This window comes from Leiobunum rupestre, chromosome 6 (assembly GCF_980474605.1).
Source record: "Leiobunum rupestre chromosome 6, qqLeiRupe1.1.hap1, whole genome shotgun sequence".
In the NCBI taxonomy this organism is placed as follows: domain Eukaryota; kingdom Metazoa; phylum Arthropoda; class Arachnida; order Opiliones; family Sclerosomatidae; genus Leiobunum; species Leiobunum rupestre.
The window spans coordinates 23604504-23729620 of record NC_143389.1 but is presented as its reverse complement, the minus strand read 5'-3'; the positions used below and the strand labels follow the sequence as shown (position 1 = coordinate 23729620).

The 125117-nt window shown below is 35.7% G+C and overlaps 5 protein-coding genes across 5 annotated transcripts; 1 reads left to right on the top strand and 4 right to left on the bottom strand.

The window, feature by feature from the left end:
- Positions 1-5249: 5249 nt before the first annotated feature.
- Positions 5250-18819, top strand: LOC149940441 (gastric triacylglycerol lipase-like). The gene is made up of 10 exons (XM_090179259.1): positions 5250-5268; positions 5314-5402; positions 6541-6778; positions 13593-13707; positions 14267-14417; positions 14540-14638; positions 14712-14870; positions 15460-15531; positions 15610-15678; positions 18476-18819. The coding sequence occupies exons 1-10, from the start codon at positions 5250-5252 to the stop codon at positions 18713-18715; spliced, it is 1251 nt and encodes a 416-aa protein (XP_090035385.1). The 3' UTR covers positions 18716-18819.
- An 11810-nt stretch (positions 18820-30629) lies between these two features.
- LOC149940440 (endochitinase-like) lies at positions 30630-37534 on the bottom strand. Its single transcript, XM_090179258.1, has 4 exons — positions 37510-37534; positions 35607-35792; positions 34645-34773; positions 30630-30761 (listed from the first exon to the last, which is right to left on the bottom strand). The coding sequence occupies exons 2-4, from the start codon at positions 35781-35783 to the stop codon at positions 30630-30632; spliced, it is 438 nt and encodes a 145-aa protein (XP_090035384.1). The 5' UTR covers positions 35784-35792; positions 37510-37534.
- A 19820-nt stretch (positions 37535-57354) lies between these two features.
- Positions 57355-63237, bottom strand: LOC149940439 (acidic mammalian chitinase-like). The gene is made up of 7 exons (XM_090179678.1): positions 63164-63237; positions 60813-61063; positions 60060-60163; positions 59788-59905; positions 59156-59341; positions 58255-58389; positions 57355-57605 (listed from the first exon to the last, which is right to left on the bottom strand). Exons 2-7 carry the CDS (start codon positions 61017-61019, stop codon positions 57471-57473), a joined length of 885 nt encoding a protein of 294 aa, XP_090035804.1. The 5' UTR covers positions 61020-61063; positions 63164-63237; the 3' UTR covers positions 57355-57470.
- A 5158-nt stretch (positions 63238-68395) lies between these two features.
- Positions 68396-87310, bottom strand: LOC149940438 (acidic mammalian chitinase-like). Its single transcript, XM_090179257.1, has 7 exons — positions 87228-87310; positions 85210-85380; positions 83846-84077; positions 80148-80256; positions 69658-69771; positions 68784-68918; positions 68396-68608 (listed from the first exon to the last, which is right to left on the bottom strand). The coding sequence occupies exons 1-7, from the start codon at positions 87301-87303 to the stop codon at positions 68477-68479; spliced, it is 969 nt and encodes a 322-aa protein (XP_090035383.1). The 5' UTR covers positions 87304-87310; the 3' UTR covers positions 68396-68476.
- A 12875-nt stretch (positions 87311-100185) lies between these two features.
- On the bottom strand, positions 100186-106341 carry LOC149940437 (dynein regulatory complex subunit 11-like). Its single transcript, XM_090179256.1, has 7 exons — positions 106337-106341; positions 105943-106133; positions 104140-104423; positions 103094-103271; positions 102227-102348; positions 100713-100829; positions 100186-100287 (listed from the first exon to the last, which is right to left on the bottom strand). Exons 1-7 carry the CDS (start codon positions 106339-106341, stop codon positions 100186-100188), a joined length of 999 nt encoding a protein of 332 aa, XP_090035382.1.
- Between the last annotated feature and the right edge of the window lie 18776 nt (positions 106342-125117).

Genomic DNA, 125117 nt, shown 5'->3' with positions numbered 1-125117 from the left:
CTTAGCTATCACGACGTCGGTCACGCGCCGCCGCTCAAAAATTGTACTGAAGGGCAACGTTTTGAAAGTTTCAAATTGAAACTTGACTAACTTTCAGTGCCAAGGCTTAGCGTTAAATTTTGTTTCTAAATTTTAATACACATCTTTTTGATTTAACGAAAATAGGTAAGAATATGAATAACAAATTCCTTTATTGAAGATTATCAATTGATTTTGTAGTAGTAGAGGTATTTTTCTAAGAATCACTAGTCGTTTTCTTCGCCGGTTAAATCCCGGAAACGTTTTGGGGATCGAGTCAACGACAAATGTCTGTCTCCTGATTGGCTCAAGTGATTACGTAAACGCAGAAAGGAACCGCCCATCTTAGCCCCAGATGATAGAAAGGGTAATGAATCCACGAAGAGCAATGTCTTCGCCATCCTCATGCAGCCCATGGTCACAGATTACCCAACAATCCCGAGAGAGGAAAACCAGATGAAAGAGACCGATTCTGTCGTCTAACCAGATGTTTCAGACCAAAATCCGAAGTACCTACGCCTTCGCTAGCTTGTAAGAAGTCAAAATAAAGAGAAGAAAAGAGTATAGGAAGATACCCGAGGAAAGGTTAAAACAGGTGCCCCTTGAGGTTGAGAGTTCATTCCGCTTCGTATATTTATACCGTTAGGGTTATTGTATTTTTTGTTCGTTTTTACCCTCGCCAATATCATTTGAGTCAGTGTTTTGTTTATTTAAAAGTTTAAGTGTCACCAAATTAATTGTAGTATTTTTTATTGTATAGTTTTATATTTAGTGTTCAAAGTATAAATTGTTTTATTGCCCCCGCTTTTCGAGCTGATCATCTGGAATACCTGAAGTTACAAATACAGGGACTGATCCTATGGAAAATCGTAAGAGATAATTTTATTAACAAATTTTAGGTCAAAGAGTGTTTCTTTATTGTTTAAATCCCCCGTTTATTTTGAATATAGAGAAATGACAGTGCTACGTCACTCATGCTTTTTCTTATTCATAAAAAATTGGCGCCCAAAGCTACGGAGTGCTACTACTCTATAGAAAATAATTGTATAGTCCTGGTGGCCTAACCATCGCGAGAGTAAAATAGAAATATACCCCTTGAAAGAAAAGAAAAGATAATAATTTCTCCCGCAAGGGCTAGGAATATTTTCTATACCGTACTCGTTATTCCAACCGATACGATACGCGTTAATGAATTGTCCCGTTAAAGGTTGCAGCCACTCCGGATTTTCGACGAGCTAGGGCAAAAAGCCGTTCAGCTCCAAGTATAAACATAATCAGAAAACTAATACTAAAATTTAGTAACAATAATAATATTAAATTGAATTGTAAATAAATAAATTTAAATTGAGCCTCGGCAGTGACTGCAGTACAAGTGCAACCTTCTTGGAAGTGCCACAGGTAACTCAATCACTGGTACATTTGTACTGAAAAAATGGCTGGCCAGGGGTGTTCACAATCTTGAACAGACCATGCAGACTAAATAAATCTAAGTAGAAGCAGCGATTAAAGATCTCATATCTTTTTCCGAAGGAGCTATCTTAAAAGGCAATGATCTTAGCCTAACCGGCTCTTATATAATTCATTTGTGGATTCCATACCGAACTAACATATTTCAGAATAGGTCTGACATAACTATATTGCAAAGGCGAGTAATGAGTAGGCTGGAACTCGATAATAATGAGTTCAAAGTGATGAAAGAAAACCGTAACACCTGAATATACATTAATTATTTGCATGTGTGATTTTTCGATACGATGACGCCAATATTATTGCCGATTAGGTACTACCCGGAAATCATGTATGTATATACTTGGGCTGTATAAGGGAGACTAGGATGGTCTTGATGATTTTCATAGAAATGAGTATGGTTTATAGAAGATAAACTCCCTCGCGACTTGCTAAGCTAAATTCGGTGGCTAGTCGATATTAAAACTTACCTTCTGTGAAACTGTGCTCTTTTTTAAAGGGCAACGCAAGGCGTGATGCAGGGGGGATGAATCTACTATACTTATAGATAAAAAAAGCATTTGCGCATGCGCCTCTGCTGGGGGAACGGAAACGTTGGGAAGGGACTGACTTGTAAGTAGAAGACAACGCCTGGATTTGAGGTAGAGGGTGTATGAAAGGGGGATTAGCGCATGCGCAGATAGTGTTTTTATCTATAAGATACGATTCCCACCTGCATCATGACTTTAACCATCTAAAATTGACCCGTACGTTTGGTGAAGAACATGGCAAATTCTCCGAGATCTTCAGTGTGAGAACTAAAAATGATTCACAAATTCATTTTCTGGTAAGCTTTTTTGCCGAACGAATGTTCCTAATTTTTTTTCCGTGTCGTGGCTTCTTAATAGCATCGGAAGCCAACCAATCAATTTGGAAAAACCGGCTACATCTTACGTTCGACGTAGTTTAAAGAGTTCCATCAGCCTCGTAAGGGGATGACAGTGGGGGGTGAAATAGCACTATTTTTTCATGCGGTCATTTCGCGGGAATTCGGATTTCGATATCGGTCGCAAAGGACGGAGTTTTTATCACCCTGGCCTAGTTTGCTTTTATTGAAATTTAATTAGAATGAATATGGAAAGTTGTTATTGTTCAACGAATTGTCTTAGTGATTGATTTTCTTTTCGTTTATCATGTATTTTATTATTACCATTAATTTCATTGCTTGACATTGTTAAAACCGAAAATTTTAAAGCATACTGGCGAACTCGCGGAATAATACTACGCGGTCATCGTACATCGTTTAGCGCGACGTGCGCCCTCTAGTGGCGGAATTGAAATCAAAATCCGGTCTGGCTAGAGGGGAAGCAAGTTTATCCCGTTACGAGGCTGATGGAACCCTTTAAACCGTGACCGTTTCTCGACCAGCTTTAGCAGTACATGAAGCCATTGGATCCGTAGACATTCCAAGTGTATACGTATATAGATTCCTGGTAGTATTAAGTAGTAACGAGTGGAATCTTGTTCGCAGAAAACATACATATTTAAATATCAACCGAACACATAATGTAGAGATCAGGGACCCAGTGAGAACAAGAATGTGTTTATTAACACTTAGGGAGAATGACTCACGGAGATTTGATTCTTAAAGGGAATAGAACCTCCAACGCATTCTTTATGGAAGACCCCATCAATTTCCTTTATTCCCTTCACAATCAGCGTTTATCAGCGCCGCAGGCGTGATAAGCCGTGGGAGGCAGCGGGCAATATTGGAACCCTCGGAGGGCGACAGAAATACCAGAGGTTATATTCCCTTTAAAGTCGGTCCTAATCCCCTCATGCTCTAACAGTAAGCTCGATCTTCGCTCCCAAAAAAGTAAAATCAACTGACGTCTTTTGACGCGATTGAATCACACGCCACTTTAGTTTTTCCTTCCCCCACTCATGCCAGGGGAATATTCGACCATGATGTTCACGCATCGTCTAAACATAGTCGTTCGCCCGACAGTGTAAATAAATACATTCTAGCAAGAACGCATAGAGGTACTAAGAACTATGAAAGACTTAAATTTTGGCGCCATGAAGTTATAGTTTGCCGATGGCTTAAGCCCAACTTGGGCCTTGGTGTAATGGATTTTTACACAGAGAGAGAAACGTTGACTGCTTAGACTGCTTCTGAAAGTATAAGATCATGGCAGCAGGGGACAATGCTATCATTCATAGTTCTTACTACCTCTTGATTCTAGCTAAACCAAATAAAAGCGCATTCAAATATTCAGCCCGGTTGCAATTTTTAAGACGTTTGGACCAATCTTTGACTAAAGTTACACGGACTTTTACACATTGTGGATTTGTGAACCGTGTCTAATGTTGTATGTGCTATAGGTAGCTTTCAACATCTGTATATATGTGGTTGTTATCACAACACCCTACCCTTATCACGCCTTTGAATCCTGGCCATTATATATAATTCGAATTTCTCAAGATCCCTTAATAATATCATAAGTGGATCATTCTCTCTAAGTATACAAATTCCGAGTCTCGGTCGGGTATCTTAGTCTCGGTTTCGTGACGTCAGAGATTGTATAGAGAGCAAACTCCAGAGATAAATTTTTTGAAAATATTTCGGCGGAGGCGCCACCGAGTGGTCAAGACGGCAACTAAAGGAACGTTTATTGAACAAAACTCTACACTTGGATCTGAAACTGACCTTGAACAAATATGGTACAGGTTTTTTGGGGGGAGAAATTCGAAGAGCCAACCACCAAAATTTCTCTCTCTCGGGCACTCGAGACGCGTTTCAGACGAGAGACGTACCATAAGAGATGTATCAAACGTTAGATTCGGCAGTATAAATTCAGAGTGAAGTTGAAGTGATACACAGTATAGGGTGGTTGTAAAGGGCTGCCAGACCGACCCCGACAAAGACTCTAGTCATAGGTAGCATAGCGTTTTGTCTACTTAGAGAGAATGATCCACTTATGATAATATTTATATATATTAGAAAGAAGTATCTATCGCTCTGTATTGATAATGTATCAATGTTATTAGTATGTATCTAATGCAACTCTTTCAATCTAGGTTTCATTATAAAACATTTAATTCGAGAAAATGTGTTTTCGTAGTTCAATATTTATATTTTACATCGAAAATTTTTCAAAGGTCGCTTTATTGTAATTTCACACACATTGCAATCGTCTTCGAGCCGGCAGAGATAGATGTTTCACTTTTTACATCATAGATGGATAATTAAACGGAGTACGACCTTAGCCGGGAAGGTCAAGGGTTTTTAAATACTCGTATATAGCGGATCTGCCAAGAAGAAACATCCAATTTTCAATTCTGCTGAACAGAATTTCCCACTACGATTCATACTGTCAAATATACTCGTGAGTTAGTTAGGACGGGAGCTTGACCTTTGCAGATAAGGTTACATCCCTTTTGAATACTTGCATTTCTCTTAAAAGATATATTATAAACATCTAGTTTTTTAGGCTTCCCTAAATTTATTGGTCTTATTTTCTTCTTCGAGTTTGAATTTTCCATTACGCCCGTAATAATATAATATACTATTATACTATATATAACATTTGTGTACGGTAATGGTAGTTAATCAAATACACTTGTTTCCTAGTTTCATTGTTTCGAAAAGTACGCCATATGTTTTTCCTAATCCATACAGTTTTGGAAGAGTTATCGGAATTTTTTAAACTTCCTGAAAGTCAAGCAATCGTGTTCAATAATAGCAGGGTTTCTAACCCAATATTAGCGTAGTTCCGTTTAAAATGGATAAATGCTTACATGGTTCTTTCTGTTTCCTCTTTTTTATTTTTTTAACGCATCTCTTAGTATTTGTTTCTTCACAAACTACAGCTGCTTCGGATATTAAGAAGACCTTACAGTACAGTGGAGATGATATTGATATCGGAGCCACAGCGGTATGTTCATAGAAAGATCTGATTCGTGCAGGGGGGATATACAATATGTTGTTCAAAATTAAGAGAAATACGAATTCTTAAGGCGGAAGTAAGTGGTTTTGTGTTTCTGGGAAAATATAAGAGATGGCGCTGAAACACGTCTCTTGCTGGTGTTGTCAGAAAAATATTTTTATTTCAATTTCACGTGATTTAGTTAAACTTATTGTACCGTTAACGTTGAAAGCAGCGCGCGCGCATTTAAAAAACGTACTCTCGCTGAAATATTAGCTCTTGGAATAAAACGATACTTCAGCTCGTTGCATTTGAATTTTACTATTTTTTAAGAAAGTCGGTCACCAAGAACGTAGCGACTTCTCGCGTCAGTTAGGCTAACTACACAAAAATGCGGTTTTAATTGAATATAAAATTAGTTCCTTTGGCTAGCGGTGCCATTTTCGTAAACAAGATTTATGTCAAACCTATGGAGAACAGTTTTAATATTAAAAATCGGTCCACTAGATAAGATTTTTTCAAGACCGCCAGTTTGCAAATACTATAGTTTGTAAAATATTTAAAATTAAATATTTAAAAGAAATTCGAATATAAATCTTATCATTGACTAGTTAAGTTTTCTAACAAAATTATGCAAAAAACCGAGGTTTAATATATAATTATTGTAGAATTAGGGAGTGTCGTAAGAACGTCTTATTTCTAGAGTTATTGCTGACTTCCCCCTTAAAGATGGTTTACAAATGGGCGAGATACGTTTCCGATATTTAGCATTTTAACCGACGAAAAAATTACTTGTAATTCAAAGAAAAATAACTGTATAAATTAGGCAGATAATCACTAATAAATGCAGAGACTGATAATATTTAAAATTATTTCTGTTCATTCGTAAAGATTAGCATTAAATATTTACGAAAATAAAGTTTGCGGTAAGTCTTAACTTAAAAAAATCAAGATTCTAAACCTTGCTCGAGAATTTGCTTGATTTGTAGCGTGCAAAAAACGTTCTAAGAACAAAGCAGTTTCATTGTATTACTTTTATATTACAAAAAGGAAAAAGGACAAAAAAGTGAAAATATTAATACCAAATGAAAACATCTCGTTAGTCAAAAAATTAACTAATTATTTTAAAAAAATATTCGATTTGTAGGAAACGTTCTTAGTAGTTCCTGATTTATTTCAGCCACAAATGATTCAAAACAAACCAGGGTATGAATGTGAAGAACACGAAATTGTGACTCCGGACGGCTACATTCTGGGCGTTCACAGAATTGTCAAAACGAAATCAAGGACACGGAGGGGCATGTCGAAACCCGTGGTGTTCATGATGCACGGTCTTCTGGCTTCCAGCAACGATTATGTCGTCAATTTCCCAAACCAAAGCTTAGGTGAGACAATCTAATAGATTTTCCGTAATGTTTACAATATTAGTTAAGAACTTATTTAGGTTAACAAAGAATATAAAGCCGAAACTATAGCCTCTGTTTTCATTATTCGAGGAAGATATTTTCCCGCTTGGTTTATTTCCCCCTTTCCGGAAGAAAGTGGGAAAAATTCCAAGTGGAAAGATTTTGTTGGTATGGTAGTAATGTAGCGCCGCGGTTCCCAAAAGGTGTTCGGCGGTACCCTGGGGTTCCGTGGAAGGGTCACAGGGGTTCCGAGAATTCGCAGCGCGGCCATCTTTGTTTGTATCAAGAGTCTTTTAATATAAGTAAAAAAAATAGTTCGGGCTCCTCCAGAATTAGGTGGATAATTTAGTGTTCCATAGCAAAAAAAAAAGGAACCGCTGATGTAGCGAATGCTACGTGTAATAATATTCAAAAGAATATTTTGAATCAAGGATCCTTTATGTTAGAAGGATAGGTAGCCCTCCGGCCAGCCCGTGTTTTCAAAACGCCGGCAGCGCCGTCGATATTAAGAGAGCCTCTAAACGTGGGACGTCTTGTTTTTACTCCCTCAAGGACAAATTTTGGCGGTGCTTCCTCCATGTTTTGTCCTTGACGGAATCTAAAGACGGATTCTCTATCGCACATGACCCACCGACGGCGCTGCCATTTTTCGTCCCTCGCCTCATATCCTTCTAACATACAGGATCCTTGTTTGAATTGTGCTGCTAAAACGTACTTTAAATATGGCGACAACTTCATGTTTCTAAATTTCATACGTCGTCCGTGTACACCAAAAACAATTTTTACAGTCATACTTCATTTTTTTGAACTACAAAGAAACTTTTAGTGATAAGTGAATACCTTAGGGTTACTATTGGCTTTGATAATGTATCTTAAGTGGAAGTAACGACTCAAAGTATCGCGTTGTTTTTGAAACAAAAATAGGACGTAGAATTGCGACCCAAAGTGATTCCCAGGCCCTCCAAACTAATATCAATGCGCTTGCCCACTGGGTGTCCTCAAATAGTATGAAGGCATTATATATGTTGAGGTGGTTATTTTCCCACTTTAGCCCTAAGTATTTCAAAATTTTGTATAGTACTTATTTCAGCCCCCATCTAGACTACTGCACTAGCATTTGGTCGTCCCACCTTGTAAAGGACATTGAGAACCTGGAGAGAGTTCAGAGGCGAGCCACGAAGCTTGTTGCAGGCATACGCACTTTACTGTACTCCGACCATCTAAAACGGTTGGGCCTCCTGTCTCTGAAACATTCTTCGATCTCAAATGGACTGGTAGAAAAGCTCCTACTACCTTTTAAAAAAAGGTGCAATGGTTTGACTTGAAGAGTTTTTTTTTTACGCAAAGAGTAGTGAACCATTGGAACGACCTCCCAGCAGCTGTCAAAGCAAAATCCTCAGTCTCTTCCTTTAAGATATGTCTGAATAGCTTTCGTGGATGGCCATGAACTCCCTCTTCTGTGCATAAATTCTTGTACATACTTTTGTATTATGTAAATAATTTAAGTGCCTTCCCTTGTATTGTTGCTTGTATTTTGAGTTTTGTATCTTTTATCTTCTATTTTGTATTTTTCCGTATATGCAAATTGACCTAATTTTGTCATTCCTATATACTTTTAATTCTTATATTTTACATTGTTCATTAATTTCTGTGTCCTTGCATTTTACCCTTGTCACGTTTTAATGTCTTATCTCGGGACTCAATAAGTGTATATAACGCTTCCTTCTCCCGATAAATAAAATTATTATTATTATATACTTTATTACTAAAAATCCTATAGAGAAGTTACTGAAATTTGGGTGTCCTATTTTTTGTTCTACAAACGATAATGTAGGAAAACACTAACAAGGAGACGACCCGAGGTGTAACCCACCGATTTTGCTTAAACTCGGTGAATTAGTAGACCTTAACGTAACTTCAAAATTCCCAAAGGGAAAAGTTACGCTGGGCTTTTATTTTGCCATGGCAACCTATAGGTTTTTGAGAACACCAAATCCAAATTTTTCTATGTGATTAACACGGGGAAATCACATATTTCAAGGGTCCCCCCTTATGAAAAAAGAAAGAAATTTAAAAAAATTAAAATTTAAAAAAATATTTAAATTTGGAAAAATTTTGTATTTTGGGTAAAAGAGACTATTTTTGGGTGAATTGGTACGCCGTTGGGTAAAAGCGAGCGAGGTAGGATATATTGAGGTAAGTTCAAATATTTGTGAGTAATTGCTAATTAAAAAATTGGGTAAACCCGAAAAACACAATAAAGTTTGGTATATTTATGTTAAATACGAGAAATATTCGGCAATATAAGTAATAACGTGTAAATTTTAATTAATTTGAGTTAATTCGTCTGTATTGGACAAAGTCGATTAAATTGGTCAAATACTGATAATTTAATGTAATGTTAAATCCGAGTTAAATTCGGTAAGAGATAGTAAAGTTCGGTAAGTTACGACTAATTTAAGTAAATTTGTCTAAATTGGACAAAGACGATTAAATTGGGTTAATACTATTAAATTAAAAAAATATTACTTTAGGTAAATGCGAGTTAAATACGATAAGATGAAAACCTAAGAATATATAAATTAGGAACATTTTAGTATTTTTGGGTGAATTATTCTGTCGTTGGGTAAATGCGAGCGAGCTAGGGTAAATGCTCATAAATTGAGGTAAGTTGAAGTATTTGTGAATAAATGAACAAAATAAAAGTTAATTCAGATATATTTGATTAAATTGGACCAATTTCAATAAATTGGGTGAAACCGAAAAATTCAGTAAAATTTGGTAAATTTTAGTGAAATACGAGAAATATTCGACAATATAAGTAATAAATGGTAAATTTTAATAAATTCGATTTAAATCGTCTAAATTGGACAAAGTCGATTAATTTGGGTAAATACTGATAATTTAGGGTAAATACTGATAATTTAAGGTAAATGTTAATATATTACGGAAAATTCCGGTTAAAATTGGTAAGATAAAGTAAAGTTCGGTAATTTACGACTAATTTTAGTAAATTTGTCTAAATTGGTCAAAGACGATTAAATTGGGTAAAGTCGATTAAATTGGGTAAGTACTAATAAATTAAAAGAAATAATGTAACGAAACGGTTAATCATATATATTCTGATTTGTTAAGAATTTTTTTAAGTTATGTTCTATTTTATTATTGCTCATAAAATATTGATTGATAAATAATTCGACGTACGAAAATGCATCGCAAAATAAGTGGCGAGAAAAAAATAATGAATAATGAATGAGAGGTGTAAAAATCTTGGGAAGAATAATTTATTGATAGAGAGCCCGGACTAGCGACTCGCGAACGTAGAACGCTAACCGATGGGCCATGACTTCTTTTTCTAATAGACTATACTACGTTTTGTCCACTTTTGACCGCTGAGACTGGACAAACCATAGGAGCTAGGGAAAAATGGCAATGGACAATTTTGCTCCTTTGATCAAACTTAACAACATATTTTAATTGGAAAAAAATCTGTCGAAAGCCAAATCCCATAGAAGATGTGCGATGTCCTTTACCCTTTATTACTTATATTGCTAAATTTTACTCGTATTTACCTCAAATTAACCAAAATTTATTGTATTTTTTGGCTTTACCCAATTTATTTAAATTGGTTCAATTTAGTCGAATTTATCTGCATAAACTTATATTTTGTTAATTTATTCACAACTACTTCTACTTACTCGCTCGCATTTACGCAGAAGAATTCACCCAATAATAGTATCTCTAACCCAAAAATACTAAAATGTTCCCAATTTATATATTTTTAGGTTTTCATCTTATTAAATTATTTTTTAATTTATTAGTTTTTACCCAATTTAATCGACTTTGTCCAATTTAGATGATTTTACTTAAATTAGTCGTAACTTACCGAATTTAACTCAGATTTTCCGTAATATATTAACATTACCTTAAATTATCAGTATTTACCCAATTTAATCGACTTTGTCCAATACAGACGAATTAACTCAAATTAATTAAAATTTACACGTTATTACTTATATTGCCGAATATATCTCGTATTTAACATAAATATACCAAAATTTATTGTGTTTTTCGGGTTTACACAATTTTTTTTAAATTGGTCCAATTTAGTAGAATTTATCTAAATAAATTTTTATTTTGTTAGTTTATTTAGCAATTCTTCACAAATATTTGAACTTACCTCAATTTACCCTACCTCGCTCGCTTTTATCCAATGACGTACCAATTCACGCAAAAATAGTCTCTCTTACCCCAAAATACAACAATTTTTCCAATTTACATATTTTTTTAAATTTTAATTTTTTGAAATTTCTTTGTGTTTTCAAATATGTGATTTTCCCGTGTTAAATCACATAGAGAAATTTGGATTTGGTGTTGTCAAAAACCTTTTCGGTTGCCATGGCAAAACGAAAACCCAGCGTAACTTTTCCCTTTGGGATTTTTGAAGTTACGTTAAGGTCTACTAATTCACCGAGTTTAAGCAAATTCGGTGGGTTACACCTCGGGTCGTCTCCTTGTAAGATGGTTAGATTAATCGGTAAATTGGAACAATAGCCCCGCCACTCCCTTTGTTCCCCTTTCCCAACCCCCTTAAAGTACTTTTTAAGGAGATTCCAATGGTGCAAAAATTATTCCTCGCAAAGCATTATTTAAAAAGTTAATTAAAAATTGTCCAAAGACTATACATTGGCGCCGGACCGGCACCACCCCAGCCCCGTTCTTATAATCATCATGGGTGCATACATAAACCTCATTCACTATATCTCATTAAGTATTAATTCCCGAAAAATAATGTTACGCGTTAAAAAACAAAAGAAAATACTAGCGAAATGTGCTGACTAGTAAGTAAGACCTCCTGCACAGCTACTTCTCGGCAATAATTATTAAACTGAGACACAGATTTTTCTGAAACACCGTGTGTTGCGGCAATTTGGCGCCGCAGACCGAAGTTGCGTACGTAAAAGTACACCATTAATTAAAACAATTTCCCGCAAATCGAGGTGGTGGTTTGAAAAAAATTAATTTTTCTGAATTGAAACTTCGGTTTGACAGTTCGGACTTCTTTTGTTTCGGCACTTTTGGTCTTTTATTGCAACGCCAAACGCACTTGTCGGTGGTTCTCGTCTGTTTTGTAAGAACCATTAAGTCGTCGCACTTGGGACACGTTACATTTTTCGCAATTAATTTGAGGCTTTGCAGCCACTCGATTAATTTTAACGGATCCTTGGTTAGATCGTGGATTTCATACTGATAAAAGACTTTATTCAGTGGCGTAGCCAGGATTTTGTTTCGGGGGGGGGGGGGGGCACGCCATTGAAAAAAAAGTAAAAAAATAAAAATATTTGTACGTACGACCATACGTTACGGGGGGTGTGCCCCCTGTGCCCCCCCCCGGTTACGCCACTGACTTTATTATTATATGTATATTGCGTTAAATAACGCTTATAATCACTCTCCTCGTCGCCAGAATTAACAGAATTAGAATCTTCCGAACTTGCGAAACTACGTGAAGACCCGGTATCGGTCATGGTTAGTGGGAAATGAATACGGTTTGTGAAATGTTTCTTTCCTATCTGTATAGTAGCCGAGGAGCAGGTCACTTCCATTTTGGGTGCGTCTTAATCATAGTAAAATGATTAAATCAGGGTAATGAAGATTAAAAAATCTAATCACGATTTAAACGAGATTTAATCATTCTAATCACGATCTAATCTTTTTAATCATTCTAATCACGATCTAATCTTTTTAATCAGGATTTAATCATTTAAACGAGATTTAATCATTCTAATCATGATCTAATCTTTTTAATTACATTTAATCATTTTAATTACATTTAATCATTTTAATTAGATTTAATCATTTTAATCACGATTTAATCAATATAATCGGTCGAATCAAGAATTTATCATTAAAATCAAAACTAACGTACGATTTAATCATTCTAATCACGATATAATTTTTTTAATTAGGATTTAATCATTTTAAACAGATTTAATCATTTTAATCAGATTTAATCATTTAATCATGATTAAATCAATTTTAAACATTTTAATCATGATTAAACGTGATTTAATCTTTCTAGGGGTGCGTCGTTGATCAAGGAAGTGACCTGCCCCTCGATAGTAGCCCACCGTCATTTTAATCCTTTAACAAAAGCTTTGTTTCGGGCACCGTCATCTTAATCCTTAGACCCCACGTCTACTACAGCAGCATATTTCGCGAATATTGTGGTCCTACTGGCGCCATTACCACTCCCTACAAATAAAGAAAGGCTGATTTCCGAAAGGGCAAAAACGGCGCGACGGCGAGCTCTCTTCGCCGTGGAGCGAATTCTACGCCCCGAAACGTTCGGTTCGTACATCTTTAAAATAAGTACATCTTTAAAATAAGTACATCTTTAAAATTAGTACATCTTTAAAATTAGTACATCTTTAAAATAAGTACATCTTTAAAATTAGTACATCTTTAAAATAAATTATTTGCGGCTAATAATTTTTGCACTATTAGGTTCCCCTTGATTAGTACGTTGGTAAGGTGGAACTAAATAGTGGGAAAAAGCCAAAAAGGTGGCGGGGCTATTGTTCAAAATAGCCGATTAATCTATTATGGTTTTAAAAGATTGAAAGTTGAAAAACTATAGGCTGCATTGTTATATTCTTAACTATATAAACTAATATTTAATAATAGATAGTGTTTAATTTTCATCATGTCCTGTGTATGGGAAACTTACAATTAACTTATGATTTCATTTGAGAAAGTGGTTGTGTTAAATGTTTTTTTTTACTCTGTGAAGGTTTTGTTCTGTTAGAAGAAGGTTATGACGTCTGGCTTGGGAACGCTCGTGGAAACCGCTACTCTCAAAAACATGTTTCTCTCGAAACCGATGATCCCGAGTTTTGGAAGTTTAAGTGAGTTTTAATAACAATAATAAGAATAATAATAATAATCAGTTAGGTTAATACCCAAGGTACCAACTTAAGCCCAAGTCATGCCACGCGAGCCAACAGCTACCTACACTTACTGTTATCGTTAACCTCAGCAAGTTTTATTTATGGAAACCGATGAACTAGGGGCAACTCTTTTTTCCCCTCGGCTATTTCGCAACTGCCCCTTCCCAAATGATACTGAGATGGGTAATAAATGTCCACAGTAGATAAAAAAAGGATTTTAAAGAAACGACTGTGCGTTTTCTTACTGAAGGTTTCGAACAATTTAATATTATGTACTAACATTTTGCATAATTAGTAATTAATTCATGTTGAAGTACAAAAGAGCTTGGGATACAAGAATGAGAGCTAAAACGTTCCTGCACATTTACGGCAGGCTTTGGGCACTTTTCTAATTAATATAAGAAAACAGGTTACGGTTTAGGTATTTTCGCAGCCAAGATTAGTTTGGTTTTTGATTTAACCTCTTGATTCAACTTAAATGTGTTTACATTATGTGAATCGTTTTCCCCCATTGAAGCTGGGATGAGATTTCCGCAATCGACCTGCCATCTATGATAAATTACGTTCTCAATTACACAAATCAGCGCACTCTCTCGTACGTTGGGCATTCCATGGGAACATGCGTCGTTTTCGCCTTGCTCTCGCACAGCAAAGAATTTAATGAAAAGGTAAGCAACCCCAGTAGGTCAATTCCATAAGCGATTTTTATTAAATTCTCAAAAAAAATTCCAGTTTATTTATAAAACTTAATTTATAATTATCTTATCTCAAAATGTTGTGTGTGTTGCAGATTAATATTGTTGTGGCGATGGCTCCCGTTGCGAGAGTCTCTAACATAAAAGATCGCGAAGTTAAAAAGCTAATTCATAAAATGGGGCCTTTAATGAAGGTAATGACATACTCTGGACTCTCTTCAACGCTTCCAAAAATACGACAAAGATTTGATTGATTTATTCGTTTAGTTTTACACCAAAACGATGTACGGAACAGAAGGCAAATTTATGACCAACACCACAAATATGCCCGACTTCATCAACAGGGGATTGTGCGCTTATTCAATCAGCAGGTTCATTTGCAATTACCAGTTTGAGGGGTTTTTCACCAGTCTTCACATCAACGAAGTACTATTGTTAATACCCAATTGTTAATGGACAATTTAGTAACTGGACCCGTGTTTAGATTTAGTTCTAGGGGGTCGTTTTAGAGCAGCGCTGCTTGTGAAGGCCAAATGTTTTCGGTCCTACCCCGTAACTCATACGGGTTTCTTCCTCTACAGAATACCTTCTCCATTAATGCTTAAAATAGTTCTAACACTTAATAGTTAACTAAAATAAAAGAATTAATGTAATTTTACTACTTTCCCATGAGATCTCTAGTAATAAAGATGAAAAAATATGATTGGCCGGATGGGCTATCGTGGAAAACGAGGAGCTACTGGGCTTTAAACCAGAATTTTCAAACGCCTGCGTGACCCTTTAACGACCAAATATCATCAAAACTATTAGAAGCAATAGAGACATGTTTGATTAGACATAAAAATAGCTTTTTGGTGATTCACTGGAACTACACTAGAAAAGAATCTTACCAGATGCCACTACCAAAATCTAGAAAACTCGTATTTTATAGATTTATTTATTTCTACTAGACGTAGCCTTTATTATATAACCCTTCCATTTTAAAGCTCAGCTAATTTTTTTGGAAAATTTTCAGACACGAATTCCCGTGTACAATACCATTTATCCTGCCGGAACTTCACTGTACACCATTTTTCATTTTTCCCAGGTGAAACCTTTTCTAATGCGTAATATCTACAAAATATTCAGTCTATCTTATTTGTTGTCGTATGCGTTTTATTTTAAGGAAATTAGCGCGCGTGAATTTCAGAAATACGATTATGGTGAAGAAGAAAATCAAAAGAGATATGGCCAGGTGAGATTTAAGCCAGAATGGTACTTTGACCTAAAAGCTGGCTACCTAGATTATCACCCGCACCTTTGATTTCACATTTACACCCCTAATAACCAAGCCATGTATTACCCGAACTATGAGAATGAATTAACATTAACTTAGAATATGGAGGCAGCACCCTCTTCGCCATGTGACTTACAGCAGAAAACCACGTCCCTTATATTTTCCCGGATAAAGGGGGGAATACTAAATTTAACGTTCTTGCCTAAGATTGTGACCTCTAGTGGCGGGTTTTGGAAGTTTCGAGCGGAAATGAATTTCTCAGCGACGGTATTCGTTTCCCATAGCGTTACTGCCTTTTCGTGGTACTTTGATAACGGACTTAGGGTAATTCAATATGTAATTATTTCTATAATCAAGAACGCATAGAAGTAACGAATAAATATGTACGATAACATTGTCCCCTGCTGCCATCATCTTATGCTTCTCACAATGGAAACGCCCTAGAAATATGTTCTTAGCGCCATCTAGAAAATGAAAAAGTTGGATATTTTATTCGATCTGATTGAAAATTCAAATGGGATAAGGTAATTTCTTAATTTAAATTTGCTGACTGGAATACTATAATTTATAATTATAAAATGGAAATACTAACGATAAATAATAATAATTAATTATAATTTAGAAAATCTGAATTATATGAAAATGTATACACTAGACAGCGCCAGTCAATACTCCTCTTTGGCCAGAAAATGGGGCGGAAAAGGGGATGGAACGTGAGCATGCGCCAAACACATTATTGTTTCTTTTAGACGTCAAATTTGAAATCGCGCCAGCTATTTTGTATGGGAAAAATTCAGGGGTAACTTCGAAACACAAATTATGAAATTAAATATGGTTTGGTGCAGCATTGTTTGTTGTAAAAGTATTTATGGAGCTCAAGGAATTATCTTTAATTGCTTTCCAAAGAAGAGAACTCGCCTTTGGGCAAGAATAAAACACAGAAAAAATTGGAGCCCAACGCCGAGTTTGCGGGTTTGTAGCAGACATTTTCAGTCGAAGATCTATTTGATCCGAGATTCGCGTCTTTTTGTTTGCTCGAAGACCTATCGGTACGAGTTATTAGTAAGTTTTTTAATTTCTTCAAATTTGTTTATGATTTAGCTATATTATCCCTTTTAATTATGGACTAATTTACTTTTTCGCGTATTTTATCATCCTTCGCACAGTCCATAGGTGGTTTCTTCTAACCTAGAAAATGTTTAAAGACTTAAGTTACTAAAACTTAGCAGTATTTTTTTTAATCAACTTACCTTGGAAAAACTTATGAACACCACTACCTAGCAAAAGTTCAGGCTTGTTCTTTTTTGATTCCTTTGATATTGTAGTTGGAGCTTTTCTTTTACAAGAGCATTCCTCCAATAACCATTGCACATATCAAAGTCTTAAAAAAATTGTAGAGCTTCCTCAAATTTTAAAAAAATAGTTTAATGTGCTTTCCAACTTCTATAGAAAAAGAAGGCCGAACAACATCCACGTTTTCGTCAAGGCCTAGATTTTCATCATGATCAAAGTCCGGCAAACCGTACCTGTTACCACTTACATGTAATATTGTCTCGTTTTCGCTGTTTTTTCTTTAATTCAGCAATATAATCACTTTCTTTCCATATAAATTTAATTCCTAAACTTGTGTATAACACTTTCAAGGTTTTATTATAAGTTTCACTAAACATTCGTTATCCATGACCATAGTTAACATACGAAGAGAGATGGCGTCGTCTGCTTCTAAGAAACATTGGGCCGTAAGCACATGCGCGAAGTAGCCTCATGCAGGGCCGCCTTAAGGCCTGGGCTAAATGGGCTACAGCCCAGGGCCCCCAGCCAGTTTTGGGGCCCCGGCTAGGGATAAGGATTTAGTTGGTAAATATTATTTATGCTCATTTAATATTATGTATCTTTTAGTTACGTCTAAAGTAATTTGACTAATCGCGACATCGCGTATCATACGGTACCTACAATTTCTAAAACCTAACAGCGAGTCACTGTCAGTGAAAATCTTATTTTCAGTAGTCTTATCTTATACTTTTGAAACGTTTTGGTTTGATTATTGTGTAGTTGAATTTAAACAACGGACGTACAAAGGCTGACGGTTGGGGATCGCAAAGGTCTTAAAAAATAATTTCGCCCAGGGCCCCAAAAGGTCTTAAGACGGGCCTGGCCTCATGTTCTTTTTATCTTACTTTAGAGATGTTAAATAAATGAAATTGTGAAAAAAAATGTTACAAGGCATCCCAAAGCTCCCTCCACTACCTTGTTATTTTAAAAACTTTTTCCATTTCTATACGGATAAAACCGTTCAAACGTTATGACCAGTCTTTAAAGGGAATATAACCTCTTTTATTTCTGTCGCCCTCCGAGGGTTCCAATATTGTCCGCTGCCTCCCATGGCTTTTCACACTTGCGGCGCTGATAATCGCTGATTGTGATGGGAATAAACGAAATTGTTGGGGTCTTCCATAAAGAACGCGTTGGAGGTTCTATTCCCTTTAAAATCGAAACTCTCAAAAGACAGGTTACGGCACCCCTCGATACCGTGAACGGGAGAAGTTGTGGCTGAGTGTAGATTGTATGGAATAAAACTACGTCTACACTCAGCTAACAGCTCCTCTACGCGTTTTTAAAGGGTGGCTTAACCCGTATAATATCTCAATTGTTTTTCGTCTACATTTTCACATGTCGAAGGGAGTTTTAAGAAAGCTGCTATCTGCTTTTATTTAAGAGATTTCTAATTTTATTTTAACACTATTATTCAATCTAGAATACACCACCGATTTACAATGTGTCTCGGATAATGTCGCCTATTTCACTCTTTTGGAGCGACGACGACCCGCTCTCTGACCGCACTGACGTCGCTTGGTTGGCGGAACAACTGCCAAATCTCGTTGAGAATTTCCGCATTAGCGCTCCACAATGGACGCATTCTGACGTCCTGTACGCCATCGACGCCCGTGACATTGTCTTTCCGAAAATCATCGAGCTACTCAATAAATATAAATAAATATCACTAATGCACTATTTGGAACGTTATTTATTTTCTAAATGTGTTGTACCTCATACTTTATTAATATTTCACTAATTACGCGGTGGCGGTAGTTTAACTATCTCAATACGGAAAAATGGTCTACGCAAAATGTGGTTCGACTCCTCAAAAAATACCCCAAAAAGCTCTAAATTTGCATTTTGAATTTCTAAACGGTTTATGAAAAATTAAAACAGCGTGTGTGGCGATAAATGACCCCCAAGATCGATGTTTAATCAATAATGTATTTATTTGTACTTTGGCAAAAGGACTCGGAGAATGGGTATGTTGAGATGGCACCTCCTTACAAAAATAATCAGTTGCAATTTGACTACTATTGGAATGTTTTTTGGCTGATGGTCCGAATTTCAGCTGGCATTTGGCTACACGGACAAAAAAATAAATTTGACTGCATTAATTTTTCACACTGCAAAGTGGATGAAGTTGTTTGTATTATCTACTGATGATATCTACAATTGAGCAACAATCACAAGTTATTAATTGTAACTATATATAAAGTCTATAAAACGACTGTAATGTAACTGAAAATAACAGTTATTTTATCGCTTTTGATAAAAGATTCAACTTGACTGCTTTTAGTCTACAATTGTAGCCTTAATATGAGCTGAAATGTGGTGTCAAATTTTATGCAATAGCAGTCCTAGTATTTTATTATTTGGCTGCTATTTTGTAAATATAACGACTGGAATAAAGCTACAATTTCAGATTTGCGACTGCAACTATATAGTGGCAATATGATTGCGATATTATTATACAATTGTAGTATGGTCAAAAAGTGCTGCAATAGCAATCCCGTTATTTTAACTATTTACAAGTTTATGAACGACTGCAAGGAACTATAATTGCAGATTTTTGACTACAGCTAAATATTGTTTTTGTAATTTGTCTGGAAAATGGATACATTTTAAGTCACTTCACCCAAAACTGCAAAATTAACTAATTATTTTTCGTTACTTTATATATTGAACCCTTTTAAACTATCTGAGACAATTGAGTTAATTTTAATTAAATATTCAGTTTGGTTGTGTGTGCTTGGAACCAAACAACAACATCCTTTTCGGCAAATTAAGTTAAGTAATTATAATTAAATAATTTTGGCAATGCGAGTACAAAATACTGTAATGCGGATGCAATAGAAGATTCTATAACATAAGGGAGGTCACGTGTTTTTGTTAGTTTTATTGTACTGTTAAAGATAAGAGCACGTGAAAAATTGAGCGAGTCAATTTATATCCAAGAATGAACAGCGCGTGCCAACAAAAATACCACTTTTATAATTTATGTTTTGACTATATTATATCATATATAAAACTACCTATCCACACTTTGCGGACTCATCTAAAGGGGATCAAACGAACTGTGGTTGCTTTCTATAATAGAAATATAATAGGTAATTCTAATATCGACCAATACATGTACAAAAGAGTTATTTTTTGGGCACCAACTTTGCTCCTTTGTTGAGTAAGTATTGAATAATCTTAAAGGTAAAAATTCTTGACCGTGGTTAAATATAATAATTAAAATGAGTATTACTGACATGACTGATACTTTATGGTATACGTTTCAGTTGTGGCCCTAAATCTCATTTTAATTATTAAGAATTGAGTAGCTTCAGTCACCGAGTTTACTGCAATCCTTTCCTTCCCGGATTCATATAATCTCCAATAATTGATGCTTCGATATGGATCTTAGACACAGTCTCTATTAAATTTTCCATTAGTTGAGTTTCTAACATTAAATGCGCCGAAAAAATGGTTTATCATTTCAATAAAGCTAATTGTTTCCGAGGCTTGTTCACCAACGACTCTTTCCGTTGGAGAAGAAAACGGTTTGCTCTGAACTTGAACGGGATAATTTAGTTTCATTCTTGAAAATGATGTTAGGTAGATGTCATAATACCTAATTTTTGGTGCTCGCAGTCTTTTTTAAATGTTTTTTATATATGTGACCATAGTAAATGTTCATTTGTTTTTCCAAAAGTTAAGTATTTCTGGAACTTCAATGAGATTCAAGGCCATTTCTGAAAGTTTTAATGAGGTGTGGTACATCTGAGATGAAGTATGTATATTGCCCTTTCGAATATAACTTTTAGGTCTTGTAAACCAACTTTTGAAGAGTTTTCATTTTCATTAGAGCATCGCTAAAGGATGTACCTCAAGCGTTTGGTTACGCTTTTTTTTTCGTACTTCCCCCCTGACATCCATCTGGTGACTTTTATTTGCTGGTCCGAACGGAAGTGGATTTGAAGCGACATCTACTAAGAAAAGTTTGTCGGTGACACTCCGGGTCAACGACGTTATTTGAATTCTTCCATTGGATTATATTTAGAATTTATAGCAAAAGATTTGTCAAGAACATGTGGAATTAAATAAAATAAGTAATTATATTTTTCTCTAGTATAATGCTTGATTATTAACTTGATATACACTAGTCTAAGGTTAATGAATGTTGGCCATATAATGACAGGGTATCATACTCGAAACCCGAACGATTATCAGTTTAGCTCGCCAATGATTGTAAGCTTAAGTTTTTTGGGGACTCACAATTTTCATTCCTATAGTATATTATAAGTTTATTAATTTCATTTGATCTAAATAGTGGCTTAAAGTTGTTTTCCTCAAGTACTTGGACGAATGGGAGGAGTATGTCAATAGTCAACCAAATAGACCGCAGGATAAAAAAATGTTACTCAACCAAGAAACTCTTTTCGGGTTACGTAAAACAATTAGGAAAATCATATCTATAACACTAGATTCTACACACGCTTTTAAAACATTAAATAATAATTATTTTCACAGCAAAGTGTATAATTGAATTGGCGCCCTATTTTTCCTGAAAATGAGGCATAGTTTGAGTTGACTGACCATTTGAACCAGTACCCATTGGAGCAGTTATGGACAAGCGTGCAAAGCAAGATCAAAACACACCTTTAATAACTTTTCACAAAACACCAAGTCTGAAACGATTGAGACATGGAAATATTCAATTAAAAAGCAAAGGATGTAAAGCTGCAAACACTAGCTAAGTGTACTTAGATAATGAGTTAATTTCATTCATTTCAATTCAAAACAAGTTGATTACTAATTTAATAGTTGTTTAAAGCATGACTGATACTTCATGGTATTTTTGATTTTATTAAAAACAGTTAAAATTTACATGTTTCCGAAGCTTTCGGGTTCGAGACCCCTCATCAAGCGGTATTTTGAAAACTGAATAATTTTACAGATTGAATTACAAATTGTGGAATTTTCGATACAGAGATTAACATTTCTCATACAAATAAGTTTTTTATGATTTAATTTTTAGGTCTCCCCAATTTTTAATACAAATTTTACCCTTGTCTAAATTTAATTATCCCATATTTTTAATTGCTACTGCCTCTTTAAAATCTCTTTTAAAATAATGTTGTTCTTTAAAAACAATATCACCGTTGTCAAAATCCATATTATGCCCTTTTGTCGCCCATATATGGTTTGCAATTCCGTTATATTTGTCACCCATTTTTATACATTTTTTTATGTTCATCCTTTCTTATTTTAAACTTTCTTTAAGTTTGGCCTATGTAAGATTTTTTTACATTCGCAAGTTAATTTATATATAATACCGGTTTCGTTATTTTTATCTATTTTAGGTTTATTCTTTATAAGGATTGACTGTATTGTTTCTGATTTTTTACTTTTTAAATTTATATTTATACTTTTTAATTGTCTATTTGTTTTTTCTGTTATTCCTTTTACATATGGGAGGATTAGCATGTTTTCATAATTTTTAGGTATTTTAGGTTGTTTTATTATGTGTGAATTAAAGATATCTTCGATTAGATTTTTGGGTATGCACATTTTTCTAATTGTTTTGAATATATTTCTTTATCCTTTATGGGGTTATCTGATATTGTTTCAATTTTGTGTTTTAGACTTTTTAGAATGATTAATTTTATGATATTTGGGTGGGATGACTTGTAATTTAAATAATTTTTAGGATGATAAAATACATGAAAAGGTAGATTTGTCCATAATTAAAAGGGATAATACAGCTAAATCCTAAACAAATTTGAAGAAATTAAAAAACTTACTAATAACTCGGACCAAATAGATCTTCGAGCAAAAAACGCGAAACTCGGATCAAATAGATCTTCGAGTAAAAAAAATAGCCAGAAATTCCAACGGTAGACCGGTTTCAGTACCGTGCGGGAAATCTGGCTGGCGACTGTTAAATCGAAAGGAGAAACTAAGCCTAAACATTAAAAATTTCAAAACGCGTTGCATATAGCAACGGAAAGCCGAACAGGGGGGAGTGTGGTGGAGAATAGTATATACGATAAGTTAAGCTAGAAGAGACCACCTATGGACTGTGAGAAGGATGATAAAATACGCGAAAAGGTAGATTTGTCCATAATTAAAAGGGATAATACAGCTAAATCCTAAACAAATTTGAAGAAATTAAAAAACTTAGGCTTAGTTTCTCCTTTCGATTTAACAGTCGCCAGCCAGATTTCCCGCACGGTACTGAAACCGGTCTACCGTTGGAATTTCTGGCTATTTTTATTACTCGAAGATCTATTTGATCCGAGTTTCGCGTTTTTTGCTCGAAGATCTATTTGGTCCGAGTTATTAGTAAGTTTTTTAATTTCTTCAAATTTGTTTAGGATTTAGCTGTATTATCCCTTTTAATTATTGACAAATCTACCTTTTCGCGTATTTTATCATCCTTCTCACAGTCCATAGGTGGTTTCTTCTAGCTTAAATAATTTTTAGAGTGTGTAGGTTTTTGATATATCGAAAGTTGGAAATCATTTTTTTCTCTTTTAATTTTTATGTCTAAGAAAGAAAGGGTTTGGTTTATGTCATCCATAAATCTATACCAAAATTGCTTGTTTTACATCCAAGCTGCATAAATCCAGCTTGGATGTAAAAAGTTTATATACGAAAGTACCAGTGGATAAAGCTCTTATTATATTGAAGAAAGAACTAGAAGAAGACATGTCATTAAAAGCCAGAACCACATTAAACAACGATACTATTTTAAAACTTAGTGAAATATGCCTAAAGAATACATTTTTTAATTTTAATGGACAATTTTACAAACAAAAGGAAGGCTTAGCAATGGGAAACCCACTTTCAGGCTTTATTGCCAATCTATATATGGAAAAGGTCGAAATCCAAATTATAAACCACCCAGATATCATAAATAACAACCAATTTTGGTATAGATTTATGGATGACATATTATGTTTAAAAAAGAAATCTCTATTGATTGAATAATTAACTGAAATAGCAAATTCTGTTGATGAAAACATACAATACACAAATGAATCAGAAATAAACCAAACCCTTTCTTTCTTAGACATAAAAATTAAAAGAGAAAAAAATGATTTCCAACTTTCGATATATCAAAAACCTACACACTCTAAAAATTATTTAAATTACAAGTCATCCCACCCAAATATCATAAAATTAAGCATTCTAAAAAGTCTAAAACACAAAATTGAAACAATATCAGATAACCCCATAAAAGATAAAGAAATATATTCAAAACAATTAGAAAAATGTGCATACCCAAAAATCTAATCGAAGATATCTTTAATTCACACATAATAAAACAACCTAAAATACCTAAAAATTATGAAAACATGCTAATCCTCCCATATGTAAAAGGAATAACATAAAAAAAAACAAATAGACAATTAAAAAATATAAATATAAATTTAAAAAGTAAAAAATCAGAAACAATACATTCAATCCTTATAAAGAATAAACCTAAAATAGATAAAAATAACGAAACCGGTATTATATATAAATGAACTTGCGAATGTAAAAAATCTTACATCTATGTAAGATTTTTTACATTCGCAAGTAGGCCAAACTAAAAGAAAGTTTAAAATAAGAAAGGATGAACATAAAAAATGTATAAAAATGGGTGACAAATATAACGGAATTGCAAACCATATATGGGCAACAAAAGGGCATAATATGGATTTTGATAACGGTGATATTGTTTTTAAAGAACAACATTATTTTAAAAGAGATTTTAAAGAGGCAGTAGCAATTAAAAATATGGGATAATTAAATTTAGACAAGGGTAAAATTTGTATTAAAAATTTGGGGAGACCTAAAAATTAAATCATAAAAAACTTATTTGTATGAGAAATGTTAATCTCTGTATCGAAAATTCCACAATTTGTAATTCAATCTGTAAAATTATTCAGTTTTCAAAATACCGCTTGACGAGGGGTCTCGAACCCGAAAGCTTCGGAAACATGTAAATTTTAACTGTTTTTAATAAAATCAAAAATACCATGAAGTATCAGTCATGCTTTAAACAACTATTAAATTAATATTTTAAACCATGGTAAATAAAAATTTTAACTTATACGATTAAGTTGATTACTATTTAAAAGATTTGTTTAAAACATTACTTCTTAAGAAAAGTCTATAATTTTCCCTTCACTTTATTGCAATTAAATCTTTGTAAAACAACACATACTTCTTTGAAAGAGTCCATAATTTTCCTTTAACTTTATTGAGATTAAACCTTTGTAACACAGCACAGACTTCTTTGATAGTGTCCTTAATTTACCCGTATGACTTATGCTAAATAGGAACTTTTGCTGACTAGTTGTTCTTTCACCTCCTTAACTATCTTTTGTCGACTTTTTCTTTGGATCTTGCTTTCGTATCAAGCTGTTTTTTCCTCTCTTTACCTTCATTTAAATTTATTTTCTTGTTGGTGTGTCGGTTTCAGTTCTTGTGTAGGGAATTTCAACCCCTCTGTTTTGACATTCTGTCTCTCTTCAACTCACCTAGTACTTTTCCCAAATTTGTTTCCATAAGGGTTTTGCCTAGTTTTTCATTTCTTCCGAACTTTTATGACTGAAAAGGGCGTTCATTGTGGAGCCTACAACGTGATAAAAGACCACATCTTCTTCAGTAATGCTGTCATTAAAATCATCTTCGTTAATCGCAGCTGTGTATTCTTTGCGAAGTGTTCTTGCAATATTTAAAAGTGGCGGTAACAATAAATGGAACCTTTGATTTTGTCTTCAAATTAAAAATAAGTAAAGTACACATTATTATACAATTTCAAGCTTTTATGGCTTTTGCATTGTCCATTGTTGTCAATAGTTGTTTAAATTGTTCATAAATCTCCTCGTGACTTGTTTAGTAAATAAATCTTTAAATTCTTCTTTGAAAAATTATAAAATACTAGCAGCTTTAAGAAGATTTTGAGTCCAAGAAAATATCATCTTATATCCCGCGTTTTCTGATTTCAAAGAAAGGTGAGCTTTTTTCCAAATTATTTTAAATTTTGCATAGTAATGTTTTTCTGAAACTTACGAATATGAATTAAGAAAAATCTAATCAAAACACTGACACAAATTTCTTACCATCAACAATTTCATCAGCTTCTTTCACACTTTGAACTTTTACATGGATGTCAACATGTCTATAATTAATAATGTACTTAGTTTAAACATGGTTCATAAAGGTAATTAAAACTTTAAAAATTTTATTAAGGGAAATACTTTTAAATTGATCGATTGTAAAGCCGTTTTCTTTAATTGTTTTCTTTTTGCATTGAGATTACGCTTTGCGGGAAGATCGGGTTGGAACTCTGATAAACTTGAGCAAGATGATGCGTTTGCTTCCGTCTTCTATTAGTAGTATAATAAGAATTAACTTTACACACCGCATAATTTAGGTATGAAATTGAAAATAGCCTCAATATCATTCCAAGGTTTAACTTTGTTTTCAATTTTATAAAATAAAACACGAAAAAGTAGTATTATCTTACCTGAAGATCATAAAACCAATACATTTTATTTATTTAAAATTTTCTGGCGTTGATATGCCCAATAATTCAAACGTATGATTCATAAACATTGCCAATTTTTCTTCTTCCCTAAACAAAACGTGAAATAAACCTAAACCCACGTGAATCTATTTGTTGGGTCCAAAAAACATATCTACTTCCGTGAATGCTTTTATTTTTGGTGTTAGGTGGCGTTCGTAACACAATGCTAACATTGTTTTCGCGTGGAGGTACATCCTTTAGCGAAGCTAGTTAGTTAATCCATGATTTTTGTTAACTTTCGGTTAATTCAAGCCTTTTCACAAACAGCAGTCAATATTTTAAAGCATCCTAGGTAAAACATTTGTATTCCTCCCCAGAAAATACTGTAAAGCTATTCAGTTTTCATTTTATCAAATGGAAAATACGCATATGGATACTTATATTTTCCGGTCAAGCTTCTTATCATTATTTGCAGGACATGCGTCATCTCCCACTACTTCTATCAATTTGTTTATAGTATTGTGACTTTCGTCAATCTCTCCATTACTAACTCTGTAAGTAAATCCTATTTAATGCTTATTTCATCTAGCAAAATTGAAAAATATTTTTGATATTCACTTGATAGCGTTTCTCATTTCTGGTATGTCTCTTTTTAAAGCCGCTATCGGCTGTAAGAGCTTAACGATTATTGTTCCAACTTCTTCGGATTGGGAGTGTAACTGTCTGTCGTAATGTTGGTGGCAGATATACTTTTAACATAAAGACATAAATGAATAATAGAGGATGCCATTTTTTTGGGTTTTTGCTCTTGAACACCTCACTCTATTAATATTAACCCCTATTTTTGGTCTTACACTCTTAAAACAAAAGGTTTATTTTCAAACGTTTAAGGGTTTTTCTTGTCTCATATTTAACACCTTCACAGGTTTAAAAAGGAAGTTATTCTACACCTTAAATAGCATTTTTCCTTTAAGGGTGTTTATTTACACTGTCTGGGGTACTTTTGTCCTTCGTTTTTGCTTCCTTTACTACACCGTTTCTGCTATAAAACTACTCCCCTCAGGGTTCTTAGCTACTCCCTTTAAGGTATACAAGACTACTTCTTTTAGGGTACTAAACGACTCCCTTAAGGGTTCTACAATACTCCCTTTAAAGTGTTAAACTACTGCCTTAAGAGAACAACAACCTACTGGGTGTTAAATCACTCGGTCTATGGTGTAATATAACACTGATTATACATCTTTTCAGGTTTTAAATTTGGGACAAGAAAAAACCTTTAAGGGTGTATATATTAATATATTTTAGACCCTTAATATACCATTAAAAACATTTTTTGTTTAAGAGTGTATACAGGGTTTTTTTTCCAAAAACTAGGTTCTCTAGAATGTTGAAAATTTTAGTGTACTTTATCTATACCGAGGGATACTCGTTACCGAAATTTAATCAAAATTGTAAAACGTTTTCACGTTTTTTGAAAATTTAATTTTTCACCGCTAGGTGTTACATGAAAATTGTCAATCATAAACTTATAGAGCGTCATCAAAGACGTAGAAATATTGTTGGCGCGAAAACAAAAAGGAACTTTTCACCGAAAAAACATGATTTGAAAAAGTGACCAGTTGAGCCAGCTAATATTAATTTTCTCAATTACCAAAGGTAAAGTAGGATACCTTTATGTAAGTCACCAGTTAGCAAACCTTTCTTCAATTCAATAAACACCACAGTAAAATCGAGGATACAATGGCAAAAGAAGGTATTAAGCTTACATGATTTAAATTACGTATGTTGGAAAAATATTAGAATTTTCACGAAAACGCCAATTTTTATTTAACTAAATACAAACAAAATTTAAAAGTGTAGTTCGAATACTCCACCATCAACTGCGATGCAGGCTTGGGCGCGAACAATCATGTGGTCGAAAGCACGTTGAACTATTTCCGGGGTTACTTCAAGCGTTAATAATTCGTTGATGTAATTCTTCGAGCGTTTCAACGGGAGTGGCGTATACTCTGTCTTTAATGAAGCCCCAAAGAAAAAAGTCCAATGGCGTCTGATCTGGTTAACCTTGCTGGCTAGTGTACAGAACCGTTTCTCCCTATATCCATCGTTGTGGAAATTCATTGTCCAGGAAAAGTTTTACGTCTCGTGGCTAGTGGATGAGCAGTGTGCGCAGTATGTTTATTCCTGTCGGACGCTTTCGGGATTGGCTGGCGAAAAGCTATCTTTCTACCAGCGCGCGTAAGAACCTGACATGAAGTTATTTTTTTTGTCGCGCCCAAAATTCTGCACGTGTCAAAGTTAGTGTTGCATTTTCGCGCATACTAATGAAAACCAAGCATTAAAGGGAGTATTACCTCCAAGGCATTCTTTAACGAGGATCCCCCCAAAAACCTGCCTGCCCCTGTTCGCAGCGCCAAATCGTTCTAAAGCTTGGTAAACCCTACAAAATGGGAGGGGTAATACTTCCATTTTGCGAAATCAACCTAGTATTCGGAATCGAGGGTTTACACATACTTTGAATCAGCTTTGCCGCAATACGTCACTTGGCGAAAATGGCCGCTTCGCTTTTTTGAAGCCATGAAATTCCCCTAACCAAGATTTGAACACGTCGTCTCAGATAACGTTCATTTCACGAATTTGTATTGTAATGATGGTTGGACAATTGAGTGTTGCAAATTTGGATACACGTTTAGGAAATGAAGTTCTTATTTAACAATATTCATTTAACACCTAGCAGTGAAAAATTAAATTTCCAAAAAACGTGAAATTTCGGTAACGAGTGTCCCCGGTACGGATAACGTACACTAAAATTTTCTACATTCTATAAAACATTTGAACAAAATCACTTCTCCGAGCAAAAAAATTAACACCATGTATATAAGAGCTATCAACACTACCATTTGCTATTTAGTGAAATCTATACAGGTGTTTTTTGTTCGGACAAGTGGTTTTTACAAAGACTATACTTTCGAGTCAGAAATTTGAAATTTGTATGATTAAGTAAATACACAGGGGGACATGATTGGTGATATTTCATCGTTTTCTGAAAATATTTTCACACTTGAAGAAAACAAATTTCACCACTAGATCCATTTTGTCAATTGAGAATTTGTAGAGCATCACCTGAAACCAAGGAATACCTTTGTTTCTATGAAAAAAAAATTTATCTGAAAAACGCCCAATGAAATGGGCTCTCTCGTCAATATAAGAATATCACGTTTTGTAATTCGTGTCAATACAATAGGATATGGTCACTACAACGTTCTCAATAGACGGTACAATAGTTAAGTTCAGCACAGGCTCGTTAGAACGTTTTGTATTTAAAGTAGATATTTGACGGGCAAATAGTTTAGATAAATTATTAATTTTGAAAGTTCTAACAACTGTTTCTTATGCCCAACCCGGAGCCTTTAATTTTTTAATCCAGCTCGATCCTTCTGGAAAATCAATAATGTTAATTATGGCACTGGTTTTGGATGCCTTGTAAATTGAGGCTTTTCGGTTGAAGGAATTCGTCGTGTACAACGCCGATCGGCATTCATATAGGGTCTGTTAGGTATGAAAGTGGGGCTATTGAGGCTATTGGGTGCAGTTTTTTATTATACAGTATATGAAAGTGCGCAAAGAGTTTATTTATGGGTTCTTGATATAACTATGAGGAGTGTGAAAATGAATGGCGAGGAGCAGGATGAAGACTCGGAACAACTCCTTCTGCGTTGAGTTGGAAAGCTCTCTCACCACTGGTTTAACCCCAAGTTCTTCCATTTCCCCTTTCCATAATATCTTGTTTAGGTTAACGGTAAAAGTTAGTGTAGATAGCTGATGGCTCGCGTATCAAGATGGGCTTTTCACTATCACCAGCCTGCTACGCATTGTAACACGGCCACCGGATTTAATGGCATTAAAAGTAGCTCGATTACTTGGACGTAAGGTGGTGCCTTGAATATTAAAATAAAACCATTTATCAACATTTCCATTTATTTATTTATATCTTTGGATGAAACCCTTAAAGGGACTTGTGCATTAAACCGTAATAATATATATGAAATTAGAGGTTAATTTATTTTAAAAAAATGCCGCGTTAGTGGCCGGCAAAAGCATTCTTAATGGCTTTCGTGATTGAATATTTTGGCCCGCAAAGTCCTCGGAAATCCTCCACTGACGCTCCATAAATAAAGATTCCACCATATCCTCTGTTCTTAGCAAACTTTGCCTGCATAATACCAATATAAAAGTAATTTTAATCTTTTAAAAACTATAATTTAATGGTAAGTGAAATTTTAATTTCTAATAGCATTTTGGAGCTAATAGTTAAAACTTAAAAACGGAAACTCCGTTGCTTCTCCCTTACGAAAATGGTGGATCAAAATTGGATTCAAATTTCTTCAAAAATTGGACAGATCAAACGGGGATCTAATTACAGACTTCTCTGGATTAAAGAATTGGATACGTTCTTGATCCAATGAGATTCGGATCCGTTCAGGATCCAATGACAATTGGACCCAGTCGCCATCCAATGAGATTTGGATCCGCTCTTGATCCAATGAGATTTTGATCCAGTTGGCATTCAAAGATATTTGGATCCGGTCTGGATCCAATTAGTTTTGGAACATATTTTGATCCAAAGAGACTTTTATCCGATCGGGATCCAATGAGATTTGGATCCAGTTGGCATCCAAAGAGATTTGGATCCGGTCTGGATCCAATTAGTTTTGTACCAGCTTTAGATCCAATGAGACTTGGATCCGAAGAGATTTGGATACTGACTGGGACCAGCATTATAAGTGGTAATCAATACTTTGAAAAATAGGTAATTTTAATTTCATTAACAGCAGCTACTACACTTTTCACTTAGCTGTGAGAAAAACTCACAGTAAAGCATATTTGACAATTTGTCATAGCCAAAAGGACGAGAACAACGGCAAGCTGCGCGGAAATTTTTTGTACATATATAACAAATCATGCCAAGAAACGATAAGGTACTATAATGAAAAGCTAATTTTAAGGCCAAAACCCTAGGAAACCTACGATATCTGCCAAACGTCGTCTACCTTGACCTAAAATAAAGAAACTGAACAAAAAAATGCAAGTGCTCAAAACGCGGTAAACGAAAATAATTGAGGTCAATATAACATAAAAATTAACAAAAACAATGAATTATATCCCCACCCAAATCCCTTGTTATTACCCCTGGTTCCGCTTAGAGGGTAGATTATATAAAACAAACAAATGTTATTGGCCAGAACCAAGTGACGTCACTGCAACTTTGAGAAGGCTAACTATTAGAGAACCGACTAGAGTGAAGAAGGCAGGGAACAGACTTAAAATAAGACGACGCGTAAACCAAAACCACCCAAACGAGGCTACCTTTTATAGCATTTTTTACTAACCTTGGGCGTTACTGACTAATCCTCCAGTTTCAAATCGGCGTGTGGTCCCTTGCAAAAATTGTATTAGTTACATTCTGATTTCTATGCTGTAGAGTTTTATCAAAAAGTTGCCAGTTGTTCGATAAATTTAACCATTGAAATAAAAATATATTTACTGAGATCGATATTTTTCTGGTGGTCTCGCCAGACATAAAAAGTAGTCATCTAATCTCCTATCGCCTTCTATAATTATGTTTATACCATTGAGTTAGGAATATATACTCTAGATTCTTGAACACTCAATTGATATCCGCTATGGTGTCACGGTTGGGACCACTTTCTAAAAACACTTACGGCGGCTGTCATTTATCATTATACGGTGCCGTCATCTATTTTAGAAATAATATATTTAAGCCATCGGCTTAAGTTATTCTCAGTGTTTCTAACCGCTGGCGGTAGATGACGACACCGTACAAGATTCCATACACGATTCCAAGAAAGTATCCCGGCTAAATATCAATTGGATCCAAATTTGATACAATTTTATTTGAACAAATTAATTTGGATGAAACTTGGATCCAATTCTTAGTTAAAGATGTTTTTGGAGCTAAATTTGATACAATTTTATTTGATCAAACCTATTTAGATCAAACTTGGATCCAATTCTTAGTTAAAAGATTTTTTGGATCCAAATATAAAGCAGTTTTATTTGATAAAATTAATATGGATCAAACTTAGATTCAATTTTTAATTAAAAGATTTTTGGGATCTAAATTTGATACAATTTTATTTGATCAAATTAATTTGGATCCAAATTTGGATCCATTTTTGGATCCAAATCTTAGTCAAGATTTTTTGGATCTAAATTTGGTACAATTTTATTTGATCAAATTAATTCGGATCCAAATTTGGATCCATTTTTGGATCCAAATCTTAGTCAAGATTTTTTGGATCTAAATTTGATACAATTTTATTTGATCAAATTAATTTGGATCCAAATTTGGATCCAATGCTGTTGGATCAAACCAATTTTGATCAAACTTGGATCCAGTTCTTAGTTAAAAGATTTTTTTGGATCGAAATTTGATAAAGATTATTTGATCAAGAAATAGTTGATCCTTATTTGATCCCTTCAGGATATAGCTTGATACAAATTGGATCCAATGTCCAAATTCGGATCAAGTCATTTTCGTAAGGGCTACCTTAAGGGGGAAGTCAGCAATAACTCTAGAAATAAGACGTTCTTACGAAACTCCCTAATTCTACAATAATTAAGATATTAAACCTCGGTTTTTTGCATAATTTTGTTAGAAAACTTAACTAGTCAATGATTGAAGATTTATATTCGAATTTCTTTTTAATATTTAATTTTAAATATTTTACAAACATTAGTATTTGGAAACTGGCGGCCTTGAAAAAATTTTAACTAGTGGACCGATTTTTAATATTAAAACTGGTCTCCATAGGTTTGACATAAATCTTGTTTACGATTGAAAATGGCACCGCTAGCCAAAGGAACTAATTTTATATTCAATTAAAAGCGTATTTTTGTGTAGTTAGCCTAACTGACGCGAGAAGTCGCTACGTTCTTGGTGAGCGACTTTCTAAAAAAATAGTAAAATTCAAATGCAACGAGCTGAAGTATCGTTTTATTCCACGAGCTAATATTTCAGCGCCAGTACGTTTTTTAAATGCGCGTGCGCTGCTTTCAACGTTAACGGTACAATAAGTTTAACTAAATCACGTGAAATTGAAATAAATATATTTTTCTAAAAACACCAGCAAGAGACGTGTTTCAGCGCCATCTCTTATATTTTCCCAGAAACACACAACCACTTAATTCCGCCTTAAACTAATATTTTACAGCTATGGTTCACCGGCACTAAAACTTAAAAACTCTCATTTCCATCCTCTACCGATGAAAAAATGCCTAGCTTTATCTGTTCATGCGCGAAGGTATCACATAAGCGATCCTGTTAGTTAGAGTATTTCGGCGTCTGTTTTTGGAAGTATAAATTGTAATATCGGACGAATGGCGAAGCTGAGGTAATTTTCACACATGGATGCTATTTTCGATACCTTTGTGGGAAATAGAAAAATTATCATTCCTAATTGTTAAAAAACATTTTCAATTGCCAATTTGCCATTGCAAAACGAAAGCCCATTATAACTTTTCCATTTAGTGAGTTTCAAGTTACGTGAACGTCTACCAAATATTAAAACCAAATACGACAAGTTATTTTTTATTCGAAACTATTTGATATTTTATGAAATAAGTGGCTCTTTTTTATTCAAAAATATTCGATCGAACTCTTCGATGTCCTAATCATCCGTTTTGTTAATTCACGTGGCTAATAAGAATGATTTAATATTGGATTCTATCCCAAACACCTCTACCAGTGGCGTAGCTAAGACCCGCGAGGCCCCCCCGCAAAACAATATTCGGAATTTTATCCGGTATCTAGTATATACTTTGATATGAAATTAGGGGGCCCCTAAAGCTCCGGGGCCCCCCCCCGCACTGCTACTTTTTAAGAAATTAGCTAATTTAACCGATTATTAATTCCAGTGTTACAGAGCGCCATCAGATGATAAAGTTATTATTTGCTTTTCTGAGATACATTAAATTATTCTGATAAATTTAATTATTTTAACAGCAAATAATTTGAGCATGCGACTGGATGATTGTTCTACCTAAATTGAAAACAAATAAATGAAGTTACTGACTTTTTCATAAGCACTTCTGGGATTTTCGTAGGATGCCCATTGGCGATCCGAAAGACCGAAAGCATAAGGAACCATTCCGTCGTCATCCCACTTCTCTTTCCAATCTCCATTCATTAGTTTGCTACAAATCTAAAACACATTTGGACATTTATGAGTTCCATAGAGACCTCATTTTATCCAACGTAATTCTTTAGAGCCATTTATATTAATACTGTCACTAGAATAAGAAATCCATTTCAAAATAATTTTTAGAAATTTCTTCTAGCCGCCCGCAGCCGAAACTTGCTACTAATATAGCTTGAAACAAAAAAAAGGTCGCTTTAGAATCCTGAAATATCTATTTAATCGTCATTAAAAATTAATATAAAATTATTATCCCGTATTTATAGAATGGAAAATTTACCAAGTATCGTTGTTTATTTTCTTTACGAAAATAATGAATTAGCCAGTTTTAATACGGCGTCAATCTAATTTGGCAGTAAAATATAATTTAAAATACCACATGTATTTTTTTAGGGTTGCAAGTCGGAAAATGTTTTCGTGGAAAATTACTGAGACCTTTTTTCCAAAAAATTAAAAAAAAAGAGGTTTTCATTCCATGATTAGTCTAATATTGATCGCAAACTTCAATTTCGCTCCAGTTTCGCCTAATTTTTTTGAATACAAGAGTAAAACTAAACCTTTAGACTAGTCTAGAATAAAAAGCCTTAAATTTCTTACTTTTCCGATTTGTGGAAACTTTACGCATTTAAGTTTTACGGAAAAATAACAACTTTAATTTTTTTCCACAAAATAATACACAATGGCCATGTAATACAAATTACGGAAATAGCCCTTTTTGTGTTATTCAAAAACATCTTTACACATTTATTGGCAAGACATTGATAGTCACATTTTTTTCCTGAAAGTGAGGAACGTATTGTCTAAACTCTACAAGCCAGTAACGAAAACCCAATAATCACCTCGTAATAGGTTATTTCTCCGGAAGACTTGCTAAATTTTTGCTGAGGTCCACTTCCAACCACTAGCGACCCAAGAAGACCATCAGCTTCCGGAGAAAGCTGTAAAGTTGTTCCATACAACGTAATGCCAACAAACAGTTTCTCTTTTGTGGCACCAGCGTTTAGCCATAGTTCCATAGCAGTTTCCTGAAAATCACCAAATACTAATGGTTTAAAAAATAAATGTATGTACCGTATTTACGATTACACGTAACAAAAATAAAATAAAACGCCGAAAGTTCGTCTGCTCATTCTAGTCTGTGAAGCCTGAAGTGTTGGCTTATTTTTAAACCATGTACGAGAGTCAAAATGCGAAATACTCTTTTATTTATAATTATATATATTTACCGATTTGGTAGTGGCATTGCGCGAACACAAAATGCCAAATATACACGTCATATGGTTTAAAAAAAAACAAGTGTTGTAACGAAGCAAAACGATTTTAAATCTATGAATTTTTTCAATTTTAATAAATATTTTACAAATGAAAAACGTTTTGGCTACGCCATTGCAAATAGTGGCTGCGATACCGACCACGCTAAAGTTGCCTTCGTGAAACCTCGGAAGTTAACATGAGGGTATTCTCCAGTCCAGCTGACCTAGCATCGACCCTAGAAAGGAGCTGGTTTCCGTGCTGTGCCACATTCAGGTGGAATCATAATAAGCCAGAATTAAAGCGTTGTGACGTTCCTGGCGGGCGGTGTCTGTAAAAGCTACACATGTTCAACCAAATTTAAGAGCTGTGCTATTAGAGAGATTTGTCAGTACTCGTCCGAATCATCCCATTCCAGCCCAGGAAAGGAGTTAGATCCAGCAATCAACTCCTTTGTACGAGCTGCCAGTGTAACAGTACAATGTTTAACAATCACCCGATGACTTCTATCGGAATCAGACGGTTTGTGCGGATTGAACTGTTGCAGCAGCTTAAATATTTTAATAGGCCTAACGGTTATTTTTTGGTTAGCTGGGTATCCTTTATGGATTACCTTCCCATCCTTCTTTATCTGTATAAAAAAGGATGGGAACGGGACGTAAAAATAAAAATTTACCAAGCGTCCTTTACTGACTGATTCGGTCAATTTATTAATTTTTAAATATTTAATTTTAATGAAGACCAAATTACAAGTTTAATGTAGTACAAACAGCCAATGAGAAATTTAAATTAATATTACCATCTTTAAAAAATTACTTATAATACACTAAAATTTGTAGAGCCCCCAACTTTTAGATATTGCATTTTACCTATATTATATTATTGTAAAGGTCAACTGATCACTAAATCGTTTAAAACAAAGTATCACAAGCGTCAGGGGCGTATTAACCATTAGGCAGAGTAGGCACGTGCCTAGGGCGGAATTTTTCTACGGGTGCCAAAACTCTGATAAAGCCCCACGGTCCAAGTACTTGGCTTGCCCCTACTTAGTTGACCAGCCCGTTAGACAATGCCCAGGGGCGAAAAATGTTTCTGTGCCTAAAGGCGCCAAAAGGGTTAATCCGCCCCTGACAAGCGTATATTATTTGTAAAGACCGACAGAAAATAAATTTAAAATTATCGCCGCCATAGTGTAAGATATGGAATATTTATTCAAATTTTATTTTTAAAAAGGCCAGTATCTCTCTCCGACCAGGCATTGGACAGCTATAACATTATTGGTGTTAAAGGGCCGACTATCATCTTGATGTTGTGATAACTTAAAATACTCAGCTAAGCTTTCTCGCTCTGGCACTCGGCAGATTCGGGATTAGAGCCCACGGAAAATCACAGAATCAATCAGAACCCGGAATCCGCCAAATTCTACAAGACTGACGGAGCTTCGCTCTCCGCTCTCATAAAATTGGCATACGCAATCGGGTAAATACTCACTACAGTGTCTTGTTCTTGCGTATTCACCGTGACTCGATGCAACGGATTATTTGAGAAAGCGAAGTTATTCCACGCTCCCCACATTTGGTAGCTTTTGACGTGAATTTCGTCGACGTATCTGAAAATATCATGGCGTTTAACAAGTCTTTCCAGCAGCTGTTCTGTCATCAATATAGGGCACGTAAGAAATGTAGATTTACTTGGTCAATTCCGAAACGTTGTAGCCTTTGCTCAGACCATCGACTGTGTTGGGAACAGTAATAGCTAGAGTAAAATTGTGTTCGCGAAATGCTGCCTTCAAATCCTGAAAAAGAAAGTAAACGGTTTTCTTAAAACTGAACTTTATTGGACTCTAGTAATGAAAAAGATAAAGAACTACACTATTACGCCGGGAGTAGTGGCGTTCTCCTGTAATCCCAATCGTCTGGGTGGCAGAGTTTGTGGATGGCCGTGTGAGGACGACCACCAATCCCCCAACGGGTGGTCGGAATACTTCCGCCACGGGTGTCCCCACCCCTGTCCCCACTTATTCCCCCCGTTGGCGCGGCCGTTACACATATCTCGCCCTCTTTAATCAGGTGGACGAGCGGACTGAATTTGTCCCACACGTTACAATCCCGAAAAAAAAAACTACACTATTACTATTTTTATCCTAATAATCTTGTTTTGACGATTTAAAATTAAATAACGATTACATTATTACAATTAAGGTTAAATTACTTCAATTAAATCATATCCATAACTTTGAGATCACATAAATAACGATGAAATAGATTTAATCACGATTTACTCATTTCAATATCGTATTAATCATTTCCAATCTCGTTTTACTGTTTTCAAATGTAATTTAAAATCTAATTATTTCAATCGTGATACAATCTTTTAATCATGAATCATAATTGAATCATGAATTAGTTATTTAATCATGATTAAATCTTTATTTACTTTAATAGTGATATATTCTAATTTAATATTGGGGGGGAGGTGTCCTAACATATTACAAAATCCAGGGGCTAGTCACCTAAGTAATTAGGTGTACAAATCGTAGGAAATAACGAGCAATCACTTAAGAAAATCACTGATAATCAGGTGAAGAAATTTTTTACGAGTGACAACCCCCTCGTAAAAATCTGGTTTGATTCAATTTATACTTGAAATTGAAATTTAGCATAACAGTTTGCCAATAAGCTCTGTTGGTGGGATTTTATATAAAATGTTGATTTTGGCCCAGAGATGGCTCTGATTGGAAATAAAAGCGCGTATTCGTTAAAAAGACAAAAAAAATACCCTGACTATTTCCACATATGTACTGCGGTCAAGTTTATTGGCACCAGGGTACGTCCAATCAATGAGAAAACCGCTGAAATTATGCCTTTTTAGAAATGCAACAACATTTATTGTAAAGTTTTGGCGATTTTCCTGGTTAAAAAGCTTAGAGAAACCATCCAATGATTTTTGGTATCCACCAATGGCAAGCATTGATACGTTGACTTTCATAGCGGAAATCTTCATCATTTCACCTTAAAGAAAATAAAAGACATTCAGGAATTAAATGAAATTTGGCTACCGACTTCCTCATCATCAAATAATTATGTTAAAACACGGCTATAATTTTTATTGCGCTACCATAACAAAGAAAGAGAAGCTCATTCGATTTTCACCTGGTACGTAGCCGCCGCCGCCACCGCCGCCGCTGCTGTTCGAAGCTACTCTCCTCAACGGTTTGTAGTAAAATAGTATATGATCCATCACCATCAATCGACAAAAAATATCAAACCGTCTCTGTCATTACAAGTTTTGAAATTGAAACCCAACGGGAGGCAATACCAATCCCAAACAATTTGCAGAGGGTAAAACTAATGTAATTGCACACCCGCCTACTTTATGCTCGTTTGAGAATTAAACTTAAGGAAATAAAAGTAGGAACGACCTAAATGAGAAAATATTAAACTACGGTCCATAATTTTCTTAAACAAATATTGGTTTTGTATCAAAATAGTCTTGAAAATGGCTAAATATCAATTGAAATTCATCTATAAAATTTACAATTGCAAAAAATACGAAATCTGGTCCTTTTTTTTGGGTTTCTATTTATTTTCTTATCAGGAGAATGCTCCACCAGACCACCAGAGTAGTGGCACAATGAGAGAACTATATCGCGTGGTGGAGGTGTGGTGGAGGTGTATGTTAAATTTGCATAGAGTTTCGCTGGATGAGAGTTCTAAATCAGGAATGGTTGAGAGTTAAATTTCGATAGAGCTGGGTGATAGTTCGAGACCCTAGAGATAAGTTTATAAGATAAGAACTTGATATCGCGCGTGTGTATTTACTACGAGATAATACCGATATATAAGACGCGTCGGAGACAATCATCTGTCAATTTGTGGAATAAACGAAACATGGCTCCACGTAACAACTCTAAAGATCTAGTCCAACAATTGTTTTATCTTCGCGAACATTGAGATCGAAGACTGTTACTTAATTTTCTCTCAGATATTCAGAAAAATTAACAATTACCTATATACATTGATCAATAGTTAAATTTCGATAGAGCTGGGTGATAGTTCGAGACTATAGAGATAAGTTTATAAGATAAGAACTTGATATCGCGCGTGTGTATTTACTACGAGATAACACCGATATATAAGACGCGCCGGGAGAGACAATCATCTGTCAATTTGTGGAATAAACAAAACACGGCTCCACGTAACAACTCTAAAGATCTAGTCCAACAATGGAGATCGAAGACTGTTACTTAATTTTCTCTCAGAGATTCAGAAAAATTAACATTTACCTATATACAATGATCAATGGGATTACATTATATTTGACGCTACCGATTCCCTAAAACAATATGTTAGGTCTTTTCTTCCATGGTGGAGGTGATTTAACTGATTTTCATCCCTACATGGATGTGCTGAAATTTTATCCTAACAAGAATCTTACCCATCATACATTTACCACCAAATTTGAAATCCGTTTTTAAAGTTTGGATGAATTCGTGTTTGAATAATATAATGTTGCTAATAATATGCAATGCTAAAAAAAAAACTTGATAAAAAACTAATAAAATTGATTACACTAATGCCCCGATTCTCATTATCCATTATGGATTTAAGCTTACAACATCCTATGAATGGGCTTGTAGCCGGGTCAACCCAATACGGGAAGTCATTCCTGGTAGGGCAGTTGATTCAACATAGGAAGACCTGCATATCCCCTCCTCCAGAGAGGATAATATGGTGTTATACCGAGTATCAGCCGAAACTTTTTCAATCAATATTAGAACATACACCCTCAGTCGAGTTTCACGAAGGGTTGCTCAACGTTAATATATTAAATTCTCAAATTAGGAATTTAGTTATTTTAGACGATTTATTATGTGAGATATCTAATAATAAAGACGTAACTAATTTATTTATTCGTGGATCTCATCACAGAAACACCTCCGTGCTAATTCTAATGCAAAACCTTTATTACAATGGAAAAGAAATAATAACTTTAAATTTAAATGCACATTATCTGTTTATTTTTAAATCACCACGTGACAAATCAACAATTAACCATCTCGCGAGACAAATATCTCCAACCAATAGTAAATACGTTATAGACGCGTTCCAACAAGCCACGTCACGGAAATTTGGGTATTTATTAGTTGACTTGAAACCTCACACCTCAGATCAGTATTTACTACGAACGGGTTTAATAAGTGGTGAAGAAGCAGCGGTCTTTATCCCCAAATGAAGTGTATTATAGACAGTTATCAACACTCGTAAGAGTTTCAGTTACTAACATCGAAGATATAGGTTGCACTAAATTATCATAACTAGAAGATATTCCAAGACTGTTCATTACGTTTAAAGAAAGGTTAAGAAAAATCTCTAAATGTATGCCTCCAAACGGGTAAGGGAAAACATAGACTTTCTACGTTTCCTAACATCCTGCAATCAAAATCAAAGAAAGACAGCCATTAAGTACGCCAGTAAGGAAGCTATATTGGCCCTTGTTGAATGTTGTATAAATGTATTACATGGAACAATTGAACTGTCATCGTAAGCGGTTAAAGTAACATAGCGCGGTTATACGAAACGTGTCGAAGAAGAACCCTATATCAAAACGAAGAAAGATACTGGTACAAAAAGGTGGTTTTCTTCCATTTTTATTAGCGCCACTGCTATCTATCGTTAGCTCAGTCGCCGGAAGTGCAATAAGCCGAGCTATAAACCGATGATGGCTCGAAAAATGCTTTTAGTACCTGAAGATGTAATGGAGAGATTAAAAAACAATACACCTCCCAAAACAGAAGAAACACCTGAACTTCAAAAAGAGAAGACACTCGATGATGAAATGAAATCTATTCTATGTAATCCAGATTTAAACGAATCAGAGAAATTAGCATTATACAATCAAACTCTCCAACGACGGTTAACTTACGTACGTAAAGAGCAAATCTCTCTTATTATTGAAAACTCTGAACGGCCTAAAACCTGGTTCGCCCAAATATCTTATTCTCTACCTGCAACTTATGTTAGTGATGCGATTTCATTATACCGAGCGACTACGGAAGATCCGAGATATATTAGATGGGCTAACTCAGGAGAGCTTTCTATTCGAGGACAAGTGATTGGAGGATCTAATATTATCGATCTTTTGTATGACGCTGTGAGAAAAACGCCTGGAACAGCGATTGATCCTATAGGAGTTACAGAGTTTTACGAGGGCATTCATAAGTCAAATATTTCAAAACGTTTAATTAAAAATCCTGTAAGATTGACACTGTTAAAAACATTCGCTGTATTTCATACACCACCAAGTAGTTCAATGTTATCATCATCTTCACCTAGTCCTCTAAGATCTTGGATACATACTAAATAAAATATATTAACCTGATAATTTTGTTCTCATTTCATAGTATAAGCCTACAATGAAAGGTTGTACAGAAACGGTCTCTTTAGGACTTTTAGCCTATTTATCACAATCATTTTCAAAATCACCGAAAATGATCACAGCTGTATTAATTATCATAGTTATTATAATATTAGAATTATTTAATTTCCTTTTTTGGCGTTACATGCCATTACATCAAAATAACCGATATGGAGAAAGAACTTGAGAAAATCTATACTAATCCCGCAGACCCAGGGTCATTCGCTGGAGTTCGAACGCTCTATAATTCAGCTCGACATAAAGGTTTAAAGGTTTCATTGGAAAAAGTAAAACAATTTCTAATAAAGCAGGATACATATACGCTGCATAAACCTGCTAGAAGACGATTCAAACGAAATCGAACTATTGTTTATGGAATTGACGAACAGTGGCAAGCGGACTTGGCAGATTTTCAGAAGCTGTCTAAATATAATTCAGGATTCCGCTACGTATTATGTATTATTGACATATTTAGCAAATACGCTATGGCTGTAGCGGTTAAAAATAAGAAAGGTGTAACAATTTTAGAAGCGTTACGTAACGTTTTTGAAAAAGGCCGTCAACCGAAAAGAATTCAAAGTGATCATGGTAACGAATTTGTCTGTTAAGAAGTGCAGAGTGAATTAGAAAGAAGGAACATTAAATTTTTCGCTACCCGATCGGAAATGAAAGCGTCCATTATTGAAAGATTCATTAAAAGTTTTAAATCTCGTTTATATCGCTATTTCACGCAGAATAACACCCTTAAATATATCGACGTTTTATATGATATTATAAACGCTTATAACAATAGTTATCACAGATCAATTAAATGTAAGCCTGTGGAAGTTACTCTAGATAACTCTGCTAAAATATGGAAAAATCTCTACGGTTCGGTAAATTTTTCTCCTCCGTTAACATACGCGTTTGAAATTGGAGATATTTGTAGAATAAGTAGAAATTTATCAATTTTCGATAAGAAATTTAACCCGAATTTTACTACAGAATTGTTTAAAATAGCTGAGAGACTACCACGTGACCCACCTGTATATAAGCTGATGGATTTAAATTCTAACCCCATTTTAGGGGTATTCTATCGCGAGGAGGTTCAGATTGTTGGTCGAGATTTAAAAGACTGTTACTTCATAATCGAAAAAGTAATAAAAAAGAGGAAAAAAATCGGACGGCCGCGTAGAACTGTATGTCAAGTGGCAAGATTACGACCCTACATTTAATTCTTGGATACAAGAAGTGGATTTAAAATGAGTTTTTACGTAACGCTACCTTCAGATTCCTCGTCATTATATTACCAAGATAATAGCGTTGGTAAATTTCGAACGTATTTAGCTGAACCGTTAAGATTTGAGGAACAGTACGAAGTTGGGTTAGCGGAAATAAGCTATCCTCGGACATGGCATAACGTCCGAAAACCTAATCTATTGGTTATTAAAGACCCTCTCGAATATGATAAAATGACTGATAACCCTCTAGTTAAAGACCCTCTCGAATATGATAAAATAATTGAAGTTCCCGCGGGTTTTTATAAAACTCCGGAAGAACTATTACATGTTATGAACGTCCACAACCAAGAAGAACAAGTTACATTCGCTTATTTAAATTATTCTAATCGAATTAAAGTTAAATTGCAACCGAAAATCAGAGCTGTAATTGGCCCCGATCTATCGATTTTACTAGGTTTTAAGGATAGAAGAGATAATGATTTCACCATTTTAAATTCAATGATAACCCCCTACCCAGTTGATATGGACGCTGGGTTACATTCCTTATATTCTGATCTGGTTGAAAATAGCGTTGTCGGAGATAGTTTAGCACCTTTATTAAGAATCATAAGCCTCGAAGGGAAAGCCGAGTCTAACGGGAAAACGGTTACCAAAATATTTTCACAACCTCATTACCTACCAGTCGTGTGTAATAATATTAAGACTATAGAGATTAATATAACAGATGATTTAGGTGAGCCAATACAGTTTCATAGTGGAAAAGCTCACGTTGTATTACATTTTAAACCCCGTAAAATGTGAACTTCACTATAAACCTTTAATCATTCAGGACACACACTCATTCTAGCTTAAGAGAGCGAACAGTTAACATCATGAGGTCTGAATATTCACCTTCAAGAACTGATTATGAAAGTTACTATTTAAACCAGGTTGGTTTCGGTGGAATACCTGTATATAGAGGTTTAGCCGTGCAAAGAGGACATGGACTAGGAAATATATTATCTTCAGCGTTTAGATTCGCGGTACCTTTACAGAAGAAAGGCGCTTCTTACTCAGGAAAAAAACTTTTAAGTACCGGAGCGAAAGTAGCGACCGATGTTGTTAGCGGAGTCCCAATTAAAACAGCGCTTAAATCGCATTCTATTAACGCCGGAAAGGAAACTCTAGCTTCAGCTGCTGATGAAGCCATGAGATTAACATCTTCAGCTACGGATCATATTAAAAGAATGACAGGTTCCGGAAATAAAAGGAAACGAATTCAGTCGAAAAGCGGCATTTCAACAGCAGGCGGGATAGTGAAAGGACGGTTCCCTAAACGTTCCGATATATTCTCATAATGTCCCTTTTACACCCGCACTCAGTTGAGTGTATAAATTCCGAGCTAGATTTGTTTCAAGTACCTATGACACAATCTTCGATTATTAGTGGTGAATGGGTTGAGTATAATCCAATATCAAATATAGTTGATAACGCCTCAATTACATTTTCTATCAACGGTAACTCTGAAACGTATATAGACCTTTCACAAACTTTGCTGCACGTTCAAGTTAAGGTAACTAAAGATAATGGTGAACTACCACAGCCTGCTGTTCCAGGTGTTGCGGTTGGTGCAGCGGGAACTCCAGCCGATAATATCGCCCCCGAGAACTTGTTTCTTCATTCGCTTTTTAGCGACGTTCATTTATTTCTCAATGAAAGATCAGTAACACCTTCCAGTCAAAATTACGCTTATAAAAGTATGATACAAACTCTATTAACGTTCGGAGATTCGGCGAAAAATTTACTTAACAAGTTCACTTTTCTATCGGGATACGCCTGGAAAGTTCGATTCATTTTTCGATAACGATGGTTTCTCTAAACGGGCGAGTTTAGCGCAAAAAGGGGTGATTGACCTGTTAGGCGTAGTCCATACTGATTTATGTCAACAACCACGTTTTTTATTAAATATGGTTGATTTGAAATTTAAATTCGATAAAAATAGAGCAGCTTTTTGCGTTCACTCCGACGTAAAATGTAAAGTGGAGATTTTATCAGCTTCCCTTTATCTGAGGAAAGTTAAAGTGATACCGGAACTATCGCTCGCTCAAGCCAAGGCGCTACAATATGGAACCGCTAAATATCCTGTAACTCGTTCGGAGTGCACCTTATTTTCTATACCCGCTGGTCTTATGACTAGTGTGCAAGATCATTTATTTACCGGACAAGCACCTAAAAAAGTCGTTATCGGGTTTGTGGAACAAAAAGCGTTTCTAGGAGATTTGAAAAAATCACCGTACAACTTTCAACATTTCGATTTATCAAGCATTGGATTGTACATAGCAGCGTCCCTCATAAGGCGTTATCCCTAAACTTTGAGGAAAATGAATATATTCAAGCGTATTGCAATCTTTTCATTCAAACTAATCAGTGGAACGTAGATGAAGGGAATCAGATAAGTCGGGAAGATTATCCCAACGGAAATTGTTTATTCGCGTACAATCTAACCTCCGATCTTAACAACAACGCTAATCACTTGCATCTTGTAAAAACAGAAACCTGAGATTAGAATTACAATTTGCAAAACCGTTACCGGAGACGATTTCCATTCTAATTTACGCCGAGTTTCAAAATTTGATTGAAATTGATAAAAATCGAACCGTGATTAATGGATTCGCTACAGATAACTAAAATTCTTGAAAAAGATTTAAGTACTAAAAGTATATTTCGAGGCGTGTTCGCGGCTGACAAGCTACCTAAATATGTAAAAATATTCCCTTCTCTATTTATTGTAAATACTGATACGAGTGTCGGACCTGGAGAACACTGGGTTCTAATATATTTTTCTAAACATAAAAATAGTAAATTCATGGATTCCTTTGGAAACCCGCCAGATTATTTTAAATTTAATGACTTTATTGAACGAAACAGTAAAACTGTTACTTTTAATTCTAACCAATTACAGAGTAGTTCTAGTAATACATGTGGAGCATTCTGTATCTATTTTGCTATAAACAGGTGTAAAGGAATAGAAATGTATAATATTGTGTCTAGGTTTAAGAAAGATAAAAATGTAAACGATAAAATGATTAAAGAGTTTATGTATAAAAAGTATTCAATAAAATAATTTCTTTAAAGCAAATGGTTACTATTCTTGAAAAAAAAACCCATACAAAACCTTATTTTTATTTTGTATATACAAATATACCACCATAAAACACAATCATTTATTTATTTATTAATGCAAATATCTGAAGTCACTCTTACTGTATGTTTAAAACAATAACAATGGATTTTATAGGAAAAATAAAATTTATTCACATATTTTCAAGCAATTAACAAGATTTTTCTAAATTTCTGAATCTTCGGCGGGAGTTTCCATACCGTTATTGTGAATGATTTGATTATTCTTACAATATTCTTGATAATATACCAAAGCTTCCAGCTGTTCATCATTCGGCATTTTCAAATCGGGTGGAAAAACAACGTTAGATGTCATTAGCGAATCAAGGGTTTTTTGGCCGCTGTTAGCTCGGACGCTGTTTCCATATTTTTAATTTTATCACGTTTGGACGGCTTTTGACATCTGGCAATAAACTCGTTAAGATAATCAATAATTTGATCATCTATAGCTTCATCTTCAGCTATATAATGCAAATGTTCACTTGCCGAACAATCGCACACTTCATCATCCGATGATTCATTTATTTTATTACAAGATAAATGACTTACATGTAGTAGATAAACTTTAAGTCCTCTCGTGGTTAGGTATATTTTTTCACATATCCAGCATTTAACCCTAAACGGGTACCGTCCACAGATATCATTAAAATAGTGATTGCGGCATGGTGGATCAAAATAACACGACATAGTGATGAGCGAATCACACTTAACCTCCGGTTTTCCCATGAAGAGTTTCACATTTTTGTCGGTTAGAGTTATCCCACTTCCGCCATCCAACACTCCTAGTCTTATTTCGCATTCCGCCGTGATAGTAACACCTTTAGCTCGAGATACAGGAAACGTTTTGAGGTCAGCCCTAAAATAAAGGATACCAGTTATTAATAACTTATAAAAATTATAGATATAGAGCGTTGATTTACTTACATTGTTCAGCTTTCGGAGATTTAAGCGAAAATATACCAAACATCGATCTTATATAGGGTGGTCATAAATAAATGTGATGACGTTTTACAATAACTTATGATAAATAGTTCTCATCAGCATCGTCTTTTTAAGATATACTGAATTTACACACATATCCACCTCATTTTATTAGGGTAAATATTCCGATATTGTTGATAAGGTTTTTAATCTCAACTTAAGATATTCCACTTGAGTCAACCTGATCTTGGACACGTGCGTTTATACACGATACAACAAAAATTCCAATACATTCGCAACCTATTCCACCTACTATTACTAAAAAACTTAAAATTTTAACATACAACACCCACCACTACTTAATAAACAAGCCGGACACAAATGTATAATGTTTTACACCCACCATATGCGGAAAACGCGCTCATATGCTGAAAATATCGCGGAAAACGCGTTGGTGCTCGGAAAAATCTTCCGCCAAAATCATAAGCTCAGTCCCACCTCAATCCCACCTCCACCATGGAAGAAAAGACATAACATATTGTTTTAAGGAATCGGTCGCGTCAAATATAATGTAATCCCATTGATCATTGTATATAGGTAAATGTTAATTTTTCTAAATCTCTGTGAGAAAATTAAGTAACAGTCTTCGATCTCCATTGTTGGACTAGATCTTTAGAGTTGTTACGTGGAGCCGTGTTTCGTTTATTCCACAAATTAACAGATGATTGTCTCTCCCGACGCGTCTTATATATCGGTATTATCTCGTAGTAAATACACACGCGCGATATCAAGTTCTTATCTTATAAATTTATCTCTATAGTCTCGAACTATCACCCATTCCTGATTTAGAACTCTCATCCAGCAAAAAAATCGAATGTAAATTTAACGTACACCTCCGCCATTCTTGATTTAGAACTTTCATCCAGCAAAACTCTATGCAAATTTAACATACACCTCCACCACACCTCCACCACACCTCCACCACGCGATATAGCTCTCTCATTGTACCACTACTCACCAGGCTTAAACTGCATGCTTGTCCCCAGTGGTGGGCAAAACACATAAAAGCTTAAAAACCAATAATCGCGCTCATTGAATAAGAAACAAATGTCCTGTTTTTCGCACGATTATTCACAAAAAAAAGCGAAAGAAAATATAGTATCGTCCGCTCTATCAGATAGAGACACACGAATTAGTTGAAAGTTCACAAGATTTGGTCTGGACAACCCATACGTGAGCGTGCTCACTCTGAGCGAGAGACGTATAGCTCAGGCAAAATTATCTCCGCCCACAGAGAGCAAACTCCCTCTAAGCAAGGACGTGCCGCGTTCTCCGGCAGCTGCTCACGGCTGGGAGAACGAATTTCATCAAGAACGAAAGCGGATCTTGTTCGTTGTCATCGTTCTCAGCGCAGAGTTCAATGGCTGCTGCTCACAGACGACGAGTGATTTTATCCCGAAAGAAAAGGGTTCTTGTTCTTTTTCATTGTTCTCAGCGCCGAGTTAAGTGTCGTTTGCTCACAGAGGACGAGCAATTTTACCCGGAACGTTTTCATCGCTCTCAGCGCCCAGAAAAACCACTTTAGAGCATTGTCGCATCGCATTCGGGGGCAGTTGCTAACGGCGCGATGAACAAACTAATCTTTTAGTCTTAGTAATGATAAAATCGTTTTCATTATAAATTTAAAATAGACCTTACCCGTTATTACTGTCGAAGCACCGGTATGTTTTATTTAACGGTACGGGGGGTATACAAATCTTTTAGTGTATGTCGAAGCACGTAGAGGTCACGCCTTGTCGTGGGGGTTGGGGGCCAGCGGTTGGGGCACCCGGTTACAGGTTCGGTTAATGGTTCGTTTGTTGAACGAACGCCCGCTGCCCGTCTCTACGCCGGAGTAAATGTGACCAGACCACCATTGTCCGGAACTGGGGGGCCCCTGGGTTCACTGGGGTCACTGGGTCCTTTGATCCACACTCTACATTTCTTAACCCCCCGGCGACGGTAGTTGCAATGGAAGAGATATCCTACTGTAGTCCTCAGCTGTGCGGGGGCGGGTTTGGGCAGCCCGTGGTCCCACCTTTTGACGGGCCGTGATGAGGGGTCTATCGCAGCCGTCTGTGTGGTATTCTCTCTATGGGTGCCTTATAGTAGGCCACGCGTTTCGCTTTAGTGCATACCTGTCCCGGCTTGATTAGTCACATGTGCTGAAGTAATGCCTAGCGAAACTGCAGGTCATAAATTTATAGAACAATGTCACATATAGCAAACAAACGCCCTCATCATGGCCAACAAAAGGGGACACCATGGGCTGCCTGGAACCCACCCTCGCACAGGTGTGGACTAGAGTTACTTATTCTTCCACGTCTTAACCCTCCCCGAAAGGTTATAGAATGTCGAGTATGGATTGCACCGGGGGATCCAGTGACCCCATTAAGGACAGTTCAGATAGGGATAGTAGGCTTAGACATCAGAATCTAGTATTTCTATACCCCAATTCCGCTAGGCACTACGGGGGGTACCGCAAATTATACAAATTAATTTCTATCTTATCACTTTATGCATCATCACGCATCCCACTTTATCTTTTTAATTAAAAAGGTTAAAACCACAGTACAATGTACATTTATAAGAACCCTGAAAAAAGGGTAAAAGGTTAAAAAGAACTAAAACGGCAAGGTAGAATTAAAAGAGATAAAAATAACCAGCAATCAACCTGGACAGACGTCCTCGAAGTTGTTGGTTATGAAGTGCATGATTTTTTCGAATACAATCATCAAGATCAAGCTTCATACCTCCAAGGTTGCCTCTAGGGACCAGATTAAGAGTGAGGGGACAATTACCTAAATAGTGCTTAGAATCGCCTGTGTCTGACCCACAAACACAGGCATGACTGAGCGCATGTCCTAAACTATGCAAGTGGCTAGGGAACTTGCCGTTCCCACTGAGAACTTGCGTTGAGACGTGGTTAGGGTTGATCGCATTGTCACCTACGTTAGGAATAAAATTCCTTGTAACATTGCCTTTATTGCTGTCGCTCCAACTACTCTGCCAATGCCTCTTGGTAATGCCCCTCAAAATAATTTTAATGCTACCCTTATCGGGTTTAACAGATTGGATCACCTGATTCGTTAAAGCGCTCTTGGCTAGCGCATCCGCTCTATTGTTACCTAGAATATCACTGTGTGCTTTAACACAATGAATGGAAATTTTAGCGCCATGATTAAGAATCAAATCCCTAATGTTTGCACACATACCATTAGGGTTGGAAGGATTTCCAATGGCCCGTAGAGAAGATCGTGGGATCGCTCCCTAGCGAACCACTTAATGCTCTCCAATATGGAGTAAAACTCAATGTAAAAAATACTAGGATTATGACTCATGTCTAGACGAAATGTCTTAGACACGAGTTCCAATCCATTAAAGAAGACCACAAATGCCGCAGCTGATAGATAGCGAACCATCGGAGAAGATCTCTAAACCGGCATTAGTGGGAAGAGCGTCTCCACTGGAAATCTCTACACGAGGCTGGGTGCCTTGCCCAAGGGTCGCCCGGGTACAGCAAATTTCCACCTATTATATTGTAATCACAGTGTTTAGCTCTCATCTGTTGGTAAAAAGACCTAAAGATGGTTGCTTCCTCACTTGCAATGTTTTCTATCGGGGTTAAGTTGGTTATTACCAATAACGCAACGGTAGATATTGTACGATTTGCACAGCAGACTGTAAGAGCCGCTATTCGTTGGATTGACCTGAGCTTTCGAACCATTAAAGAGTTCTCTGACTCGCGCCACCATGCACCAGCACCGTAGGTGACAATATGCTCAATACAACCTTTATATACCACCCTCAACTCTCTATAATCCAAGCCCCCCTCGACCGTTGCAAAGCAGGCAATGGACTGAACGAGACGAGTGACTCTATTCTTAACCTCCTCCAAGTGAGGCAAGAAACACAAAGTTTTGACATTAAGGATTCTCTTATTACTAAGAGAAAAAATTGGAAGCCGATTCATCACCTTTGTTTTAGCAAAGGTGATTGCAACGGTCTTCCGAGCGCAGAATTTCAATTTATGAATTGAACTCCACTCATTGAGAGTATCCAGAACTTCGTTACCGAGAACCTCAAGGCCACGCCTCGAGGAACTCCAGACCATCGCCTGTAGGTCATCCGCAAAGGCCTGAATAGCATTCGCAGCCGGGTGAACCCAACTTAGAGCGCCATCCATGACTAAATTGAAGAGTAGAGGCCCGCTACAAGAACCCTGCGGACACCCCTTGGTAAGTGACTTACTAAGAACACTACCGCCTACATCAACCGAAGCAATTCTGTTGCTTAAAAAACTTTTTTTTTATAAATAATACAAGTTTCTTGGGCAAGCAACTTGCTGGAGTCTTGGCAGGACCCCCGGAACCCAGACATTGTCAAAGGCCCCCTCTATGTCAAGTAGGCTTAGACAGTAATAACGGGTAAGGTCTATTTCAAGTTTAGAAATAAAACGAATTTTAGTATTTTTAAGCCTAAACGATTGTTTTGTTCATTGCGCCGTTAGCAACTGCGATGCGGCAATGCTCTAAGGCGGTTTTCTGGGCGCTGAGAACGATGAAAACGTTTGGGGTAAAACTGCTCGTCCTTAGTAAAAAAACGCCACTGAACAATCACAACGAACAAAACCCCTTTTTGTTCGGGATAAAATAGCTCGTCCTCTGTGAGAAAACGACATTGAACGTGACGCTAAGAACAATGAAAAAGAACAAGAACCCTTTTCGTTCGGGATAAAATCACTCGTCGTCTGTGAGCAGCAGCCATTGAACACTGCGCTGAGAACGATGACAACGAACAAGATCCGCTTTCGTTCGGGATGAACTTCGTTCTCCCAACCGTGAGCAGCTGCCGGAGAACGCGGCACGTCCTTGCTTAGAGGGAGTTTGCTCTCTTTGAGCGGAGATAATTTTGCCCGAGCTATATGTCTCTCGCTCAGAGTGAGCACGCTCACGTATTACCTGGCACAGTTGCTGAATATATTTGATAACTCACTCAATAATAAAGTTAGTTTTTTAACTATGAACACTCATTTCTGAACATTGAAATATGATAATGCCCACCTCTGCTTGTCCCTCCAACTGCTCAAACGTATCTACGCCACTGACCGTAAACATATTAAAATTTTAAATGATCTAAAATCTGAGTAAAATAAATTAATTTTTGTGTTTCTTTATGGCAAATTTTTTCAGAGCTGAACTTTTTTAAATCTTTTTGTAAAACATCGCTTAAAATAGGGTCTTACAAGTGGTTTTTGGTAATAAATCAGTATTTATTTCTTTGCCGACGAAAGACTTACATCTAGTTTTGCTCTACATGTTTTTTTCTTTGTGAGCAATTTGCGAATCCGTAATTCGCCTAGATGATTATCGATTGATAGAGATCGTTGCATTTGCGGTGTTTAGTTTTTATTTTCATACTTCTACTGGAAAGTAGGAGCATTTGGCGCAAGTAGGAAAGAAACGCACCTAATGCTCCAAATCGTAGACCATTAAATGAACAATCGTCTGCTGAATCAAATTGTGTTGTTTAATCTACAGATTGCACTTTACTACCAAATGGCAATTAGAACTTTTAGATAATATTCTGACGTCAGGTTCGAATTTCTATTTACATTCTTTTACTCATATTTTACGCTTGGAAGATACAAGTAGACCATTTTATTCTTTGTCCTCGATCATACCTTTCAAGACGTCCGCATCGTAGTCCTCATAGTCAATGTCGAAAGTGTTTTCATTTAAATTCGAGTGGTAGTAAACAATTTCATCGCAGAGTTGCTGAGGGATGTCGTCGGTGAAATAGGACATTGGCGAAGGGTAGTAACGAACCCAAGACGTATAATAACACACCAGTCGAGGACCTGTGCTGAGATAAGGTTGCCAATCAAATATATTAATTAGAGACACCAAAAAGAATTAAATCGTTAGTATATCATTACGGTTCAAAGTCCCTATGGAGTCTTCCACCAACCGCTGGCCCAGAGTAGATAAATCTAAATAAATTAATCGGTTTAGTGTGAATAGATGTAGTTTGCTATTACTCTTAGCTATTGGAGGGAAAAGTTAAGTTAATTGGCAAGTTTGTTATTTTACAAAAAAGACGACTTTTCAGAATGGGGAACTAGATACACGTACATGATACAAACCTGAGGATTTGTAACGAAAGATTCGGCACGTTGGATTTGTAAATTACACAGAAGTCTACATGAACTAATGTAATCAAAGTGAATTTGGAATGAAGGAATACACGCTGTTATAAAAGCAAATGGGTTTAAGAGGGAAAAGCTGATAAGAGTCTCTACGGTTGCGGACAAGTATATTTATTTTTTTCTCTATGTAGATGATTTCATCGTTGTTGGACCAGAGACATTGGGCATAGACAGGGTCTTTGAGAGCCTAAAGATTTTCCGATAAAACACCTTTAAGGACTTAAGGTACGCATCGATATGCAGATGGGATTTTCAAACTGCATCCCTCCCATTATTTAATTGGCACTCAAAAGAGATTTTCAAGGGAAAACGCTTAACTTGCGAAAACACCAATCAACAATGGCTATACGAAAAACCAAGTGATCTAACAGGAAAGCTACACTACACTATTAGACATAGCAGCAAGCCACTCAATATTAAGAAGACACATTCAAGTTCCATTATGCGCAACGAATTGTACCGTCCTAACATGGGAAAGCTAGGATATCGTCACACAGTAAAGTAACTCTCTTTTACGTTTTTATGTTAGAGGAGCTAAATAGTCACGGGATATATTCATATTTTATTCATTTTATTTTCATTAGCAAATAATTTATCCCAACTACAGTTGTCATGAGAAATAATTCTGGAGAGTTTCCCATGAATGTAATAAAAGCTAGTGTTAATAATACTTTAGAAACTAAATATTTCCCACTATTTAGTAGCTACAATTTCAATTACAAAACCAGAAAAATGGTAAAATGTTTCCTTCCTTAATTTCCTAAAGTAAAACATATAATGACCGCATCCTCGTGATCAGCTTTGTGCACGTGCTGAATTTCGTTTAATAAAATAAAAAAAGAGATATGTCAATTTACTAACAGGGTTCTTGTCTCCTCAGCTGTGACCTCAGCTGAAACTCATTTTAAATTTGAAGCGACTCCAAAGAAAACCCCTTGGATGCTTTACCGTATTAATGTATTTATTTGTATTTAGGGATAATGACAAAATTGTCCTCTGGCAGAAGAGGGGGAAGGAAACACGTCACTGGCTTTCACTTCAATCGCGTCAGAAGACGAACATTTTAGGGAACCATTGTTATATACCCAGCTAATTTATTGTAGGTAAAAGGATTTTCATTTTCGAGCATTCGAAATGAGTATAAAAAATACCTTCACCAAAAAGAAGTGTCGTAGGCGCAGAGCGAAAATATTTTTATTTCATCTTCGGACGAGAAGCTCCAACGATTTTTCAGTTTAAGCGGCACAGTCAATTCCTCGTAATTATTTATAAAATACTTAATACATATTCTAATACAGTATCTGTTGATAAATATAATTAAGAAGCGAGCTGTTCATAATTTCACCCATTCGCTCAATCAAAAATATGTTTATTTTAATTTAAGAAATAAAATTTAACGGTAAGCCTCGGTCATAAGAAACGCGAATGTGTTAAATTCGAGATAAAAGGACTTTAAACCGACGTAGTGTAATCCGTTGCAAATATATGGTAATTATTTAGACTCCATACGGCTCAAAGGTTTGAGCTTCTTGGTATGCACAGGCTGGAAACGAGATATCCTTGACTAAGAGGTGGGGGCCACGCAATGGACCTCTGATCGAATTACTGAGGCTGGGCTGGACCCAACCACCCAACTCCTAATAATAATAATAATAGACACATACAAGGGCTTTGGAAATCTCAACAAATCGGAATTAATACGCTTGGTCGAAAACGCTATTCTATCTAGAAAGCGTAGCTACTCCCACCTTTTTAAACTTCTTAAAACGAATACATTGTTTAAAAAAGACTATTCATTTATAATCTATAAAATCACAAACGCTTCCCCCGTGTTAATATGTCCAGGATCGAACTTGCGCTTCCTGTTGTACTAAAAACTATGGCGGAACTTTTCGGCGTAAAAGGAAACGGGGGGTTGGGAGTAGGTGATAGTGAAAATTAACCGAACTCCAAAACGATCCTACAAATTTCGACTTTAACACAAATTTGCCAACTCAATATCTTCTAAAAAATGAAAACCAGTAATATTTTAAAATTGAACTTTACCTTTTTGAAGTGTCATCAAAAAGATTAAGTTGAAGAAAAGGCTATTATAAAACATTATACAGAAATAACAATATTGCTTATATTTAGTTTTTAAGTCCGGTAGCCAGTCTTGTATATTAAATATACTGTGTACCTAAATTTAGGCGCTATGCTAGGAAATTCCCGATTTCATAAGACAGGATGGCAGATATCTCATCCAAATAACGTTTCCTGTCAACCTCTATCATTTATGGTAAAGCCGGATCTACTTTGTCTGTACTTCCTTCACTAGAAAATCACCCGTCCAACAATGGATGCGACGTTTGCGTCATTTGTTTTTAATATTTATCTTCTCTGTTTTATGGAAATTTTCAATTAAGATAGCTCTGGAAACCCGATGACCTTGTGGGTTGACCTTTCCCCACCGACCCACTACTGCCAATGATGTTTCTGTATTTAGAAATAATATAGGGAATATACCGTGAAATTATGTTATGGAATTTTTTCGGGGCTGAAAATACTCACTGGAGTGAAGATTTTAAGACTCAACATAACTAATTTTTTTATTAAAGCTTAAACAAGAGTGGGAATTTAAAGTACAATATTTTACACGTAGGCCCACGAAGGATTTGCTTTCGTGGGTTGATTACGCGAGTCGGTGGCTGGCAATATTAGCACGAAAAAGTTTAAATTTAGGACATTGCTTATACTTCCAATGAGTGCAATCAATAAGCTTTGATAGCAAGTCTTTAAGTTTGGCCAATTGATGGTTTTCAGGTATGGCTTGAAATAGTGAATTCAAAGCCTATGAACAAATTCACAAGGTCTTTGGTGGGAGAGCTGGTGGAAGAATTACCGAAGTGAGCCCCAAACCCTAAAACAAGAAAACCGCGTTACAATTTTCCAATTAAAATAGGATCTAATCCGTACTCCTTTGGAAGGTTTACTTAAGAATTCATAGACGATTTATTTATTTATTGATGACTATGGAAAGATGAGATGAAGTAGGCGATTTTAGGATAAATAGTCTAAGAGAATGTGAAAATAAGGTTTCGCAGCTAGAATATTCAATAGCTGATTTTATAAAATCCCAGCTTGTTAAAATGTTGGTCTTACGTCACAAGACCCAGCTTTAATAGTGAATTCTTTGCTCGAGCGATTTGCACTCGCGCTAGAAAAATCTTTATTCCTCACGTGAGTGTAGCGCGCACTCGTATACTTGTAAAAGTGAGAGTTTGTGACGTAAGAGCCACATTTCAAAAAGAAGGCCACGTTACTTTATAAAAAGAAATTTTCAAATGATAAATGGTTTCAAAAGTAAAAGTTTTAATTTTAAATTGGCACTTTTACACGTGGATGTGGTTGCTTAAACTTGAAAGTCGTCAATGATATTATGTCAATATTTATGCGTGGTTTCATAAAATACACGTGATAAATATACATTTAATTACTACAAATATTTATTATGTTCCCTTCATCCAGGCAGAACGTGCGGCTTTTGTAATTGCGTATTTAGTGCCACAGAGTCCTCTGAAATCATCGATAGAGACACCGTACACGAACATGCCGCCAAATTGTTCCCTCAAAACGTATTTTCCCTGGAAAATACGGATAATTTATTTATTTCTACGGCCAAAAATTCTATTACTTCCCAACCACTGGGATAAAAAACGATCAATTGTAAACTGGGAAAGGATTGCCAGGTGTCAAATGCTATCTTAGTGGGTATTGAAAATTTATTTTGAGGTCTTAAGGTCTATTCACACGAGCAAAATATTGTTGGCCAACACTGGTCGCAAACCTAATGTGAATGTAGAAAAGTTTCCGCAATTTGTTGGCTGCACAAACCCATTTGTTTAAGAGAACGGCTGGTTGTGTGCTCTTTGTCTTGTGTGCCGCCGTAGTGCCCAGCGGAACGGCGGGGTACAAATACATAACCTTATGGTTGTGTGCTCGAGGCATGGCTCCAAATAAAAAGATCTAATAAATTTTTTACGCATCCTTTTGATTGATCAAAACTAATTCCTTTATTAATATTTATTTATTAGAATATTTTGTAGTAGTATAAGTAGTTTTTGTAAGAAACGCGAGTAATTTTCTTCCGGTTTATGGTGAAATTTCAACCACTTTTCGTGGAGCGTGTGAATGAAAACGATACGTGTTTGGTGAATTCGAATTAAAAACTGTGCTCACCAACAAAGTTAGCCAAAAATGTTGGCTCGTGTGAATAGGCCTTTAATGACTGACCTTTTCAAAAGCACTTTTTGGGTTTTCGTACGTTACCCATTTCCTGTCATCCGCAAGATCAAATGCGTAAGGAACCAGACCTTCCTTTTCCCACTTGTCACTCCACGAGCCGCCAGACATCAATTTGGCACATAACTGAATGACGAAAATAAGGACCAAAATTACGGGACAACGTAGAGGAAAGTGAGGCCATTTGGGGGACAGTGGGTCAACCTTCTCAGAAGTGGGACTGTCCCGACGAAAGTGCGAAGCCTGGTCATTGGTAACAAAATTTTTATCCCCACGCGTAGTTTGAATTTTAGCACACAGTGGATATGCTCCATTTAGAAAGTAACTATTATCTGCTTCGTACATTAACTACCTATTAAAATTGAACGTCGCGAAAACCCAGTATTGAATTTTTAAAAAATATATGTACTGAAAATCATCAAAGTTTCAAACTATAAATGCTTAGAACAGCGGTTCCCAAATTTATTTTGCTATGGAACCCTAAATTATCCACCTAATTCTGGTGGAACCCCAACTAATTTTTTTACTTATCTTAAAAGACTCTTGACACAAACAAAGATGGCCGCGCTGCGAATTCTCGGAACCCCTGTGACCCTTCCACGGAACCCTAGGGTTCCGCGGAACACCTTTTGGGAACCGCTGGCTTAGAAAACACTCAAACCATACAGAAATGTATTGGCACTACTGATTGTGGTACAAAATGGTACCCAAGTTTTTTGGAATTAATTTCTATAGATATTTCCATAAAAAAAAAAACAAATTAGTCCAAGAAGACATTCGGCTGATGGGGACAAAGAGAGCCACGTAAATATTCTAACCTTCATTGGCTAATCTGAAAAGTTACACACATCATATCTCCTATAGAAATCGTTTAAATAACATCATGAAATACCTCGTAGTACGTTATTTCTCCTTCATTTCGGCTATACCTCTCCTTGCTTCCTTGGCCGTCAATTGGTGAGCCAAGAGCACCATCAGCTCCCGCAGAGAGTCGCAATGTTGTTCCGAAGAGCGACATCCCAACGAATAGCTTCTTCTTCGGTGCACCCAAGCTCACCCACAAGTCCATTGCAGTTTTCTAAATCAAAATACAGATCAGGTTCGATAGACTGACGCGTGACGTCGAAGCGTGTGCTTTCGCTGTGTAGCTCTATAAATACAAGTATAGTTAATAAATGGCACTACCACTCTTGAAACATAGAAAAATAAATTATCTCATTAATTATGGATAGAATTTTCTGAATTAAACTTGCGTTTTTGGCAAAAAAGATTTGATTAAGAGCTCTAATGTTAACATATAAGTAGTTTTCAAGCTCAATGCGCTAATTCAAAAATTTACTCAATTTACCCCAAATTTATTCTCAATATTTAAAAAAAAAGGATCACCTTCTGAAGGAACATTAACTTTCTCTACGTACGTCGTCATTTCTATTCTACTAAAAGCAAACCGAACAGATACTAGGATATCCTTAAGTCTAAACAAATTCTTCCCGAGTATTTAGAAATTCGTATAAATGCACTTACAACGGAGTACTTTTTATTGGTATTACTTGACACTTGGTACAAGGGATTTTGAGGATATGCTGTTCGTTCCCAAGATCCCCACATCTCGTAACTTTTCACGTGAATAGAGTCGACATATCTGCGATTAATCAAATTACGTGATTTTTAGTTAATTATGTTTTAACACATTATTAAATTTGATACTTAATTCAGTTTTTGTAAATAAAATACGACGGTTGGAACATATCGAGCGTTAAAATGGTTTATATGTTTCGCTTTGGAGAGATTCTTACTTGGAGAGTTCAGGGACGTTGTATCCATTCGACAAAAAGTGAAGACTGTTTGGTCCTGTGATGGCCAATTTAAACTTGAGTTTTCTAAATTCCGCCCTTAAATCCTGCAATTACATGAATTTTTTTTCCAAATATTTATTTTTGTACAAAAATGTTTGGTGGACGTCACGTTGCTTATCGGAATAGCACGTTTTTTCGTTGATCAACGGCTTAGTAACGTCACAGCTTGCGGGAAGGCTAGCTGCGAGCCACGCGGAAGACGATATTTTACAAGGTGTTTCAAAAGCTTATGCAAAAATTTTAAGGAGTTGTAGGGGTGAGTTGAGAAATATGCCAGTTTTATTTCCATTTTTCTACGATAAGTTAAAAGAGCGCCAGAGAGCTTCAAAGTGTGGCCTACTAGCCCCTGGAAGTAAGCTGCAACAAGCGCAAAACCAAGCAGCAGGGACTTTAAATACTGTTTGAGTTTAATTTTTTACGCTGGTTACCTCGATTGGTTTACAAAGTCCTTTTTTACCTCTCACACGAACCCAAACCTGCGGCTTGGTATTGCGCTTATTCAGGCCTACTTCCAGGGGCTAGTAACCCACACCTTGAAGCTCTCTGGCACTTTTTTAACTCATCGTAGAAAAATGGGAAAAAACGGGCATACTTCTCAAATCACCTTTCACTTCCTAATTTTTTTTGCATAACCTTTTGAAACACCCTGTATAAACGGGTTCTCTACGGGAATAGCGTATGTGAGATCATTACCTTTACTAATTCCACGTACGTTGTTTTGTCTGTTGGGTCTGACTCGTTCTTTTTCCCAGGATAGGACCAGTCTATTAGAAGCCCCCTGAAATTATGGCTCTGCATAAACTTGATGACGTTCGAGACAAACGCCCGTCGCTTTTCAGGAGCAGAAAGCGCCGAGAATCCTCCAAGAGTCTTCTCCCATCCTCCAATTGCGATTATCATTTTATATATTTTCGGGCTCAATTTCGTGATATTGTAAATATCGCCTGTGGAAATAGTTATTTGGAGATTTGATAAGTTCGAATAGGTGTTTCAATAAACGCCGCTCTCTTTTTCTCTCCCCCGTTACGAGCATGCACACGACTCACTGAATAAAATAGTCACGTGTGCTTGTTAGTTTTATTGCTAACGCTAAAGTTGATAGCGCGCGCATTTTTTTATTTCAGAAGGCGTGTGCGAAATTCAACGAGCCCTTCTATATTGAAATATTAAGCAGCGCGCGCTTTTAAATAGAACGGTTTTAAAAGTATGGCCTGGCTCTTTGTATTACTACTTCTGGGCGCAAATCACTGAACACGTCTTACTAAAGCGTTAATTGAAGTTTGCTTTATACATCTATCTGCTACTACAAATTGGGTTAGATAATGCAACAAGCTAGCTCCTTTCTGAATTATTCGTCAGAGCATATAGGTTACACTCTGAAGTCATTCTGGAAAATATCTTTACAAAACTTTTTCTAGAAAAAGAAAAAAATTAAGCCTATAGCGAGTCATCCAGTTGCAATTACAATTGAAGTTCTGAAGACTCCCCGTGATCACTCCGATCAACTTTTCGTGTTCAATTTGTTTACATCTGGTGTGATTAATTTACGGGTGTTCCATATTTTTGTTTTGGAGCATTACAAGAAATCACTTCAGTTGTAGAAAGTGGATTTGTAATATTTGTAAATAAATCACTAAATTAATAGCCCAAAACACTTCTAGTTTAGTTAAAAGAAAAGTAAATGAATTATAATTGAACAATGATATCATTTCTAGATGAACCTATTATTACCAAATATGTAGTTTTTTCACCGAGTTTCGTAGTTGATTGTTTCTGAAATGTATAAAGTCACGTAAGGAAACTTACAATATCTTCGAAATGGACTTACTGCCTGAGTGTTTATTTTTTATTAAACGTTCAGAAAATTCAAGATATCAACTTGTTGGTTTGGACAATGAAACTAATTGGAGGCCGTGTTCGAGATAGCTTATGTTTGATAATTTTACCTCCGAACTAATGTCGTTATCGGCTATCGGATTCCGCCAAAGAAGATCCTATATACTTAAGGGGATCTAATGTTTCCGCTAAAGGGGAGAAGCTTCATAATCTTTGTACTACGTCTCTCCAAGCCAAATAAGTAAATATTATTTGAATCTGACCATTACTTATTTTTTGCCCCAAAAATGGCCTATTGAATTGGTTATCTATGTATTTTTATAAAGGTCAACGAACTTACTGCTAATACGTAATCGCTCCATTTAATAATAATTTATTCAAAAAAAAATTCAATTGATTTCAATGCTTTTAGGTTTTTATTTAACAAAAAAGATACGATATTATACGCCTAAAAATATTAACTTAAAATCTTGAACCTGTTTTTTAAACATTGGCTTGAAAGTACGAGTCGAAAGCTGGCCGTTTTTTAAAGAATTAAATTTATAATTAGTAGGCATTGGTAAACATTAATGATTCGGATTTTTGTAACCTGTACATAATAACGACGCCGCTATTGAATTACAGGCTTTTTCAACAAAATAGACATTTTCCAAAATGGTGGACAATTATAGCGGAATTGAGGGATAGTACCAAATGGTTTCGCAAATTCTAGTGATCTTTATAGCACCACAAAAGAATAATCTGGCCGCAGTTTCTAAGCATAGATTAGCTATGAAAATTCCAACTGAGCAGTACGCGGAGGTGGGATAGGCCTGTATATAAAAATCGGGCATTTTTAATCGGAAACAAATCAGAAATGACTCACTCAACGCAATGAGCTATATTCACCAAAATGCCAAATGTGCTAACGTTTTCACAAATGCTGCCAGAGTATAACAGTTTTGTTAGCATAATAATCGCCAGGCACCAGCCTAGGCCCAAGTCATGTAACTACTTTTATTGCGTTTTATTAAGGTGGCCGGATTACAATGCGTAGGAGGGTGGTGGCAAGCCCTTCATGCCACGCGAGCCAGCAGCTCCATTTACTTACTTTTACCGTTAACCTCTACAAGTTTTCAGGGAAATGGGAATTTGAAGAACACGGTTTGAAACGCCTTTTGGTAGCTTTCTAGGTATTCGATTGATAGAACGTAGCGAGATTAACGTACCCAGTTCAATTCCAGCGTGGTAATCAGAATAATCAATGTCGAACGTAGTTTCGTTAAGATTGGCGTAATAGTAAACCAATTCGTCGCAGAGCTCCACTGGGATATTTTCTGGCCGGTAAGACATTGGAGATTTATAATATCTTGGCCATGTTAAATAGTAGCACGCTAACTTCGGTGGTACTAAGAAAGAAATAACACTATTGTTAAGTTTGGCAGGTAAATGTCCAACTTCTGGGGTAAAAGAGTACCGGGTAAATTACAAATTTACGAAGAAAGTTCACATTCCAATAATTAATATTCATCATTAAAAAAATTAATTTCAATATAGTATTAATATAATAAGGATAAATCGAAATCATATGGGTGAATGCACTGTTTTCCTTGAGTATTTTCGATTGGAACCATTTAAAGTGGAACAGCAGTAAAAATAGAGATCGGCGGAACAAATAAATTAACCGGTAAAAATTTCGATTAATCATAAACATTTTGGTTAACTGTTTATTTATTAACATTTTATACGAATAAACAACGATTTAACATGCAAAAATAATGGTTTTTTTCTGATATTTTTCGATAATTGTCGGTTATGAATAAAAATAATTGGATAATTTCTTATTCAAACGCCGATCTCTAAGTAAACCCGCTAAACTAATCGAATATCACCCTAATGTGACGTATTTGAAAAATGTCAAAAAACCGAAAAAATAGGTGCCTAATCCCAAGAACAGACAAAGCCAGTCAAATGTTAACGCGTCATAAACAGAGAAACCGTATACTGCCTGGATGATAATAAAGCAACCACAAGTCAAATGTCGCAAAACTCACCTAAAATTTACCGACCAATTTTTGTTATTTTCCAAATGAGTTCGAAAACTTTTAAAATGCCCAAATACGGGTCTCGCAGCTAGACATTTAACCTTTAAGAATAATTGTGGGGTATTTTTAATTTTTTAGTCTCTTAGACACACATTCGCTCGGATAAAAAAATAGTTCTTATAAATTCAGCTAAATTCGAACAGGGAAACTACCCAACTCTTTGTTACTTCTAAATATTTCTTTGCATTGCCTTCAGTTAAAAGTGTAAAAAGGAAAATTTTGGCTCTATTTGGTATAAAAAATCTCAAAATTACAAAACCATTTCTTAAAAAAAAATTACTAAAAATCAAAATCACAATGCCCGAAAGAAGAGAGTCTTTAGTTATTGTACATAAAACTAACATATTTACTAAAGTAAATAGAAGTTTAGCGCCATGAGCAATTTGAGTAGCAAACAATGTTTCAATTTTTTGATTCCACAACCCCCCCCCCATAGCTATTTATCAGAACGGGATCGCTGACGGTGTAATAAGGCAAAAAAAAAGGATTATGCTCAAGTTTGACTCAATTAAAACCATGACAACGAGCGTGGAGGATACCATCTGTGCTCAGTCCCAAATGTTCTTGCTCTAATTTCATTTCATGTCACGTGCATTACATGTTCATGCCCGATTTAAGAACTAATTGGTCACACTTTCCTGTTCACCCTTTTCCATCAAACAATACACTTATTTTCAAATTTGGCGTGTTTTTATAGTATACCAATTGTCTACATGGAAGCTTGTTTCTTTTTGCAGTCCTACAATTATTGTTTTATTATCTGATATTTTATCTGGTTTCTTATTTCCTTTATGATTAAGGTTTAGCCTGTCAAAATTATCTATTATTTAGACAATTACATAAGACGTTAGCTGCTATTTCAAAGATAGCAATATTAATTACTAAGCAGACTACGGGTCAAGGGATTCAAAGTTCACTAGTCTGTGAAATCACGCAATAACTCAATTTCATTGGCTTAATTTCAAATAGTTGAACATTTTAAACAATTAAACACCTAAAAATGGGTCACCATCTTTGTTTCGTCCCCTCCAAAAAGTGTACCAATAAATAGTTGGACCAATTGGACGATCAAACGAAAAGTTGTATAGTCCAAACATCCCTTTAAAATTAATAATCTTTGTGTATCACCAGAATAGTGCTTCAAATAGCTACCTGATCTGGTTATTCAGGTCATAAAAATCAGATACCAGAAAAAAATCAGTTAGTCAGACCAGGTTAATCTTTTTATTCCTCTCACCAAGAATTCTGATTTCAAATTGTATCTAATTCATTATCCCAAGTAGCTGATCTGAACTGGTCTGTTATAATTTTTCTCACCAAATATAGTTATCTGAGTTATCTTGGGCAAAGCGAATCAATATAAACAGAAATTAAAATTTCGAAAGGAAAATATCGTGAGATATGTAAAACGATAAATATGAGGAATCTTAGAGATGAGTCTTGGGCCCGTTAAAGGCGGGCCTACCCGACCCGACCCGAGCCCGCCCCGATCCGAGTTGGGTTTTCGATAAAGAAGTTTTTGGCGGGTCCGGTTTAATTTTATAATTTTTTTTTGGGCCTAAAAATTTTAATCCGGGAGACCACACTAGAATTTAGTACAAGCGTGTACTATAAACATAAAAAGTGCAAGTTTTTCGCGTGAGGCAGGGTTTCAATTTATTCGGGCCTGTTCGGGTCGAGTTTCAACTTTGGCGGGCCGGGTCGGGTCGGGTTTTCGAAATGAATAATTTGGTGGACAAGGTTGGGCCGGGTTTTCGAAATAAATAATTTTGGCGGCCCGGGTCGGGTCGGGTTTCAATTTTGTATTTTTTAATCGGGTTGGTTTGGGCATTAAAACAAGCATCTCTAAGGCCTCTGGAATCTGTTCAACTACAGATTGTAACCTTACAATGAATTCATATTAGTTTCGGGTTAAACTATCTGGCATTTTGATCCGTATCAACTGATCTGATAATATACGAACGTAAATACCGATAATCATATACATGTATCTGATTTATCACAAATACTTGCTCAGGTCAGATAACGCAACTGTTATCGGTTAGAATTAATTAAATCCTAGTGTTGAAACAATACATACCCATTGTGGACACAATTGAAAAGTACACTATGAACCCAAAGGCCAAAAGAAAGCAACTAAAACTATAGACCATATTAAAAAAAAGATTATGTAAAAACCCGATAATAATTAAACCGCGTGATCATTCACGTGATATTTATAACAACGCAGTTTTAACAACCGTGATTGACTTGCCCTTAGAAAAATGAATTTGTGAAACTGGAAGGCCGTCCTTTATGTTGAGGAGAGAAATCAGCTGCGGATGTACGTTTTAACACATCCACACAAAAAGGAAACAGGTCTTTCCTTATTTATTGAAATACTTTTACGTATGGAAAAACGCTAATCTGAAAATCAATTTCGAATTTTCCTAGTTAAACATTTAGTGGGATCAAATCCATTATCAACTATTTTTGATAATGGATAACCCTTGTATATGGGGAAGTAACGAAATCTCAATGTTAGCTAATATCCCATTTATAATATTGCTTTATTTCAAATAAATAAATCTATTTACGTATTTCACCTTAGCTGTATACAAAATATTTACATTCTGGCTCACCTTTTAAAAAAACTTAATTAAATATTACTTTTATCACCCCAACTACATAAATTTACTGTATAGTTATAAATAACCAGAAAAGTAATGTTTTGGACAAAACGCTGACGTCCATATATCACACTTAAAACTTGAAAAATATTTTAATAAAATATTAATAAGAAATTTATGAATAGTGATTTAGGCTAAACAGTGTCCGAAAATCATTCTAAAGAACTATAATGGGTACACTGTACCATTAGGTGGCGGATGTTGTCGCTATTGTTCTCATTGCATTATCTACAGCTCTCCCGTTCATCTAGTCAAAGTTCCTTTCCCCTCGTCTTCTAGTCTAGGTTCCATTCCCTTGGTCTTCTAGTTTAAGTTCCTTTCCCCTCGTCTTCTAGTCTAGGTTCCATTCCCTTGGTCTTCTAGTTTAAGTTCCTTCCCCTGGTCTTCTAGTCTAGGTTCCCTTCCCCTGGTCTTCTAGTCTATTTCTTCTAAGCATATATATTAAAGAGACGGCAACTTATTGGGCTCTGATTTTAAAAATAATAATAGGGCTACCAAGGGTTTGATACTCGATGTCTATTGACGTGTCATATACCATTTTACTACAAAGTGGTCGATAGCTATGCCCAAAACGGCAGCGGTGGCTACATACAAAATGAAAATATTACAAAAAAAGTCATTGTGACAGCACAAACTGAACTCCTTCATTTCAGATTATCAGAGCCCCACCGAGGCACACAATTTTTAGCGTACGCTCAGTAGAGCTCATCGACTAAAAACCGCTGTTTTCTTAAGTTTGTTATCACTAAGCCTGGACGTCATTCTGACGTAGTATTTTGTTGAACCGTAGGCTTTCAGTCATCGGTGTGTTTGAAAATGGCGGTAAATTTTATTTCTGAGGCAGAAAACCGAAAAAAGCGAAAACTTTTTATTAATTGTAAATGGAATTTCTAACGATGAAATTGTTGAAGAAAATGGTGTTCAGATAGTTATTAGTCGTTGATATTTATCACAAAAATTAAACAGGGACACGATTATGGTCACAATGTTAATAAATAACACTAAGCCTTGGTCCAACTTCGTCATTTTCTTTGTAACTATGCGTTTTACGTTACCCTTACTAAAAAAGCTACTCTTCGAGCCTAAGACCATAAAGGCTCATCGATGAGCATCGTGACGTCAAAACCGGAAACGCGAAAAAGTGTACAGTAAGAAATCAATGTCAGCGCTGAGCTCTACTGAACATATTTGTTAAAATCGTCACTAACAACTTGTAAGTGAATATGACGCTATCACAGCACCCCTAATGCTAGATATGGATGAGTTAGTACAATAATAGTTTTATACAGAGTGTTTCAAAAGGTTATGCAAAAATTTTAAGGGGTTGTAGGGGGGGAATTGAGAAGTATGCCTGTTTTTTTTCCCCATTTTCCTACGATGAGTTAAAAGAGCGCCAGAGAGCTTCATAATGTGGCTTACTAGCCCCTGGTATAGTAGGCCGCAACAAGCACAAAACCAAGCAGCTAGCTATTTCCCTAAATTTGACACGCATTTTTCTTTAAATAGTAATATTAAGTCTATAATAATGAAATAAATAAAATAAATTAAGTATTTTATGTTCATTGAAAAAAGAAGTGAAATATTGAGATAAATAAATATTCAATTTAAGTGTAATTTAATAATGAAATTTTACGCATTATAATTTTGAAATTTACAATAAATGTATAAATTTTACCATACACTAAATAGAAAGCATGAGCGATAAACTTTTTTTCAGTGGGCGATTCAGACCAGAGAAAAGGACGAAATACGAAATTTCTTCTTAATTTCATCGGCCATCAAATATATGGCGGATCGATTTTAAAAGAGCGTTTTTCCTTCCGCACAATCCCCTGAAATCATCGACGTTGACAAACTTAAACGCAATTCCACCGTAGCCTTTCTGGCGGACGAAACGAGCCTACGACAGAAATTAAAATTAATCGATTGTCAAAAATTTTGTCGCGATTCAGAAAAAAATTAAAATAACAACAAATTAGCTTAACGACGTATAAAAATTAAATTATTGAAGTTCATTATGAGTAAACCTTTAAACCACAAATTTATCAAAATTTCCTATTGGATAATAAGTTTACCTTTTCACGAAGGCTTTCAACAGATTCGTAACTAATTAACGCAGTAGTAAAAGAACTTTGGTAGGTAGCGTGACCAACTTTACCAACGGAATTCCATTCTTCTTCAAATTTTCCCGACATCAAAGATGAGCACACCTGCGACCGTAGAGCTTTGAGTTAATTGCGCTTTCGGAATTGAATGTTAAACCCTCTTTTTATTCCAGCCTTCCCATCAAAAAGGAACTTCAATTTTATTTACGAACGTCTTCACAGTTTATTCAGAAAAGGTTGTGGTAACCTTTTACGTAAAATTTAAAATTTCTGACAATACTCGCTATGATACCGACCATAAATTTCTGACAAACCAATTACGAACATTGAAAAAAATCTCGAATCTAGATATTGTCCATCGAGTATTTTCTTTAGCCATGTGATATTAAATATAATTTTTATGACGGTAATTAAGTTTAATAATCTAGTTTTTCTTTGGCTAATTTATCAGATAGGCTAGTTCAGTTAACGATAATTTACGGCTGTTCCAAATGCGGCCAATGCCACTGCAAACCAATAATGGCGAGTTTTTGGGAATAGAGTAATTTGTGTCTGCTGGATAAAATTACTATGGTGTCGTAGGCGAACTGCGACTGATAGTTCACGATTTAAATATGCCCTTTTATACCAATGCATTTCTTCCTACGCATTGTAACCCGGCCACCTGAATTGATGGCTTTAAAAGTCGCTTTGACTTAGGCCTAAGGTGGTTATTATTAAAAAAAAGACGTCCTCACGCATTTTCTTCAACTACCAAAGTAAGCCCCTTTGCACTATAGATTGTGTTATCGTAGTATGTTTTTCGTGAAACGTGGTATTTAAGAACTGAATAGGACACACATACTTCAAAATAAGGCACCGGCTCAGATGTTGGTCCTCGAGGAACTCCCAGAATATAAACAGACACGAAGAGCTTCTCATTAGGAATTTCCTTACTCCAGTAACTCATCACCGACTCCTGTGATTTCGTTTAAATTAGTGTTGTACTGACTAGCGTGCGATTTGTTCGAGATTGGGAAAACACTTTTAAGAATAGAAATATTAAGCTTGGAATATTAAACTAATTTGAAAAGTTCTGAAAGATTTGAAAGGCATTTTTAAAGACAATGCAAATTGTAATGTGGATAAGGTTCGTATATTCTAGGTAAAATTAGCATCCCCTCATGTCTCTAAACCGATTAATTCTTCATCAACCTCAAATACAGTTGTTCTGTCCCTCCTGATATTTCATCTGCCCCAACAGAAACGCCTGCAGTTATTTATAAGTTGTGATGCCCTTAAAGAATTGAGGGATATTTAACAAAAATAACGTTTCTGTGTAGGGAAATAGCCCACACATCGACTTGCACTAGCCAAAGCTGCATGTGACTTCACCCTTATTTTATTCTTCTGAAACTTAATAATTTCTACTTTTGCGATGTAAACAATTCGTGAATTGGTGTGATTTCAACCTTTATAATGTTGAAAATACACAAAAATTTAATGGTACGTGACTTTTTGACCCCGCCGTTTGGACATTTTGACCTTGTACTTTAAGACCCCTAGGACGATTGGACCCCAGCCAGTTTGACCTCATTACAAAAAAATACTCGATTAAAAATAAATATATTTATTCCAATTTTATTTATTGGTGTCGCCTTCACTGGTGTCAACCAAAGGACAATTCTCGTACCTTTTAGGACCAAACTGGTATCGTCGAAAATCCTCGGGAATCGTGATAGAGGCCAAATTTACCGGTTCAATAGGTGCACGATTTTTAGTCTTCTGCGCTGAATGACTTTCCTTAGAGTCTCTCTACTTGGTAGACGACCGCATATCGCGATATAAGCACCTTCACTGCGTTGTTAAGAATTACAGCTGGTTTATCAACGGTATCTGCCGCGTGTCTCTTGATTGTAGTACGTATAATCTCTACTTCAATTTGCGCCGCATCGCTGCCGTGTGAGTGATCGTTAATTACCGATATATAGTCATTTGAGAGTGTAGTGTGTAGCCGAGCTTTGCACCCACAGCTATATCGCTTGTCACATCTCCAAAATTTAACAGATCTGTCACTACTAAGTTTCGCGAAACAAAATAGATACCCTAGTAAATAGTAAGTAATGTACTATAGAGACAGATACTTCATGGTTTAAAATAAACTTGTATTAAAAAGAATATTGGGGAAGCTTTTCGAGCCCACTCGCTCCTTTTCAACCCAGATAGAAATGGCGAAAAATCCAAATACAAACAGAAAGCAAAATCAGCTTATGGTTATTTTTGTTGAACGCGCTCTTCCGTTTTTATGGCCTAAAAACCTTTTAAAACTGCCCCAATTACTCACTTTCACCTTTCCCCCGTTTAGGTTCATACCCCCTCTGTCAGCAATAAAAATGCTTTCTTTGAAGGTCCGTCTGAACCAATTTTTTTATTTTTCCAACACTCTCGCTTCTTCCCACTTGATGGCGTGTCCGTCACCGCCAGAGCTCCACATGTGTTCGGCTATAATATAAAAACCGCTTTTTCTTATCTATTTCTTTATGATTTACTGCTTAATTAACCAAGGATCTTAATTTCCCATCTATACCAGCAGTCGGGTCTCCTTTCAATAATCTATAGTCCGGCCCATTCAACACCGCAAACATTTTCTTATTGTATTCTTCGTAATCAATAATTACCAATTTTCCATCCTTATCGGCCTTTATAAACTTTAATCCTTTATCCCTTTTTAACTTATTTAAAGCAAAAACCTCACTCTTAGACATACACATATTATTTTCTCCTACTTTAACAAAATTACCTTTAACTAAACTCCTAATGTCTTGTTTTTCTTCTTCCGTAACTTCAAAAAAACGCAACTGGTCCTCCGTCTGTGCAATAATATCACAAAAATCGTCATTTTTTACTCCGGGGTTAAAGCTAAAACCTTTTGCCAGAATTTTAAGTTCAGTGTCAGATAATTTTCTCTTCGATAAATTTACGACTGCATTTAAATTAATATGTTCTCCCCTTTGATGTATCTCCACTTTTTCCAAAACCAAGCGATTCAATTTTGATGATTGGGTATCCTTAATTTTAGCCAAAACCACATCACATTGCAAATTAATTTAACTTATTAAAAATTCGGCTGTTTGCCAGTCGAAAACATTCCGTAAATTTTCTTCGGCACGACTAAATTCCCGTTTTAAAAGATTTAAAACTTTTCTTGTTTCCCGAATTCCCTCTTTCACCATTTCCTTTTCCAGACTGCATAAAAGCTTCGAAGATTTTCGGGACGACAATTTTGATTTGCATCTAAATGTCTTGGGCACTACATCTCGATCTCGACACTGGTACAGGAACGTCAGATGATTTTTGGATTTTGCCAATTTCATTCCTACATTTTTTAACTTAAAAAACATTGACACGTCTCTCCTGTCGGTAGGAGCGAGTGGGCTCGAAAAGCTTTCCCAATATTCTTTTTAATAAAAGTTTATTTTAAACCATGAAGTATCTGTCTCTATAGTACATTACTTACTATTTACTAGTTTAAATTAACCATGGTTAAATTTTGCGTTTATGAAAATAGATACCCGTCGTGCGACAACTTCACTTCACCACGCTTAGATTTAATGACCTCCATTCCACACGCTTTAGTCCCATTCGACCGAAATCCCATTCGACCGAAGGTGGTTTTTGAGGTGTCCCATTCGACCGAATTCCGCCGAAACGTGCGGTTTTTATGTGTCCCATTCGACCGAACGCTGCTATATAAATTGGCTTTTGGAATGAGCATGAATTATATTTTTATCTTCACCTAGTCAAGAAAAGTAACTGAACCAAAACTGAAATAGTAAACTTAACCAACTCTAACCTAACCTAACCTAACCTAACCTAACCTAAACATGGATCTTCGATAGTACATACCTTATAAATAAAATACCAAATCACCCCGCCAATGGGATTCGGTCGAATGGGATTTCGGTCGAATGGGAATAAACGATTCCACACTGCCTAATTTGAAATAATTTCAACTATTTATATACTTCCAAAAATTACAAAAAAATATTATTTGCAAATATTTAAAAATAAATAGATACCCATCGTGCAACAACTTTTAAAAAATTTCAATATTATTAAAATAAGAAACGTTCTGAGGTCAAAACGTACTGGGATCAAAATGGTCGGGGTCGAAATGGTTGGGGCTAAACTGGACACGGGTCAAAACGGCGGGGTCATAACAACTGGGGTCAAACCGGCAGGCTCCGAAAATCGAATAACAAAACAAAAATAATTGTTATAAACAAAGTGATCTCGACCATCAAAATGCGATCTTTTATATTGAAAAATTTGAGCACCCCTGACAATCTGGTTTAAGTTGAATTGAGTTTAGTCCGATGCTAGATTTGACCACACGCGCGGCTGTTTTTAATTAAAAAACTATTTATTTAAGTTAAATCGTTTTTTTGGTTTAATTTTATGGCATCGGCCATGTTAACTATAATTACACTAATTGTAATATTAATTAAAGTTAGTTACTACTTGTAATTTAGTTTGCTTTAAATTAGCTTTAATAACCACAATGAAGAATAATCAAGAATGTCTTCATTTATACTTCGAGAGAATGAAACTATGTTGAGGGTGTGGCCTCAGTTTTACGAACCATTTGTTGAGACCATCCTTGGGCATTATGATCTATTTTTCCCTCGCCATGAGACGGGGGAAGGGAAAAGACCACAGGCGTCTGCTTCAGTTTTACGAACCATTTGTTGAGACCATCCTTGGGCATCATGATCTAATTTTCCCTCGCCATGAGACGGGGGAAGGGAAAAGACCACAGGCGTCTGCTTCAGTTTTACGAACCATTTGTTGAGACCATCCTTGGGCATCATGATCTATTTTTCCCTCGCCATGAGACGGGGGAAGGGAAAAGACCACAGGCGTCTGCTTCAGTTTTACGAACCATTTGTTGAGACCATCCTTGGGCATTATGATCTATTTTTCCCTCGCCATGAGACGGGGGAAGGGAAAAGACCACAGGCGTCTGCTTCAGTTTTACGAACCATTTGTTGAGACCATCCTTGGGCATCATGATCTATTTTTCCCTCGCACTGAGACGGGGGAAGGGAAAAGACCACAGGCGTCTGCTTCAGTTTTACGAACCATTTGTTGAGACCATCCTTGGGCATTATGATCTATTTTTCCCTCGCCATGAGACGGGGGAAGGGAAAAGACCACAGGCGTCTGCTTCAGTTTTACGAACCATTTGTTGAGACCATCCTTGGGCATTATGATCTATTTTTCCCTCGCCATGAGACGGGGGAAGGGAAAAGACCACAGGCGTCTGCTTCAGTTTTACGAACCATTTGTTGAGACCATCCTTGGGCATTATGATCTATTTTTCCCTCGCCATGAGACGGGGGAAGGGAAAAGACCACAGGCGTCTGCTTCAGTTTTACGAACCATTTGTTGAGACCATCCTTGGGCATCATGATCTATTTTTCCCTCGCCATGAGACGGGGGAAGGGAAAAGACCACAGGCGTCTGCTTCAGTTTTACGAACCATTTGTTGAGACCATCCTTGGGCATCATGATCTATTTTTCCCTCGCCATGAGACGGGGGAAGGGAAAAGACCACAGGCGTCTGCTTCAGTTTTACGAACCATTTGTTGAGACCATCCTTGGGCATTATGATCTATTTTTCCCTCGCCATGAGACGGGGGAAGGGAAAAGACCACAGGCGTCTGCTTCAGTTTTACGAACCATTTGTTGAGACCATCCTTGGGCATCATGATCTATTTTTCCCTCGCCATGAGACGGGGGAAGGGAAAAGACCACAGGCGTCTGCTTCAGTTTTACGAACCATTTGTTGAGACCATCCTTGGGCATTATGATCTATTTTTCCCTCGCCATGAGACGGCAGAAGGGAAAAGACCACAGGCGTCTGCTTCAGTTTTACGAACCATTTGTTGAGACCATCCTTGGGCATTATGATCTATTTTTCCCTCGCCATGAGACGGGGGAAGGGAAAAGACCACAGGCGTCTGCTTCAGTTTTACGAACCATTTGTTGAGACCATCCTTGGGCATTATGATCTATTTTTCCCTCGCCATGAGACGGGGGAAGGGAAAAGACCACAGGCGTCTGCTTCAGTTTTACGAACCATTTGTTGAGACCATCCTTGGGCATCATGATCTATTTTTCCCTCGCCATGAGACGGGGGAAGGGAAAAGACCACAGGCGTCTGCTTCAGTTTTACGAACCATTTGTTGAGACCATCCTTGGGCATTATGATCTATTTTTCCCTCGCCATGAGACGGGGGAAGGGAAAAGACCACAGGCGTCTGCTTCAGTTTTACGAACCATTTGTTGAGACCATCCTTGGGCATCATGATCTATTTTTCCCTCGCCATGAGACGGGGGAAGGGAAAAGACCACAGGCGTCTGCTTCAGTTTTACGAACCATTTGTTGAGACCATCCTTGGGCATTATGATCTATTTTTCCCTCGCCATGAGACGGCAGAAGGGAAAAGACCACAGGCGTCTGCTTCAGTTTTACGAACCATTTGTTGAGACCATCCTTGGGCATTATGATCTATTTTTCCCTCGCCATGAGACGGGGGAAGGGAAAAGACCACAGGCGTCTGCTTCAGTTTTACGAACCATTTGTTGAGACCATCCTTGGGCATTATGATCTATTTTTCCCTCGCCATGAGACGGGGGAAGGGAAAAGACCACAGGCGTCTGCTTCAGTTTTACGAACCATTTGTTGAGACCATCCTTGGGCATCATGATCTATTTTTCCCTCGCCATGAGACGGGGGAAGGGAAAAGACCACAGGCGTCTGCTTCAGTTTTACGAACCATTTGTTGAGACCATCCTTGGGCATCATGATCTATTTTTCCCTCGCCATGAGACGGGGGAAGGGAAAAGACCACAGGCGTCTGCTTCAGTTTTACGAACCATTTGTTGAGACCATCCTTGGGCATTATGATCTATTTTTCCCTCGCCATGAGACGGGGGAAGGGAAAAGACCACAGGCGTCTGCTTCAGTTTTACGAACCATTTGTTGAGACCATCCTTGGGCATTATGATCTATTTTTCCCTCGCCATGAGACGGGGGAAGGGAAAAGACCACAGGCGTCTGCTTCAGTTTTACGAACCATTTGTTGAGACCATCCTTGGGCATCATGATCTAATTTTCCCTCGCCATGAGACGGGGGAAGGGAAAAGACCACAGGCGTCTGCTTCAGTTTTACGAACCATTTGTTGAGACCATCCTTGGGCATCATGATCTATTTTTCCCTCGCCATGAGACGGGGGAAGGGAAAAGACCACAGGCGTCTGCTTCAGTTTTACGAACCATTTGTTGAGACCATCCTTGGGCATTATGATCTATTTTTCCCTCGCCATGAGACGGGGGAAGGGAAAAGACCACAGGCGTCTGCTTCAGTTTTACGAACCATTTGTTGAGACCATCCTTGGGCATCATGATCTATTTTTCCCTCGCCATGAGACGGGGGAAGGGAAAAGACCACAGGCGTCTGCTTCAGTTTTACGAACCATTTGTTGAGACCATCCTTGGGCATTATGATCTATTTTTCCCTTGCCATGAGACGGGGGAAGGGAAAAGACCACAGGCGTCTGCTTCAGTTTTACGAACCATTTGTTGAGACCATCCTTGGGCATTATGATCTATTTTTCCCTCGCCATGAGACGGGGGAAGGGAAAAGACCACAGGCGTCTGCTTCAGTTTTACGAACCATTTGTTGAGACCATCCTTGGGCATCATGATCTAATTTTCCCTCGCCATGAGACGGGGGAAGGGAAAAGACCACAGGCGTCTGCTTCAGTTTTACGAACCATTTGTTGAGACCATCCTTGGGCATCATGATCTATTTTTCCCTCGCCATGAGACGGGGGAAGGGAAAAGACCACAGGCGTCTGCTTCAGTTTTACGAACCATTTGTTGAGACCATCCTTGGGCATCATGATCTATTTTTCCCTCGCCATGAGACGGGGGAAGGGAAAAGACCACAGGCGTCTGCTTCAGTTTTACGAACCATTTGTTGAGACCATCCTTGGGCATTATGATCTATTTTTCCCTCGCCATGAGACGGGGGAAGGGAAAAGACCACAGGCGTCTGCTTCAGTTTTACGAACCATTTGTTGAGACCATCCTTGGGCATTATGATCTATTTTTCCCTCGCCATGAGACGGGGGAAGGGAAAAGACCACAGGCGTCTGCTTCAGTTTTACGAACCATTTGTTGAGACCATCCTTGGGCATCATGATCTAATTTTCCCTCGCCATGAGACGGGGGAAGGGAAAAGACCACAGGCGTCTGCTTCAGTTTTACGAACCATTTGTTGAGACCATCCTTGGGCATCATGATCTAATTTTCCCTCGCCATGAGACGGGGGAAGGGAAAAGACCCCAGGCGTCTGCTTCAGTTTTACGAACCATTTGTTGAGACCATCCTTGGGCATCATGATCTAATTTTCCCTCGCCATGAGACGGGGGAAGGGAAAAGACCACAGGCGTCTGCTTCAGTTTTACGAACCATTTGTTGAGACCATCCTTGGGCATCATGATCTAATTTTCCCTCGCCATGAGACGGGGGAAGGGAAAAGACCACAGGCGTCTGCTTCAGTTTTACGAACCATTTGTTGAGACCATCCTTGGGCACCATGATCTAATTTTCCCTCGCCATGAGACGGGGGAAGGGAAAAGACCCCAGGCGTCTGCTTCAGTTTTACGAACCATTTGTTGAGACCATCCTTGGGCATCATGATCTAATTTTCCCTCGCCATGAGACGGGGGAAGGGAAAAGACCACAGGCGTCTGCTTCAGTTTTACGAACCATTTGTTGAGACCATCCTTGGGCATCATGATCTAATTTTCCCTCGCCATGAGACGGGGGAAGGGAAAAGACCACAGGCGTCTGCTTCAGTTTTACGAACCATTTGTTGAGACCATCCTTGGGCATCATGATCTAATTTTCCCTCGCCATGAGACGGGGGAAGGGAAAAGACCCCAGGCGTCTGCTTCAGTTTTACGAACCATTTGTTGAGACCATCCTTGGGCATCATGATCTAATTTTCCCTCGCCATGAGACGGGGGAAGGGAAAAGACCACAGGCGTCTGCTTCAGTTTTACGAACCATTTGTTGAGACCATCCTTGGGCATCATGATCTAATTTTCCCTCGCCATGAGACGGGGGAAGGGAAAAGACCACAGGCGTCTGCTTCAGTTTTACGAACCATTTGTTGAGACCATCCTTGGGCATCATGATCTAATTTTCCCTCGCCATGAGACGGGGGAAGGGAAAAGACCCCAGGCGTCTGCTTCAGTTTTACGAACCATTTGTTGAGACCATCCTTGGGCATCATGATCTAATTTTCCCTCGCCATGAGACGGGGGAAGGGAAAAGACCACAGGCGTCTGCTTCAGTTTTACGAACCATTTGTTGAGACCATCCTTGGGCATCATGATCTAATTTTCCCTCGCCATGAGACGGGGGAAGGGAAAAGACCACAGGCGTCTGCTTCAGTTTTACGAACCATTTGTTGAGACCATCCTTGGGCACCATGATCTAATTTTCCCTCGCCATGAGACGGGGGAAGGGAAAAGACCCCAGGCGTCTGCTTCAGTTTTACGAACCATTTGTTGAGACCATCCTTGGGCATCATGATCTAATTTTCCCTCGCCATGAGACGGGGGAAGGGAAAAGACCACAGGCGTCTGCTTCAGTTTTACGAACCATTTGTTGAGACCATCCTTGGGCATCATGATCTAATTTTCCCTCGCCATGAGACGGGGGAAGGGAAAAGACCACAGGCGTCTGCTTCAGTTTTACGAACCATTTGTTGAGACCATCCTTGGGCATCATGATCTAATTTTCCCTCGCCATGAGACGGGGGAAGGGAAAAGACCCCAGGCGTCTGCTTCAGTTTTACGAACCATTTGTTGAGACCATCCTTGGGCATCATGATCTAATTTTCCCTCGCCATGAGACGGGGGAAGGGAAAAGACCACAGGCGTCTGCTTCAGTTTTACGAACCATTTGTTGAGACCATCCTTGGGCATCATGATCTAATTTTCCCTCGCCATGAGACGGGGGAAGGGAAAAGACCCCAGGCGTCTGCTTCAGTTTTACGAACCATTTGTTGAGACCATCCTTGGGCATCATGATCTAATTTTCCCTCGCCATGAGACGGGGGAAGGGAAAAGACCCCAGGCGTCTGCTTCAGTTTTACGAACCATTTGTTGAGACCATCCTTGGGCATCATGATCTAATTTTCCCTCGCCATGAGACGGGGGAAGGGAAAAGACCACAGGCGTCTGCTTCAGTTTTACGAACCATTTGTTGAGACCATCCTTGGGCATCATGATCTAATTTTCCCTCGCCATGAGACGGGGGAAGGGAAAAGACCACAGGCGTCTGCTTCAGTTTTACGAACCATTTGTTGAGACCATCCTTGGGCATCATGATCTAATTTTCCCTCGCCATGAGACGGGGGAAGGGAAAAGACCCCAGGCGTCTGCTTCAGTTTTACGAACCATTTGTTGAGACCATCCTTGGGCATCATGATCTAATTTTCCCTCGCCATGAGACGGGGGAAGGGAAAAGACCACAGGCGTCTGCTTCAGTTTTACGAACCATTTGTTGAGACCATCCTTGGGCATCATGATCTAATTTTCCCTCGCCATGAGACGGGGGAAGGGAAAAGACCCCAGGCGTCTGCTTCAGTTTTACGAACCATTTGTTGAGACCATCCTTGGGCATCATGATCTAATTTTCCCTCGCCATGAGACGGGGGAAGGGAAAAGACCCCAGGCGTCTGCTTCAGTTTTACGAACCATTTGTTGAGACCATCCTTGGGCATCATGATCTAATTTTCCCTCGCCATGAGACGGGGGAAGGGAAAAGACCACAGGCGTCTGCTTCAGTTTTACGAACCATTTGTTGAGACCATCCTTGGGCATCATGATCTAATTTTCCCTCGCCATGAGACGGGGGAAGGGAAAAGACCACAGGCGTCTGCTTCAGTTTTACGAACCCGAAATATTTATAGCCATATAATAGAGCGACCAATATGGGAAGTGTTGGTGTTCCACACGAAATGGCCGCGGTTCTATTCCCTTTCAGTGACCTTGAATGGGAGGAGCTTATTGCTAGAGACCAAGGTAGATTGGAAACAACGCTAAATATCGTCTCAACATATTCACTTTCTTTCGAAGTATAAATAAAAACAATCTGGCTGTAATTGATGGTAAAACCAATGCTTATTTTAAGACAATCAATGGTTTGAAATAGAATCGATTTTAAACAACCCTGACTAATATACATTTGAAGGAAGGATGAGAACTTACAACGGAATACTGGTTTTCGGAATAAAGTGGACTGTGATCCTCCGTATTTAGTATGCTGCCATAAAAATCCGGAAAATGATGACAATTCACGTGTATTTCGTCCACGTACCTGCAATAATTTTTTTAATTATATTTGTGACTATTTCGAAAGAAAATTGTAATGGGATCATTTTATTTTAAAAACCTCACCAGCATTCGGGAATATTAATTTATTATTGGAAAATGATTTCCAGTAGCAGGATGGTAATATCAGCATTGACGTTTTAGCACTAAGAGATGACTATTAGCCACGAAACAATAAACGCTTTGGTGTCGCTTTAATACTATTATATTAAAATACGGGTAACATGTCAAATAACTTTGCAGAAGTTGAAATAGAATGGAAACAAATATTAATTAAAATTTAATTAAACTGTCAAGTAGAAAGAATTTTTTTATATCGGTGTCAGGGGGAAAAGTGGATAAAACGATATTAAATTATAATTCAGCAGAATCAGAAAAACATTTTACTGCTGCATTAAATTATACGTTCGAATGAAAATTTTAAAACCAAATCAGGGCTGACGTCACATATAAAATATTACTAAAATAAATAATTTAAACGTTTTGTAAAGATAATTAGTTAAAATTAGGTAAAAGTGTTTTTAAGATCTGCGGTTCATCTTATGATGTCGTATGTAGATTAACACATTTTTTTATGTTAAGTTTCACGTGAATAATGAAATTAAATCATGGATGTATATACCTTTTCTACATTATACTAAAGTAGAAGGCAGTAGCGATGACATACAAATAATAATAATGATTTTGCGGACGTATAAGCCTTTTTATTTCGAAGTACCAAAGACTTTGCTAAGCGAGGGGCTGATCACTCCCCGTAATCAGTGTACAAGCCTGTAGCTTTGACTGCACTAAAATGATTACGTAAGTGAGTAGAGATTTAGCACTACCAAAGGTTGTACTCATTTTTGTACTCCCGTAATCGGTGTACAGATTTTCAGAGAGTGGTTAGCCCCTCGTTGCTAAGTTGTTGGGGGAGTAATCGTGTTTAGTACATGAGCACTTGGAACGAAAAAATATACATTAGCTAAAAGTTGAGAAAAACGATGAAATATGGGTCAACATGACCTCAAAAAATGTCCCCTAGCATCAGTTGTTGGCTTAAACTGGCATTTTGGGCAAATGGAAGCTGTTCCGTAAGCTTATTGGTTTCAAAACGACACAGCAAAGGAAATTGGTTTCAAACGACACAGCAAAGGAAATTGGTTTCAAACTACACAACATAGTAAATTGGTTCCAAACGACACAGCAAAGGAAATTGGTTTCAAACGACACAGCAAAGGAAATTTTGCGTTCCTTAAAAAAGCTAGCTTCGTCGCTTCATAATAATAATAATAATAATAAATAACTCTGCACACAGAATAAAATTTATAGATAAAAGGTCGATTTAAACAATATTTTCCAATAAAATAGTTTTTGTTTAGCATCAGCTTTTTTTTATTAGAAATATGTACCGAGGCTTACAAAGTTGCTAGAAACATTTATTATAGATTTTATGTAGCAGCAGAGAACGAAAGTTAGATAATACATGATGGACAAAACCCAAATCATACCAGCCAATGCTTTCCAAAGTTTTGCATTAAGGTTAACGAGGTCTTTGACACTTTAGAATATTTGGGAATAGCCTTTGAGAAGAGTATCAACAAATTACCCGCCGTGTAGCTAATACCCTAAAGGAGTTATGTACACGCTAAAGGGGAAGCTGTTCTGCTGGTTAGTTTATGCGTTAGAATATGTTAAAAGAGGTGGAAAAAGTCACTGCAATGTTACGTAAGCCGTAGTGACGTTTGCAATTTTGTAAAGCTTGCCTACAAATTTTGTGACCCTTTTCGAGAATTGAACCTACTTGAAAAAGTATAAAAGATCAACTTTGTAGGGAGGAAAACTAATATTTATTAGGGTAAAGGGGATAATCCTTCTAAGAGAAAAAAACGCGAGAATTGAGTTTACTACTTACAATAACTCCGCTCACTATCCACAAATAACAATTGCACTGACGTTTTTCACATTACCTATTTATATTAAAGAGATCATATCCATTTTGAACAATTCTAGCTTCAGACGCTCCTGAGATCGCTAGAGTCAAGTTTTTTCTTTGAAATTCTCCGTGTAATAGCTAGTTCATAAAATAAAATAATTGCGGTAAGCCACCTTGAAGAGCAATCTCCTCACCCTTGTTTTCATCCCTTCAAAACACTTTAGACAAATGATGTTGTATATCAATTTAAAGCTTAGATTGAAAGCTATCCAACAGTGGCTCAAAATCGTTAGTGAAAGTTTGCGATCTGAATGGTATTTGCCTACGTGCTCCACAAAATACGAAAATAAGGGTTGTTAATAATAATAAAATGCTCAGCTAAGCGAAGGCTGCCATAGTATAATAGTTTTGTTTGCATAATAATCCCAAGGCACCACCTTAGGCCCGAGTCATCAAGCGGCTTTAAAAGCCTTTATTTCAGGTAGCCGGGTTCCATGCGTAAGCAAGCCCTTCATTCCACGCGAGCCAACAGCTTCCTACACTAACTATTACCTTTATCCTCTACACGTTTTTGCGGAAAAGGGAAACCGAAGAGCTCCGAGAAAACCACTCTAACTAGTGGGGAGAGAGCTTGCAAACTCAACGCAGAAGGAATGGTTTTCAGCCAGTGTCACACGCTGGGATCGAACCCGGCTTCTCTTGCTGCGAGGAGAAAGTGCTAACCACTCCGCCACCCCACGTTGTACGGTGTTCTTTTAGTCCATTGTCATTAGATTTTGTGAAATTTGTTACCCTTAGTGGAAACGTCTCCTTTAAAAAAGTAACATATTTCAAAAAGGCTCTTATTCCACAACCTTAAATCATTTTCGTTAAAATTTTAGATTTTACCGTTACTTAATTAATAGTTTACGTGGTTAAAATGTCATTAAAAAAATTGACTCATGGTTGCGTGAGTTATTGATATGTTGTAAAGTAACCTTTCCTAGCGATCTTATTCAACTCCTAAAGATCGTTTGTGGAATTTAACAAAATTAATGCGCGAGTGGTTTGAAACTTTAATTGATCGCGAAAGCAATTTCGTTAAATAATAATAATCAGCTTGGCTAATACCCAAGGCACCACCTTAGGCCTAAGTCATCATGCGACTTTTGAAGCCCTTAATTCAGGTGGCCGGGTTACAATGCGTAGGAGGGTGGTGGCAAGCCCTGCATGCCACGAGATCGAGCCAACAGCTCCCTACACTAACTATTACCGTTAACCTAGACAAGTTTTTATGGAAGGGGAAACCGAAGAACTCGGGGGAAAACCCCTTAAACCAGTAGGGAGAGAACTTGCAAACTCAACGCAGAAGGAGTTGTTCCGAGTTTTCACCCAGTGCCACAAGCTGGGATCGAACCCGGCTCCTCTTGCTGCGAGGCGAAAGTGCTAACCACTCCGCCACCCCACTATAAGGAGGCAGAAACCACATTTTCAAGCTCATTTTCTAAAAATACACGTTTAGTAGTGTTAAAATTCGTATTCTGTGGAATATGAGGCTCGACCTATTGCTCCGATGTATTTTCATAGAATAGGTGTTACGAAATCAAATATTACTCGAAAACCAAAATTTAGTTCTATACGAAAGGCTAAACTGAAAAATACCTCCAATAGGCTTGAATACGTTGTTGAGTCGTCGGGGTTGCCGACCATTGCAGGGTAGCCCCAATCGATGAGGAGTCCTTTGTAGGGACCTCGCGACTCAAATCTCTTTCTTATATTTCTTAACAAACTAGTTCTGTGCCTCGGAGAACTCATTTTAGAAAATTCTTTCAAATTAATGCCGTAACGTCCAATCGCCAAATAAACTGGAATCCCCTTTTGGTGAGCATTAAACAGAAACGCCTTTTCATATTCTGCAAAATAAGCGAATATTGAGATTAGGTAAGAACAGTTTCGGCTAAATTTGTTCCTTCTTTTGCGAAAGATAGTGTTGGGTTTTAAAAGGGTGTTTAAAAAGCTCGAATAGACTTTTTCTATCAAAACTATTTAAGGGTAATTTCGTGTGAAATCGACGAGTCATGTCACCATGAAAAATCTCTAAAAACATTAAAAGATAAGAAAGGTTAAGAAATTAAAATTAAGGCTTTGTGCAGATTTTCAAAGTAACATTTTTCCATTTTATTGAGTAGTATTTATGCCATCTCACGTAATCGGGTAATTTTAAATTAACAAATAATGATTAATCTGAATTACACATTGATTTACCGTATCTTAACTATTGTACTTTTATTTGGCCAAACAAATCATAACGAAATATGAACCGAAAATTAACGTTCAAAACCAAATTGCTGCATTATTTACAGTGCATAAGGGTTCCATATTTCAATTACGTTGTTTTTTAACCATAGCTCAGATATTAAAATTATGCTCTATATCATTTTTATATGTTAGTCCAATAATAAAGCAATCCATAATGTAATTAAGTTCAATATTAGTACCAGCTTTAAATTTCTCCACATTTAAAAACTAAATCAAAAAATAGTCATAGACAGAAGCTGTATTGCATAAAGGTATAAACATTTTCAATTCCCTGGATTTTGAGAATGTAAAGACTTGGGCATCCTATTTTCTATATTCGTACACTTTAAAGACAAATACTTTTAGAAATCTTCAAATTTACTGGATGTTTCCTTAATCTAGACAGAAATCAGTTCTCAAACATAAAGAACCAAATCATTACGAAAATCTTACGCTACAATCTCACAATCAATGTCGGATTTCTAAAATAGTTGCATTTGTAAGTGTTCAACACCTCAGTTATGGTCCCTTAGGAATGTTTTCTGAACTGATTACTCCTTTATAGTCTAATTACGGCGCCACTTCTGTTAACATATTTACCGCGAGTTATTTTGTTTCAGATCAAGTAAGCAAATTAATTGTTTAAACCCAAGAGCAAACAAATTAATGAAGTTACGTCTTGAAAAAATGTTTAGAAAGAAATACATCGTGTTTTCTGTTGCTTGCGAGCCTGTTGGCCAAACATACTTCTTCCTCCTGCAGGCGATTCAATATTGAAATTGTCGTCAGTGCTGAGCGAGTCATGATACCATACTAAGGTGTCGCATAATTCGTATGGAATGTTGTTAATGTGATATTGGAATGGTCTCTTTTGCGGCAGAAACTCGTTTTGAAAGTAACAAATCAGTTTCGGTTTTCCTATTTCAAACAAAATATATACAAGTTTAAATCCTGTAGCTTTATTATATAATAATATATGCAAAAATTAATAACGTCACCGATTACAGATTTCTAGTAATTCACTAACAGATTTTAAGGAAGTGGTTTACCCCAGGTAATGGTGTAAACGCTACATAGAATTCAATTCAAAGTTTAATCACTGTAATCTATCTAATCTAAAGAGCTAAGTTTTGCTATACATACAAGCTTAATATTGCAGTAATTTTAAACATATCAGTAATTATTGAATATCGAACATTTTCTTTTAATATAATTTATTCCATAGTTTTAGTAATAGTGTTTTATCTTTGGTTCTATGGTAACTACGCCGTATTGTCGGTGTGCCAACTTATCTTGAGGCACTTCGGTAAATGTGTTAACATCGGAAGCACCGCTGCTATATACTAAGGCGGTTATATTACTTGTATTATACAGATTACGTAATACAACATTTTTATTAGACCATCGGTATTATTATACAGTTAATAAGATTTTTAACGGTTTTATTTAAAGACTAAGTAATATTTCCTTTGCTCCATCACAGTGCTAAAGAAAACTTTAATCACGTGGGGTTGTTTTGAAATTTTAAGTAGACTTAGGATTTAAAAAATTAGAAAGAATTTATGGCTAAGTATTGTAATGATATTTCCAAGTTTTTAACCATAAAATCTAAAACATTTGATATGTTAATGAGTTATTAATTACCACCATCCTACGCATTTTAACCCAGCCACCTGAATTAATGGCTTTAAAAGTCGTTTGGTGACTTAGGTCTAAGGTGGTGCCTTGGGTATTATTATTATTAAATAAATTTTAACACTTAGTAAATACCGTTAAAAACGCTATCGAAACCAACAAAATAAATTAATATTGATCCATATAACATACGCGTAAAGGTTTACAATAAAAGTGTAAAATAAGACTTCAAAAAAGTGCCAGTAATTTGGTTCGCCCCAGGGTTTTGGAACATCAGGTGCCATCTAGCGATGAGACATTTCAAGGACTAAATCTCACCCGCGGGATCCCCTTTTCAAATATTTCTTAGTATATTGAATATTTCTTTTTTTATTAAACAATTTTCACTTCAGGGGAGAGGAGCAGGAAGTAATCATATATGAAGTACCGTTCAGGGCGGGAAAGTTGAAGCCAAATGTTTTAAACATGTTTTGAATAACTATTGTAATAAATACAATATGTTTATAACTATTCAAAGATATTTAAGCAGTTTTTACCCTAATTTTACTGTAGGAGAATTTTTCAATAATTTTTGTGTAGGACTTTTTATTCAAATTCTATATATGTTCACTCAAAGTAAAGTATAACGAAGAGCATTAAAATACGCATGATGACTTGAGACTAAGGTTGTGCCTTGAGGATTAGCCTAGCTGATTACTATTTTAATTATTATTATTAGTTAAAACTAGGTTTTAATTTTTTTGTCGTTATTCAAAATGAAACAGAAAAGGGTTTTTTATTTAAAGAAAATAATCGCGATCAAGAGCGGATCGAGCTATATCCCAAACTTATGAAATATTTATGGATAAAATAAATTTGATCCAGATTCTATCAAGTCATATCTAGAAAGGTAAAATATGTTTATAAATAAAATATATCTGGATCAAGACTGAATCAAGTTACATCGATCAAATTAGTTTGGATCAAAAAACCTCATTAAAATTGGATTAAGTCAAATCCAGAAAGGATCAAATAATTTTGGTTCAAATGTTCTCCAACCCTTATGCGGGTGATTTTCACTATCTGGTATTTGACGCCTTGATGGTAGGTGCGATTGGCAAATTTAAATGAAACAGAAAAATTTGCCTTACCTTCGCTTTCGGTTTTTCCGTAAAGTATCCCATTAGATAGAATTATTGCTAATATAAAAGATTGATGCTTACGCATATTCCCCAATAGAAATTAATTTCTTTAAAATTAAAGAGCTAACTAACGATGAGTACGTCCAAAAAATGTCCGTTACAAAAATACGCAATATGGCAAACTTCCCTTTACGGAACGGATTCGGGAATTTCCCGGCGCTCTTTCCTGTTTTACCAAACTTGAATTCTCAGATTATGACGACATACCCATTTTTTTTATTTAACTTAACTCCTTTCACCTGGAAAAAGGGACAGTAGACAAATTACGTGAAGCACTTAAGGAGAGTGGCTTTGTACAAGCGTTACTGAATGTTCCGGGGAGGGAGACGGGGGCACTAAATGTTACGTAATATATTGCGTACAGTCACCTCAAAATGAAACTTTATTTTTCCTTTCAGCTTTATAGCCGACACGTCGGTAAGACTTTCAAATAATTTATATGATTTGAACGAGGATTACATTATTCCCAACTAAATACGATTTTATCAAAAAAAGTTAATTTTTTAAAATAATTTGGCTTTTGAGATATGGAAAACCCAAGAGTTTGACGGTTTGATAAAGCTTGTTTTCCACTAGCGCGCGTCATAATGTTATTTTCTTTACGCGCGTAAAAACGTTTGAACGTTTCAAAGCTGAGAAACGCGTCGTTGCACGCGCCAGTGGAAAACAAGCTTAACGCGTAAAATGGTAAAATCTACGCTAACGACGTAAGATAAATATTATTTTGAATTCATATGGAAACTGGAAAATAACCGTAAACGTTAAACGTATTTCTTTAAACTTATCTGTCATTAATTTGATGCCCGAAATAAAATTGAAGTGTTTGTGTTTGGGTTAGTAAGTAATTGTTAGCTTAAAATAACTTTTATTTATTGGTTGAAATTTCCTATTTAATCCAATCAAAATTAAAATAAAGTATAATATTAAATAGTTCTTTTTATAAAATAACCTTGGCCATCTTGTTGAAATGTTGAATCCCCGCTTCAGCTGTGGATCCGTTTTCTAAAGAGTTTATGGACTCATTCTTAGGCATTGGCTGAACTATTCCAGGGCAACATTTCAACAAGTTGGGCAAGCGTAATGACATTTTATAAAATCAACTATTGTATTTAAAATGAACTATAATATTAAATTGTATTTAAAATGAAGCATAATATAAATTTGCATTTAAAATGAAGTATAATATAAATTTGCATTTAAAATGAAGTATAATATAAATTTGCATTTAAAATAAACTATGCTATAAAATTGTATTTAAAATAAAGCATGCTATGAAATTGTATTTAAAATAAAGCATGCTATGAAATTGTATTTAAAATAAAGTATGCTATGAAATTGTATTTAAAATAAAGTATGCTATAAAATTGTATTTAAAATAAAGTATGCTATGAAATTGTATTTAAAATAAAGTATGCTATGAAATTGTATTTAAAATAAAGTATACTATAAAATTGTATTTAAAATAAAGTATGCTATAAAATTGTATTTAAAGTAACGTATGCTATAAAATTGTATTTTAAGTAGCGTATGCTATAAAATTGTATTTTAAGTAACGTATGATATAAAATTGTATTTGAAGTAACGTATGATATAAAATTGTATTTTAAGTAACGTATGATATAAAATTGTATTTTAAGTAACGTATGCTATAAAATTGTATTTTAAAGAGATATATGTATACAGGGTGTTTCAATTTGCTCGATCAGGCCATTTTTCTCAAAATGTATTTATGCTAGGAATCTGAAATTTTCAGGGTTTATTTGTTAGGTATGGAAGGCTTTGGTTACTAAAGTTCAGAAAAATCGAACGATTTTGTGCCGTTTTGGAAAATTTATTTTTTCACCGGTAGGTGTCACGCAAAATGTTTCAATAGAAAAGTTGTAGGGCATAGTCGAAAGTGTAAAAATAATTTTGGTTCGGCTAAAAAAGACCTATTTTTCACTGAGTTTGGAGGTTGGGGGAAAAAACAAGTTGTACTAGCAGGCAATAGCCTTTAACGAATTGTAGGTAACATGCATTTCAGTTATAAGATTTCGAAAAATAAACAAATAATAATTAGCCCAAGTGACAAATGTTTTTTAATGACTTCTACAAAATGTTTTCAAAAATGCCACCTTCTGATGCAATGCACAAATATGCACGATGTTGCATATTGCGAAATGCTCCCCGAACCATTTCTGGAGTCACCCGGCGACATGCTTCGATGATTCTTTGTCGTAAATCTTCAACGCTCGTCACAGGTGTTTGGTATACGTAGTCCTTTACGAATCCCCAAAGAAAAAAGTCGAGTGGTGTTAGATCAGGGGATCTTGCAGGCCAACGAACAGGACCAGTTCTTCCGATCCATTTTCCAGGAAACTCGTCGTTTAGATATGCACCCACGTCACGATATTGGTGAGGTGGCGCCCCATCTTGCTGGAACCAGATGCGTCTGTACTCGGCCAGAGGAATGTCGTCCAAAACGTTGGATATTTCATTTTGAAGGAACTCCAAGTAGTTTTGACCGTTCAGACGATTTGGCAGGAAGAACGGGCCAATAATTCTGTCACCTAACAGACCAGCCCACACATTTAAGCGAAACTGCACTTGGTGGTGGTGAGGAAATCCCCAGTGTGGATTATCGTAGTCCCACATATGTTGGTTTTGACGGTTGAAAGGCCCATCTCTTCCGAATGAACATTCGTCGGACATCAGTAGTTGATCGTGAAAATCCTGGTGTGCGTCAGCCATGAGGCAAAACCAATTGCAGAAGTCGAGTCGGCGGTGTCTATCACCGTCATGCAGTCCTTGGTGAAGTGTCGCTCGATAAGGATGAAAATGGTGTCTTTTGGGTGTTCTCCAAACGTAGTTTCGATCCAACCCTAAGTCAAAGCTGGCAGTCCTGACGCTCGCTCGAGGATAGGCGACGAAGTAGGCAAGTATGGTGTTTTCCATGTCGATGTTCTGGAGACCACGACCACGAAACCTCGGATTGATATTACCCCAGTTGTCGAAGTCGCGGACCACTCTAAGAACCGTCGTATGACTTGGTCTGCAATTGGGAAATCTTCGTCTAAATAACTGACTTACTAGAGTAGCATTACGACGACCTTCTCCGTAAATTAATTCTAGCATATGAGCGCGCTGATCTCGAGTGTAAAGAGGCATACTGGACAACAATCGGCCAAGCTGAGATAACGTTTTAACTTTGAAATGTAAACGCTTTAAATACTACTCGGACAATTGATATTTCACGTTAAAAAACAACAAAAGAAAAATAAGCGTAATTTTTGGTCTACAAATCTTTGTTTGATAATCTTACTCGTAACCACGTCGAAATGGAAGACGCGGTCTTTGTCTACTTTGTCTAATTAGGTGTTGAACGTAGTAATTTTCTTTAACAATAACTTTTTGCATATCTGATTATTAACTACATAGCTGAAAGCATAAGTTCCCTAAAATAAATGTACATGTGTGTTGTGATTATGTACGATTGTTTACGTTAAAGGCTATTGCCTGCTAGTACAACTTGTTTTTTCCCCCGACCTCCAAACTCAGTGAAAAATAGGTCTTTTTCAACCGAACCAAAATTATTTTTACACTTTGGACTATGCCCTACAACTTTTCTACTGAAACATTTTGCGTGACACCTACCGGTGAAAAAATAAATTTTCTAAAACGGCACAAAATCGTTCGATTTTTCTGAAATTTAGTAACCAAAGCCTTCCATACCTAACAAATAAACCCTGAAAATTTCAGATTCCTAGCATAAATACATTTTGAGAAAAATGGCCTGATCGAGCAAATTGAAACACCCTGTATAACCTGCAATGCTATTTCACTCATATTATTTGTAATTGTATAAAAAATATTTAAGTTCCAAACTTAATCAGACTAATTTACAAAAGACTTTTTCTATATTAAAACATGGAATCTCAATTTTAAGAGGAACGGTAAGCAAGCGGTTTTTTCACCCCCGTTTACCGATCAGAATAGTAGGAGTGGGCCAAGGTCATTAAAGAAAAAACAAAATGGCGCGCGTGTTCAGGTCGCTTAGAGTGGAAGGTGACATAAGAAGGAAGAAAAAGGAATTACACGACGAACATGCTTATTCCCAAAGGTCAGTGTTTTGTTTTTATGACATTGGTATTTTATAACGCACATTTGAAAGTGTATTTTATTAAACTATAAACAAAAATGTGATAATAACCCATAGAAACAAGTTAAGCCTTGGTGAACCTACATGAACTTCTGCTGTGGCTTTACTTTGGGTATGGTAAAAATACCTTTTAATTTTATATCGTATTATATTTATTGCCAGAGAGATATTCATAGAAAAAGAGGAAGAACTATTAATTGAACCATATTGCGATTTGAATTTGTCAAAGTCAATTCCTCAAACAGTGGAAACAACCGGCGCAAATAACTTTAATAACAAGTCTTATGTACTTATTCGTCAAAATGAACCAAAATCTCCAGCAAAATTCCAGGTAAAAAAAAAGAAAAGAAGATACCCATCAATTAACAGACCCTATATTTGTATGTTTACTTAAAAGTGCGTATGTCTGGTTTCAGAAATTTCTGAACAACTATTTCATGAAGCTATTATCATTGGCATTAAAGATATGCCTAGTTTATGTGAATCAACAATAAATTCTGATTTGAATTTAGTCTTACAAGGATTAGGATGCGTAGTTAAAGATGAGAAAAGGTTATGAAATTATTGGTGATATAACTCTTAAGCCGTGTAAAGGTTATTGGACAGCAGCCCAATTGCTACAGTCAAACGAGACAATATTAGAAGAAACGATCTCTTATTTAGCTGCATTTGCTCCTCCAGTAAGTATTTTATAATTACATTTTTGTTTGCTATTAAGTATTTATTTGTATATTGTTCATTTCAGATATTTTGTGCCATTACCTTATATCAGAAGAAATATTGTGCTTCAGAAATTCTACGTACCATCCTTAATGAATTAGAATTATACACCGAGAGAAATGCAGCGAAAAGTGAGCCTAAGGCAAGTGAAAAAATTAGTCCGGAAATAATCATAAGGTCGTCTGTTCGTGAACTGCAGATTCTATATTATGTAGCTGGATCTACAGTTAATTCAACATGTAGAAAGGTTCCTAAAAATATGACAATTTGAATGCCTTAGCTATTAAAGGCTCAGGGAAAGAGATAAAGATGTATTTAGACCAAGAATTACCAAACCTGGACATCACAAATTGGGTAACAGCGAATAACAGGGGTGGCCTACTTTATGCCAAGAAAGAAACTTTCATTTTCTTCCAAATGGTGGACAAAATAGTTGATGTTTTTTATGATGGTATAGCCATACTTGCTGAAAACCAAAACAGAATGTATAACGCAAAGCGCAAAGTATTGGAGGATGAAGAAGTGGAACTAAAGTGGAATTGTTTATTGGGGAGTTCTCAGGTGCCTAATGAGAAGGATCTGAAAGAATCAATTTTAAAAGGGCTTATTGAAAGTTATTTGCGACTGAGGGGCAAGAGCTTACAGCTTTTTTTGCACGCCAAACACTTTGGGGAAAAAAATCTAAAAGAAAAAGCTCAAGATAGCCTACGTAAAGGCTTGAAAGAAAAAAGGGGAAGTAAAATCGCATGTCGAAATACTTCTAATGAAAACCCAACCCTAGTCAAAGATTTTTCATTACCCTTTAAAGTAAAAGGAATAATTCATGATGGCTGCGATATTTATTTTGTTTAGTATATTTAATGTTTTGATAAAAGCATTGTGATTAGGATAATGTCCTAAACAAATTTGTTCCTAAAAAAAGATTTTAATGCAAAAAGTAATTTGTATTTTTATTTTTAAATGAATTAAAAAGTATAAATCTTTACGGATTATCAATTTGTGTGTTTCCTTTGGGAGGTTTTATAATACCATCTAAATCCTTAAACCGGTCAATATTTTGAGCATAATGTAGTATGTCAGTATTCGTGTTTCCTCCACAAGAAATCCGGTGCTTTCCAAATTCTTGTTCTAAACAATCTTGGTTTAGGTGACTAGTCAAAACAAATTTGGCCTTTTTGGTAAGTAGAAAGCGTATTATAGCTGGAATTGACTTTGCTGACATCAAGAAGCCTTCAACCGTCTCTCGACTTTGGCTACTTTCAGTTGCAGAGACGGAACTGGGTAAACTCTCCACTTCTTTTTGCCATTCCAAAAAATACTGAATGAATGGTCCTTCAAGCCACTTAAAAAAAATCTTTAGCAAATTATTAATTCAATAATCAAATTACTAATTTACCTTTAACCTTTCATCCTCTTCACTCTTATATGGGTTTAAGTTAGGGTTTCGCTTGAAAAGTCTTTCTTTAAAATGCCTAGCGTTCATACAATCAAAAAATTTATTCAAAAAACGAATTAATTTAATTGTTTCCTGGCATTTGTTACCAAATTTCAATTCGAGGGCATTCGCTACTGTATCACTAAGTACTTGAGATGCAAGCCGCACTCGCATTCGAGAATGAGAATCCAAACGTACGTGATCCTTAGTGAGTTTGGGAACCATTTTAATGGTTCGGGGTAATTCCAATTCATATAACCTCACGATTTGTGTCCATTGTATTGGTTGACCATTTTTAATAAGTTTTTTGGTCATCATGTGGAAGTTACTATGACTAATGCCATTTCTAGCCGTCTTTATCAAATGTGGTGGGTCACATATAAAATATACGTATCTTTCTTCATCGCATGCGTATATATTCTTCCAAGGGTATCCATTAGAAACAAAATTACGATACATTTTCCTATTTGTACTTGCTCCATCTGCGATAATGCTAAGCACTTGAATTCCATGAAATTCCAACTTCGAGATGGTTTCGGAAAGTATCCTATAAAGGCTGTCAGTATTCATATCCTTACATGGAAAATATGAAAGAGGAAACTTAAAATTTCCAGTGATACTCCTTATCATAATCTGAAGGACGTGGGTTGCTACTTCAGGTAATTCACTGGTCTCGCTCCTTATATTTAAAATTTCATATCCAGTCTTGTCCAAGTTACTGAAGCCCATCAATTCTCCCGTGCTGTTCCGATAAATAATGTCTTCTTTTATCTTCATTTCATCTATGATAATTGATACATATTGTTGGTGTTCTTCGGGACAACTTGAATAGAGCATTTCAGTAGCCTGAACAAAACTGTCTTTCGTGAATCCAGCTAGTAGTCCAACGTGAGAGCTATGGTTGTATAGTGTTCTCTTCGACGGAAGCTTGAATACTCCACTGGAAACCATAGCATTGTAAGTGAAGTGCCCACTTAATAATATTAGGGTGCCACCGCCTTTGTGTTTTGCTTTTAGTTTTTAAGATACTTAATTGTTGTTCCACAAATATTCTCTTAAACGAATTTTTTTGGCAATATTTTTTTCTGCTTTTCTAGCTGTTCACATATAAAAAGTGTATCGGTGTCACAAAAATACTGCCCAGATTTCTTGAAATCCTCTTAAGCTTGACTTTCTTTATTTTCTTTCTAAGGTCAATCGCTCTTTGAGTTTGAGTTTTCAATTTTTTTATTAGCTCATCCCGCTGTAAATACTGTACTCTTTTTTCTCCATGTGCTGTTGGAATATTTTTTTGGCGTATAATACTATTAATCAGAACTCTTCGATAGCTAGTGCAAAAATGACACAAGTCTTTTGTTTCTAAATTAATTTTGTTTTGTTTTTTTCTGGTGGCTTAGAATTATTTCACAGGATAAAGAATGTAGGGCTTCATCGCATAAATTTATATACCCGTTAGTTTTTTCCGTAGTTTTAAAATGGTTGAAGAGTTCATCTTTTAGAATTCCAGTGCAGAGGGGATATTGATCGACAGCAATCAGGAGATTAAAAAGTAGGTCTTCATTTGTAACATCAGGGAGTGACTTTACTAGTGGGTGATTCGGATTGATAACTTTCCCATTAATTCGTAATCTACCACGGAGCTCATGGTCTTTTAAAGTGAAGGACTTTGTGATCAACCCTTTTTCAATATCTTGTTTGGTTAGTGCTATTCCTTCTTTCGTAAGTATTAGAGTCCAATTATTCGGAATAGGTTTTCCAGCCAGAGTTTGAATGTTCGCTTGTTTACTTAAACTTACACCGGAATTGAATATATTAGAATCACTAACAGCATTACTCAAATCTGTTTCAGTTTGGTTAGCTTCTTCAGAGGAGCATATTGTAACCTCAGTCTATTGACCGATACTGAATACTCGGAACCCCGAAGGACTGATTCTATTCAAATAGAAAGGAAGCTAATTAATTTAAAATAAAATATATAACTTCACAAGAAAACATTTAAAACATACCATAAGATTCACGCTTTCTGAGGTTTCTTTAAAGGGTACAGGGTTTGGATGTTCGGAAGTTGGCCCTTTCTTCCAACAAAATGTTCTTCACATATGTAGAAAGATTTTTTGCTAAGTTTTTCGATGGTTAAACGATCATCAAACCTTCCACACGCCGAAATCCATTGTTGACACTTAAGGGGTTCTCTTCGGGGACGTGGAAACGGTACGAAGTTCGTGTGTACAGTCCGAGGCTTAGCTGAATATGTATTATTTTGGCACAGAGAATACATACATTGTTTACTTTTCGGCATTTTTAAGCAATTAAAACGTATTACGCGTTAAATTAGAGCGCAAAGAGTAGCCAATTTAACTTCATAGTTTATTTAAATACTAATAAATAGTGGAAACCAACAAACATTGATTAAAACCTTAAATCATTGTCATAAAGAGCTTCCATTTAGTAATTTTACGATCACGTGGTGCAATCGACCTTGGTATACTCCCACGGAGTCTCCCGAGCTGATTGAAGCGCGGGGAAAAACATTTTGTACTGTGGAAGGCTGGCGTTTGCCGTTCCTCTTAAAATTGAGATTCCATGATTAAAACTACATTTTACATTTAGAAATTTTCGTTAACCCTTCTTTATACTTAAGCTATTTATACAAATAACTGTTGCAGAACCACTGTCACTCAAAATTGAGGCGTGAATATTTTCGCCTATTTAGTGCGAAACCGCTAATTTTAAAATAAATTTAACAAACAAGCTCATACAAAATGGATAATTTAATATAAGATTAGAATGTTAAAATGATTTTTAAAAATTAAGTTTTTTTAAGGATTGAGATGTAGCCAATAACTCCTGATGGACTTTTTTATTTTTATATTTTAATCAATGCAACCTATGGCATGCCATCCAGGTCAAAATTAAAAAGAAAAAAATACGTTATTTTTCGCTGAAAAAAATTTGATATTTTTACAAAACAATTCTTTTTTCTTTTAAATTTTAATTGTTATTTTGGAAAAAAATTGGAAAAACAAATTGAAAAAAATATATTTTTAGAGGAAAAAAAAGTTATTTTATTTTAATGAAAAAAATTGGGAAAGAAAAACACGGTCTAATAATTGAGAAAATAAAATATTTTAGCTATAAATGAAAAAGTGCATATACCGACACATAGATGGCTCTACTTTAAGCTAGCAGGGACTACTAATACTGTCATGGGATTATTACAAGAATTGTGAATTCAATGCATATTTTTGTAAACCACTCCCTTTCGACGAAGCCTAAAGAAGCTTCAAGATTTCTACACATCAGCTTATTTGCGTTTTAAAAGATCCGCGATTCTTTATTATAAAAAAATAGCCTACCTTTAACTACTAATTACATTTTAATAGCGCATATTAGCGTTTTTAGTTTTGACGCATTGATGGGCACCGCTCATCAATGCTTTTTTTGAGCGGTAAAATATATTTTTAGCTCTTAAAATTGATCGGAAATCACGGGCGCCTAATCCGGTTCGCTAACGCGTGCCCATCACTGTTTGGACGTGGATCTCAGCTTAAATGCTAAAAAACTATACCGTATTTTGGGGTATTATCGAGTAAACAACGGCCAACTTCGATTTTGCACTTCCAAGTTGCCCGTGAGTAACAAGAATTAAATTTCCTGGTGTACTTTTTTGGTATGAAATTGAATGTTTCTTTACTGTATTAGATTAAACGGCGGTTTACTTATAATTGATACTTTTGACCTTATTGACATCTGATTTGATACCTGATGTGCTAATTACTTTCAATAAGTACGTGACTGATCCTTTTGTCGAACTTACATTTCAGAGGTTTAGTAGCTTAAAGGGTCCCCCCATCGATGTGTTAAGTATTTCCTGTATACAAAATCAAAATAAGAAATAAATTTTAAATAACCATACACTTAAACTTAATAAAAGCACTAACAAACCTTTGTATGCAATAGAGATAAGCGGTGCCCATCAACGTGTCAAAACTAAAAACGCTAATATGCGCTATTAAGAGGTAATTAGTAGTTAAAGGTAGGCTAATTGTTTTTAATAAATAATCGTGGATCTTCTAAAACGCGAATAAGCCGATGTGTAGAAATCTTGAAGCTTCTTTAGGCTTCGTCGAAAGGGAGTGGTGTACAAAAATATGCTTTGAAATAAAAATTCCTTTGATAATCCCATGACAGTATTAGTAGTCGCTGCTAGCGTAAAGTAGAGCCATCTATGTGTCGGTAGATGCACTTTTTCATTTAAAGCTAAAATATTTTATTTTCCCAATTATTAGACCATGCTTTTCTTCCAAAATATATTTTTTTGTAAAAACATCCAATTTTTATTTTTATTTTAGAGAAAAGTAGGGTCAATGGAGGTAAGTGTGATTAGGAGGTAAGTGTGACCCCCTTATTATTTCCCCAAATATTATTATAACAAAATATTTGATGACTGGATATTGAAATATACTTAATTATACACATTTTGTATATTTTTAATATTAATTTAGATTAAATTTAGTTTTTAAAAATTTTAGTTAAAAAATGTTATACTCTTCTACTCGTGTTTAGAGATTTTATGCCCAAAAGTAAAGTTCTGCAATTTTTTTTCTAACTGACAAACCGGTTTTACATTTTGGTATTTTGTAGTCTGCTTAACCTGTTACTTGCTAGGAAAATTTGGGGTTTTTGCTAATATTTTGAAGTTTTCAAAATTTAATCTGAAAAAAGTTTATTTTACAGCTACGAAAATAATACCTTTATTGGGACACCATATTTATCAGCTGTATGCAATTTCATTGCGATTGGTCAAGGATTTCACAAGATCACAATTACTCAACCTCCCTATCACACTTGCCCCGCATTTTGGGGGTAAGTGTGACCACACGAAGATATTATTTTAGATCTACGAAAAAATATAGCTTTATTGGGACACCATTTTTAACCTCTGTATGCAAATGCATTGCGAATGGTCAAGGGTCTCAAGTGATCACAATTACCCCACCCCCCTATCACACTTGCCCCGCATTTTGGGTGTGATCAGTAACAGAGTTAAATTAAATAATTAATATTTATATCACTATTTAATTGATATTATATTTGATTGCGTGGTTGTGTAGGATAAAGCGGCCGTATTAATGGTACCAATTCTTAATAGGGTGCTATTTTAGTTTCAGAGTAATTTCAAGTAAACGCCCAAAAAATATTTTGATCACACTTACCTCCATTGACCCTACCGTTTTTTTTCTTTTTAATTTTGACCGGAATTGCATGCCATAGCAACCCACTAACACTAAATTGGTTTTCACTTGCTGAAAACTAAAATATATTTTTAATCATTTGCATGCAACAACTAATACAGAAATAAACATTAAGGGTGAGGTTGAATAGCCGTATTCCTCCCCCCGCTAGTGGAATATGCCAATGCAGAACACTAAACAACAATACAGAATACGACTAAACAGGAAAGCTTATTATTTAAATAAAATTTTGTGTAAGCCTATAAAAGTTAAATAAAACTAATAAATTATCGATTAAAAATCTTCGTTTAAAATCAGGGGTATAAAATATCTTCTTTCCTTTTACCGAGCTGGTTACTTTGCTTAAACATTTTTAAATGAGGAGAACTGCGCACTCGAACGCTTTCTTATATACTCTTTATCCTATAAAAATATCCTTACTATAGTGTAAAAAAGATAACAAACAAGTTTTTAAATCTGAAAAGCTTTTTTTTTCTATTTCTTGTACCTAATAAAAGACAGATAATAATAAAAATTCGCGGGACGTTTACTTTTAGCTTCCAAACTTAATTTTTGAATAAAATTTAATTATATTTATGGAGTGTTTATTTCGAATTTAGGAGTTGTGGTCTTTCTAATTGTTACTCATTGTAGCAAGGCAGAACTGCCAAGTCGAAAAAGCAGAAAGTGGCCCTTAGGGCAAGAAATCCCGTTCTATGTTTGTTTTTCCGAAACCAGTGGTTTCATAAAATTTATATATACGTACCAAATTATTAGGGTGACATTTGTGGCTTATTTAAATTTACGCTGATGTATAGATAACTTAATTTCGAGTTAGGGACACAACAGCTTCTATAAAATGCTTCATTAGGTTTATTAAATCTAGTTATATCGACAAAGGCTAAAATATGTTTGGATGAAATGAACTTAATTAAAATTAGATCAAATTATATTTAGAAACAAATATGTTTGGGTTATAAAACTTAATTAGGATTGGATGAAGTTATTTCATATCCAGAATGAAATAACTTTGATTTAGATTAAATCAAGTTATAATCCAAAAGGGTTAGGTATTTCTGATCAAATTATCTTGATTAAGATTGGATAAAACTATTAGCATAGGGAAAACTTTAAAATTTTAATTTCTCATTTCAGTAAAATACAGTTGCACATTTTAAGGTTATGCCATGTTTTCGAGAAACCCCAATTCAGGTCATGTTCGGTTTTAGACCGGAATTCAGATTTTTAAACCACATAAAGTTGTTTCATTTTGTGAATCAACTTTATTTTATATTCACGATAACAGACCTCGTTGTCAGTGAGCCATTGGAGCCTTTAGCATCTAACGCTGTTCTTAATGAAATTTTATTTTATAAGAAACTATTCTTCAACTTCTTTAACAATTTCTTCACTTTCCTCTAAGGATTGTTTCTTTAAAAGTTTTTGTTTCTTTTTCCCCAAAGACGTTTTACAAAGCCAGTTCTGAAAATAAAACACAAATATGTCTTAACTGTTTGAACCACTAGAGAAATAACAGTTTGCATATAGCTTGCCCTCATTCAGGATGCTAAGTCCCAAAAACGAAACGACTAACGTGTAATTCTAGAACACTAACTAATTTGTGCAACTACAGGAGGTTAATAATGCGCAACGTGTCAGTCTATTTAATCTGTTTGACTTTATCTACAAAACAGTAGTATTCCTTAAAATTTGTATACATAAAAAAATGTCGAAATTTGTATTTGTATTCTAAGTTTTAACTATAAATTAAACTTCTAACTTGTAAGTCTAATTAATATTATCCGTAAGACGCTTGGAGGATTTTACTTAACATAGTTACAATATTTGAAGTGCTTGGTGGTTTTCTGTGGCACAGTTTACAGATAAAAAATAATTGTTGAACGAACCTGGAACATTTCTTCTTCTTTGCGGAAAATTGGATCGAACTGATCAAGCGCGTTTATGAAGTCACTCAGCATTAAAGGATATCTCGCCATTTGACCGACTCTCCGGGTCGTCAGTACCTGGAACGAAACAACCAGATGGTGAAGGACATTTCCGTTAATTGAAAGTTAAATATCAACATGTTTCCAAAAGGCAACGTATAAATCGGCTTTTAAAATTGGGCTTACGTTTATTTTAAATAAATATGTGGCTAACGTAATATAATAGACATTTAAAAAATCGTTTAAAATACGAATGAATTATATGATTATTTAAAAATAACGCCTTACAAGAAGATCGTGTCTGTTTATCATGATAGAATGAAGTTGTGTTTGGAGGGAGCTATGCTTGTGAAGTGGAACGAGTAGACAGAGTGTGCTGAAGAAAAGCCACATGATATTTGAATAATATTTTTCATCATTTTCTCCTCTATCATTCTCTTTTCTTGTATCTCGACCAGTAGCGCAATTTAGAAATATAAGGGTAGACTATAGCCTGGCTGATATTTCCAAGTAAGTATTAAAATACTTTTTTTCCTCGGCTAATAAGTCTAGTGACTCTAGTGGCAAGGCAACATGGCGGTAGTTGCTATAATAAAAAAAGGAACTTCAGTTTTTCGATAATAAAGGAATTTCTGGTTAAAATGATTGTCTTTGTGGGATTTTGAAAATCAAGTATTTTAAGCCCATTTTGCTTAAAATATTTCAAAAGGCGCGCTTTGATAATTTTATTTCTTTCTTGTCCCGATATAATACGGTGCTCAAAACCATTTACACTAGCAACCAGATTTTTCACACTACCAAATACCAATAGCGGAACGAGGGTATAAAAATCTATTAGTCTAGGCCAATAGCGTTCGCTTCACCCAGTGCTACAAGCTGGGATCGAACCCGGTTGCTTGCTGCGAGGCGAAAGTGCTCACCACGCCGCCACCCCACCTTTCCTCGCTGTTGCTATCGATATCACAAAATAATCGATTTGAGTGAAAAATAATTTCAACACAAACCAGATATCTGAAAACATTTCGGTTATAAAAGTTTCTTTTGTATGCTGTGTTATCCGTTTAAATCTATCTAAATCGCGATAAACGTTTGTGCGATCAATTTGGCCAATCGATTTATCAGAAGCCTTTAAAGAGACTAATATAAACGATACGTCGATGCAGCTGCTATGAAAATGAAATCTCTCTCGATCGATATCCCCCTCGAATAGTAAACCATTTCGCCGAACAATGTCAAATCAGCTTGGTACATGTATCTTATTGACCAGTACCATAAACTCTGACTTCCCCAGACGCGATTAAATCAAGTTTCCACATGATAAATTTCTATTTTTCGCAACAATCCATACGTAGCGATTCTTTTGCGCTCACTCAAATAAATCATTGGATTGGAAAACCTGTTATAATTTTATTTTACTATGATTTTCCCAATTATTTAAGTGGTTTTTATAATACAAGTTTTTTAATTATTTTTACCTGCTTAACAACTTGGCTGATGGTTTGTGCCGAAAATCCATCAGACAATTTAGTGAGAGTACTGAGGTCTAAATCCTCTTTGGCTTCTCCTCCTTTCCTTATAATCACTTCTTTCCACAGCGCTGAAAACATTCAGAAATTTCAAATAAGTCAAAAATGCAAAAGGAGATAATTTTGAATTTTCTTCCTGATTTATATTTTAGATCTCAAAATATTTCCCTATAAATTTTGTACGTACGGTTTGATACTAACAGGAATCTTATTTGCGCCAGCATTAAATAAAATTTGATGGCTCAGAAGGGGCCGAAATGTAATCTTAATGCAATCAGAATGCAATCAGAATGCAATCAGAATGCAATCTTAATGCAATCAGAATGCCATCTTAATGCAATCAGAATGCAATCTTAATGCAATGTTATTATAACGTTAATGTTATTTTAATATAATCTTAATACAGGGTGTATTCTTTGCTCTGACTGGCCATTTTTCTCAAAAGCTTCAAGAGTTACGAAATTTTTAGGGTATTATGTCTAGTCAGAAACTCAGAAACATTTGTCCATTTTTTACGTTTTTGAAAAATTAATTTTTTGGGGGAAGCTAGTGCTAGTTAACAAAATTTATTGAGAAAGTTGTACAGTACTGTCGGTTATGTACAAAGAAAAAAATTCAATTGAAAAAGACCAATTTTTCACGGAAAAAAAAGTTGTCCATATGGGGCAATTGTCAGTCTGGCGCGCAAATTGAGCAAATGTCTTAAAATAGGTTTCTGCATGTGATTTATTTAAATGTAAAAAATCTGAGGCGTACTAGTAAAACATCTTCTATTGCTTTTGCGCAAAGGTCGGTTATATTTAATTAATACTTTACTTTTTCTATGAGCGTAATCCGGCTTAGGGAAATAGATGATTTTCTGATAAGTCGAGCCAATCGATTTGACGTCGCTTTCGAAGGGGGCGTTCGTTATCCCAATAACGAGAATCCGATCATCCGTAGTGATTCCGCGGACCAATTTCGGAAGGTCTTTCTTCAATTTTTTCGGGTCCGTCTGAAACAATTACAAAATAGCCATTTTCAAACGACAGATGAGACATTTTTAAAATAACCTTAAATCTATTTTATAAAACGTAATTGGGATGTTAGTTTATGGAAATTCAATGGGTCCGCCATTCTTACAAATCTCGTACACTCGGACCACAAAAACCGTTAGGAGTAAAAACGCGAACAAGTAAAGAGACCAAGAAGTGGGGGAGAAAACTAAGCTTTATTGGGGGAAAATATATTAAAGACGCGAGGCGCGAGACGTTAACACGCGACAATAAAAAGAGAATACAAACACGCGATAAAAAAGGGGGGACTACAAAAGCTAATGCCATAATAATTATAATATAATAGTGATAATATCCAAGGCACCACCCTAGGCCCAAGTCATCTAGCGACTTTTATTGCTTTCAAATACGTGGTGGCAAGCCTTTCATTCCACGCGAGCCAACAGCTCCCTACACTTACTATTACCGTTAGCCTCCACAAGTTTTCATGGAAGAGCAATCAAGTGTTTTAGTTCAATCACTTGGGGTTCGTTTTGCACCCTCTTCGAGTGGGAAAATAGAACCCCTAAAAAGCCAGGGCCTCTGGCTCGCGGATAACAAATTTACCTCTATTCCTTGAATTTATTTGCAAATTCGATTTCAATTTTGAATAATTAATTGGATTTAACATTCCAATAATTATTTCAAAGTAATAAGAATTAGCTCCTGGGGGATTTGTTTAAGCTGCCCTTACCCTGTTGTACTTATCCTATCGAATTGGGATTGGTGCGCTTTAAAAATTCCTTACCCTATCGAATTTGGATTGGTGCGCTTTAAAAGTCCTTATCCTATATCGAATTTGGATTTGGCACTTTAAAAATTCCTTACCCTATCGGATTTGGGAACTTTTTTCAGGAACGTTTTCTCAGCTTCTGCCACGAATATTATCGCTGGTTGTAGAAGCCTCGATACTTTGTTGACGAGGTGCATTAGCATGTTGAGGCCAGCTTTTCCCTGATACTTCCCGGCAATGTTCGTCGCTGTTAGGTCAAATAGCACTGAGCCAGTGGCCTTGCACACTTCATACAGAATGGCCTTTTTACCGTTTCCTTTCGGTCCGACCATCAATACTGACCGCACGAGCGGAGCATTCTTGTGTATTATTTCACTCCCTAAACATCAGAGAATTAAACGTATCACATAAAAAAACCCATACAAGTCATATACCTCGGTACCCGATGTGAAATAAATACAAAATATTTGAAAGCTCAAAAGTAAAATGTCTTTCTGTAAAGTAACCCAGCTTTCTGGTTTTTCTGTAGCTCTTACGGACTCACTGACTCTTACTGGAGTCGCCAGAGCAATTTCATAATCAAGATCTGTCATTTGACGTAAGAGCTGATTTTTATATTTCTACTTTTTATTCATTTAGAGCTGATTTTTATATCTCTACTTTTTATTCATTTAGAGCTGATTTTTATATTTCTATTTTTTATTCATTTATTGCTGATTTTTATATTTCTACTTTTTATTCATTTAGAGCTGATTTTTATATTTCTATTTTTTATTCATTTAGAGCTGATTTTTATATTTCTACTTTTTATTCATTTAGAGCTGATTTTTATATTTCTATTTTTTATTCATTTAGAGCTGATTTTTATATTTCTATTTTTTATTCATTTAGAGCTGATTTTTATATTTCTACTTTTTATTCATTTAGAGCTGATTTTTATATTTCTACTTTTTATTCATTTAGAGCTGATTTTTATATTTCTACTTTTTATTCATTTAGAGCTGATTTTTATATTTCTACTTTTTATTCATTTAGAGCTGATTTTTATATTTCTACTTTTTATTCATTTAGAGCTGATTTTTATATTTCTACTTTTTATTCATTTAGAGCTGATTTTTATATTTCTACTTTTTATTCATTTAGAGCTGATTTTTATATTTCTACTTTTTATTCATTTAGAGCTGATTTTTATATTTCTATTTTTTATTCACTTAGAGCTGATTTTTATATTTCTACTTTTTATTCATTTAGAGCTGATTTTTATATTTCTATTTTTTATTCATTTAGAGCTGATTTTTATATTTCTACTTTTTATTCATTTAGAGCTGATTTTTATATTTCTATTTTTTATTCATTTAGAGCTGATTTTTATATTTCTATTTTTTATTCATTTAGAGCTGATTTTTATATTTCTATTTTTTATTCATTTAGAGCTGATTTTTATATTTCTATTTTTTATTCATTTAGAGCTGATTTTTATATTTCTACTTTTTATTCATTTAGAGCTGATTTTTATATTTCTACTTTTTATTCATTTAGAGCTGATTTTTATATTTCTACTTTTTATTCATTTAGAGCTGATTTTTATATTTCTACTTTTTATTCATTTAGAGCTGATTTTTATATTTCTATTTTTTATTCACTTAGAGCTGATTTTTATATTTCTACTTTTTATTCATTTAGAGCTGATTTTTATATTTCTATTTTTTATTCATTTAGAGCTGATTTTTATATTTCTACTTTTTATTCATTTAGAGCTGATTTTTATATTTCTACTTTTTATTCATTTAGAGCTGATTTTTATATTTCTACTTTTATTCATTTCATTTCACAGAAACATCGATTTAGCGTGTAATACCTTAAAACAAAGCAAATTACAAGTTGATTATCACGTTTACCTAATGGAAGAATACAAAACTCCTTGATGCTTTGCTGTATGTCGAAATAAGTAGGATTTTCAATGAAATTCCTGGACAGGAAATCGTGGTGTCCAACGGGATCGCAAATGAAACCCTCGTCGCAACCACCGCTCGGAAGCTCTTTGATTATTTCTTGGTGCACCAGTTCTTCAACCAACGATTCCAGGGTCCTAAAAAGTGGTTCAAAGTAAATTAATTTAATTTAAATATGTAATGATAATAAAGTGAAAGTTTGATAACCGCTCGGTATGAGATATTCCCAACGAGAATATTAACGGTTACATTATTTAAATTGGAGGGCAAATTTTCCATACTTAAAATAATAACTCATTAATTTGCCAGGAAAGAGTTCACGGGATAGGAAGTAAGTTACCTCATTTCCGAAATTCCCGTCATCCACTTTAAATGGCAACGGATGTTAAAAAGCGGATTTTGAAAACGTCCAGATATCTTCGCGCGCATTTGTCTTTGACAATCTATGGTTTAGTTCGTGCAAGATTTGGTTTCCATGCATGGTAGCACCTAGGAGCAACAAACACAGCACCCGACATAAGGAGAACGCAACCCGTCAAAAGTCGTGGATTTTCTTGCGTACGTTTTTCATTGGCTAGACACTTTAGCACCTGCTGCCGTCGGAAGGGGAAAATTCGGAAATTGTCTTCCCCCGCCCGTAAAACGTTCATCGTAAAGGCTCGTGACGCTCGTCCAATGAAATTCGTACACAACCCTTCGTTAGCGTGTTTAAAAACTAGCTGCGTTCTCCTTGTGTTTGTTGCTCCTAGGTAGCACAAAGGATAAAATAATTTTCCATTTACAGTCGTTTAATAGGTGTTTGTATAAAATACGGGAGGTCACGTGTAAATGTTTTTTTCTACGTCACTAGCAATAGTTATTGAAGATAGAGAGCACGCGCTCGAGTCGATCAAGATTTTGGAATTTGAAGTCCACGTGCCCAACGCGCGTGCCAATAAAGTACTAAAAAGCTTAAACTCGTGATGCCGATTAAAATAAGAGTTAATTCTTTGGGCGCGCACTCTGGATATATTAGTATGCGATTTTGTGCGCATTGAAAATAAAAAGAAGCGCGCGCTCAAATACTTTAAGCTTACCACTGAAAGTAACCAAATCATGTGAACACCGGACTTTTTTCTGAATCACGTTACGTGAGAAACAAGATCTCATTGAAATGTTTTCTATTAAAATGTTCAACTTCTTGCTGACGTCATCCTTTCTGTGTTATATTTATTGTTAATAATAATAATATTCAGCTAGGCTAATACCCAAGTCACCACCTTAGGCCTAAGTCATCAAGCGACTTTTAAAGCCATTAATCCAGGTGGCTGGGTTACAACGCGTACGAGGGTGGTGGCAAGCCCTTCATGGCACGCGAGCCAACAGCTCGTCACACTAACTATTACCGTTAACCTCGACAAACTCAACGCTTAAGGAGTAGTTCCGAGTTTTCACCCAGTGGGATCGAACCGGGCTCCTCTTGCTGCGAGGCAAAAGTGCTAACCACTCCCCACCACCCCACCTATAAGGTTGGCTAACGGGAAGAAGAGGCGTGTCTCGAGCTTTTGATGTCACAAATTCCAGAGAGAGAAGAAACAAGATTCCCCGCGTAAGGAAAATTCATGTAACTTTTGGCGCGACGCAATGCGTGCAAAATTGTTACAAGTATTAAAGTGACTCGCACTTTTCATCTATTTGAAAATAAATATAGATAAAAAAATAATTGAAATAAATGATTATTTCTAAATAAAATATAATTTATATTTAATAAAATATATTTATATATTTAACTAAATCGATACCTTTATATCAAGGTTCGAAAAGAATGCTGGCCGCATTTACATGCTGGTTTAAATAAATAAGGCGTTAGTCAGACAAATGTAAATATCATATGAGCCCTACCGTTTTAATAGATCCGCAGAGGACTCTAGAACTTGTGACGTAGTACGCTCCTGCGCGCGTCGCAAAATAAGAGAGGCGATCGCCTCGATACGCTGAATGCACCCCCCTTGATAGTGATCGGTAATTGCTGTAAAATAGTACCTGTCTGGCGTCAAGTCTTTTTCCTTTTTCCCTTTCTTGGCACCTCGCTTCAACTTTTTGCTCGGTTTCGATTTCTTCCCTTTTTTCCCTTTATCTTTATCTAAAGCCTAACGACCAAATAAGAAGTAATTTTTTATTCAAATCAATACTTTAAAAATAGACTAAAAACCAAGTATTTCTCGGCGCCCCCACAGCTTCAAAAAAAGAATTTCCATATTGGTTTTTAACCTCGTTTATGGGCCCCCTTTGGCTTATGTGCCCTGTTGCACCGGCCTAGTTACGGCACTGGCCTTTACACAAATCTCACCCCTTATTAATCAGATGAACTAATGGACTGAATATCCCGCAAGTTTATTGTTACGTATCAAAATTCTGTGCTGAGGTAGTTTTACAAAAGCTCTCGCTAGAGTTAAAGGTTTTTAAGTCAACAAGCTGTTCTTACCTGTTTCAAAGTTTCAATGTCGTTGTTAATAATGGCGTTCACTTGTTCTTTGATGGCATTCTCGAAAATATCCATTTCTTTTTTCTCAATTTCAAGTACATTCAATTCGGTATTCATCTGCTCAGTCAGATCCGCACCCCACGTTTCTGAATAAGACATTTCCAAATTTTGTTTTATAATTTTTGTGCTTTATGAAAATCGCATTTAATCAACGCCATAATTTCTTTTAATAAATCCGGATTAAACCAATTAAATACTCTAATTTGGAGTTATTGTAAATGCCGGTATTTCTTTTGAAAAAACCGTAGCGGTTAATGCATTGCCCCTTCAAAAATGTTATTGGCCCAACTAAAACAATTCGTCCCTTCATCTCTTATTATTTCCTCGTGGGTTTATTTGAAAAACAAATTACCTTGGAAAATCTTAAGCTGTTGCAATAAAGAATCGACAAATTTTGACGGTTTCGGTTTTGGCAGAACAACCTATTATAGAAACAGTTGTTATAAGTATTTTTTTTGAGATCTTAGTGGTTTACCGGTGGCCCCTTCTCAGATAATTAGCCAGATATTCCCACAGTAGGTCGATTTCACTCTATTAGTGCGTATAAATTCTTGGTAGCAATTCTGGTTTACTCCATAGCAATGACTAGAAATAATGTTAATGGCCCCAGTAAGAAATCCAATGCAAATTATTGTGAAAATCCTGCACGTTGTTCTAAAAGACAAGTTTTAGTCCTAACGTGGTTCGATGTTGAATAAAATACCAAACTAGAGGTTCCAACAGTAGACCAAGGTCGACATTCGTCGGTTTCCCGAGCATAAAAGTTATCAGTGCGGCAATTTGATTATAAACTGCCTAGGACTGATTACTTATAGTTTGTCTAATGTATTTTCCCGCGTTTCTAAACAGTGGCGAACAATTTCAAGGCTATTTCAACCCTCGGAAACTAAATTACTGAACATAATTGGTCCCCTCCAAAAATCCGGTTGATCTCTCCATTTGAAGAATTCGGTATTCACTAAATTGACCGTTTTATTGCAAATAAGTCATTGTCTTAATTCAAATAATTTAAAAACACACATTACATTGAGTTGAATGTCATCTTCGTTTGGACCGGGTTTCTTTAGTTTGTAAGTCGGGCGCTCTGGCTTTTTGGTCACGGGTTTCTTAGATTTCTGCTTCTTTTTCTTGCCACCTTTGCTCTGTTTTAAACGAATTTTATTATTAACTTCATGGTGTAACAAATTGGTGTAAGAATTTAGTGTTTCTTTAGCATTTTTAGAAACTATAAAATACGTGTGTTTACTCCTTTAAATTCATCCGGTGAAAGATCGGCCATGCCTTGAGTGAACTCATCGTCTCCTAGCACGGATTCCCTTCTTTCTCCTTCATCCGGCAAAATTAGATCTGGTAATATGCCTTCGTTCTCTCTGTCAAAGAGTTTTTATTTGTGGTTCAAGTTCACCATATTACTGTTATAAATATTAATCTCTTAATGAAACCCGAATATTTGTATAAGTTGTATTTGGGAAGAAATTTCACCGTGCTAAGGAAAATACAAACCACCAAAGATTGTTTGTGAAATTCTCAAGAAAAAGAATGATTCCCGCCATTTATATCGACTTGAAACAGAACCTACCCAAATGTACTTCCTAATTGTCCATATTTTTACTTACAGGCAAGAGGTGAACCAGTCTCTTTTCTCGTCCAACATTTTCTCTGTAACGTTTTCCGTATGCTCCTTTAGGTTTTTCCTGGTTTTCTCAACCAAATGGTCGTAGTCGGCAGCCATTTTCTGAAATACTTCTCGTCTTCGCTCCTTCCACCGCTTCACTTCGTAATCATTGCATTCTTCCTTCGTTTCTATCTTTTAATATCGTGTTCATATATAACACTTAAATTTTTGATTCGGAAATATGGTTATCAAAATAACCCAAAGAAAAATCTGTAGTTACCATCCCCAAGATTTTGTGCTCTTCCGCCCTATGGCCACGAACGTACTTTCGGAACTTGTACCCTCTCCAGACCTAAAAAATATATAAAACAATTTGGATACGTAGCTTCGATAGCTTACTTGCAAAACGAAATTTTATATGAAGCAAATCGATTGGTAACATGCAGAATTATTTTACTTTAAGATGTGTCATAATTTGTATTTCTTTACCTATCTTTTACTTTGATTTTTTTGCAGAAGGTTAATGTTTTGTTATGTATTAGAAACTGATTGAAAGTATTACAATTGATTTAGACAAAGCTCAGAAATAAACAGGCAACAGCTCGTAAAATGATAAGTTGATTTCCATTAATGCATATTCTATTTACATTAATCTTTTTCAAAAATAATTTCAGCAATTTAACCCTCTTGTATTCTCAATATTCAATTAGACGGAGTGGCGAAGGGGATATAGCACTCTTGCCTCACAGAAAGAAAAGCCAGGTACGATCCTAGCTTGTGGCACTGCGTTGAGTTTGTTCTATCCCTGCTGGTTAGGCTCTTCGGTTTCCCCTTTCAAAAACAACTGGCCGACGTTAAAGGCAATAGTAAGTGTACGGAGCTGTTGGGTCGCGTGGTTTGAAGGGCTTGCCACCACACTCCTATGCATTTTAGACCGGTCACCGGTAATTTTCTTCACAAGTCACTAGTTGACTTAGGCCTATATGGTTTATTAATTTGATTTATTTATTTTCAAGTATATTTCAGTATTTATATTTTATATAGTTCAGGAATTTAATTAGTGCTTTAATTATAAGGGGATAAGTTCAGTGCGCAACTGGAACTCTCCCTTTTAAATTTAAATAGTAGACCCAATACGCATGCATTTGGAATGTCTAAGTAGCCATTGGCACCGTGCTGCGAATGTAAGACGTGGCGCTTATTTACAAATCAGTGGCTGGCCGCTGTCGCGAGCAAAAATCTCAGCTGTAAGGCACGTACGTTTCTAAGAGAATCATAAGAGCTACTTTAGGCTTCTTTATATATTCCAAGTATATACATATATAATATCCTGGTAGACCAGTGTCGTCTGGATGCGTTACGGCCTTACAGTCGGAATTTATATAACTGCCATTCGACTAATCAGAAAAAATAAAAGTAGGCGTACTTTCTGAATGACGGTAGCCGCTTCCATTTTGTTGATGAATGTAGCGGCGATGTTGTAGTGCCTTTTGCTGGCCCTGCTCGCTTCAGCCGCGGCTTCTTCTTTCTTCAATTTGATTTCTTTCATGAGACGAGCCCTGGCTTGACCTTGACGTGCCCTTTCGTGAACTTGAATTATTCTCACCGCGTCCTCCAACGTCAAGTGAATACCCTCACCTGGTTGCTGAATGGTACGCGATCATATTAAAAAGTTATAATGGCGTGATATGATATTTTAATCTATCCTATTTACCACTTGGTCGGGTGTCGCCCCGTAACGAGAAATGACGCTGTTGAAAATAGATCGTCTGTCACTTGCCTCCGAATCTCTGGGTTGTGAAAAATAGTTGGGCACTTTCAATTCAAGAGTTTCCTACATTTAGCGGGCCAGTTAAGTTAATCAATTTATTTATAAACACGCGCATTTGACATTATTGGAAGTTACTTACGGACAAAAAACCAAATTTGAGCTGTTCTTCGGATATGTTCGGGCATTCGTTATGGGCTCTGTTGACAATGTCACTTTTAAGTTCCAGAAGACGTCCCATCGCGTGTTCTATTATGGAAGCAACTGATTTTCGCTTCTGAGGATGTTGAATTTGTTCGTAAACAGCCACAATCTCATTTACGCAACTTAGATATTTGAAATACGTTAGACATATCTACAATTAGATGGAAATCCAATTCACATAATTGGTAATAAACTTTACTATCGTCATGCATATTCAAAAAGACCACTAATTTAAATACTTTTTAGAGATAAGTATCCATTTACCCATCAATGAGTGGAACTATTTACCTTGTAATATTAAAAGTAAGTCGGCAATGATTAACTGTTACGGGATACGAGCTTTTAGATATTTGGAAACTTTATTTTCTGTACTAATTCCAGTTTAAGAGGATAATGTCGTTATTTTTATTTTATATTTTAAGCTATTACTATTTGCAATTAAATTATAAAAGAGGTGACGTCTCTTTAAAAACAGAGCTTTTTAAAGGCAATTAGAAATAGTAATTCATAAATTGTGTGAAGATAAATGTTAATAAAAATAATTTAAACGTGAGATAATTAACTTAACTTGAAAAATCTAAAGCTCTGATATTATTATAAATTAATTAAGATGTTCAAAAACTAATATTTTGAGTTGGTTTTGTTGATGGGTCAATGATTTTGAATTGGGAGGCCCCTTATTAGAACAATTGGGGGTTCCTTACTTTAGGTTTTGTGGCCCCCTTCCTTAAACCATCCTATTACGGTGGATTTTTAGAACTTTTATTAATGGCGTGGCTTAAATCGGCCATATGCCTCTTAATGAGGTATTCTTTTAACGTATCCCAAAGAATTCGTTACCTTTTGGATTTCTTGAATTTCGTTTAAGTCTTCTTCTTCCGCAATTGCTTCTAACGACCTGATCATCGTCCTTTTCACTGCGAAGAATATATGTTGGGCAATTAAAATACGAAAACTATCTCAGTAGTAAATTAAATTATATATGGCTAAATAGAACTTTTTAACTCTTACACGAAAGAAATAAGTTAAAAGGTGAACTTTCGGCTGGGCTCATGCCATTCTTATTTCAATATTAGAGACAGTTATCTCCTGTGTCTCGTATTTAATGAGGCTGACTATTTCGCTAAGGTTAAAAAGTGTATTTTATCGCTGGAAATGGCACCATAAACCAAGAAAAGTAATCTTTGAACGGACTTCAATTAATGAAACTCAATTATGCAGATGCAATTTTTCAATAAAATATCAATGTGTAAAAACATAAATATATAAAAATGTAAATAAAAAACAAATATACAAATATAAATAACAATAAAATAAATACATGTATATACATATATCCATGTATTTATTTTATTATAATGTATATATATATATATATATATATATATATATATATATATATATATATATAATAAATATATAATAAATAATATAAAATTAAAAAAGTTGTATTAATTTCATCCGTACGTTATGCTATGGGGTATAGCAAAGAAGTCATTTTCGTGGAGGGCTAGGTTCGCTGCCTCCAAATTCCATATTAAATTATGTTTCTTTGGTGGGTTAATTCCCCAAACTGTCAATGAAAAAGTTTATTTTTACTTACCTTAAAATCTCTTATTTATAGTTTAGGTTTAGAAAGACTCAATTGTTATTAACGCATATCGTAACAGGTGTGCTTTTCAATACCGACGAACCGCCAAATTTTCGTATTGTTTCCTTCGACTGAGTTCGTTGTCATGACAACCGTCAGCCGCGTTTCCGCTTGGCTAGAGTCCCAGAGAGAAAGAGAGAGAGAGAGAGAGAGAGAGAGAGAGAGAGAGAGAGAGAGAGAGAGAACGACACGCAAAAGAGATCAGGTGTTTGTTCTGAGGGATTCTAACGGGGAACTTTGTGGGCTACATTTAACAGGCCCGTTTTACCAAATAAGCCTAATATTTTAAAATTGCAGAAATAATGATACATTTTTAAAACATGGTACAGTAAAAACACATGACTTGTAATTGGTTACCAATCAAGGCCTAACAAAAATGGTAAACATTCGCTTTTTTAAAGATCTTAGTGAAACAATTATTTTAAGTCAAATTTTGTCAAATATCTTTGCTGGTAGTGAATGTAAAAAGTGGGTAGTAGTTTAGCTCCGGGAAGATCAGATACGAGGAAAGTTTTCACATAATATGTGACACCAGTAAAACTAATAACGTATTAATTATACCCTTATGAAAATTTTCTGGGGTTTTCTAAAGGAAATTTAAATGTAAACTTTTAAAGAATTCCTTTAGATTATCCTAAAGAATATTTCGGAATATTGGCCGCTTTTTCATAAGACAAATATTGGGTTTCTCTATAGAATTTTATAAAGATTTTCTCTATAAATACCCTTACATTTTTCAAAAGAATATCTTTAGGAATATTAGTGTACACATATTATGGAATATGAAGAAACGACCAAGAACGTCATATTCAATTTTAGTGAACGTGTTAATAAGTGTTTGGAAGTCAAACTCTTTATTTGCGACATATATTGTGTTCTAGAAGGAAATTAACTAGAAAAGCTGCGCAACGTTCAGAAAACTTTCGCCGTTTTTTTGTTTACCTAACTTGTAAAACAATGCAATCGGTTCGCATTTTTAGACAATTTCTATCAAATATTCGCAATTGTGTGCAGCGAATATTACCGAAAAACGTATTGATTGGCGAACCGTATAACCAGACTTAAGGTCATAAGGCATAAACAAATATTAAAAATTTCAAAGATAATAGACTTACTTAATTAAGAACAAAATTAAAAATAACACAAATCGTAATTAGGGGAATTATGAAATACCTTAGTTTTTTCTACCAAAAGAAAAAAATCACGAACTAAAAATATTTTCTAAAGATTTTTTCTAAAGAAGTTATCTATAGAAATATTTTACTAAGCGTGTAGTAAGAAGTGTCTTTAAAAAATTCTATGGAAATTCTCTAGAAATTTTAACTAGACTTAGATAACTTTACAACCCCTTAACCCACTTTATAATATTCTATAGAAAAACCTAGAAGAAAAAGATCGCTAGATAAAAATGTTTTATAAGAAGGGGGCTTCTATGAAACATTTTAAGGCCAGAGTGAATTATTAGTCTCAATTTAAGTTCAAATATCCATTAAAACCAGCCCGTATGGCTAAAAGTTAATAAATGATCCTGTATTTAAAATCAATTGGGAATATCCCGAGAAAGTGTGTTTCTTCTGATTCGGTGACGTAGAGCTGTGTCGTGTTTAAATCGTGAACGAGGAAAAATATAATTTTGGCGTCAGAGCAAATTGCAGGACCTTTTCACCTTTTGTCATCAAAACAAAGGAAAAAGGCCAATTATTGAAACCTTCATTGACGCAGGAAATGAAAAGTGAAATATTCGCTCCTTTCACCCTATAAATAATCATTCTTTTGTTGGAAACCCAATGTTCGTGTCTTCGTAATTTCTTGGAGTCTAAATTTGCATCATCTAACATGAAAGGTATGGTAGTATATTCTGTTTGCTATTCGCCTTAAATTTTGTTGTTAAGCATTTCATTTGCCACAAAAATAAATTTAAATAACGTAGTTGGGCGAGTAAAAGGATATGTTATTTGTGATTTAAAAACAACTTAGAATGGGATTGTCTAATTTGCTGAATTTCTGGACGTCTGGACAGCTGAATTTTGAAGGATTCCTCCTACATAGAAGCTACTATCTTATAAACCATCTGGATAAAATTGACTAATTTGCTGAAGTGCTGAATTTCTGGACTGGAAAATTTTACTTTATTTTCGAATAGTTTCTTCAATTTTGAAACCGTCTGGACCAAATTGACTAATTTGCTGAAGTGCTGAATTTCTGGACTGGAAAATTTTACTTTATTTTCGAATAGTTTCTTCAATTTTGAAACCGTCTGGACCAAATTGACTAATTTGCTGAAGTGCTGAATTTCTGGACTGGAAAATTTTACTTTATTTTCGAATAGTTTCTTCAATTTTGAAACCGTCTGGACCAAATTGACTAATTTGCTGAAGTGCTGAATTTCTGGACCGGAAAATTTTACTTTATTTTCGAATAGTTTCTTTAATTTTCAAACTGTCTGGACAAAATTGACTAATTTGCTGAAGTGCTGAATTTTTGGACCGGAAAATTTTACTTTATTTTCTTTAATTTTCAAACCGTCTGGACCAAATTGACTAATTTGCTGAAGTGCTGAATTTCTGGACCGGAAAATTTTACTTTATTTTCGAATAGTTTCTTCAATTTTCAAACCGTCTGGAAAAAATGGACTAATTTACTGAAGTGCTGAATTTCTGGACCGGAAAATTTTACTTTATTTTCTTTAATTTTCAAACCGTCTGGACCAAATTGACTAATTTGCTGAAGTGCTGAATTTCTGGACCGAAAAATTTTCATTATTTTCGGAGACTTTCTTTAATTTTCAAACTGTCTGGACCAAATTGACTAATTTGCTGAAGTGCTGAATTTCTGGACCGGAAAATTTTACTTTATTTTCGAATAGTTTCTTCAATTTTCAAACCGTCTGGACAAAATTGACTAATTTGCTGAAGTGCTGAAATTCTGGAACGGAAAATTTTACTTTATTTTCAAAAAGTTTCTTTAAATTTCAAACTGTCTGGACAAAATTGACTAATTTGCTGAAGTTCTGAATTTCTGGGTGAGTACTTTTGTGTTTACATACATACACTAAGAAAAATAAAGAAACATTATGTCAATTTTCATAAATCTGCATTACCCTTGTAATATTTATACATCTTGGTATGGGATACAATCATTTCATAAAAAATATTGATTTTTTGAATGAATCTCTTCTGTATGGTGCCAAAGTCTGCATTGCACGCAAAGAGTTCCGTTGTTGTCGTCTGGTTTAGAATTGATTATATTGTTTTTTCGAATAAATTGAAATTCGACTCTAATTCCGGGGAAACTTTCCACCAATGATATTATTTGGCTTAGTTTAGTTTTGAAAGTTGGCGGTATTCTTTTTTTTTGTTTGATAATATTTGTCAACCATTTCATAACACTTAGATGATTCGAAAATGTGATTAAGCCAGTATCTCAATAAATGGGAATTGTGACATAGGTTTTTATCTAAGCCTTTTCCGCTTAATAAATTGTATACATTAAGGCATAGAAAAGCACCACTGTCATATCCATTTTTGGGATTGGAAAGTTGGTGGATATAAAAAATCTCCATTCTTTTGGTTGAAATTGGATTTTAGCTATAAAATATGCCTCCCCTGCTAATGATAATAGCCTCTTAAATTCCTTTTCCCTAGGGGATTTTGAACGTAAATTATTCCACATACTATCAATTAAATAAATTATTTTTTCATTAAATTATATTCTACCCAAAATCCAATGGATGCCTTTACCTAACGGATCTGTGTTGATTACTAAAATAACGCAATCTCTGTTTAAGGCTGATGTTCTAGTAAAGTAATTTGCAGCGCTATTTAGGGAAAGTCTCGATAATGTAAAGTTTTTCGGTCCAGAAATTCAGCACTTCAGCAAATTAGTTAATTTTGTGCAGACGGTTTGAAAATTGAAGAAACTCTTCGAAAATAAAGTAAAATTTTCCGGTCCAGAAATTCAGCACTTTAACAAATTAGTCATTTTGGTCCAGACGGTTTGAAAATTAAAGAAAATAAAGTAAAATTTTCCGGTCCAGAAATTCAGCACTTCAGCAAAATTAGTCAATTTGGTCCAGACGGTTTCAAACTTGGAGAAAGTCTCCGAAAATAATGTAAAATATTCCGGTCCAGAAATTCAGCACTTCAGTAAATTAGTCAATTTTTTCCAGACGGTTTGAAAATTGAAGAAAGTATTCGAAAATAAAGTAAAATTTTCCGGTCCAGAAATTCAGCACTTCAGCAAATTATTCAATTTTGTCCAGACGGTTTATAAGATAGTAGCTTCTATGTAGGAGGAATCCTTCAAAATTCAGCGGCCCAGACGTCCAGAAATTCAGCAAATTAGACAATCCCAAATAGAATGGGCACGTATATTACTTATATCATAAGTGGCATAATTACCCTAAGTGTGTCAGTAAGATAAATTTTACAATGATACCTTGTTTAACGGAAATGACGTAAATGACGTCACTTTATTTGGGGAAGAAATTGGCGGGAACATTACAAGGACCACATAGGGTACTAGATCGGAATTCGCGAGTCCTCAGTTTCTTTGGTCCGTGTAGAACAAGCTCTCATTGATGAATTTCTATGGGAAAGGCTCTTATTGGCACACTTCGGGTAATTTTGCCACTTATGCTTATATATATCGATGTAACTCTACGAAACCTTTAAATTAACGCATAAATATTACGACGGGGTTCAAATAATAATAATATTTATTTCGCAGAAACTTACCAGGACAATTCCAGCAATTATGTAATGAATGAAATTTCGGTAACTATATTGAAATGCGACCATAGAAATCGGAAATAGACGTTGTGAATTTAAAATAACTTGCCAGGGCATTAAAAGCTGCATTTAAGTTAAACAGTCAACCACACCTTAGTCTGGAATTAACATATGGTGTAAATTTGAAATATGATTTTTAGTCTCATTTAAACGGGTTCAATAGTAAGTTCTATGTAACCAAAACAGGTTCTTACTGATACATTTTATTCATTTTGATTTGGTTGCTCTTTTCTGGTAAATATCTTGTCGAATAAGTTTTAAAGGCAACAACGTCATTGAGCTATGACATAACCCTTCAAACTTATGTCTTGATTCGTTGTAGATTTTTACTATAGGGAAAGCACTCACTACCGTGATGTTATTTCCTGAAATGAAGTCCTACATAAAAATTTGGGAATTTTCCATTTTTTATTTGTAGTTTTAATTTTAAATTAAAATTTAAACATAAATAACCACGTAGAACCACATTTTATAAAACCCAAGTATCTGTTTCGATAGTGCTAAAAAGATGACAACAAAACGCTCCATTTCGCAGATTGCAGGGACTGTATTTTCTACCAGTAGTATATTGTAAACTTGAGATAGCCGCATTGCGAATTAGAACGGACGATTTCCTCGTTCATTATGATTCAGTCAGATTGGCACGGGTGACGTCATGCCAGAAGGCGCCGTACTAAGTTCATTAAATGTTGCTTTACAAGGTGAAACAATTCAAATTAATGTTTACGGATTGTAAATCTTTTCAATTTCCTTCCTTGTAAAAGGAATGATTACTTGAATATTAAGATCGCAAAAGTCTTATTCAAGCATCGACACGGGTCGTTGAGAGACCGAGTGATTTAAAGTACTGATAGAAATGTCAATTTTGGACACGGGTCAAGGTTTTTGACCTGATGAAGCCCCCGAGCTTAATTTGTTTCTAAGTCACTGTTTGGCAGACAAAAGATTCTACAGTCCCGAAAGCGTAACAGTTAATCAAGGGATGGGGCTAGTGGCCATATTAGGTCGGCATTGCTTAATTAAGACGACCTCGAAGCGATGCTTATTCGTTTTGGAATTTACGCTTTTTCCACATTTTCCAAGTTAAATAAATAATTTTAAATAATTCCCACAAAAATGTCGGCCATATTTTATTTTCGCTAACTTAATATAACTAATTGGTCAACTTTATTGGATTATTAATTCGTCCCTGAGATTCGATCTTAGCTGCTTTGACAAGCACCCGGCCAAAAATACTTTTACAAGGTAACGTGATAACTATTTTCTCTCATGCATTATTAATGACGCTCTTGATATTAGGAGGCGCCATAGATAAATAATCAGAAAATTATTTTAACTTATTGTCGAAATCCGGTTTACTTTATTTTTCGGTGGGTTAGAATTCAATTAAAACACTACCATTTACTTATTCTCGGTTTCCATTTCACTATTTTCACGTCGTTGGTTTATGTTTCGGCTTTCCACGACTAATTAATGGTATTCAAATTTGAAAATTTTAATATCTACTGTATGTTTAATAAGTCTGAACCTTGATTTTTCATCGCATTCAATGACATCAGATAAATCTGGTTTTCTCTATTTTCTCGTTTTACCGCCTTTTCCCGTTTTTTTGGCGCACTGCAAAAATGACTGTACACACGGACCAAATTTTCCGAGTTTTCCTAGCTTCAATCCTCCTAGATTTTTCCACCGCCAGCGCTGCCGGTAAACGAGAAGAAAGAGGGAAAATAATGGAAATATCTGTACTTTATTTTCCCGTTTGAAGCTCGATCAATCAGCGAGCGTTACGCTGTCAAGTGATGTAAGGAGCGATTTTGAAATTCTTTATACGCATTTGCCAAGAATTTAAGGGGACTCACCGTTCCCGATATTTTGACACGGTAGGCGTGACCTAAATCGGAAGGCTTGCTGAGGTACACTAGCCGCTTTGGAGAGCCTCAAAAATGCTGTTCAACTATCAATTACGGGGACCTTAGTCGGTGCTTAGGCGACAGTACGTACGAAAAGTTAGGTTAAGCTTAGTTCATTAATTTTTAAGCTTTAAATGAAATGGATTCCAGTGAATTTGATTAAAAAAACCCTCAACCATATATTTACTTAACACAATGGTTAATTACCACTACTTAAACCTTTAAAGAACCAATTTCAAAAATTAAAGGTATCAAACTTACTAAGCCTAATCATTTACCCGGCAACAACGGTGCCATTTTATCAAAATTGAAGGTGAACGCTCCAGCTTCTCTACGAAAATACGTCGGAAAACGATTTTAGCGGCGCCAAGTTTGTTGAAAATGATTGAACTAAAATTGACTGTGATTTTCCTATTCCCAGTATTAACTCGTGCTTTTTAAGGCCTGAACAGTGGGTCCCCTTAGATTCTTGGTCCATGCTATAATTAGGCTTAAGAATTTTGGCGTCTATCAGATGACGGCATACGGCTCGCTGATTGGTCGAGCCCAATCCGTATCTAAAAAAGTCCTCCGTTTTCTCGTTTACCGGCCACGCTCGCGGCGATAAAACCCGGCAAATTATGTAAATGTGTACTATCGTTTTCCTGTGCACCAGAAAAACGGAGAGAAAACCAGAAAAAACTGCCCGTGTGAACTAGTCTTTACAAAGACTATTCACGACCGAAACGAGTCTAGGTAGCTTAACGGCGCTATTTTCTCTTTGATCTAGCGTCTGCTAAAGTTAAATTAAAAAGTCATAAGAAACTTTTTTCTTAAATAAACTTATCAAAATTGAAGCCAACGATGTAAAAATTATATGAAAATGCAAGTATCATTAAGTCAAATTTACCAATAACGATGAGGAAAAGCTAATAGCGTCTGCTTTAGCAGCTACTTATCCAGCTTTCAATGGCGAACCGAAGGTGGCTTAGCAATAGTTTTCGGTCATGAATCTTGATACTCAAGGCTGTGATACTTTTAAAGACAATCACTGAAGACTTATTTACACGAGCCTACATTGTTGCCCAGCTTTGTTTGTGTGCACAGCTTTTGCAAAACGCGTTGCAATTTCGTTCACATGCTCACTGAAACGTTATCCAATGAATTCCTTAAAAATAGATCTACTTCAACCCAACATGTCAATTTACATTACTAAAATTATTTCATATATTCATGTTATCAAATAACTTTCTTCAACCGGAAAGATGCGTGCAAACATTTTTGGAATTAAATATTTTAAATGCGACCTTAAAAAGTCGGTGTGAGACAATGGGGAGATATTCGTGAAAGAACACATTGCTCCAAACTAATAGTTTTTCACTTGGGAAAAACTATGATAAACTCATCAACCACAATGAGCTATGCTTTTAATCGAAAATTTAGATAAAAATAATATTTGAAATATTTCATTCTTACGGCGAAAAAGGAACCAAAAAGTTGGTTTCACACCAGTGTGAGAAATAAGGCACTATCACAGGCCAATCGCCAGTTTAAAAATTAGCTGGGCCAGTTTAAAAATTAAATGCTTGGGGTGTTAGTGGCCCTAGTGACCACTTAATTAATTCAAAGTTTTTTCCTTTCAAGAGTTTAGTTCAGTCTCAGTAGGCTTGTTCGGGTCGGGTCTATAGCGCATACGGTCAAGAATGGATAATTTGACCATAAATTATGAAAGCCTGATTTTGATGGTTAAAAATGGTAAGCGGCCAGTGGCCAGTTTTTTACTTAAACTACCTAGGCTCAACTGGACTCAGGTCAGTTTAAAAAAAATCCTTATATCTCACCCTGTTTCACACTATATAACATTTTAAAAAGCAAGAAGCAACCAGATATTAACCCTGACTGCTTTAAAGCTAAGTTTCTATTTCTTTTTCAAATGCCGCGGACATTTGGTCAGACAAGGGCAAATTATATTCTGATAAAGAAAATAAATAATAACCTTTAAAAGTAAGTCAGATTTAAGAAAAAGAAAAGGCATATTCAACAACTAAAACAATATTGGCACAACGAATTAGTTTTCCTTTAATTGAAGGTCTCATATATTATACACTCGTTTTTGGATGTTCGGTTTTTCCTGTTTGATAAATATTTCCAGACTTGAAAAAGAGGTAGGAGCGTGTACAATTACGCCCAGACAAAATGCGTTTCAATAAAAAGAAAATGACTCTTTTTAACCTTGTATACTAGGAAATTTGATGCAGCGCGTCCTAATCACTCTGACCATTTTTTTTAATAAAAATGCGATTAGTGGCGAGCAAGGACAGGGTTAGAATAAAATAAATTAATCTTGGATTTGACTTATTCTGGTCTGATTTTGGACTAAACTCGATGATGCAGAAAAAAGGCACAATAAACCAAATAATTACAATTTTAGAACTTTTTGCACCGAGTTAAAATCCTTGATTTATTACATTTATTTCCCTTCGGAAAATGACCAATCTAATTTAATTTCAAAATTACATTATATTGCATCCAATTGCAATGTGTTAAGTTCAATCTTATTCCGATTTGATCAAAATTATTTGAACCAAACAGAATTGAATTCAAACTGCATGTATTTTGATTCTACCCAACAAAAAAACAATTGCTTCCCTAATTTCATTTCATCCGTTGAGGGAACTGACGGTACCAATTCCAAATGTCAGAGTCGCAGCCTTTTATAGTGTACCAAGATGCGGTTTGCATTTCGCTCGTGACACCATTGAGATGAAACAAATTATGATTTTAAATTCATTTCAGAGGCAAATCATTTGAAGATGGAAGGAATCAAAGAATCGATCAATGTTTGCGGAATGGCGATGCGTAGGATTTCGGAGACGTTCCCCGAAATGATAATGCCAGGAGTGTTCTTTAACTTCAAATCGGCAGTCAAATTTATCCGTAATGTTTCCAGCGTTCTTTACAAGACTTTGAGAAACTTTAAACTCGGAATGAAATTTACCAGTATCGAAAATGAAGCTCATACCATTGCGAAATAAAAAAGTATATTTGTAATATTCATGACTGCGAATTAAACTCGATCGTGGACAGTGCGTTAGCGTAATTAAATGGTATTTTAAATTCGCTCTTCATTAAATTAGTCTTTCAAATGCTGTATCACTTCATTATAAGATCGCTTTGTCTCGGAAATAATCAACACACACTATCACGCCATATTTCGGAATGAAACGAAAACGGGTGGACAGAATGATGACGTCTAAGTATCCAAATTATACACTAAAAAGTAAATTGAATTTTAGGTGACTGTTGCTATACAATCATTAAATAAGCGAGTATTCGCTGGCGTTGCCGATTTTCCTCTCCCAATTATCATACACAGCCTTAGGCTTCTCACTCTGCCGTCACACGACACATCCATTATTTAGTTTCTAATAGGAAAGGTTCATGGTGCAAATTCGAAGAAAAGGAGGTACCGGAATTTAAGAGTTGTGAGTAATGGAAAATGTCACCAAATCCGTTCTGACCACCGCTTTTCATTGACTATTAATATCAGCTACTTTCACCCTAAAGTCATTTACTAAGATAATGCATTTACTACAAGTCTGAATTTGATCTTTTCATCTTTATTAAGAAAAATTATTATTATTGAAATTATAGAATTAACGTTGCAAATACCGTTAGAGAGATTCTACGTAAAAAATGTATCTACCAACAATCACTACTACGAAATAAGTTACCCTTGGCTTCTATTAAACCGAATGATATAAATAATAAATTTGAATATTTTTAAGGCCTGTAGATTATATTGACAGGGTTTATTTAGCTCCCACGCATTTCGCTTAACTTCAATATTCCGCTGAAGGTCACTATAACGAATATAGAGATGTAGGTCAAATCTTCTTCATTATTTTTGTGTCTCAATTTAATTATTTAAAAATGTTAATTGGCCACGAATTAACTCGTGGAGGCTCTTCCGGGGACCATTAAATACGATTTGGGGCTAGCCAAGTAAAATTAAAAGTAGGCTTTAGCCTACTAAAGTCAGGGGCGGGGTTTAACTAAATCTGGGCTTAGAAATCTTTCGGGGGCCGTAGAAAACTTACAAGTAGACTTTATTAATTTTATTTACGTTATGGAAATATGGTTACACAAGGAGGACACCACAGCGGAAGAGGAAAGCATAGGCACTGTTGGCAATAATAAAGTCGTTTCAGTCGCGAATAGGTCACTTATAATCTCAAATAGCTATTTTCAAGCCTAAACCGTCGCTATACATTGCTGAAAGGAAGATAACATTAGTTTATCGGTAAATTTTAGTTTTGATTTATATAAGATATATTTATGCATACTTAAGGAGAATGACTATGTACACAATAGTCTATTTCTGACGTCAATATTGACGTCAATTTGAAAACTATCTCCCAAAAGGCTTCCAACATTGAAACTTTCCTTTTGAAATTAAATACACTATTCTACTTAATTTTATTGAGATGAATTATTTATTCGAAGCCTTTTTAGGGTTCCCGACGAGACGCGTTCCCCTTTGACCATTAAAGGCCCCTTTAATTGATACTGATGACTTTCTCACGTGACGTGATTAATTTAAAATAGCGCTTCCAATGCCATTTTGACTTTCCGCGAAAAGTAATTAAAATGAAGAAACCCTTGTCTCGAGTGTAAAAT

What these genes read in the sequence shown, in the direction of transcription:
- LOC149940441 (XM_090179259.1), top strand. An exon ending in AAATGGGGCCTTTAATGAAG is followed by an intron (nt 14,639 to 14,711) that starts GTAATGACATAC and finishes TTATTCGTTTAG; the next exon opens with TTTTACACCAAAACGATGTA. An exon ending in CCAGTCTTCACATCAACGAA is followed by an intron (nt 14,871 to 15,459) that starts GTACTATTGTTA and finishes GAAAATTTTCAG; the next exon opens with ACACGAATTCCCGTGTACAA.
- LOC149940440 (XM_090179258.1), bottom strand. Translation starts at nt 35,783, where the DNA reads ATGGAACTATGGCTAAACGCTGGTGCCACAAAAGAGAAACTGTTTGTT. An exon ending in GAGAAATAACCTATTACGAG is followed by an intron (nt 34,774 to 35,606) that starts GTGATTATTGGG and finishes AATGTGTTTTAG; the next exon opens with ATTTGTAGCAAACTAATGAA. An exon ending in CCAGAAGTGCTTATGAAAAA is followed by an intron (nt 30,762 to 34,644) that starts GTCAGTAACTTC and finishes GGTATTATGCAG; the next exon opens with GCAAAGTTTGCTAAGAACAG.
- LOC149940439 (XM_090179678.1), bottom strand. Translation starts at nt 61,019, where the DNA reads ATGATAATCGCAATTGGAGGATGGGAGAAGACTCTTGGAGGATTCTCG. An exon ending in CGTACGTGGAATTAGTAAAG is followed by an intron (nt 60,164 to 60,812) that starts GTAATGATCTCA and finishes ATGTAATTGCAG; the next exon opens with GATTTAAGGGCGGAATTTAG. An exon ending in CAAAAAGTGCTTTTGAAAAG is followed by an intron (nt 57,606 to 58,254) that starts GTCAGTCATTAA and finishes CGTATTTTCCAG; the next exon opens with GGAAAATACGTTTTGAGGGA.
- LOC149940438 (XM_090179257.1), bottom strand. Translation starts at nt 87,303, where the DNA reads ATGCGTAAGCATCAATCTTTTATATTAGCAATAATTCTATCTAATGGG. An exon ending in CCGAAAACCAGTATTCCGTT is followed by an intron (nt 69,772 to 80,147) that starts GTAAGTTCTCAT and finishes ACGAAATCACAG; the next exon opens with GAGTCGGTGATGAGTTACTG. An exon ending in AGCCGGTGCCTTATTTTGAA is followed by an intron (nt 68,919 to 69,657) that starts GTATGTGTGTCC and finishes CTACGGTCGCAG; the next exon opens with GTGTGCTCATCTTTGATGTC.
- LOC149940437 (XM_090179256.1), bottom strand. An exon ending in GGATTACGCTCATAGAAAAA is followed by an intron (nt 102,349 to 103,093) that starts GTAAAGTATTAA and finishes GAATGTTTTCAG; the next exon opens with CGCTGTGGAAAGAAGTGATT. An exon ending in AAGAAGAAGAAATGTTCCAG is followed by an intron (nt 100,288 to 100,712) that starts GTTCGTTCAACA and finishes TTTTATTTTCAG; the next exon opens with AACTGGCTTTGTAAAACGTC.